Raw genomic sequence first — 141917 nt, 5'->3', positions numbered from 1 at the left:
CCGGAGTGCCCAACACGGTCTGGAAAATTAATAAACAGGCTAAATGAGGGAGGCACCTATACGAAAATCAAGATGCACCAGTTTTTACACTCGAGTGAACATATGCTGTCTTCAAAAATAAATCCCTATTGTCTTGGAGGCCTGCCTCGGCCTCTTCCCCTCCCTTGTCCAGGTTGAGGCCCCCGAGCATTTTCAGGAGGTCGACTTCTTGGTCCAGGGGCTCGGGTCACCACCCCCCTGGGATTGGAGGCAGCCAGTGACACATCTTTTTGCAGGTTAACCCCTTTCCCATTGGCTGCTGCACCTGGTTTCATTTTTGGAGACTTGGTGCCCTTCTCAATGACAACTTCTGAAAAGATTAAACGGACAGTACAAAGAGGAAATAGGAGGACAAGCAGATGAAAAATAGTTAACAGTGTGTACGGTGTGTGCATACCAGGTGGGGGCGGCTCTTCCTCTGTCTGAGGTAATATCAAAGATTTGTCTGGCAGCAAGTCCTCCAAATCTTTCATGACTTGATTGGTGCTGTCCTTGTTGTTCCTGCGATTCTTCTCCTCATCCCGAGCCTTACAGGGTGACCAAATTGTTTATTGTCATTTGTTTGTTTCAGCTGGAAATAAACAACTTAAATGCAGAGCTGGTCATTTTACCACAAATTTAGCATCCATTATTCGTCATCTGTCTGTAGCGTGGGCACACTTCCGTCGTCCGTCATTTGGCTTTTTTCCGGGGGGAAAAAAAGTACTTGTCTAAAGGCCGGTCCGCCTCTAATTTTAAACGGTCGCCCGTCTGTGATTCCAACTAAACTTTCTCTAGCAAACCACAACAACACCGCCGACCCAACCGCAATAAATAGACTAATGATGGACTACTGACGAATGGCAGACTAAATAATGCCCATGCTTAGTCCATCTATTTGAAAAAATGTTCATCGTCAATTGTCATCAAAACAGGTGTCCGCCAGTGACAGATAGACAGACCGGTCCGTCACATAGGCGGAGCGCCCAGCTCTGCTTAAATGTATTAAGAGAATGTTAATACTCACCATTTGCATCTTCTTTTTAAGGTCTATGTTTGCTTGTTGATATCCTTTTGACACTGCATTCAGATAATAGATGGCCAGCCTGTTGCATAGAGCATAATAAATTACTGTAATAAATGAGCCATTGCATGGAGAATAAGAACATACACTTACTGCACAGTGAAATAGCATATTAGAGCTGTATCAAAATATGACAGTACTTATGCAAAGTAAATTATGCTCCGTTTTGAGGTATTTATTGATCCCAATTGTTGTATTATGGCATTTTTATTCTATTGTATGTAAAGTGCTTTGTTCCACCTCTAGCTGTTATGAAATGCGCTATATAAATAAAATTGTATTGTAATAATTGAACAATGTTTATGACTGTAGCTGTACTTTTCATCATACTCACGGCTCTTTCTAACATGATAGCGTAGTATCTTATTTATTTGTGCTGTTCTTATTAGAGGGCGCAAATGTAACTGAGGGTCTTGTGAGTATATGTACAGTATTAGAAGCACACATACACTTCAGTAGTTGATTCACAGGCTGTTCCTTGTTCAGTGTTCTATCCCTCCAAAAAGTTGAATTGTCCACCTATCAATTTCGAATAGTGCTCATTAGGCTTGCAGGTGAGCTGGAGCCTCTCATAGCTGACTTTGGTCCAAGGTTGCCAGCCAGGCACAGGTTAGATATATACTAACAATCATTGACACCTATGGTCAATCTTGAGTCTTCGATTAAACTAATAGGCATGTGAATTGATCTATTGTATCTGGTAGCCCTTGCATAATACTGCTGATTATGAAGGGCAAACATGACCTAATTTGTGATGGTACATTTCATTTTAGCTTACACCATAAGAAGTACAGCAGGCATTATAAGTCCAGGGTTGGTGGCATAGCCAAATATGTTCCCAATGAAGGAAGGAAGATCCTGTTCTATAGTCTCCATGACTACGTCATACATCTTCTCTTGGCCACTGCAAGTCAAATCAAACGATCAAATGAAACACATTTTCAGTTTTGTAGCTTTAACCCATGTTATTTCATCCAGTGCTGTGATATACAGTATATCCAAAGCATACTGCCCATTACTGACCTAAATGGCCCACAGTCAAATGATGGAGACAGAGTCATTATAGTGTAGACCACTGGCAGCAGGCTGAGAAAGAGCACAAGCAGCAGCAGACCCATGTAGAAGTTGTTGGAGCGTGACGCCTTGAAGACGCGTTCATGAGGAACATTACAGGCCATCACAGCCCAACATTGATAGTACATCGAACACAGGAGACGCAATACGTTCAGACCCACCAGCCCCGGGGCATAAAACGCACCCATCCTGAAAGAAAAATCAGGGTTAGCAAAGCAAATCTTTATCAGGATGCTGTCGTGTTGTCTTCAGCAAGCATTCTAAAATCACCATATCATTCCTTGATTGAAGATGAGGCTCAGCACATTTCCACTGATGTCAAACTCACCATATGAAGGCTGGAGTAAACAAATTGCGAGCATTTCAACATAATTTAAAACACTTAAACATCACCCATCTCCCTGAGCAGCTGGAATCGTGTGTCTCGCTTTGTGTAATTAAGTTTGCAGTGCAGTGCAATGTTTCACTCACTGCTTGGGGTCATCTGTCTTGATGACACATTGGAAGGTATCAGGTTAACTTGATGCAATACACTGTGATGTACTCGTACAAGCTTCAATAATAGAGTACACTATTAGCGTAAACATAGTAAGAACCCTTTCTGCTGCATGTGTACAAGAGGAAAACTGATCAAGAACAAATTGGGGGTTTGATGACTCCTTGAGAATACCATACAGAGTAAACCCTGCTGCTACCTGACAAGGAGATGCTGACACATATTGTTGAGAACTCACAAATCCGGCCTCCAAGTCCCAGCACCAACAATAGTTGAGGAAGCGGACAATGACAGCTCGCAGGAAGTCCCCAATAAGGATAGTCAAGTAGTTCACTTGCATGTCAGACACTATGAGCTTCACAAATTCCTGCCCAAAAAATAAACAATGAGAACAAACAGAACATACGGGTGTTGGGATGAGGTCAACAGTAAAATCATGCTGCTACTATTACTGACAATGCCAACTGCAGTCTCCCAGCAGGGTCCCCTGATGACGTCAGCAGGGTGGACATCAGGGGGAGGCACATCTGTGGTGTTGAAGTAGCTGCTGTAATTGCTACGGTACTCATTTAGCGCCCACTCAGTGGCGTTCTTGAGGGCCTTCTCACTCTCCAACTAAAGAATAGAAAAGTAGGGGCATAAGCAGAGGTGGGCATTCCGTCAATAGCGGAAGCTGGTTTTGCTGATGTTAGATGGTAGACAGAAACTTAAAAAAAAAAAAAAAATAGACAGACTACGCACGGCCAGAAGTGGGTTTTTGTCCAACAGTGTAATCGTCAATAACCGGATCTTGTAACAATGGATTTCACAGTCCGTCATTGATGGATGCCCTGCCTATCTCACGTGTGTTTGTTATGACAACAGGTGTACTTGAGTAGACTGCATGGACTGTATATGTACAGCTGGTATGTACCAAAGAGTTAGTCAAGCTGGGAATGCAACAACTATTTAATGAGCTAAGAATACAGAGACAGTTTCTCAGAGAAGTTCTTCAATTTTAAATTTTAAATTGCAAAAGTTTTTTGCCAACCGCTAAAAGACAGAACGAGAAGACATCAAAGAAAAAAGATTAATTTATTGTCATGAAAATTTACTTTATTTTGGTTTGCACAAAGACTAGGAAGCATTATAATCCACCAGGATTGAACCTTTGGCAACAATGCAACATGGAATTCTGGTTAAGGTAAGCAAAACTTTAAAGTAAAAAACTTTTAAGAGTTAAAGCGGCAGCAGGCTCCCACATAACAGTTCAATAGATTGCAAGTAAGTGTAGGCTGTGTCAAATGTATGTGTAAAGCTGTGTGAGCAGAAATTGACAGAGCATGATGTAGATAGTGCGCTCCATTTACCATTTTAATCAAATCGGTTCAGATAATGGATGGATGGACAGATTTTTCATCTGTTCAACTTTTTTATTCCTTTTTTTTTTTTTTTTTTACGGACTGGCGGAGCGGTGATGTTTACTGATGGAAGTGTGGTTAAAATAACATGACGGACTGACCGACAAATGATTACAGATTAGTTCCGCCAGATGGACTGACGTATGACAGACGGGTGCCCAGGCCACTGAAGGATGACGAATGATGGACCGGCAAACTTTAGTTTCATCTCTCATTTAACTGACTGTGTAAAATAATTACATGTAGTAGATATTGATATAGATATAGTGATAGAGATAGATAGATAGATAGATAGATAGATAGATAGATAGATAGATAGATAGATAGATAGATAGATAGATAGATAGATAGATAGATAGATAGATAGATAGATAGATAGATAGATAGATAGATAGACAGATAGATACTACAACAAGTGGCTGTAACAGTCATAATAACAGCTGCCTGGTGTCAACACCGGAAAGAAGGCATTAGTATGTATTTCAGCATAGACCACTGTTTGTGGAAATAATGTTAGCCACATGCTGTTTCAACATACCTTTCATGTGTCAAACGAAAACAATGAGAGAACACTGGACATACACGATATAAGAATACTGCTATTCACACACTGCTAAATTAGCATTACCTTTGCAGTGACCTCATCAAAAAGGGCAAAAAGGAAGGTGTAAAGGTTTCCCAGGAAAAGTGCAAAGATGCGTCCTAGTTGCCACTTGAGAGCAATTCGAGGGTGATAGTCCTCTAGCTCAGCGATGGTTTCAAAAAGAGGAGGACACACCAAGCCCAGCAAAGACATCACAAACTCCACCTGATGGATGTTTTATAGAGGGGTGTTAGAAACAAACACTCTCAATGCTGCATGAATCTTTGAGTCAGTGTGCACAAAATGTTCAGTGTCAACCTGCCTCATTCTTTTCAAACCAGGAGAGTTCATCATTATCCATGTCTGCAAATTCCTGGGAGCGCTTTACCACAAAGTAAATGAGGTAACCACTGCCTCCAAGGCTGCACAGGATGAGAACATTGGCAAGGACTCTGAGAAAGCGACGCAGGTGGATGTTCTCATCCTTCTGATTCTCCTGTTCATCTACAATGGATTCCTACAGGTTACATTAAAACAAATTGACTACAGATCCGAGACACGAGTCCCTTTTGTGGGTTGGTATGGATTATATGGATGTTAACATCAAAAGTGGACCATTCCCCCATCAATGAAATTTCCTTTACGTTGACAGAATAGTTCAACAAAAAGGAAATTATTCCCTGATGTAAATTCAGATCTGATTTCACAATTTGCCATTATGATCTCACCTTGAAGCTGGTGGTAATGGAGGCATACTTATTATCTGCTGTTTCTGGGTTTCCAATCAAGTAATCCCAGCTGGTGAACATCTTCCAGCTGAAGGTGAACTCTCCCTCTTCAGCACCGTCACCTCCTTCATTTGAATTACGGGCCATCCTATAAAGAAGACAAAAGTAGCATTGGTCATTTCTATTCAATTAACTGCAGCAACCTAAAAGCGCCAGCATTTGTGTTTGTTTCCTACGTTCTAATGACAACCATCAAGCTGTATCCAAAGATGCCAACGCCAACCAGCAAGTATGACAGGGGAAGTCTGAATTGCAGCACACCGATGGTTCGCTTATGGTCATAGTATCCGTAGAATAAAAAAGAATATTTGCAGTAACCCTGTTGAAAAGATTAAAGGGAAATGAAACACAGACAAATACAGTGACTTGAAGTAATGTATGCATAAATGTAGTGGAATACTGGACCAAAACAGGAATTGAAAATGTAAAAAGAAATTGTCCATTGATCTAGAAGATCATTTGTGAGACCAGAGATTACTCAAATTGGATCCGAGAGAGGATTTGTCTCACAATTTCATGGTTTCATTTAAAGCAGAAGTCAACCCAAACATATTTTTTTCAAGAATATGTTGTATGCAGGCCCACTAGTTGAAACACGACATTATGATTAATATTGCGTTTGTGGAATATGAGTTAAGCAGTAAAGTCCACCCCTTTTTAGCCATCTCAGGGGGCAGCCATTTTGTCACTTCCGTCGACTGAAAATGACATCACAACTACTCAGGGCTCAGGTAGCGTCCAATCACAGCTGACCTGTTTTCTGAAGCTGAGCCGTGATTGGTCGTTACCTGAGCCCCGAGTAGTTCATTTTCAGCCGACAGAAATGACAAAATGGCCAACCCCAGAGATGGCTAAAATGGGTGGATTAACTCTACAAACGCAATATTTGCCAGAATGCCTTGTTTCAACTAGTGGGCTTGCATATAACATATTCTTGAAAAAACATTGGTTTGGGTTGACTTCCACTTTAATGCAGTTGAGGTCAGGGCAAGTTGTTCTACACCAAACTCATTCAAGTAAAACTTTATGGACCTTGCTTTGTGCACCGGGCCACAGTTATGTTTGATCACAAAATAAACTGCATAGAATTGTCTGATTTGTCCAACCCCTGATTGATTAAAGAACGTGTGCCAAAATCACACATAATAACTTTATTGCACCATGTAATTTTTCATCCATTTGTTGATTACATCTGGAAGTTGGATAAAAACAGTAGATAAATTGAACTCAGATACTCACACCAAAATCAAAGAGCACAGAGAAGTCCATAGCTTTCGCCTGCTCCTCTCGGGGTACCGTTTTCCTGGGAATGGAGCCATATGGGAGACCCATGAGAATCTAATACACATAATAAAGTTGGTCAGACAGGAGGCAATTGATAGCATGTAAAATATCAGCTTTGTCAAACATAAAAGAATTGAAACAGCTGTACCTCAGGCAGGACCACCAAGCCAAACATGAAGCCAAACAGAACCAGGTTCAGTCCGTACATCCACCTCAAAAATATGAAGTAGGATGCCACAGAGGACCCAAAGTGACCTATAAGCAGTTGCTAAAGTCAGTAAAGTAAATGTGTGGAAGCAAAAAAACCCAAATGCTTGCTGAATTTCATTATATTTCTAGGAGAATGTCATAATGGTACCAACTTTCCACTTCCTTTATCTTCCTTTCCCAGGGTATGCAGGCTGTTTTGAAGTTCTCAAAGTCACGTTTGAACTTGATAAATTTCTAGGGGGAAATGTTTCAATAATAACATCATCACATCTCAAACCAACAACAGTTGTAGTGTCACAGCTTTTAACTGTCAACAAATGTGCAAACTAAGCATATTACCTTCGTCATCATGACTTTGAACGCATACAGTTTCCTTCCCTTTCCTTTCCCGAGAGCTCCTTCAAACTTTTCAATAAACTCCTGTGCCTCCCTATTGGACAAGCGCAAAAGTCGGTAAGAAGCTGAGAATGCCCAGAATAGGAACTGGTCAACAGTGGGCCAATCCAGTCAGTTAATTAGTGTTAAGATCGGTAAGTGAAATGAGAAGGGTGGAATGAGTTACTGATGGATGATGTTTGTACAAGGTAATAGTAGATGGAATGACCAGGGCAGGCAAGCAGCTGGTCAGAAACCACAAACTGTCAAGTTCATGAAAAAGTTACGACAACTCACCTATCCTGTTCCGCTTCCACAAGCTTACTTACACTCATTTATACTTTCACACTAGCTACAAACCTTTAGCTATACTTTCTACTGTTGTGATTGGTTGATTAACCTCACAAATATGTTTCATTAAAGTCAGGCACCAGACTTGGATAAATGGTTAACTACTCCTGAAAAAAAAAAAACAACTAACTGGTATCTATATTGTAAAAAAAAAAAAAAAAGAAAAGATTTTCACTTTACTGTTTGTATTAACAGTTCTTACATATGCTTTTATTATTTCAGAGACACCACTCCATAAATGGGAATTAATAACGTGATTGAAAACTGACACTATTATTGAAAGTAATTTGAGAAACAACTGGAAAGATAACGTTACGATTTTTAAGAGATGTGTGTACACTGAGACTTTCCTTACTGTTGCAAAGACTGCATATAGCATGCCTCACTGTACGTATTATATGCCTGTGCATGGAGTTTGGGTTTGAATAACAGACACTACTTGGTTGCTAGAGACTACAGTTACGGTTTACAAAAAAAGACGGATATGACTTTGACTTCAATGAAGTACAGTAGCTTGTAAAGGTTCATGACACTGCAAGAAGGAAAATAAAAGTTAAAGCAGCAAATAAGCTTTAATATGCACAGTCATCATCACATGTACAGGACATACGTGATGGTAGGCCTTAAGAGAAGCACGTGCAAGTCTTTGCCTGGAACAAATGCTTAAAAAGCAAATGCAAAAAAAATGAGAATAATAACTAACAAAACATTGGATTGATTTTTGATTGCAAACAAAAAAGCAACACGAGGAGGGGAGCTGAAATTAGGCATTGATTGCATTCTTTACTTGAGCAATACGAGTCTCCTCTTCATACGCCATGGTTTGTTCCTTAACGTGGCAATCAGTTTCTTCTTCTCCTCTACCTCTTCCTTCAGGGCTGCCATCTCGCCTTCAGACAGAGATTCTTCATCAGAGTCAGAGGAGGAAGAGGAGCTGATGAAGGGAAAGAGCAGTCATGTGCCGTGGCTCTTTTTCGCAACGACAAGGACAACCACTAAACACAGATGTAATATCGCAGACACCTGCCAGATCATAAAAGTTTGAATTATGTTGTACAATGGCATATTGTCAGCCATTTTCTGTTAATATTGATTTTTTTTCCAATTAAATGCAATTTAATTAACAGTTAAATCTGAAATATAATAAAGCTTGCTGTATTAATTTAATACAGCAGATCTATGATAACGCATTTATGTTCATATATTTGGACAAAAAGTCCACTTTTCCCCTCATGCTCTATTAAAAACCGAAATGTAACTCAGCACATTCAATCGTCGTTATTGCAGGGATGCTACCATCTCTCATGAAACAGGTGGTAGATGGAGTGTTTGCCTGAGTGCAGCCGTGAATAATGAATGAATGAGCGAATAATCAGACTGATGCAATGGATAATGCTTGACTTGCTGTAAAGTTTACAGCAATTACAGTGGCAACATTTGATGTGTTTGCTGCTGACTGATACAAACGGGGGTCTAATCTGTGATTAGATGTTCAGCGGTACATTCATGGGGCATACTGAGCTAAGCTTGAGAAAAGATGAAGAAGGTCAGCAGGTATTGTAGGTGAGAGAGGCTCTCAGAGAATACTGCACCTGCTCAACTTCCCCTTCTTCTTTTTGTCCTTCTCACCACCTTTATCATTCCCTCTTTTCCCTTTAGCGTCTCCCTTCTTCTCTTTATTCTGCTCCTCTTTGTCCTTTTTTGACACCGCCTTGGCTCCTTTTTTCTTCCTCTTGCGGTCCTCCTCGCTCTCATCCTCGCTTTGCTCCCTCGCTGCTTTCTTCCTGGAAGCTTTGGAGGCTTTGCTTTTCACACTTTTGTTATCATCCTCATCATCTTCTTCTTCTTCATCACTGTCCCGGCTCTGTGCTTTCTTCTTTCTTCCTCTCGTCCTCGGTGCCTCATTCTCTTCTTCCTCATCTTCGTCTTCATCACTGTACCGCTTGGCTTTACGCTGAAGTTTGGCTCTTCTGCTTTTAATTCTTCTCCTCGCCTCTTCTAAAAAATTGGAATTCATTATCGGTAACTCAAGTTTAGAGAGACATCAGTTAAGTATAACAGGATGTTTTCTAATTTAAATAAGATAAGACAGACAAACACTTAGAATGTAATGTATAATGTAATATGTATAATGGAATGGAATGGAATGTATAATGTAATATATTTCCAAACTAAATGTTAACAAATGCAACCTGTGCAGACAAACACTTTTAATGTAATGTATAATATAATATGTATAATGGAATGGAATGGAATGTATAATGTAATATATTTCCAAACTAAATTTTAACAAATGCAACCTGTGCAGTCTAATCTAGATTCAACACGCAATATTAAACAACATGTTGGCGCATCAAAGTATAAAAAGTTTTGGCATCACGCTCATAATGATCACGATCACAAATATAATAATATTCAATCTGGATTGACACAGTCAGAGGGATATTTATTCAATAGCATCATGTTGAGAGTTAATTCTAATATTTTTGTAATCTTTTTTACCTACACAATGGGGCAAAGTATTAATAGGTAAGTTCATTCTTATTACTTTCCATTGTGAAGTCAGAATTTCTAACTCAGCTCTTCTATTGGAGCTCATCAAATAGTGGGAGTGCACTTAAGGTGAAACATAAGCGGAAAAGGCAAGTTTAAGTGGAACGCTTTTGCTCACCTTCACTCCCACTGTCAACTACAGCATCCACCTCCATACCAACTGGAACAAATAAAAAGTTAAACAAATAATCTATAAAACCAGTTGAGGCTTGTAACGTGAAAAGTTTTGAAAAAAAAACATTCTCACCGTCTTCAACAGCAATAGTTGCATCATTTCTCTTCTTAGAAGGCATTCTGTGTCAGTCATTGATTGTGGATTTGACCTATTTGGTTATACCTTTTCTGTCTGCTTCAGACTCTGTCTCCTCTCCATCCATGTGCGAGGGCGGCTGATCCACCTGTGAAGGCAAAATAGGCACACACCCCCACACACACGCGTATAGGGGAGGAATGTGCTCCTGTTTGGACTGCTCCTTGACAACAAAGGCCATCCGATGACCAGCAGTAGCCCAGGGGAAGAAAACACAATTGAGCAATACTTAAACAGACAATGGCCATGTCAATCAAAATGGCAAATGATACGGTAAATCAGCTTGACCTTTAAATAAATTGTGTTTAACAACATGCAACGATGTCTGGGTATTGATTGTTGGAAAAGGAAGTGTCTTTCACATAAAATAAACAATGGTTTATATATTGATGTTGTTGACCTGGAAATTAAACAAAGGATAATAAGCATAAAGACAATTAAAGTTGGTTGGCAGGATGTGTAATGCTGGGTAAAACGTGAACATGCATGGTTTTAAATACTTAATACCTAATTTGATCAGTTTTTATACAAAGTTTCTACTAAAGAGGGCCGTGTGTTGTCATGCAACCAAAAATCGTCAAGTAAAAGTTCAGTGTGAGCGAAATTCAAGAGGGCACATGAATATTGTACATATTCAAGAGAGAATACGCAAAGGCTAGGAGTAAATGTTGTATTGACGTGTTACAACAACCGTGATGCGAGCCTATAGTCAAATGTCAGGTTGGTCCTTTTGAATAATGCAGTGAAAGGAGAGATGTGAAGCTGCCCTTCACCTTAACCCCAATATGCAGTCATGTGGAAGCGCCTCCTTTTGGTCCACCTAACCTGCAACTTCCAGGGTGTTACTATTGTAGTCCACCCTGTTTACATACATCACCTGCTCTACTTTACTGATGTGGTATGCTTCTTCAAACTTCAGCTTTCCTTTTCAGAAGCCCTGTTTGGTGTCACTGTCTTTTCATGGTTCTTGGATGGGTTGAAACTGTTAAATTAATTTTGTTGCTCTGTACTTGCTACATGTGCAATGACAAAAAAAAAAGATTTTCATTTCCACTTTGTATGTACAGGTATTGTGGTTGTTCTGCTAAATCCATGGTAAATTTTGGGCAGAGGTGGATCAGCAGTTACAACTAAATTCATTTTGCAGGTTGAAAATTTTAATTATGACTTGCACTCCAAAAACAATTGGGTTAAAAATAACACAATTTTGGGTCAAAAATGGACCGATCCACTACTTGGGTCAATTTGACCCAACTTTCTGGGTTGATTTTGCAGAAAACTAACCCAACAAACTGATAGCAAACTAATAGCAGTACAAAGCAACACCGCAAATTGGGCTGTTTTGTACAAAACAACTTAAGAAAGTGGGTCAAATCGACCCAATTAGTGGATCAGTCCATTTTTGACCCAAAATGGTGTTATCTTTAACCCAACAGTTTTTAGTAAATGCTGAGAAATGTTGTTGATGGACCGAATCCCGAAATTGAGGACAATAGCACTGTTTCATCAGAGCCTTTCAGGACAATACTTGGATACCTTTTCTGGCCATGAGCTCACCGTATTTGATTGAGTTTGCTCAACTCTCGGGATTTACACAAGACTAACCAGATCCCAGTGCAACCTTAGATGTGAAATCAGTGTATGTTGTGCGACAATGTCTTACTCTTCCCTTCATTAATATTTGGGAATATGAGATGCGTGTGCAGCGAAAGTTAAGATATCAGATAGTATGCCGCCGTGTGGCTCAGTTACCTGGCACGAGCATGGAGGCATGAATTATGGGGCGGCAGGTTAGTTTTAATCCATAGGGTTTTGAGGATCAAGTCAGCGGTATATAGTGACTCGAGGCTCTAGTTACACGCTTTATCATTATCCTCAGGCTTCATCAAATCATATGATTGACAATCATTCGCCATGTTTGTGAGACATTCCTGACAAGTGGATCTCAAATAACTGCAGAGTGAATACTTGATGCTTACTTGCCATGAAATGATCATGAGCATCCATGGATAAAGAGCTGATTAGCACTGTAACTTAATTTCTCAAGTGAGCCTAATTATACAGGCTACTTTTGTATTTACTCAAACAAATAGGTTTTATATTTCTCACTGACATTCCTTGGTGCACAAGACGCTTTATGAATTAACTAAGAGGACACATGTTGATGTTTGACTAACGGGTCATCTGAGGGATTGCTGACTGACAAGACCACAGAGCGGAAACAGCCACCAGAATACTGGATCTGACAGAGCACCGTTATCAGATGATGCAAGTCAGACATCCTTGTAACATGATGATCAGCTCAGAGGCCACAATGAACGGATTTACAATTAAGGGACACTTGGACAATGTTGAATTCAACTGGCACGATCACAAGTCAAAAGTTCAATGGCTGTGGTGCAGAGAAAAGTCTAGAATATTTTAATAAAGAGTACTTTATAGTATTAATCGGACCTATGGATTATAGTTATCTAATTTTAAAAAGGTTCATGTCATTGGGTAATATACAACTCTCTAATTTTATATATTCCTGTAAACTCATACATTATACATACATATTATACGTCATTTGCTACTTTCACAAATAACAAACAAAGCAACTTGGAGAATAGGGACAAGGTTTGAAGAGTTTATCAACATTATTTCATGCATGGCAAAACAAGATCAGCCATCAAAGGCAAATAAAACAATTTTACATATTGCACATGAATTGTTATACTTTTATTATGTTAATGTTAGTAGATAGTATACTCTCGTGATCTCTTAGATCACTAAATTCCTATCATTTTATTGTTTAAGTCTGTCTTCTGGAGACCAGTAGTCCTTTAGCGTGAAAATGTGCTCATATACAAATATAGTCGGCTACTAACCTTTTTATAGCACACGTCTGAACATGACTTTCTCTGTAAAGTGTTTTTTTATTTACTTTTTTATTCACGCTCACTCACTCAGTGTCTCTGCAGCCTTGGCACCCTGTTCATCTTCTGATCATTTTGCTGAGGGAAACCAGGCAGGTACCGAGAAGCCTCATTGTTGCTATGGCGATAACTTCCTGAGCTAGAGGTTTTGGTTGCTTTCCGTACTTGGTCTTTGACGGCAGGAGAATTGTGTCCATTTTTGCCATGATGTGATTTCTGAGATCTACTAATGTTTTCTTTCCCATCTGTAGAGGAGGAGGAGGGTTACTTAATACAACACCAAATATTGCAATGCAGCAAGATGTAATTCATTTCAAATGAAAATATCTCCAGCATTTTATCATTATTATTATCATTATTATCATGATTATTATCATTGTTATTATTATTATTATTATTATTATTTCAAGCATTTTCTTGTGACGTCTCTCACTATCATGGTTACGCAGCAAAGCTTTGGTCCTTTGTTTGTCTGCAGCCTCAGATGCAGCTTTTCTGGCTTCTTCCAAATCTAGTGCGGCTTTCAGTGCAGCTTGCTTGTTCTTTCTCTTGTTCTCTTCATTTTGCTAGAATCAAAACACAAATATCACACTGTCAACATGAGATTCAACATAATACAATTAATGAAATACATTTCTCTAATTCCAACCCATGATTGAGCATTCGGATATATGGGCAATCATTATGCTGCTATCTGCTGGATAACTGCTACAAGTACAACTACTGTCCATCATTCATTACTGAGTCCTGCTGCATAATATTTCTGCATAAGTGTACTAAAAATACTGGTAGACACTTATACTAAATGTTGCCCATTTTCATATACAAATATAGATCAGCATTTTCGCAGTTACAGTCTGAAAATCAATATGTCATGTTAAAGTCAACTTGTTTTTTTTTGGGGGGGGGGGGTTGTGTATAATTACTACATGGAAAGTTACTGAAAATGACATCACAGACCCTCAGGGCTCAGATAACGACCAATCACGGCTCACCTGTTTTCTGAAGCTGAGCTATGATTGGTCATTATCTGAGCCCTGAGGGTGTGTGATGTCATTTTCAGTAAACACAAGTGACAAAATAGCCATCCGCAGAGATGGCTATAAATGGGTGGATTTTGTTGCTTAACTCATATTCCACAAACACAATATTAATCAGAATGAGGTGTTTCAACTAGTGGGCCTGCATAGAATATATTCTTAAAAAAATATGTTTGGGTTGACTTCCGCTTTAAGCTCTCAGTCAGTTACCGCAGAAATAGACTCTCTGAACCTAACCTAGTCTGGACCATGTTTAATGTTTATCTCAATGAACCTCAAGTTTCTTTCTGTCCCTGCCCTGTCTCTGTAGTTTTGTCGTAGCGTAGTTCTGCCGCTTGTCATTAAAAAAAAAAACGGAGTCAGAAGTCCATTAGGCACAGAATCACTGAAAAAAAAATTCTATTGAATTTACTCAATTTTATTTTGTCAAGTGGTTGCACAAAATATAATCATCTGGATTAAGATACATTTTTTAGTAGACTATACATCTACTTAAAAAATGTATCTGGATCCAGATGATTTCATTTCGTGCAACCACCTGACGAATTATAATTGAGTAAATTCAATCATTCAATCATTTTTTGCAGTCTAAGTGGAGACAAACATGATATGTCTGTTTGATAATGATTCCATGCGTGGATAAAGGCGCAGCATTAGTACGCATTGAATTAAATATTCGTCAGCAAATGAGACTGTGCAGTGATGTTTTAGCATTTCCAGAAAATTATCTTTTTGAGCTGAACCGTTTCACGTGACAGTCCATCATCCACATACACTGAAATAAGTTTCTGTTTAATATTTACTCAATTTTATTTCTTCAACATAGTTGCACAAATTATAATCATCCGAATCCAGATAATTTTTTAAGTAGACTACACATCTACTTTAAAAAAATGATCTGGCTCCAGATTATTTTATTTTGTGCAACCACAAATATAATTGAGTAAATTCAACCATTTTTTTCAGTGTATTGTACCTGAGATTATGTCTTAAATGTTTGAACAATGTTTTTACTGTATATTTCATCAGCTGTTAAGTGCGCTTCTCCCCCGCGATTGCACCTTAATGAAATCAATTTATAGGCAGAAACAAGCAGTTTTCCCCTGTTATATTACTGTGATTGCAAAGAACAAAGGACTTGAAACTTCTGCATATATTGACCAGAGCAGCAATGTTCTCCCACGCCTCTCCCTCATTGCCATGGTGACTCAACGAATCGGGGCTCCATTCATGCTGTTTTTTCATAGTTGTGGTGCACGCGCTTAACTCCAGGTGAAGGTACTCTGAGTTGAGTAAACTGATTTAAATCAGCTGTTCTGGAACCGGAAATGCAGGGTTTCCTATCTCTGCGTATATCAACTCAGATTTCAGGCTTAGAATCAGAGTCTGATGAACCTGCTTGGTGAAATAGATCCCTGGTCACCAGGGCACAACCATTCACACTCACATTTACACGTATGGACAATTTTAATCTTCAATTTGCCTAACATGCATGTATACAGTACAGTATTTGGAATGTGAGAGGGTGTCATACTACCTGGAGAAAACCCACGCAAGCACATGGAGAACATATGAACTCCACACAGGGGGCCTTGAGTCAAGATTCAAACCCAAGGGTTCTCAACAGTGAACACTAATTCACTATGCCATGCTGTATTGTAATCCTGCAAAAAAAATCCTGGTGGGGGAAAAACTGAACTAATTTACCGTCTGTAGCTTTTTCTTCAGTTCAACATTTGCTTCTTTGTAGGTTTTGGATGTGGACTGCAGGTAATAAATGGCCAGCCTATAAAATAGAATGATGGATTATCATTACCAATGGTGAATGCATTTCCTGTGCAGCGCATTTCTACCAAAAAATCTGTATCACATTGTTGACTTATTAGCCCGTTCACACAATGATGTTTATGCTAAGAGAGAAAATACTGTAACTGGCTCATGCACACACTGATGATGCAGAACTGAAAACTCAACCAGATTTGCCATGATGATCAGAAAACCAAATATAGTTCATCCCTATTCATGAAGACATGAAAGTCTGCACCACACTTTTTTTTACAGTACGAACAAAACTTTTTTATCAATTTTACTCACACCATCAACAACATGAACGGTAAGACCAGTCCAGGATTTGAGGCATAACTGAACATTTTTCCAAACCAGGCTGGGAAGTCTGACTCCAGAGTCTCATGGATTACATCAAACATACGATTTTTGCCACTATGAAGAAAGAGAAAGTGAATGAATACCCATGACCCACATTTTAAATCCAGTAGACTGAAAAGAATGATGTGATGAATTTACGCAACTCATGTGGTTAGATGAAATCAAATCAAGTAAACTATACATCTACTTAGAGATTAGACTAGATTGCACATCTACATAAAATGTATCTGGATCCAGATCAATTCAATTGTGTGCAACCACCTGACGAAATAATACAATTTTGTATGTTCATCACACCATGTCTTTCGGTGTAGGATGCCTTCATTACCTGAATGGTCCGCAATCAAAAGACGGAGGGATTGTGACAATGGTGTACATTGCAGGTAGGGTGGAGAGGAAGAGAATAACCAGTAACATGGCCATGTAGAAGTTGTTGGAGCGAGAGGCCTTGAAAACTCTTTCCTGCGGCGCATTGCAGCACATGACGGCCCAGCACTGAAGGTACATGGACACGTGGAGGCGGAGGACATTCAGGGCAGGCAGGCAGGGAGCATAGAAGGCACCCATCCTAGAAGAAAGCATTATGCACACATTGATTATTTTTATAAAGTTGCAATGCAGGACAGGATAGGTGGAATGCCAGGATTGGATCAGATGGAATAATATAGGATATGATGGGATGGGATGGGGCAGGATACAACCATCCATCTATCCATTTAATATGCCCCATTAGGGTCGCAAGTGTGCTGGTTGACTCGAGGCGAGCGGTTGGGTACAACCTGGAGTAGTCGCCAGCCAATCACAGGGCTCATAACCTATACAGTGGACAAGCAACCATACACACCCACAATCACAGTTATAATAATAATTATAATAATTATAATAATAAGATAATTTAGCCTCTTGCGATGTGACCTGATGTGAATTCTGGGGTTGGATGGCATTGACGGGGACAGAATAGAATAGAGTGAGATGGGACTGAATAGGATAGGTGATCACAGATGAATACAGAACATATTGTACTATTCAATGTGAACTTCTGGATTTTACCTCTTCACTTACAGTCTCTTGTTTTGTTAAAAATGAAAAATAAAAAAAATAAAACACTTACCATATCATCCCTTGATTGAAGATCAAGCCAAGGACATTCCCACTGACATCAAACTCAGAGTATGACGGCTTTCAGAAGGTGTAGAGGAAAAAGAAGATGAACAAAATAGTCTCCCGACTCATATTTTCACAGCCTCTGCAGACATTTCAGGAGGCAGCTAGAAAAAATTGACTTACAAATCCAGCCTCCAAGTCCCAGCACCAGCAGTAGTTGAGAAAACGAACAAGCACAGCTCTCAGAAAATCACCAATAAGCAGTGTGGCGTAGGTTGTCATGGTGTCAGATATGATGAGCCGCACAAATTCCTGCAAATGACCATGCTCCTGTGATGTATAGTGCATGCATTTAAAAAGGTTAGGGTAGGGTATACTATGCTATAAGGTTAGTATACCCAAGGCAAAAAATGCCCTTGTACACGCAAGGCACTTATGCATGTGGTCAGAATTGACAATAATATGTTGAGTAGTTGATGTGATGGAAATCTCTATCTATGATCAAAACCAACATCTAAGCTTAAAGGCACTGGGTCCCATTAGCTTGTGCTTCTGCGAGAGATCATTTTCTCAATGCTGCATGTGATAGTAAGTGTACTGTAGAGCTCACTGTCTAACCTGCCCCACCATGGTCTCCCAGCAGGGCCCACGGGGCACATCGGCAGGATGAACAGAAGGTGGCGCAGTACTGTTTCCTGATTGGGTGACGTTGTAAAAACTTGCTTCCCATAGTGTTATATTGAATTTGACAATTTTTTCCTCTTCCCTCTGAAACACACATACACCCCTGAGTTCACACTTTAATAAACCGCCTATCACGTACACACTGCAATCCTCACTTTGAGGTTGATCTCATCCATGAGTGCGATGATGAACGTGTAGAGGTTTCCCAAGAAGAGAGCAAAGATGCGCCCCAGCTGCCACTGCAGGGCGACTCGAGGGTGGTAGTTCTCCAGGGTGCTAATGATGTCAAACAGCATGGGACAAAACATCCCCAGTAATGACATGACCATATTTACCTGGAAAAAACACAGCCTGTTTCAGTCAGTGATGCCCGAAGGAGGGGGACATATGCAAAGAGTACTGAATCAACCACATGTTCTACATGACAGATTTACATGACCAATGCTTCAGAAAACAGGTCAGCCGTGATTGGTCGTTACCTGAGCCCTGAGTAGTTGTGATGTCATTTTCGGTCGACAGAAGTGACAGAATGGCTGCCCCCAGAGATGGCTAAAAAGGGGTGGATTAACTCTTATTGCACAAACGCAATATTTATCAGAATACCTTGTTTCAAATAGTGGGCTTCCATAGAACATATTCTTGAAAAAAATATTTTTGGGTTGACTTCCGCTTTAAAGGATACTGTATGAAAAATCTTCAGATAGAATTGTTACTTTGCTTTTCTAGCTTTATTGATGCTGAAGGAAAAGTATCTAGAATAACTATCAAGTGTAATGCCTAAATAAAAAATTCTGTCTTTACAACAGTAGTAATGCTTTTGACTACCGTAATTATGTAAGATGAGTATTTATTTAGCACAATGGTCATATTTGCAATGCGGTATGATTGTTTGTGACTGCACAATTTTTTTTTAATTTACAGCCTCACACGTGAACAAAAAAAATCACATATTGTTGATTTGGATATTGCTATTGTGAATTTGAACCCAAGGCTGTTATGCAGTGTTTCCCAACCAGCAGGTACATGAGCACGTTGCAAAGGGTAGGCGAAAACATATAATCACTTATGCCCAAGATCAATAACCTGTGACACAACAGCAGTGTGTCAACTCAACTCTCATTAAAGCTCAGATGAATAGTAAGCTCCATTTTTTTGTGGTAAATGTTAAGAGTTACATACTAACAACGGCAGGGTTTTTTTTTTTGTTTTGATTCCTTTGTTTTCCCTTCATGTTATTTGTTGTCATGACAACATAGTTAATTTTTGTTTCATTTGAGGTTTAAAAAAAAAGACATTGCCGTGATTTAAATGTTCAAATTAAAGAAGTCAACCCAAGCATATTTTTTTCAAAATATGTTCTATGTAGGCCCTCTAGTTGAAACAAGGCATTCTGATTAATGTTGTGTCTGTGAAATATGAGAAATCCAGCCGTTTTTAGCCATCTCAAGGAGCGGTCATCTTGTCACTTCTGTCGACTGAAAATGACATCACAGTTGCTCAGGGCTCGGATAACAACCAATCATAGCTCACCTGTTTTCCTAAACTGAGCCATGATTGATCGTTTTCTGAGGCCTGAGCATCTGTGATGTCATTCTCAGTCGACAGATGTGACAAAATGGCCGCTCTCAAAGATGGCTAAAAAGAGGTTGATTTTGCTGCTTAACCCATATTCCACAAACACAATATTAATCGGAATGCCTTGTCTCAACTAGTGAGCCTGCATAGAACATATTCTGGAAAAAAATATGTTTAGGTTGACTTCCTTTTTAAAGACGCAAAATAAAATGATTTGATTGCTGATGATTAATGATTTGATACAGAAGCCAAAAAGGGTTGGGAACAACTCCTGTAACGTGTATGCGACCGGGGAGTATATGCAAACCTTTCCCAATCTTACCAGTAATAAAAAGCAAATTTGATCAAATCATATCTTAATCATTCCTTCGGTGGTCAACCCTTTTATTTGTACCTCATTCCTTTCCCACCAGGAATGATTTTCCAGTCCATCCAGAGCAAACTTCTGAGAGCGCCGCACGACAAAATAAATGAGGTATCCACTTCCTGCTAGGCAGCACAACACCAGGAAATTGGCCAGCACTCGCAGGAAGCGCGTCAGATGGATGTTGTCATCCTTTTGGCTCTCTTGCTCTTCTAAAATGGCTTCCTGGTGAGGCAGCAGAAGGGAGACTCATGGTAGTTGTAAATTGCTCCCAACTATCACATAAATGTAAACATCAACACTAACGCATCTGCCTTGACCTTGAAGCTGGTGGTGATTGAGGCAAATTTATTATCTGCAGTTTCGGCGTTCCCTATCAGGTAGTCCCAACTTGTGAACATTTTCCAGCTGAAATTAAAGCTGCTATCATCTCCGACACCGGTCTCATTTGAATTCCGGGCCATCCTTTTATTGAAGTCAATACATAGTCACCATAATTATTACATTTAGTAGTGTGTGTATATACAATAGGAATAAACTCACGTTCGAATGACCACCATGTAGCTGTAGGCCACAGTTCCAACTCCAACCAGGAAATAAGACAGAGGCATACGAAACTTGAGCCAGCCAATGGCACGCTGGTCATTGTAGTAACCATAGAATAGGACAGAGTATTGGGCGTAACCCTGCAGAAACATGTTTTAATCCATAAGAGCAAGTAAGTGACATTATGTGACATAAAGTTAAACTGACCCCGAAGTCCCATAAGACTGCAAAGTCCATGGCACTCCCTTCCTCAGCCCTCGGGACCGTCTTTCTTGAGATGCTGCCATAGGGCCGCCCCATTAATGCCTGATTTACAAAAATAGAGTGAACAGCGACATAAAAAAAAAAAGCACACACACATAGGGAAACCCCTAAAGCAACAAACCTCTGGCACCATTACCAAGCCAAAAGTGAGCCCAAACAAGATCATGTTGATGCCGTACATCCACCTCAGGAAGATGAAGTAAGAGGCAACAGAAGAGCCAAAGTGACCTGTGATGTGCAGCATATAATGGGAAAAAATGACTGTACATTAATGCCAACTTCAAGGCCACAAAAGCACTTCAATCACTGTTGGATTAAAATATTCTGATAAATATTTCATTTGTGGAATAACAATTTAATCCGCCTGTTTTCAGCCATCTCTAGGGGCGGCCATTTTGTCAATTCTGTCGACTGAAAATGACATCACAACTACTCAGGGCTCAGGTAACGACCAATCACAGCTCACCTGTTTTCTGAAACTGAGCAATGATTTGTGTTAGCTGAGTCCTGAGCATCTGTGATGTCATTTTCAGTCGACAAGAGTGACAAAATGAGATGACTAAAAACGGGTGGATTCATCATATTACACAAATGCAACATTAATCAGAATGCTGTGTTTAGACTAGTGGACCTGCATAGAGCATATTCTTAACAAATATATGTTTGGGTTGACAACCCCCTTTAAACTTACTTTCAATCTCTTTAATTTTCATCTCCCATGGTATGCAAGCAGTTTTGAAGTTTTCAAAGTCCCGTTCAAACTTCATCCATTTCTAAAATTACAAAGAAAAAAAACTAAATAAGACTCTAAAGCAGATGTAAGACATCTGAAGAATTTGTGTTGGTTTTGATGTTTACAGTAAACACAATAAACAAACACCTTGAATAAAAAATCTTGAAATATGGATCCCTATGTGTTTACAGAACTACCAACTCCCAAACTGATATGCGCACAGAGAAAACAAAAGCCTGGTGCGTTTTTCGTTCTTCCCATCGGTGTGTAGTTGCTACATTACATGCTTGGTAATATGTTAACTTAACTTGTGTTAATTGTTTGATACAAAAATAGAATTTTTACAAAAATTTGAAGAGTTAAGCAACATTATTTGTCTTTGCAAGGGAACTACGATGTAGTGACATTTTAGCGAAAAAGTTTCTTATTTGTGTGAAGAGTTTTGCAATGAAAAAATAGCCAGTGGTTACAAAAAATGTGCTTAAGACATCAGAAACAATTTTTTATTTGTCATGAAAAGTTTTAAGTCTATTTTATCATGTCTCTACAAACAAAACACAAAACAACTGTTTTGTTTTGTGATAAGAAGACATGTATGCTAACTATAATATACACGTGTCTAAAATCTTATTTTTACTTTGTATTTCCTTCCTCTACTTTCGCAAAAACGGATTCATGATCACCAGTGTAACTGTTGCTTTATGCTACAATAGTCACATCTTTGAAATGAATATAGTTACCTCAGTTCCCAAGATTATGTCGCATGTTTTTCAACAACATGCAGGTTCCCCATTATAGACTAACTAGTCTCCCGTTTATCCCCATCGAATCATGTAGTAATGTTTATATATCGTCGCTGTCCTGTGAAAAACACGTATGCCCATTTTTTTCAATGTTCTTATTTCTACGTAAATGGTGTTTCCGCGTTACAGACATCACATTAACGTGAACATTTAAAACATTTCCGAAATTGGACAAGTGTTTTTCACAGGACAGCGACAATATGCCAGTTAAAGAGACACTTGGATGAGCTTAACATTGGCACTTATGTAATACGTTTGCATGTAAAAATGACATCAGTACTAAAATGCCCACCTCAAAAGACTCTGTAGTGAATTATGGGCTTTTTTTGTGATTAGGTTTACGACAAATTTCCCCGCCCCTTTTTGGTTGCGTGGCTTATGTTATGTTTTCGGTCTCAGCTGTCCACGTCAAGGGAGGGAGCCAAGCGTGGTAATATTGCTCGCTTTGTCAGTAATGTTGTCTAAAACGGCGACCGATCGCCACCAAAATGCAAATGCACATTACTACTCTTGTCCACTTCAACCTGTGAAAGTATAAACGTGTTCTGCACAATAGTTTGGATTTATTGACATAAAACGTGATCTCATCATGATCACCTCCACAAAATCAAAAATACCGTGGCGATCGCTTCTCCCCTTACACAGGCTGAAGCGGACAAGAGCATGAATGCGCACCCCGACTGGTTTATATTTCGGACATTTAGCGATGCTAAACTCGTGTCAACTCCCAGGAGGGAGACGGCGGCTTGCAGCGAGCAGCAGGGCAGGCAGATTGGAGCTTTATACCCCAACCCCCTTCCCTCCCCGGCTAAAGGTAGGATAACGGGACGGCTAATAGCAACAACTAGCTTCAGGCTGTTAAAACAAAAGGCGTTAGCACAACAACATTAGATCCTTACTGTCCGCGCAGCGTGTGGAGGTGATCATGAGCCTGTGTCTTCATGTCGCGGGTTGCCTCCCAAGCAGTCGCGTGCGTTGTCCGACACTGCTTGCAGCCGCCAGCAAGCGTCAATGTTCAGCAAACAAAAAGTTCCAGCGAGGAGGCTGACTGCACAGCCGATTGTGGCCGCATTGGAACGTGCCGTTTCGGCTGTTACGTTCCACGGCGTGTTGTCGGTCGAAAAACCGTGGCCATTCCTCATCCAAATAAATGTGCATGTTCACTAATTCCCACTTCAGTCTGTAAATATCCTGACTGGTGTTAAATGCCTCGCTCGTCCTAACCGTGATCAGCAAAGAAGCAGTGTTTTTTTTTTGTTTTGTTTTTTTTTAAGCAAAGAAGCAGTGTGCGCTCGTCCCAGCATACAGTAAATCTATGTAGCTCATGCTCACTTCCGCATTTCCTCATTCTCATAAATCAGCCACGGGGAGGTAAATCCTTTTGATATGTTGAAGTGGTCATTAGTAAGGATGCCCACATACATTTTGGTGCCAATTGATCACCGTTTTTGGACGTTATAAGCAATGAAAGTACAATGATTTCCAATGGAGAGGTAATTTAACAGACACTGTCCTCTTACCTTGGTCATCATGACCTTGTATGCGTAGAACTTTCTACCTTTCCCTTTGCCCAAAGCCCCCTGATAGTTCTCAACAAACTCCTGAGACTCCCTGAAAGTAAGAAGATAATTTCACTCCAGATTCACGAAAGTCAATAGGTTGACCGTGACTGTTCTGAAGAAGTTACCGTAAGGTTAAGAGCTTCTTTTTCATCGACCACGGCTTTCCCCGGAGACTCTGGATCAATTTCTTTCTCTCATCCACTTCCTCTTTTAGCTCCTGGAGCTCCTCTGCCGTCAGAAACTCTGGTCTTAACTCTTCCTCGTCACTGTCCTCTTCCTCATTGTCATCTTCCTCACTTGTCTCCTGCTCTGAACTGAGATGTAATTGTTTCTTTGTATTGTCATATATGGTTATATATATTAATGTTTTCCTAAAAGAAATGAGTAATTATTTACCTTGTTTCAATTACTTTCTTGCGCTTATTCGTCTTTACTTCCTGTCTTTTCTCCTTCTTCTCATGTTTACAAACGTTCTCTTTTCTCTCGTCTTTTTGGGCTCTATCGTGTTTCTTTTTCCTCTTGACATTTTCATCCTCGGCTCCCCTCACCTCCTGCACCTTTTCTCTTATTTTTATATTTTTAAGGTTATTCTTCTTGGCTGTCTTTACTTTGTCTCCCTTCTCAATCTCCTTTGTGGATTGATTTTCATCACTGTTTTTTCTCCTCCTCTTGCCTTTTTCTTTCCTCTCTGATCTGTCCAGCAACTCCTCTTGAGTCTCAGCTGCACATTTTTTCTTCTTTCCATTTCCCTTCTTTCTTTCTCTTTTACTATCCTGCTTCTTTTTTTCTATTTTCTTTCGCTCATATTCCTCTGGTATAGTGCAAATACGACCTTCATCACCTGCAGTATAATAAGATGTATGTTAATGTTGCAGTTGAACTTGGAACATGTGTCACATACCGGTAACTGAAATGTCAGCAGGACACTGGCTGGAATTTAACCTGTCTCAAGTCTGAAGGATGCTTTCTCCAGACTCCACATTTCTGACATGACACTTACATTTTTTTTGTTTGCAATCCTGCCATGCATTTTCAGGGGATACCACATAGGTGTAAAGATGACAGAATTCATGCATGCACTTACCTGTATTTTCCAGTCCAATGTGAACTAAGAACAGAATGACCATATAATATGAATTAGCCGGGGAATCCTTCCGCCGTCCGTCTATCTGCCTTTTTGTCCGGCCAGGAAAAATAGTAACCGCCTATAGGCTGGTCCGCCTATGATTTTAAACAGGCTTCCGTTAGCGTTTCCGACTAGCAACTTTGACAAACTACCACTGGCTCAGATAATGGATGATGTTAACTAAGGCCTACTGAAGCAAACAGATAAAACACGAAAAGCCTGCAAGTTTGTATTTTTTTCTGAATTATTTGGGGGGTTCTGTTTTGGTCAACAGTTTTTTTCACACACTCTAAAAACAGTTAGGTTAAAAATAACACAATTTTGGGTAAAAAATGGACCGATCCACTATTTGGGTCAATTTGACCCACATTCTTGTGTTGTTTTGTACAAAACAGCCCAATTTTTTTGTGTTGTTTTGTACAAAACTACCCATTTCTGGGGTTGTTTTCTGCAAAAACAACCCACGAAGTTGGGTCAAATTGACTCAAGTAGATCGGTCCATTTTTACCCCAAGTTGTGTTATTTTTCACCCAAGTGTTTTTAGAGTGTATGTTCTTACAAGATCATTGTTGTCTTGATGATTGCTATTTACGTCCAACCTCTGACTTAAATCTATAAATTGAGTTAATTTCTATAATCACAATGCAGTACTGACTCCATATGAGTAGTATGCTACTACTTCATTGTGCACCTAGTACTGTCTTCAATAAAGGAGCATAAAGTGAAAAAAAAAAAGACTGCCACAGACACTGAACAGATCAGCCCCTGTGTGTATTCTTAGTGAAACTAGAGTCATAGTCTCATGCCTCATTACGGATGTCTGCATCAGAGGGATACAGATACAAACAATGGTCTAATGAAGGGAGACGGGCTGAGTAATGGGGCTGCCGGGCAGCAAACAAAAGTTCATCCAAAGGTGCAGAGCTTTTTGTTAACATCAATTTAACAATTGAGATTGGAATGGCAAATATTGTTTTATCATAACCCCATTGCAAGATAAAATGACTTTCTGTGCACAAAGTATTGAATTCATACCTTCAATTGTCCTTGTCAAAGTACTGTACTATGGAGACCAAATGAGATGATCACATACTGTAGATATAAAGAGGCATGGACTTACTGTCATCCTCTGTAGTGATCAGTTTGTCGCGAGGCATCCTCTTCTCATGGTTCCCGACCTCCAAGTGTCCCGTGGTCCAGAGAGCTCATGAACATGTGAGATGAAAATAAAGATGGTTTCTCCTTCTATGAAGTGGATGAACACATTGCCATGACAGCAAATAGTGTGTGCATTTGTGCATAGAGGCATGTCTATGATGAGCACCTCGCATGAGAAGTTCACTTTTTCCTTGCCACCCATTGACCCAAAACACACACAATGACATCCTGGAAACCTTAGAGCCTCGCAATTTCACTGCCAATCAATTATTCAAAACAGTTATGACCGCCTTTATGCAGTGTGATGTGTGTGCGTGTGTATGTGCGCGCGCGTGTGCAAGTGGGTGTGTGCGTGTGTGTGCATGTGTGTGTGTGTCCAGCAGTGTGTATGTGCCTCTATGTATGAGTTACGAGGTAAAAATATTGTGGGAGCAGAAGGTCAATGCCAATGTGAGCGTTGTTAATGTCATATTCAAATTATGGTTCAACTGTATGAAACAAATTTACATTGTACAAACTGGATGAAGCTGAACCTTCTTCTAAACCCTTAGTTCATGTGGCCCGGTTTTACCTATATAAGTCAACTTGCATGTTATCATTCATGACTTGCAAATATAATACTGTGTGTTTGTAATATTGAATTGGATCTTCTGAATTTAATTAATCCTATTTAATTAGGATTTCATTCTATACGGATCATATTTGCAAAGAACATGAAATAAGGCCCACTTTTGTCTGTGTCATGAAAGCTGCATGATTAGGTCTATAGACACATAGTACATGTGCAGCGTAAGCAACCAACGTGTCATGCAGTTCAAGAGAAGTTACTTAATGAGGTAGAGTTGTGTAGTATGTATTTATATGTTTTATTAGTTTTTTACTTATATTAACATTGGCACTTATATAATAGGTTTGCATGTAAAAATGACATCATTACTAAAGTGCTAAGTACTAAACTGATGAGCCAGCAGGAGGCACTATTGCACCAATTTAAAGTATTTTCCTCTCTTAGTTCTGATTTCTCATGCAGGTGTTAGGTGAAAGTAAATAAATAAAACGTTGCAGGTAGGCGTGCGTGTTTGTCTCACGGAGGGAAGAAGTGTCTTGTGTAGGCTATATCTATTCCCTCTTTCCGAACTTAGCTGTAGCTACGAGGGAATCTTGATGAAGGAAGCTGTCAAGGCCGTCTGAGCAGAGTGATTGACGGGTAATAGGCCTACTGTCGATACCGTAGTCACATTGCTCTGGAAATTTTAGTCAACCAGTGGTTAGAGTTTATTTTTCCTCTTTTCCTTTTCTTGTAAGTGCTTTTTGTTGTGATTTTAGTACGAAATGTGCTGTATAAATAAAGCATATACCAGTATTGATTATTTCTTAATCCCCATTTGTGGAGCTTATTTTAGAAGTTTGCACTCCTAAACTACACATGAGTTAATGTTTTGCTGTCCAATATTAGTAATGTGTGTATAAAACCTATTTTGATTCTCCGGATCTGTGTATGTCAACAATATGACACAATACACACTCTCATTCCTCTAAGAAGATGAGACTTGTTTTGTTCTCGTGTGTTTAAATCCATACAATTGCAAAGTTATGATAGTGGGATGCTGTGTTGCATTGCATTTAAGATGCTGTCTCATTTTTATTTATTTAACTAGACAATACAATACAATCAGTGGTGTTACCAGGATGCCAGGTGTGGGTGGGCATTCGTTTTACCTGGGAGGCAAAAAAGTGCTACAATGATCAAGTAGGTTGAAATCCAGCGTAGGGCTACTGCACCTTAAAACGTGTTTTGTTTTCTCCTTAATTGAGATAACTGTTGTTGTGATTTGGGCTAAACAAATAAAAGTTGATTTGATTTGATTTGACTTAGAAGACATCCATAACCGAACAGTATGGACATGCAGATGGAAAAATATTAGGACAAATATTTAGAACTACATCAGAACTACATCCAGTTTTTTTGGGGTGGGCAGAGCGTGTCCGTGGGTAGGCACTATAAAGAGACAAACAACTATCCTCAGCCACAAGATTGCATCACATCTAATCAAAATGTAATTTGTTTCTTCTTGTGTTGATAGCCATGCATGACATGATGTACAAAGTAGGAACAAGAAGTACAGTGGGTTCGCTACTGCATGTCAAGTTTACCAGCAAAAGTAGAGAAATATTTTGTAGAGATACATGACTGACTCAGAACCAACATGATAAGAGACTACTGAGCCCCATAAAATTTTCTGCATGAGCTATGGCGCAAACAGCAGATCTCTTTATTTTGTAACTCATAAGGGAGGCCAGAGAAACAACACAAAGTTGGAGATTTAGTGTATTACGCTGCAGGCATTGTGTAGATGCTTACTGAAATACTGTATTTGATTATATGGACATTTACTAGTCTTTAGATTCACTGAAAGAATGTCAGACATTTTTTTTGTAAATAAATAAATAAAAGGCGTCCTCTGATGTACCATAACAAGTCATAAAACAAATGTCCCTGCCTGTGTTTATTTACAATCAACCCATGAACTTCGACCCCACCAATATAGACGTTGATGTAAAACAGCAGGCAGTTTGGCCCTTTAACATACTAAAGCCGGCACCGAGGCGGCTTCGCTCGGCCCCCGATGTTCACTTTCTAGAATTTTTCGGGGCAGAGCGGTTCCAGAACCATCTCAAATAATGGTTCTAAAGCACGAGGTTGGATTTTATTTTTCGAATTATTTTCAAAGACTGTATAAAACCAGTTCCTGTTCATCTTTACTAGGACCATTGTTCATATGCAGATACTGAAGGGTGTTTTTAGCAGAGAAAAAAGAAAGTTATTTTCGCCCTAATTTACATGACAACATAAATGAGCCAGAAAAACAGCTCACAATTTGAAAAGGATTCTCAGGGTAGGGTAGTGAAGGGGATTTTTTTTCTTCTTTCGAGTACACAAAACATGTGGTCAAAACAATGCCTGTTCACACGGACCCAGGAAAACAATGCTCTAACATGAATGTGGGGACAGTGACTTGGAATGATGCCTAGTGAAGAAACAGCATGGGCATGTGTACGAAATGCCTGTCCTGACTGAGTATACCTTCTGTTGCTGCTGATGTATGGTAACTAATGCATTTCTGCTGGACACACTAGCAATACAGTGAATCGACTGGAGAGGCATATACTGTAGTCAGAACAGTATCCTACTACAGTATACTGCTATGTTCTATTGTTTCTGTTTTGATAATGACATGCATGCCAAACCATGTCTTTCAAAGACAAATGCTCTCAGCTTTTGAATGGACACAGTATCTGCTTTCTCATCTGAGCCAAAATTTTCACTGCTTTTTCCCCAACTCGCTGTCCTTTCTGTAAGGATGGGGGATTTGAAGTGCATCTGCAAACTTGCCGGCATCCAATGTAGAATCAGATGTGTAACACTGTGTTAGGACAGTGTGTGAAGTTAAACACTTGAAACTCACTTCCCACATCACTTTGTGTTGAAAGAGAATTTTGCAGTTGTGCTGATGTCACCACGCATCCAATTATCTGAAAGCAGAAAGCTGCAATGTCTGTGTAAATTGTTTTCGAAAGCATGATTTTATATCAACTTTTCTCATGTAAATAGTTTGTTTACGTTTTTGAAAACACAAATTACAAATTACTGCATTAAAAAAATTTATGAATAGGAGAACATGTTCAGTCTGGGCATGTGCAAGTACTGTATATTATAGCCAAACAATATTGGTAGAAAACATAGCTGGGGTAGTGTTTGAGCTTACTTCCAAATATAACACTTCTCTAATAACATTATTCATGTGTTCTAAGTAATTACTTACTGTCACTGGTGTCGACCCTCTTCAGAAAAAGTACTTTGATGAATAATGAACAAATGTATTTTTAAAAAAAAAAGAGAGGCCCATCAAATTATTTTTTGCCACTCACAGTTAAAGTTTGGTGCCGAACTAATCATAAAAAAAAAAATTACACACTGTTTGGTAAAAATAGTGAGTATTTTTGCCAGCTCTTACTTGTTGTCTTCCAAGACAAGCAGGGAGGACAAGCAGCTAGTGTGCAAATATATGGCCTGGCATTTCAGGGGATTTTGCATTTCAGTGTGAACACAGATTGTTTTGACAATGTTCCTATTTTCCTCGGTTGTTGCTGCATAAACATTTCCTGCGCCTCTTCAAAATCTGTCTTCAAAAGAACGTATCCGATATTTACATTCTAGCGCATTATGGCAAAGTATTATTTTTGGCCCCTAGTTTGTTCTTTCTGTTTATTCCTGACCCTACACTGAATTTCAACCTAGTGTGAAAGAGCAGGAAACACTATTCATGAACAAACTTTATCTTGAACATGTAGAGAGTTGGCGAGGAAATGTTGCTCAATATGTTCCTCTGCGTGATCCAGCCACAGCTAGTGTGTAGAAGGAGAGGGAGGAAAGCATGGTAAGTATGCCTGCGTCAAGCTACGTCAACAAGTAAGAGGCGGAGTTGATCTTCTTTCGGGGCCGGGACTTGGCAGCTTCAATTGACAGATTAAAGGGGAGAGGGCGTGGCTTGTCCTTGCAGACAGAGAAGCACGTGGCTCTGCCAGTCTGCACGAGGGAGCAGCAACAAAGAGCAGCCAGTCTCGAACAGTACACGGGACATCTGCTGCAGACACGCGCGCGCGCACACTTTTTGCACAAGCACACTCACGTTCACGTTCGCCACACACATGCATGTGGTCTCATATGGCGTTCAAACACCCACAAAGGAGCATGGAAAAGCAGACAAATTGTTATTCTCCAACCACGTGAACAGTTATATGCAAATGCAGCACATTTGACCTTTGAGTCCTTACACACACGTTTATAAATATATAGACGCAGTTTCCACAAGGACCACACTTGAGCAGACATTTTTGTTTTTCCAGCAATCATCGAGAAAGCTATGCAAGGGAGAGGTTTTTGTGTGTGAATACTGGAGGGGAAAGTAAGAATTTAGACTGAATGTGGCAGGAAAGTTGGGGGGACTCCTCCCTGGGCAAGGAACAAGAAACACATTCATGATGTAGAAGAGCTGTGTAACCATATGAAAGGGGGATGAATGATGAGCAGTTGCTGAATCAGCTGATTTACACTTCTTGATTGTCATTAGTTTTTATTCACTTTGAACAGTTTTTCAGTTTTACTTGACTTCAATCAGTAAACATCTTACTGAATTTACAAAGAAAAACTGTACTCGTGAATTACAAGTACTGTAATGCATGAGCACAGTCTAATAAATACACTTATCATGTACATTAACAAAGTTCCTGATCCCTCAAAAATATGCAGACAAACATGCTGTGTTCGTGAAACGTTACCCAACGCCCCCTCATCTGGAGGCTCAACATACTGTATTATTGAATGTTCAATGTGAGCAGAGCAGGGTGGGGATCAAGTTTTGAAGCAATGGTTTTGGTCAACCCCTCTGCATAGTTTATCGTGCCCCACACACAGCTTATGTAAATGGATAAGCTGCCATTTCCACTGCTAGCCTCTTTATCAACAGTGTTTTGCAACACAAGTGCAGCTGTGTGCACGAGGGTGTGTATTTCTGCATGTGCTTGTGTGTGTGTGTGCATGTGTGATTGTGTGTGCGTGTTTGTGTGTGTCTCAGCTGGGCCAATATCTGCCTAGTAACTAGAATCATTCTGTTCCACATTCGCATAAGTAATCCTCACGTACACATACCCACAGAAGGAAATTCCATAAACTGTAAGATGTAAGTTTCCGTTTCCATGACGACATCACTATCAGCTCCTCATGCGTATCTGTCATGATGATTGAAAGGAAGAGGTCCTCTATATAACCAATACTCTCCCTCCACCCTCCACCCCCACCAGCACACACTGGTACAGAAACCTCTAACACACACAAACATAGAAGCAGAGTGATGACAGCATATGAGGGGGATAGGCAACGATACTCGACACCTCCCACTTTCTCCTCAGTCGCCCCCTCCCCTCACTGAAACCCGTGAAGCTTTACATACTAAACAGCAGAGCTGGGCATTTTACTAAAAATTGAGTGTCCGTTATTCGTCATCCGTCTGCAGGGTGGGTACCCTTCCGTCGTCATTCGCCTTTTTCCCGGGGGAAGAAATAGTATCAGTCTATAGGCTTGTCCGCCTCTAATTTTAAATGGCCGTCCATCGGCGAGTCGACTAAACTGTCACTCACCCCCCCCCCCCATGCTGGACAATGTTTGAAGAGAAATACTGACTCCCTGCGCTTTGGAAGCCTCTTCATCGCCTGATTCCTGACTCAAAACTGTCCCCCAAGCAACAACAACTCACTATTTTCCTACCATTCTGCCACGGTCATCGAAGCCTCGCCGCGAAAAATAGACTAATGACAGACTGCAGACGGATGGCAGACTAAATAAAGGGATTTCTGTCTATGCTTAATCCGTCCATTTTAAACATTTTCCTGTTCGTTCGTCAAACGTCAGCAAAACAGGCGTCCGTCAGTGACTGATAAACGGACCGGTCCGTCAGATAGACGGAACGCCCAGCTCTGCTAAACAGACAAACATTTCACATACACATGGTCCATCTTTTCTTCTCTGTACATAGCTGTGTTAACATAACTCTTGAGACTCACAAAGGCCTCAGTGTAGAGAGCCAAGTAGCTTGACCCTCCCCCATCACTCGCTGTGCTTGCTTTACTGACATATGAAAAGCTCATGCCTACAGAACAACGGGGGAACAGTGTCTATAACAGCTAGCATAAACACGCAATGGTGACACAATGAGCTCAGTTGATACTCACATGTGAAGTGCTTCCTACAGTCCAAACAGTAAATGTTGATTTAACAATAGGTGTCAACATATACAATCGCCTAATTTTATTGTGCTCTCACTTCAGTCACAGAGTGGCGTTTGCAATCACCTGAGAGATGACAAATACTACTACACTCATATATTAGCCTATCTACTGTATTATACATATTGAAATATATGCAAATGTTGGAACTACATATTTTTGTCATGTACAAAGTACATTGCAGAAAAAGTTTACATCAATACCTTTAACTTGGTTGTTTATGTACACAGCCATCAGCGATGATGAAATCTTAAATGTGTTTCTCTTGAACCTCTTACACAGATATTACGCAACATGGTAGTAATAGAGAGACTATCAACATGCTACCTTGTTTACACTGAACCTGCCAACTTTGGCAAAGCACCCATTCAGCTTGTGGATTTATACAGAGATCCTGCATTTCATAATGAAAGGGCAAAAATGCAAAAACACTGTTGATAAAGAGGCTAGCAGTGTCAACATGTCAATACTTTAAATAAGGTTCTCCTCTGTTGCCATTCAGACACTGGCAGATAGTGTTACAGCCTCCATAGCTGCCAATCGCCTTGATATTTTGTTTCAGCTTGTATACAGATTTCACAGAGAGGTGACAAACATTAGGTCCTACTTTCTCTTAAATTGTGAGATTGATTAGCATATACCCTTGGCTACACCTTTTTCCATTTCCCACTGTCAGTCACTGGTCAGTATCAATGGCTTCGAGACTGTGCAAGTCCTTTGAGTTCCACGAATCCATTGATAGACAGCATGTTCTGCATGCAGCTAGCGCACACACATGCAGTGACATACACACCGCCCAAAGAGTGTTTGTTTTCTACTGGGCTGTGCCTGCGGATGCGTTATGTGTGATTGTGAATGACTGACAAGGTGGAGGAATACGTTGAGACTTGTCAGACCTGCAGGGCCAACTGACACACTGCAAGTGAATGGAAGGAACGTGTTTTTGTGTCCCCCAAACATGACAAGACGTAGAAAGACCGGGGTCTTGAAATGAAACTAAATGAAGGGAGCAAACATGATTCGGTCAGTTTCTTCTTGTGTTTCCCACACATGCTGTCAAAGGGCATTAGTACTATTGACTAACTATTAAGGAACGTTTGGTATTTTTTTTAAATGTGATCACATTTATTCAATTTGAGTAAGTTGACTGGTGACACAAGATAGTGTCTATTGTTTGTTGTGAAAGGACAATCAGAACATACTGTAGTATACTATATTGTAGTGACCCCTTTCTTTTAACTTAAGCTCTTCTAGTAGTATTTCAATATTGTATTTACTTAAACTCCAGAATGTGTAAATTCTCTGTAATAATTTCTGGTATTTTCTTTATACTCCCAAATTGTTTTACACTGGACATGACCTCTGTTATAGCTATTTACCAATGTTCACACCACATGATTTTTCGCATTAGACTTTTACTGTGATCACATTTCACTGATTGCTGATTACATGAACATGAATTCGTTTGCCATTTTTTTCTGCCAGTGAATAATACTGAGAAAAAAAACATCAAGTAGCCCAGCTTCCTTTGCCTTTTGCAGATCCAGAAATCTTTTTACCCTCTGAAAAGCAACATACATGTGCAAACACTTAGCTCTTAAAATGTAGCCAGTTTAATTTGAGACAGCAGTTGAAAAATAAACTGTTTAATTAGGGGTTTTGGAAAATGGTTAAAATTAGAGTCTTCAAATCTTAAACTATCAGTTAAAGCTAAAGGGTAATTATGGAATGCTTTATGTATGCAGTCATAACACATGACAGTAAATCTATCCACATTTGGGTGATAATTAGGTCAACATCACTGTTTGGTGTTCTCATCAGAATCACTCAGTCGCCATAAAAATATTACAGACATCTTAAAGTGGAATTAAACCAAAACATTTTTGTTTCAAGAATATGTTCTATGCAGGCCCATTAGTTGCAAAAAGGCATTCTGATTGATACTGTATTTACAGAATATGAGTTAAGCAGCAAATCCCGCCCGTTTTTAGCCATCTCAGTGGGTGGCCATTTCATCACTTCCGTCGAGTGAAAATGACATCACAGTTGCTCAGGGCTCAGGTAAAGACTAATTGCAGCTCACCTGTTTTCTGAAGCTAAACCCTGATTGGTCGTTATCTGAACATGAGTGTCTGTGATGTCATTTTCAGTTGACAGAAGTGACAAAATGGCTGCCCTTTGAGGTGGCTAGATTTTTCTGCTTAAACCATGTATCACATACACAATATTAATCAGAATGCTTTGTTTCAACTAGTGGGCTTGCATAGAGCATATTCTTGGGAAAAAAAGTTTGAGTTGACTTTCCTTTTAAGTGATAAAACAATTCCACACGTACACATCCAAACTGTTTAGACATGTGGGAGTCTAATACTAAACTGCATTTCTAACCACATTGACTTACAATTAATAAGACGTTCGAGGGAAAATCTTCACTTATTGTTAGGGTGACATGGAGATCTCAAATTCAATTTAAGAGAAATATTAACTCACTTGTTGGTAGTGGGTCATTGTCTGATTATGTATCTTTTTAACTTTTTTTTGTAGTTTTTTTTTTTTTTTTTACTATTTTTGCCTGTTCTCCCATTGTCAAGGCTTCGTGTACTTCGGGGGTTTGTGTGTGTGTTGATTTACTATCTAGCAATGTGGAAGTAACCTTTTTAGTTTTACAGATAATTAACTTAGGTGGACACAAACAACAACAACGACGACAACGACAACAACAACAAAAACAACAAGAAAAAACAACAACAACAACAGCAGCAAAGGAACACGTTGTCCGTTTCGGTAGAATACTCAATAAAAAGTATTTAAAAAAAAAAAAAAGATTGTTGTCCTTGTGGGTGTATGACGACGGGATGTGTAATAAAGGCTAGACATGTTGTGCGCTTGCGCCGGGCGAAACTGTAATCTGGGGGCTCCGCGGGCAGCCAATAGCGACACGTTGTTTCACCCGTGACACCATCCGCCACTCCTCTTACTAAAGAAGGAAACAAACATCCACCCAGAAAGAGCTGGAGATCACCAGAGGGAGGAAGGAGAAGGACGGCGGGGACGAGGCCGAGGAAGGGAGAACTTACTCATCCGAACCATCCTTGAAACGGACAAGCACGCCACGTAAAGGCGAGACAACGACGTCCAGCAGGAACTACCAAATTTGCTCATCTTTTTTCATAAACGTCAGATTTCCCCTGTCGCCTCGAGAGACCCTCGCCGATTTTCATCAGGTGATTTTCTTGGACTCATAATCGGTTTATTTCTGAACACAGCTGTTGTGAGTTTTTGCCTGTTGTGGTTAAAAAATAGAAGAAAGGCGCTGTGATCTCAGTGGAATGGTTGGTCAAAGCGACCTTTAACTGTGGATTGAAAGGTCAGGTGGTGTGTGCGTGACGGTCTCGTGTGTGTGTGTGTGTGTGTGTGTGCGCGTGTGGGTGTGCGTGCGTGCGGGGGTGAGTGTGTGTGTGTGGGGGGGGGGGACTAGCTGAGCGATAGTATTTTTTATTTTACGCGTTGGAAGTGTTTATCAGCAGCATAGAGAGCACTATGCGTCCGCGTCAGCAGTCGCGGAACGTGACTCCATCTGATCTGGTGTGAGGAAAAACATGGGGGAGAGAGAAAGCTGGTGCTTGTTACTGTCTCTTTGGTTCTACATGGCTCAAGCTGGGGGGATGGGGGAACCAAAACCAGATCATTCCTGTCTTCAAGTTGAACATTTATATGCCAAATAGACAAGCAAAGTAAGATATATTAGGCGAAATCAGTACAGTCCTAAGCAAAAGGAGGACCAAGCAGAGCGTTACCAAGTGGTTAAATTAGTTTCTTTTAGGGTAGGTAATTCGATGTTTGGCCGATGTTGCTTTAGAGCTATTTTGGTGGGTCTAAGTAGTTGCATTTGTGTTTTTTCGTTGGATATATTAAATGGCAGAAATGGTAGCTGCTGTGTAATGTCCAAACAGGAAACAAGGAGATTGCAGACAAAGGAAGAAACAAAGGCAACAGAGAGCACACTGTCTAGACTGTTTGACTAAACATCTTTGCTGCCCAGTTCTTGTAGCTCACGATTTCTGTAACACTTTTCGTTTGTATAGAATGTATTAATAGAATAATTATCTAGCCTTAGTAAAACAACAATCTTTTCTTTCGGTTGTGTCAGTGTGACTCAGTAGTTTTACAGTTAAGCAGGGCCTGAAATATGACCTCAGCTTCCCGCTGACACTCTGTAGTCTACCAAAGAGGAAGACCAACCCTGGCCTGTATGATACAAGTTAGGTTGACTGGAATTCACTGTTTACTGTGAAAGGCATTTGTTAGGAGATGTTTTTGTTGAAACCATCTTGTTTACCAATGCGCTTGATCAGAACATTCTCAGTTAAACTATCGAGAGATCACAGAATCTGGGGAAAGCTCAAAAGCCGCTCTTTAAGGGTTATTTGGTGCACCATGCTGTTGTCTCAAGACATGTTGGCTGTCTATAGCTTTTCATGAAAGGTCTGGTCAACGTGTGATTGCGAAAGAAGGGCTGAAATGTGAATGCTAAGCCTGTTCCTTTGTTGCCATCGAGTGCATGGTTTATACATGTGCAGTCATGTTGACTTAGGTTAGCTCAATACTTAAATGATACCAGCGGGTATTCTGGCATTTTGTTGGTTGTAATTCTCATTGATTAAAGCAGTACTATTTCTAAGTCTAGTGGATTCAGCCCCAGTTAAAAGAGCCTCTAACTTACTGAGCTGATGAGTATCGCCAGTCAGCAGTGGAATACGTGACGCAAAGGCAGAGAAGGTCACCTGTGGGCTTTTCCGAGGAAACCCTTTGTTGACGTCCATAGCATACACGAGGGAAGGAGGCGGGGGGGGGAGACAAATAAAACAGTTGTTGGTCAGGATACGTTTGTTGTGCTGTCAAGACATTCTGATGCAACTGCCAGCCTGTTTGCACTGCCCAAATCTGTTTGTGAAAAGTGACAATGGCAATTTTGGAGAAAGATGTGATCCTTTTTGCAACATAAGCCTGTTTTTTGTTTGTCTGTATTGGTTGATGAGACCCTTAGCTAGAGTGTCAGAACAGAACGCCCTCGAGTCTAAGCCTTCCTGTCTCACCACATGTTTGTCTGTTCATTCATCAAGGACTGTTTGAATTGTGCAGTTTCCCATTACACCATCTCCGCTTGTATTTCATCACTGCAGTGGTGCTGTACATCAGCGTCATTGAACTACATGGTTTGCCAAGCGAACATGCATGTTTACTGGATATGTGTGTGTAAGAGGGGTGGGGCGGGGTTTGAGTGAGGAAGTTTTGAAAGGCCTTATTTGGTAAGATGTCTTTGTCGAGAATTGAAGAGGGTGGAATTTCCATTATTTTTCCCTTCATTTTTGCTTAGAGGAGGACCTTTTGAAATGACTTTGTTTGTCTATTATGGGTGTGTAATTATTCTAATTATCACATAGTGATGAGTCAAGTTATTATGCAAGAGGAAAGTAAAATTGAGAGCCAGTTGTCACACAATGTTCTATTAAATGGAAAAAGGTAGGATGTCGTCATAACTGTGATACGTCATGAGGGATGAGTTGTTCTTCCTGACAAACGGTGCGTCAGCTCCAGAAAGGGTAGCGCCAACTGTTGGGAGCACCCTCTCACGGGGAGGGCATTTAAGGTTGAACAATGCTCCATTTTCTGTCAGGTGGTGATTTGCTTCACACATTTACCCGGCGTAAGAGGTTTTTGAAATGAATGTATTCTCACCCTTTGTTTCTCATCTTTCCAGCAATGGCTCAAGAGACAAACCAGAGTCCGGTGCCCATGCTATGTGCCACAGGCTGTGGTTTCTATGGCAACCCGAGAACCAATGGAATGTGCTCTGTATGCTACAAGGAACACCTGACAAGGCAGCAGAGCAGTGACCGAATGAGCCCCCTCAGCCCTATGGGTATGTTCGGCCACATTAAAAAGGTGGACTCACATTCGATTTTGGGATTAGTCACCTTGCAAAAAATGTATCCCTAGTGCTCCTATAGCTGAAGTTTAGGTCTCTAAAGGAGCAAGAGGCATTGTTTTGAAATTCATTTATGACTCTCCTTCAGCTCGTGTATATTCCCAGCACCCCCTCCCTCTCTGTTTTTCCACTCAGCGTAATGAAAGACAGCTGTTTTCCTTAGTGGCATTATTCAAGGTTACAGTCACTTATAAGGTCAACCATGGGAGTCAATCGTCACAGCCTTGACACAAGATTAGCTCTCTAATTTTGAGTGGAGAAAGAGGCACAAATCAGACATCCGTACAGCATCTGAAATTACTTTCTAAAGAGTTCAGCTATCATGTTGTGCTGAGAGTGCTGTCTAATGAATATGGTAACTTTGTCCTCATGCAGGCTCAACTTCTAGTCCTACCTCAGAGGCGTCTGCAATCCAGAGACTAGAAGCTAGTCTAGCCAAGGTTGATGCCTGCCCTGCCTCTTTGCCAGACATGTCTCGGTCAGTATCAAGTGATTTTCTCTTAAGTGGCAACTGATCACACTCCTGCCTGTTTGACTGGATGGAGCTCTCCTGCTATTGCCTCATGTTCCCTCCTTTTCACACCTACAGAACTGTTCAAGGATCGCTTCCTGTGACTCAACAAATGACAGAGATGAGCATCTCGAGAGAGGACAAGCCTGAATCCCTAGAACCTGGTAAACACACCCACACACGAATCCGAGCAGACATTTGATACACATGCAGGTGACAGCTCACGTGCAGTCTTCTGTGAGGCATGTTGCATTCCATCAACTCAACCACAGGGTTTTCTTTCCGCAGCTCAAAAAGCAATGCTGTCTAAAAATAGACCTGTTTAAAAATAACTCCATACCAAAAGACAATTTTGGATTAGCTGCTGGCAGAAGCCCACTCAACAGGGCAGTAAGGGCTCATTTCAAGATGCAGCCTACACTAATACTAATTACTGTCTGAGTAACATGGAGCGCTGCTAAGGAAAATGGTGTACAGTAGTTAAAGGATTACATGTGTGTTCAGGTTTCGTGGTAATTTACTGTACTGGCACCACTTCAGGGGAAATGTTTTAATTCTGCTGCCTTTGCAAATTAAAATGAGCTAGATTAGAAAATGTGTCATTGAAAAAAATAACAATTCTCCGTCATCTGCAGTTGTAAACCAGCCAGCTCCCTCGAGCCCTACTCCTATCGCTTCTTCGAGCAGTGACGACAGCAAGGATGACTCGTCCAAGCCGAAGAAGAACAGATGCTTCATGTGCCGCAAGAGGGTGGGCCTTACAGGTAACGTGGTGGCGACTTTGTTTTAAAATGGTCTTTTTGTTGTCATTGTTCTCAACCCTTGAAAACTTCTGTGCTGCTTCTAGGATTTGACTGTCGCTGTGGAAACCTCTTCTGTGGTATCCACCGGTACTCTGACAAGCACAACTGCCCCTACGACTACAAGGCCGAGGCGGCCGCCAAGATCCGTAAGGAGAACCCCGTGGTTGTGGCTGACAAGATCCAGAGAATATAGATCTCACAAGGCAAATGATGCAAGTGGCAGTGATGAAGATAACACTTTTTTTTAAAAAAAAAAAAGACTGGAGTGTTTCACCTTTGGAATTGAACACTGGCATTTGTGGCCAAGTGAGGATGGAAAGGACTTGATTTACAAAATTAAAACCTCAAGAAGACATTAAAAGAAAATCATGTCTGAGGGAGATGCATGAATGATCACTTTGCTCCCCTTTTGATTAATCCATTGTGTTAGTTTTATATTTTCTGTGGTGTGAATTTTTCTTCCCAAGAATATATATGTATTGTCTTATAAAGATCATCCCCGAGAAAATGTCAGCGATAAGCTGCACTCCCCTCACCCTAACCAGGCATACTGTGCCAAAATGTAGACCGCCACTCTTGCTCACTCCCTGTCACGCATCAGAAACCAAGTCAAGAATTGAGTCCCTGCTGGACAAGCTGTCCCCCAAAATGTTGCACAAGGGGTTCTGTTAGTTTGTCTGTCTTTCCTGGCTTGACCTACCTCACAGCTGCTCTGTTAGCCTTTTTTTTCCCTCTGACTGCGTGTGCTCCTCTGCTGTGACCCCAGCAGAGCAGCAGGGCACCTCTCTTTTGCCTCAGTGACCCCTCTGATCAGCATTCTTATGTTGACTGATTGGTTTGATTGTGATGAGGCTCAGTCTCCGTTTAATTATGGAGGTAAAGTGCAGGACGGGGAAAACGCACCTTCACCATTTACTGAATTCAAACCCAAGCAGTGGGAATTCTGGGTGAGCTTGTACGTGAGTTACAGACTGGAAGGGTGGAGGCCTCACAGCTCATAAAATAATGGCCTCAGTCTAGTCGGGTTGCGGGCAGTTTTACTTGCTGAGACAACTGCTAATCTTTGCCCCCCACAACCACCTTCTTTGCATTCATAGTCTGATGTTGGCACATGTAATCAATGCATATGTGCAGTTAGAATATGTGAACCATCACTTTTGTCTTTGGTTTTTATTCATTTTCAGTGTGCTAACATAACATTCATGTGAGCACTGTGTGTGGGTTTGTGCGTGTGTGTGTGCGCGCGCGCAAGGATTATCAGCACATGTTTACAGAAAACTACAGGAGCATGCCAGAGGTAGATTTAAATGAAATAAAATGTATTAGACTACCACAATTACATGTAGTATGTGTGTGCGTGTATGTTTGTGCAAAGTGCGTTTTCATGGCTGCCTGACACCGTTCGTGTGCGAGTTTTTAATCTCCCAGTGTGTTTTTCATTTAAGACAACTATGTAACCGTTTGATTGTTTTTTTCCCTTTCTGATTCTTAGTTATATGCAAATTTGTACAAAAAAGAAAACAACAAACTGTTGATATTTATGTATTGCATATAATCCTGCTATCCAGCATTACCACAGAATAGTATGTAAATAAAACTGTACAGAGAGACATTACCAATGAATGGGCTTGTTTATATATTAGCATTTTATTATCTTGTGTGTCACTCTGTACGCAGCACTGTCATGTGATGAGTTTACTGTATTCAAGCATATATACAGGTAAGATAAAGCTGCAGGGCCCAATTTTCTCATTTAGGCCAGAAACCTTTCGTCGTGAATAAAATGACATCACTTAGGGTGACTCAGCACATTAGTGCAAGAACTGCCAGGTTAACAATAGAGTGGTACCTCCTGTGTACCCTGTAATGCCTCGCCTCGGCTAAACCGGTTGCTTGAACTTAGTCATGTCATTACTGGGACCTGGCAACGCTCACTGAATAATACCGACAAGCGTCATTCAAGCCTCGTCTGGGTCACCCAGGAAGAATTAGTATTGCGTTCTAATTGGATGAAGATCGAATTGTACGGACAGGGCTAACCTTGTGCGTATGCTTCAAAAACAGTATGCTCTTTCACACTCCTTTTGGGGGCGAGCTCATAGATGGCGTCACCGCAACAGCTGCTCAGACAGCTGAGGCGTGCTCATGTGGTGTTCCTGTGACAGAGCGCGGCACAGATCACATTGTTTGGACACGGGCCGAGGGCAATCGAAGATTTAAACAACATATTCGATAACACCTTGGGCTCGGGGGTCACCAACCTTTTTGAAACTGAGCTACTTCTTGGGTGCTGATTAATGTGAAGGTCTACCAGTTTGAAACACACTTCTGGGAAAACACAATTGCTCAAACTGTTTTATTAATAATTATATGAGTCTTTGTGAGGGCACTGATCATGCTGTTGGTTTCTAGAAAATCACAATGTTCCATCACTGATGAGCTATTTTTAGAACAGGCCTGCAGGCTACTTATGAAGTCCTTGAGGGCTACCTGGTGGCTGCAGGCACCATGTTGGCGCCCCCTGTGTTTTGTATGTGAGAAGGTTGGGAGGCAGATTCAGCACATGAAATGCAACAAATGCTGACCTCCTGAACAAGAGCAAAAGAGTGGAGGAAATGCTTCGTTGACACTTATCTGCCACCACAAACACACAGTATTTCGTAGTTTCCACTGGCGTGTGAAGCTTAGTCGTGTCACCCTCTGTGTGTGTGTGTGTGTGGGTGTGTTGGCCATTGCAGGTGCACTGACTTAACAGGAAAAGACAAGATTGAAGGACAGTGACAGAGTTAGGCTCCTAGATGTGAAAATGTGTTCGAAAATGGACAAAAGGCACACTGATTTCAGATAATGTGTCAGTGTCCTTTTGTAAAATATGCATAAAAAATGTAAATGTTTCAGAAGAACTATTCATACCAAACAATTGTTCAAAAATAGATTGTTAATAATGCAATTCTTTAGATGTTGTATTTGGGGTTTTTGTTAGCTATATGCCATAATTTTCTATGTAATTTTATAATTGTTATAATTTAAAATATACAGGTATTAAAAAATATAATTTTCTCTTTCCTCCCACCCTTTTTTTGGCATGCATGCTTAAATACTGGAGAATATTGTTTATGTCAATATTGGTAAAAATCAAGATGAAAACAACATGCATTTTTTTCTCTGAAGCTCAAAAACAGAACAAAAATAAAACAGCACTTTATTTCTTTGTTATTTGAAGCTAAAACATATCTCGGTGTGATTCTCCAATCTCCACAATATTATAATTGAATTGTACCTCGCTGCACTTTGTGTGTGTGCGGGTGTGTGTATGGATATGTGTGTGTGCGTGCATGTGTGCGTGTGTGCCATTTCCATTTGGAAAGTATTCACAGCACTTCACTTTTTCCACAATTTATCAGAAGGACAACCATCTCTGCAGAACTTCATTAGTCAGGCCTGTATAGAATCCACTCCTTGGTCAAATTCCAATGACAGCTTGACTGGCGTTTGCCCAAAGGCACTTGATGGACTGTCAGACCATGAGAAATAAAATTATCTGGTCTGATGAGACAAAGATTGAAGTCTTTGGCATGAATGGATTCTTTTCTGGTATATGATGGCTAATGCTGATCTGATGCTGGGGATGCTGTTGGGATGCTGTTGGGATGCCAGTGGACCAGGATGGGTTTCGCAAGTAATAACAGTCCGTTTAGCCTTCACCTAAGAGGACTATTGATTGTGGAGCGTTTGGATGTGTTAATGCATATATGGGGTGGAGGAGACGTTCTCTGAAAATCAGAAAATGGCTTAGCTATTTCTATTAGTTCTATCTCTTGGCCCAATAAAGTATATTTTGCCTTGTCTTTCTATTTAATCTTTATTTATACGGATGAAAGCATTGAATGAGAACAAACTGACATTCACATTCTGTGGTTTTATCTAATCGTACTTTTCTCACTTTTAGAGTTCTGCTCACCACCCCGCCCCCCACCCCCATTTTTAACTAGTTCAAAAATGCTTTTGTGATCTTATCTTACTGTCGGACTGCTATCAACATAGAACGCTACGCAACATAGAACAACCCCCCTCCATATTAAAAAAAACTTGAGGCTGAAATGAAATTGAGGGTTTTGAGGGTATTTCCTGGTTAAATAAAGGTTGTATTGTAAAAAAAAAAAAGTGTGTGTGAGTGCGTGTGTGTTTGTGTGTTGTATTAAGTAAACAAATGAAAATACGGACAACAGAAGCGTTTTAACGTTGTGTCACGTCACATGCATTGCATTGCACATAAAACCCTTAGAGGGCGCTACGTTTTATCGGTGTTCGCCATAGCAGCTTGTGTGACCTCTGACACCGGAAACAGAAAAAAACGGAGGCTGGACGTTATGGAACGCTCGTGTTAGCGAAGCTATTGTAATGTACCGCGAGCGTGAATTTGACTGAAGTGGGATTCTTTTATCAAAATTTTCATGATCCACGTTCAAATCCTACACCGATGAGTCTTGCATTCATTTGCAAGAAGAGTGTGCAACAAGTAGTGTGGTAGATTTCAGTCCGTATCACGTTATTTTTAAAAGTGCGCTGAAAGCTAACAAAGTGGGACCATGGCGGATGTTACCGCTCGTAGCCTTCAGTATGAGTACAAGGCGGTAAGTATGTTTTGCAGAATACTTAACACAATCTAACTTTATCTGGCTTGTCATGTTAGTTTTGTGTTTAATACGATGTAAAATATGCTGACTGAATATATTGGTCCTTATATTTTGTCAGTTTGTGTTAGCATGCCCATTAGCAGTTAGCTTCGCTGGCTACATGGACCCAATACACTGTGTATGTTGTGAACCGTAGAACTCGAACTTGGTGCTGCAAGCTGATCGCTCCCTGATCGACCGCACACGGAGGGATGAACCTACGGGTGAGGTGCTGTCCCTGGTGGGGAAGCTGGAGGGAACCAAGATGGGAGACAAAGCTCAGAGGACAAAACCTCAAAAACTGGAAGAAAGACGAGACAAGTTAGTGCTGTCATGATAATTTTTTTCTCACATTACTTTATATCTCCCAAAGTCTTACGAATAAATACGCTATTGTTCCTCACTTGTATTGTGCGCCGTTTAGTATGATGTGTCATTTAATATTGTAGAATGATATATTGCAGGATTAGGATTTACATTGTGAGTATATATACACTACACCGTTACTTGATTTCTATTATAGATGGTTAACTGTGTGTATGCACACTTGGAGGAAATATTCTGAGGTTAAAATTGTTAAACGTGTATCAACTTAGTATGTTCCTTGTGACAACTGTTTGCCATTCTATAGGTTATCACAAACTGCATACTTTCCAAAGAATTATCTTGAATATGACCTAAGGATCTCAAATATATTTTCTATCTGTAAAACCTTCTGTAAGGTTTAGAAACCTTAAAATACACGTACTGTTAGCTCTTTAATGTGTTTTATACATTTAAGACATTTCCTCGGGGCTTTCAATGGTTGACCAAGTAATTATTCTCATTTTTCTGTTCAAACAGGAGACGGAAAAGAGATGAGGACAGACATGATATCAACAAAATGAAGGGCTTTACTCTTCTGTCAGAGGGCATTGATGAAATGGTGGGAATTGTATACAAGCCCAAAACCAAAGAAACAAGAGAGACTTATGAAGTTTTGCTCAGCTTCATCCATGCTGCTTTGGGAGATCAGGTCTGTTAATGCAACTTTTTAACATCTGAATTTCTGGTTCAAATTAATGTCCAATAACAATTAGTAAGTTGACTTGACTGTCTCCCTATAGCCGCGTGATATTCTGTGTGGAGCAGCAGACGAAGTCTTGGCGGTGCTAAAGAATGATAAAATGAGGGATAAGGAGAGGCGGCGTGAGGTCGAGCAGCTACTTGGACCTGCCGATGACACACGCTACCATGTGCTGGTCAACCTGGGCAAGAAAATCACCGACTATGGGGGCGACAAGGATTTACAAAATATGGGTATGTTCAAAAGAAGCAACTGTGCAGTAAGGCCTGGGTGCCAATTAATCATATTTGTGAAATATGCATTTTCTTACAAATCTTTTTTGTTTTTGTAGATGACAACATTGATGAAACATATGGTGTTAATGTCCAATTTGGATCTGATGAGGAGGTATGTTAAACTTGTAAGAGAAGTTTAGGGAAACCGCAGTTATGTAGCCAAATAGCTTTATTTTTGCACTACTCTATTGCATCTCTTCAGGAGGGTGATGAAGACAAGTATGGAGAAGTACGTGATGAGCACTCAGATGAAGACAGTGAAGGAGAGGAAGCTGATGTGGGCTGCGCTCTTTCAGCCAATGTAAGTCAACAATCTGCTTGAGTAGTTGAGATTAAGTCAGCCCGCTCGTGTACTGATGTCTCTCCCCGGCCCACTTAGCTTGGTGTCACAGGCGATGTGATGACTGTCAAGAAAAAGGACCTCCACCCTCGAGACATTGACGCCTTCTGGCTCCAACGACAGCTCAGTCGCTTTTATGATGACGCTATCGTCTCTCAGAAGAAAGCTGACGAGGTCTTAGAAATCCTCAAGGTCTGTTAACCATCGTGTGCTTTCTAGTATCGCAGTGTATTGTTGCTCTTCTTACAAACTGAGTTTTTGTCTCTTTTCTCTAGACTGCCAGTGATGATAGAGAGTGTGAAAACCAGCTGGTGTTGCTTCTTGGCTTCAACACCTTTGACTTCATCAAAATCCTTCGCCAACATCGTCGCATGAGTAAGCACTTGTTGCTTAGTTTTATTCTGGCATGGAACAAGGAGCGGATCTATTAAGCCACTCTGTGGCATAGTTAACACTGAAACTTCTAAATTGTCTTGTGAGTCCAAATTTAGATTGCATGTTTTTTGCAACCCACAGTTCAATATTGTACAATGCTGGCAAGTGCTCAAAGTGAGGCAGAAAAGGAACGGATCATTGGCAAGATGGAGTCGGATCAGGAGCTCTCAAAGATTCTGTACCAACTGCAAGAGACGGAGAAGGAGGATATTATTCGGGTAGGTGTATGTCTTTGCATTTATTAGTATGCAAGTATTCTTGATTTACTATTTTTTTTTCATGTCATATCTTGTTTGTTTGTTTTTTGTCTTTTTTTTAGGAGGAGCGATCTCGCAGGGAGAGGGTAAGGAAGTCGCGTGTGGATGACATGGAAGCGATGGACACAGGCCATGGAGAGGTAAATATGCCACTGGGTTGATATAGTTGCAACAGTTGACACATACTGGTCATGTTGCCATTATTAGCTAAAAGAAAAAAAAAATACCCATTGAAAAATTATGTATATGCCTCTTCAACTGGTATGTGTACTAGGTCTGAGCGATATCGTCATCGTATCGCTATCGAGATATGAACATTCAAGTTTTTAATATCTAAAATCAAAATGATATCAGTCAACTATGTGGACTTATGATGCTTGTGTTGCATGTAGCTCAGGCCAATCAACCACATACCGCCTTTTAAGTTTGGCGTGAATCAACACCTACTAAAGCTAGCCATTGACAAACATCTGAAATTGAGGAAGTGCGAGAGAGAAGCACACAGCACAGATTCTAGATATCCATTTCCTTTTCATATGGACCTGTAGATGAAATAGTAAATGTTGTGGTGAGCACGTATGTGAGTGCTGCGTTCCTGAATATCGATCGCAATATGAAATTTTGTCTGTATCGCCTAGCCCTAAAGGCCTAGATAGACCAATCCGACGTTGGCCAACTAGGACCTACGCTTACCCCCTGAGGCGACGGGCCGACTGTCGGCACGTCGCGCTGGGAAAATACACCGCAACACTTACTTTGTCAACCCTCGCTCTCGTACTTGTAAGAACATTAAGGCAGCAAAGGTGTGCTCACTATTTATCCGCCTTTGTCACTTCCTGCTATTGCCCCGTGCGCTGTTTCGCTAGCTAACAGCCGATCACAGAGGCCAAATGTCGCAACTCACGACACCGATTCAACATGCTGAAACACCCACCAGACGCTTCCTGACGGGTTACGCCACTATGCCCGTGTTCGTTACATCAATCCGACGCTTACCGACGCCAGATTGGTGTATTTAGGCCTTAATGTGTATAAGTCGGAAAGTTATTTATGATACCCGTCCTTGTCCTACAGGCAGTTGCCCCCCGACAGCTGTTGGACCTTGAAGACTTAACCTTCACACAGGGAAGCCATTTCATGGCCAACAAGCGTTGCCAGCTGCCAGATGGTTCTTTCCGCAAACAAAGGAAAGGTTATGAAGAAGTGCATGTGCCTGCACTCAAACCCAAGCCCTTTACTGATGATGAGGTTCGTTTTTTGCCTGCACCAGATTGCTGTATTGTGAGACAAGTTATTACACATGTAAAGCACTGGAGGGTTAATGGATTTTTGTCCTCATTTTCCTTTGTCATTATCATGTCATTAGGTGCTCGTGTCAATCGAGAAGCTGCCGAAGTATGCACAGGCTGGCTTTGAATGTTTCAAAAACCTAAATCGTATCCAGAGCAAACTGTTTAAAACCGCCATGGAGACTGATGAGAACCTGCTTGTGTGTGCTCCAACTGTAAGTTGATTTGGTGCAACTGTGAATTTCTACTGCAGAGATTCTTTCACGTCTGCTTTGCCTATAAATTCATTTTGATGTGTGTGTGCAGGGAGCTGGTAAAACAAATGTTGCTCTGATGGCAATGCTTAGGGAAATAGGAAAGCACATAAACATGGATGGAACCATAAATGTGGATGACTTCAAAATAATCTACATTGCACCCATGCGTTCTCTAGTACAGGAGATGGTGGGAAGCTTTAGCAAGGTAACCTTCCAACATATTTAATGCCTTAGCGTGTTCCATCATGCCATGTGTTCACCCTTTCTTTAAATTCTTTTTTGTATTTCTAACTTTTTATACTCTTCCAGCGATTGGCAAGCTATGGAATCACAGTGTCTGAACTGACTGGAGACCACCAACTGTGCAAAGAGGAGATCAATGCTACTCAAATTATTGTCTGCACCCCTGAAAAATGGGACATCATTACTCGTAAAGGTGGCGAGCGTACCTACACCCAACTAGTGCGCCTCATCATCATTGTAAGTGTCACCCGTGTTTTTTTTTTTTTTTGACTGCGTTATTGAAGTATTTGAAATAACAAATGTGAATGCTTGCACAGGATGAAATCCACCTGCTGCACGATGACCGTGGGCCCGTGTTGGAATCTCTGGTGGCGAGGACCATCCGCAACGTGGAGCTGACTCAGGAAGATGTGCGTCTGCTTGGTCTGAGTGCCACGCTCCCAAACTACGAGGACGTGGCTACCTGCCTGCGTGTTGATCCTGCCAAGGGCCTCTTCTACTTTGACAACAGGTATGCCGTGTACATGTTAAACGTTTAGCTAAAAGCCTTTTTTTGGGGGGGGGTTATCAAATATATCACGTGGTGTGTGATTCTCTCTCCAGTTTCCGACCAGTTCCCCTGGAACAGACTTATGTTGGCATCACAGAGAAGAAAGCTATTAAACGTTTCCAGATCATGAATGAAATTGTCTATGAGAAGATAATGGAGCATGCTGGGAAGAATCAGGTATGTTTTGTATTACTTTGCATCGAAGGGAAACACTCTGGCCTCTGATCATTCCAACTGTTATTTCCACATGCTCCCTGCTGAAATGTAACAGTACAACAGTAACTACAATGAACCCCCTTCTAGTCACAAAATCACCTATTCACACCTTTTGTGCATATTTGTATAGCCTTTCTTTAACTCTGTAAGATGCTGCCAAAGCCCTGGCTAATAGGAATGTAGTAGGTGTTGTCAAGGAAGTATGTTGACATGATACGTCTCGACTGTTTAACATCTTTGTAAGTTGTGGAAGAGCAAGATCATAGACCTTCACCAGAAGTGTTTTTGGTAAAAAAAAAAAATCAAGCTAACAAACAATGGAGGTTTCATTATTGCTGGACAATTGCAATTTTACCGGTTGTGAAGGCAACACGCCAGAGTCGTTGTACATCAGTTTAAAATGAAGTTTGACCTGTTTTGGGGTCATAGTTTTTGTATATTATGGATTCAACAATTAATTGAGGCAATATCTATTAACATTTCCAGGGAAGTTGTCGATTTACTCGATGTTAAATCATATTCAGGCGGCTTCTAACGTTTATTTTTTTCTGCCAGGTGCTCGTATTTGTTCACTCCAGGAAAGAAACAGGAAAGACAGCCAGGGCCATTCGAGACATGTGTTTGGAGAAGGACACGCTGGGTCTTTTCCTTCGAGAGGGCTCAGCCTCCACTGAAGTGTTACGCACTGAAGCAGAACAATGCAAGGTAACAAGTACAAAGAAAATTACACAAAATTAGCAGCTAATAACTATTTTTGAACAATTCTGATGGCCTTCATATTGCCCGAATTACCTTTCATAGAACCTTGAGCTAAAGGATTTGCTACCTTACGGCTTTGCAATCCACCACGCTGGAATGACCAGAGTGGATCGTACGCTGGTGGAAGATCTGTTCGCTGATCGTCATATTCAAGTTCTGGTGTCCACGGCAACGTTGGCTTGGGGTGTCAACCTGCCAGCGCACACAGTCATCATCAAAGGTACACAGGTGTACAGCCCTGAGAAAGGCAGATGGACTGAGCTCGGTGCCCTGGACATTTTGCAGGTCAGTGTGGAGAGCATAGAAAGAAGGAAAACCTGCTCTGACTAGCAAATGACATTATTGATTATGACCCAATTTCAGATGCTTGGTCGAGCTGGCCGGCCTCAGTATGACACCAAGGGAGAAGGAATCCTGATCACATCCCACGGAGAGCTGCAGTATTACCTGTCCCTGCTCAACCAGCAGCTGCCCATAGAGAGTCAGATGGTGGGCAAGCTTCCTGACATGCTTAATGCGGAGATTGTGCTGGGGAATGTTCAGAATGTCAAGGTAAGTTGCTGCCATGCACAGACGGCCCATCGGCGTTAGTAATTAGTAGAACAGCCGCTGGAGGTTTTAAGCCTTTTGGGTGCTATGTTTTAGGACGCGGTGAACTGGCTGGGTTACACCTACCTGTACGTGCGCATGCTCCGCAACCCAACACTGTATGGCGTCTCCCACGATGACCGGTCTACAGATCTCCTGCTGGAGCGGCGCCGGACTGACCTGGTGCACACAGCTGCCAATGTACTGGACAAAAACAGCCTCATCAAATACGACAAGAGAACTGGCAGTTTCCAGGTATGCGCCTCAGTATGTTTTTATGATTCTTTTTTTGTTTTTCATAGAGTGCTTCTAATTGGTCTCTTTATTTCTTCAAAGGTGACTGATCTGGGCCGCATTGCCAGTCACTTCTACATTACACATGACTCGGTTCAAACCTACAACCAGCTGCTCAAGCCCACCCTCAGTGAGATTGAGCTCTTCCGGGTCTTTTCACTTTCTTCTGAGTTCAGGAACATCACAGTAAGAGAGGTATGATGGACTCCAGACAAGTCTCGTCAGTGTTGTCTGATCATAACAAAATAACACTTAATAATGCACGGGTGCTTAATGATTCTGTGCGTGTGTTGTTAGGAGGAGAAGTTGGAACTTCAGAAGCTGCTGGAGAGAGTTCCGATTCCAGTAAAGGAAAGCATTGAGGAGCCCAGTGCCAAGGTAGCTGTCAAAGTTGTCCCTATTTAATAAACATGGCCAGACCATACAAAATCTAGACATTGGCTTGAACGTCCGAAAGGCAGACTGCATCCGATTTTCTTGAAACATATTCAAATTTGCGCTTCATTATTATTATTGTTATTGTTGTTACTGTTATTTACTTTTGACAAAGTTGTGTCTTTTCGCAGATCAATGTGCTGCTTCAGGCGTTTATCTCTCAGCTAAAACTGGAAGGCTTTGCCCTCATGGCAGACATGGTGTATGTGACACAGGTATATACTGTTCCATATTTATTGAATTATGTTCTTATGTGTACTCTGGTAATCCAAGGAAATAGGACCTTATACCAAAACAAGTGTGTTCACATCCTCTTGCAGAGTGCTGGAAGGCTGATGCGAGCTATTTTTGAGATTGTTCTGAACAGAGGCTGGGCTCAACTCTCAGACAAAACCATGAATCTGTGCAAAATGATTGACAAGAGAATGTAAGTCTGTCACAAAAAGATAAAGTGGTTGGTTTGCAAAGGCAAGATACTCATTTGTATTATGATTTCTTTCAGGTGGCAGTCAATGTCCCCACTGAGACAGTTTAAGAAGTTGCCAGAAGAAGTGATCAAGAAGATCGAGAAGAAAAACTTCCCCTTTGAGCGTCTCTATGACCTGAACCACAATGAGATCGGTGGGTTCCCCTCCGTCTATATTGCCGATATTCCATCTGCGGTCAGACTCATAATTCATTAATTTTTTTCAGGGGAGCTGATTCGAATGCCCAAAATGGGGAAGACCATCCACAAATATGTCCACCAATTCCCTAAGCTGGACCTAGCTGTCCATCTGCAGCCCATCACCCGCTCCACACTCAAAGTGGAGCTCACCGTCACTCCTGACTTCCAGTGGGATGACAAGGTCACTAAATACCATGAGCAGCAAATAATGCGCAGCATCGTACATTTGGCTGATAATGTTTATATGCGGCATGTTTTAGATTCACGGTTCATCAGAGGCTTTCTGGATCCTGGTGGAGGATGTCGACAGTGAGGTCATCCTCCACCATGAGTACTTTCTGCTCAAAGCCAAGTACGCCCAGGATGAGCACCTTGTGACCTTCTTTGTCCCCGTATTTGAGCCTCTTCCGCCACAGTACTTCATCCGTGTGGTTTCTGACCGCTGGCTCTGTAAGTGAATGCGGCTTTTATAGACACTCGCCATTGTGTTGCCTCGGTCAACATTTCAAGTAACATTCTTGAATTGCTGTATTTGTGATTGGTTCAGCTTGTGAGACCCAGCTTCCGGTGTCGTTCCGTCACCTCATCCTCCCTGAGAAATACCCCCCACCAACGGAGTTGCTTGACCTGCAGCCCCTTCCTGTCACTGCTCTCAGGAACTCTGCCTTTGAGGCACTCTACCAGAACAAATTCCCCTTCTTCAACCCAATTCAAACGCAAGGTACATTAAACGGGGGAATATTGAGTTGACCAGACTCCATTCAACCATAGTGAGCGTTTTCATTCGGAATTTATTTGAATTCTGTGTCCCTGCAGTGTTTAATGCTGTGTACAACAGTGACGACAATGTGTTTGTGGGAGCCCCCACTGGCAGCGGAAAGACAATCTGTGCTGAGTTTGCTATTCTGAGGATGCTGCTTCATAACGCAGAAGGCCGCTGTGTCTACATCACCCCCATGGAGGCACTTGCAGAACAGGTATGATCTCATTTCAATGTAGGGCTGGGCACTCCGTTGAATTGAATAATTAGACTTTATATGTCAGGATGATTTTTATTTTTTTAAATGTATTTATTAAGCAGCTTCCATAGTTAAAAGTGACCCCCGGTGACGTGCACTTGTTTACAAAAATAGTCAGTCTTGCCAACATAGCGATTTGGGTTGCTGCATTTAGTGTCTTTTAGCGATTAAAAAAAATAATACAATTAAAAAAAAAAGACTATTGAGTGGAATCAGTTTTACATTTTTGTGTATGGCAAGAAAGGAACCCAGTGGAAAACAATCACGCCGGAGACATATTGTCCATTTATATGTTCAAAGGCAGTGATTTATTGACATGTCAGAAACTTTTGCAGCAGATATTTACACGGTTGCCTTGCCGCATCTGTCAAACTATACATGAGAAAAAGGCGTGAGAAGGGGAGTGGTGTTGCTCTTTGTCAACAGGCATCTGGACCAGCTTGAAATGTGATTTTATTATGTTAAATTGTTGCACATTTAGAGTTGTGATTTATTAAGCATCATGTTTATGCACGTGTTTTGACATGGCTCCAAGCAGAAGCCAAGGAATTGTCAAAACCTGTTTCTCTTCTTCTCCTGGTCAGGTGTTTGTCGACTGGCACCAAAAGTTCCAGGACTTCCTGAACAAGAAGGTGGTGTTGCTGACAGGTGAAACAAGCACAGATCTGAAACTGTTAGGTAAAGGAGACATTATTGTCAGCACCCCGGATAAATGGGACATCCTGTCTCGCCGTTGGAAGCAAAGGAAGAATGTCCAAAACGTCAGTCTTTTTATTGTGGATGAGACTCACCTCATTGGAGGAGAAAATGGGGTAAGAATATAGTCGGAAGCCAAAGTGCCGTGTTTTAATAGGACATTTGTCTTGATTATGAACCTTTTGTTTTTCCACCAGCCTGTGCTGGAGGTCATCTGCTCAAGGATGAGGTACATCTCCTCTCAGATTGAGCGGCCCATACGCATCGTGGCGCTCAGCTCGTCTCTGTCCAACGCCAAAGACGTCGCTCACTGGCTGGGTTGCAGCACCACGGCCACATTCAACTTTCACCCCAATGTGAGGCCTGTGCCTCTGGAGCTGCACATCCAGGTGTGGAAAAGTCTCTGCCGTTTGTCCAGCTCTGCTGAAGTTTAGAGCGGTAAGTAGCCAGTTAAATGCGCGATTCTGAACTTTTCCTTCCGGTGTTTTAGGGCTTCAACGTGAGTCACACTCAGACTCGCCTGCTCTCCATGGCCAAGCCGGTGTATCACGCCATCATGAAGCACTCGCCCTCCAAACCGGCAGTGGTGTTTGTGCCGTCCCGCAGGCAGACTCGCCTCACGGCCATCGACATCCTCACGTTCTGTGCTGCTGATGTGGTTCCTCAGAGGTCAGTCTGCCTTCCTGTTGGTGTTAAGTTGCATCACTGTGGAGAGTGCAAAATGTTATTTATTTATTTATTTTTTTAAATGGTCTTCACATGGGTCTGCAACATATTCCCCTCAATGAATGGGGCTTCACTGTAAACGTTTGTCATCCTTTAGGTTCCTGCATTGCACTGAGAAAGATCTCGTGCCTTTCCTGGATAAGATAACCGACGCGACCCTGAAGGAGACTCTGGCCAACGGCGTGGGCTACCTCCACGAGGGCCTGTCCGCGACCGAACGGAAAATAGTGGAGCAGCTCTTCAACTCGGGTACGACCTCTGATGCGTCTGCACTCTAATTTGACTGCGAAGGTTTAGGAGTTCGTCATTTCTGACTTGCCTCTGACCTTGTTTTCCAGGAGCTGTTCAGGTGGTGGTGTCATCTCGCTCCCTCTGCTGGGGGGTCAACATCTCTGCCCATCTCGTCATCGTCATGGACACGCAGTACTACAATGGCATCATACATGCGTAAGTAAAGATGAAACGCGAGGAACATTTCCGGGTACTGCTGACAGAGACGAACGCGAAATCACAGATTCGCACTCTGAAAACATTGAAACACGTTTGATTTTGAATATTAAAAAACATATAACATCTGCATTCTGCAACCATATGTACTTTTTGACTTTGGTACGTGCTGCTCACAATTTATAAAGTAAATTTCCATTCATGCAAACCCCACAAAATGGACTTCAATTGAAATGACTAATATGATAGTGATATATTGAAAATATGTGGGATTGAATTAAGTAATAATTAATTCATTATGGGCTTTGTTTATTATTAGATTTTCATCAAATTAAAGTATTTGCTGTTTTTCTCATACAATTCCATTTTTTTCATTTTCATTTTTTCCATTTTCAGCTTTTGGTTGGCAAACATACACAAACAAAACTGAGGGCTCCCTCTCTCTCTCTCTGTCCATAAATGGGCAAGATAAGCATATTATGCTGAAATCCGGCATTTGTGATCATTACAATACCAGCTGTTTGTAGGGCTGTCGTGATCACAATTTTGCCTGCCACAACTAGATTAACCCGATCGTCTATTTGCAATTAAGATGCGGGCTCTGCTACATTTCTAATCAACTTTCTCAACCAGAAGTCAGCCAACCACCAGGGGGCGAACGCATGGTTAAAACATTATTAAGATGCCTAAATAACGAGTGAGCACACCTTGAAGCAGGGAGCCTGCAGTCACTTGGCGGACGGCTGAGAGCCAGCCATGTCAAGAGAAGAAAGTACAGGAGAGAAAAAAATCAATAAGATCTATTGGGATACATTTTGTTCACCTGCAAACGCTTATTTGTATTTCTCCTTACGTTAGTATCTATATGTCATGCTGTCCATCATTCTTGCAGCTATGTGGACTATCCCATATATGACGTCCTCCAGATGGTAGGCAAAGCCAACAGGCCTATTCTTGATGACGAGGGCCGCTGTGTGATCATGTGTCAAGGCTCCAAGAAGGTATGCGTTGTTGCTGTTTATTTTTTTATTTTTTTTTTTTAAATGAGGCTAAATGAATGTGTCTAACAATTAAAGGTTGTATTCTTCCCTTTCGTTAGGACTTTTTCAAGAAATTCTTGTACGAGCCCCTGCCTGTGGAGTCCCACTTGGACCACTGTCTCCATGACCACTTCAATGCTGAGATTGTCACCAAAACGGTGGAGAACAAGCAGGACGCTGTGGACTACCTGACTTGGACATTCCTGTACCGTCGTATGACCCAGAACCCCAACTACTACAACCTGCAAGGTGAATACATGTTTGTCCATGCAGTCTTTTAAAGAGAAGAACGAGCTGGTGATTGAGCCCAAACTGGAGCCGACTGACTCCGTGCTGACTTTGTGGCAGGCATGTCCCATCGCCACCTGTCTGATCATCTGTCGGAGTTGGTGGAACACACGCTCCATGACCTGGAGCAGTCCAAGTGCATCAGCATCGAGGACGAGATGGATGTGGCGCCGCTCAACTTGGGCATGATCGCCGCCTACTACTACATCAACTACACCACCATCGGTTTGTGCTCTTTGGTAACAACTATGTTGCGCCTTCGGTCGATCTCGGTGGTGTCCTGCATGTTGCGACATTGAAAGTCAAAATTTGGACTTGCCTGTCTGTTGCAAAAAACCCCATAAATGCTTAATTCCCAACTGAAATGTTGTTGTTTTGTTGGGCAGAGCTTTTCAGTATGTCCCTCAACGCCAAGACGAAGATCCGCGGCTTAATCGAGATCATTTCCAACGCTGCAGAGTATAAAAGCATTCCCATCAGGCATCATGAGGATACGCTCCTCCGACAGGTAAATGCGTCTCGCTAAAAGTGGACTGCGCGGATGTACACCGGTATCACAAATTGTAAGCATCTGTTTTTGTCAACGACAGCTGGCTCAGAAGGTACCCCACAAACTCAACAACCCCAAGTTCAACGACCCCCACGTGAAGACCAACCTGCTGCTCCAGGCGCACCTCTCCAGGATGCAGCTGAGTGCCGAGCTGCAGTCGGACACCGAAGAGATCCTGAGCAAAGTGTGCACTTAGGAGCAGGTGTTACTTTTCGCGTGCCGCGGGATGGCTTGCGTTAACGTGCCTTGCGGTGTTGTGCTCGTCAGGCGGTGCGTTTGATCCAGGCCTGCGTGGATGTGCTGTCCAGTAACGGTTGGCTGAGTCCTGCCCTGGCAGCTATGGAGTTGGCCCAGATGGTCACACAGGCCATGTGGTCCAAGGATTCCTACCTCAAACAGCTCCCGTTCTTCACCTCGGAGCACATCAAGCGCTGCGTGGACAAGGTAAACAAACGCCTTTGTTTCATGTCTCTTGAGACCATTCGTCAAGTGCTACGCGCTTTGGAGTAATGAGGCGTCCTGAATGAAATAGGGTGTGGAGAGCATCTTTGACATCATGGAGATGGAGGATGAAGACAGAAGTGCTTTGCTGCAGCTCTCTTACGCTCAGATGGCCGACGTGGCTCGCTTCTGTAACCGCTATCCCAACATCGAGTTATCCTACGAGGTGGCCGAAAAGGACAACATCAAGAGGTTTGCGTCCTAATTCGCTCGTGCATAACCGCCACTTTTCACGTTGAGCTTCACCTTCATCAAGGATTTTATTGTTTTGGTTTTAGATTGCGCATTGATGACAAATTAATATCAACAGCTTCAGTGAAAGGCATATTTTTGTTTTTCTTTCTTCGCAGTGGAAATCCAGTTCTGGTGCAGGTTCAGCTGGAGCGAGAGGAGGAGGTCACTGGCCCGGTCATTGCGCCTATGTTCCCTCAGGTATTTCAAGTTCTTAAGAGAGATTTGAATTGACAGTGAGAAATGTCAGAAATTCAACAAGTGATTTTAGTCATAAGTGGTCTGAACTGTACTGAATCATAGTGGAACTTTGAGCTTTCTGACAGTGTTGGTCAAGCCTGAGCATTAGCTTTGTAAAGGACTTAAAAAAAAAAAAATTAAAAAAAACACTGCTTTAGTATGGATTGGGATTATTGTGCTGGTTTACATAATGTTGGAAACATGTTACAGCAATTTATTTCTAATCTAACAATAAATACAATTCCCCAGAATCGCGAAGAGGGCTGGTGGGTTGTGATTGGAGATCCCAAGTCCAACAGCCTTATCTCTATCAAACGACTGACTCTTCAACAGAAAGCAAAGGTCAGTTTGCTGCACTCTACTTGCATGAAGGCCGTGGCACACTTCAAACCACATTTCATCCCTTCTGGCAGGTCAAACTGGACTTTGTTGCACCGGCCATGGGCGTTCACAACTACACGCTCTACTTCATGAGCGACGCCTACATGGGTTGTGACCAGGAGTACAAGTTCAGCACGGACGTGAAAGAGGCTGACAGCGACGCAGACAGCGACTCTGACTGATCTCAGAAGCAGCACAAGAGAACCCTGCGAGCCTGGTTTTCTGTACATATGTCATAGGGTTTATTTACTCTACACTTAAGTTTTCTGTCTTTGTTTTGTCTCCCCCCTCCCCACCAACTGTTGGTTGTGTTCAGGTCAGCTTTATTACGTTGTTAACTGATCCAGAAAATTTTAAATATTTTTAGTTTAGTAACATTGAATCATTCAGATTTCATATTGTAGGCACTTGTTGTCGTCCCACAATGTTCAAGTTTGTCTTGCCACAATAAGTTAAACGGTGGTTCAGTGACTAAACTGAAGTTCATTTTGTCCAGTCCTTGTGTTTTTAATAAGCTGAGTTTTGCAATAAAGAGAAACCTTGGTTTTTTGCGGACCATATTTATATAAACATTTGGAACATAGTACATGTTGAGTTATCAGATGGACTCCACTTTCTTTTTACAAGTACATCAATGAAGATGAGCGATTGGAGCACACAGTTGTGATTGTGACTTTGTATAAACAAAGTGGTCTTTTCAGTAACGTAGACTATGCTCAGTCCTGCTCTTGAAACCTCCAGATGGCAATGTCGCCGCTGTCGCTACAAGAAGCCAGCAGTCCTGCTTCTTTTGGATTCCATGCCACACTGTTGACATCCTGGCTGTGAGCTTTGGGCATGTGTGCAGACAACGAGAACAGCGGCTGGTCAGGGTCAGGCGATGTCTCCTCCTTAAATACTCGCACCGCATCGTCACCGCTGGCTGTTGCCAGGGCGCCGGTCAGACGACACCTGAAGTGAACACGAGGTGATGCATTCAGGAACTTAAGACAAGCTTTTTGATGTGTATCGTACTCCTAATACGTGAACCCAACAAGACCACTATTTAACTGCATTAATTAATAAAAATAAAATACAATTTAATTTCCCTTATCAGGCCGGAAGGAAATATCTTTACATACAAAAATGCCATTTTACGAAACAAAGAGGCCAATCTTACCAGTCAATGTCGTACACTGCACGTTTATGGTAGCCAGAGAGCGTGCACACACACTTCCATGACATGTTACCTGATCACAACACAAACGGTTGAGATCTATTCTGCGGCGAGAACACAAGAGATTCATTTTGCCAGTGAACTCACCTTGACCGCTTTCAGCGGGATACTCCTTCCAAATCTTGATTGTGCGATCATCGCTGCATGACGCCAGCCTCTCTCCGTTGGCGCTGAAGGACAGATTCCACACGGTAGATGTGTGGCCCTGCAGCGTGGCCTGACACTCCCAATCATCGTCCACCTCCTTGTAAATACAAATGTTGTTGTCGTAGCTTGCTGAGACCAGAAGCTACATTGATGAGAGAAAAAAAAAAAAAACATCAGTAATGTGAATGGAAGAAGAAATCGGCCAAGTGTTGGACCCACTTCCTGTGTCGGGTGCCATGCAACATGCTTGACATCTTGCGTGTGGGAGTTGAGGACTGTAACACACTCGTAATCATCCTCCTCATCCACTGTGAAACAAAAGATAGCAGATTGTCAGCTGTGCTGTACAGCGAACCCCCACTATATCACACTTTTCATTTCGCCGTCATCTCATCTCTATAAACTGTACAGTGGACCCCCACATACTGTGGTTCCACACCTGGAATTTGCATATTCATGCATGCTTGTTCTCAATATTTAAAAAATTGGAGGGATTTTTTTTTCTCCAACATATATTTAAACATGGACTGCACTTAAGCACTGAATTTATCCATACACTATATAAATCTGAAATCAAGCTTTTTTTTTTCCTTCAGAATTTGCATTTCCTGCATTACAATGTTGATTTGGATTTGATTCATTGTTCAGCCCTACATTTAAGGCATCTTAGAACTTCTGGGAATGAGCCCAACTAGTACCAGCGGTAGATCCTGGCCATTCAGCAGAAGATGTCGAAGTTTTGGATGTGCTTTGTGAAGAATGCAGTCATGTGGCCATTATATCGTAAGGCAAGAAGGAAATGTAGACTGTCAACATAACTACTATGATACTGCATAACTATAACAATACTGCCATTTAGGGGTAATCACAGCACTTTTCAATACTGTATAATATTTTCCATACATTTTAAGCTTAAATTATTTTGTGGTCAAATATGTTTATAAAAGGTTTATGTGATTTCTTTATATTATGGATTTTCTCATATTCCAATTGGACCTGGATTATATCCCGTGCGATAAACAGGGGTTCACCCACTGTAAATCCAACGTGGCATGTACCGGTAAGCCTAATACACACCTTCCCAAACCCAAACACTTTTGTCCCGGCTGCATGTCGCCAGCAGGTTCCCTGAAGGAGCCCAAGCCACACATTTCACCTCGTTCTCATGCCCCTCCAACACAGTCAAGCTCTGAAAGGAAAAGAGGAGAGCCTCTGTGATTTCTTCAGAGGACAAACATTTCCAACAGTTTAAAAGATTAAAACAAACCTCAAATTCGTCATTTTTCTTCTTCCATATGCATGTTGTGGCATCAAAGCTAGCAGAGGCCAGATAATTCCCACAGGGAGACCACGCCAACTTCCTCACGGTGCGCTGGTGGCCGTCTTCCAGCACGCCCTTACAGACCCACGAGTCCCCTGAAAGTACAACAAATTGATACTGTATTAGAGTATATGTCATATAAAGTACACACACATGAACAGAAATGGCTCATTAGTGCCGTACACTAATATTAACGTGTAACTGTTTAAATATTGGGCAGCACGGTGGTCGACTGGTTAGCACGTCCACCTCACAGAGCAGAGGTTGTGGGTTCGAATCCTGGCCTTCCTGTGTGGAGTTTGCATGTTCTCCCCGTGCCTGCGTGGGTTTTCTCTGGGTACTCTAGTTTCCTCCCACATTCCAAAAACATAAATGCGAGATTATTTGGACACTCGAGATTGCCCCTAAGTGTGATTGTGAGTGTGAATGTTTTTCTCTGTGTGTCCTGCGATTGGCTCGCAACCTGTTCAAAGGTGTACCCCCCCCCCCCCCCCCCCACTGCCTGAAGACAGCTGCGATAGGCTCCAGCAACGCCCACGACCCTTGTGAGGAAAAGCGGGTTAAAATAGTTTGTAAATGTTTAAATAGTTGGCAGTCCTAGCTGTTGACTTTAAAGTTTGTGTGAAAATAATGTATATTTACTAGTGATTGGGAAATTTGGAAGTATATTTCGGTTATTAAATGATCCCCATGGACCATGATGTTTGCATATGACAGTATGGTCTGCAGTGAGCATGTGGAGGAACATTTAGAAAGGTGGAGGCAGTCACCGGAAATGAATGAATATTAGCCAAAGTAAAACCGAATACACAGTATGTGTGAATGAGAAGGGGTGTGATGCTACAACGGGAAAATTAGCATACGTAACGAACAGAGCCTTCGCCTCGACAGTTTTATACAAGGTGAAGAAGGCTAGAGAACTCACCCTCTCGTCCCCAGATCCGGATGGCCTTGTCGCCTCCACACGACGCCAGGAGAGTTCCGTTTGGACTCCAGCCAACGAACCAGCACCGAGAGTCCGGGTGCGCGTTCAGTCGCTGAACCAGAGTCAAATTCTTCTTCATGTCTCAAGAGTCAGCTCCGATATTTGAATTTGGCTTACTGACGCCCAATGTGACAGTTAACCCACGCGGGACTTTACGATGAAAAGACACCACGCCGCTGCAAACGAACGAGCCTGTCAAATATGTTAGACTTGTTTCATGAACGGAATGTTAATAGTAATATGGAAATAATATGGCAATCCGGAAAAAATACCGCCGAACAAAGTGCGAAAGTTGAAAAGGACAGCTACTACGGAAGCGGCGCCATGTTTGTTATCTTGTTTTACGCAAGGCATTGTGGGACACAAAGTACCTATTTCATTTTTGAAAAATATCAGGTATCCATAATACTGCACACAGTGTGCTAAAACATGTACAAACCGAACAATAAACAAAAATAAAAATGAGCGTTATTACGAGTGTAGCCTACATTGATTCTGAAAATCTGGGACTGAGACTACGTTTCTACTGAACCACCTTTAAATAGTAAATTGTAAATGAACTGCTCTTTTATCCAAAGCATGCGGGGTATAGGTGTATTACAAATAAAAATAGTTGAGTGAAATCCAGAGTATGCAACAGAAAGTTACACTTGCCGTTTCACCATTCATCGGGAGAGGTCAGCACTGAAGGTTATGTGCCTAAAAGCATGTTGAAGCAGTGGCGAAGAAGAATGTCGTGAACAAGGAAGTCAATAAATCTACAGGAAGCCGCTGTAGGCTGTCTTTTGTTTTGTTTGTTCTTTGGTTTCTTTTTTAATCGCAGTCGTTATCATTTCTACGAGGACAGTTATTTGGATTAACCGAAAAATCAATGATCTGTTTCCTTTTGTACATTTACTTTGTCTTTGTTTAATTGAGGACGATATTTGACGTTAGCTTTGGGCTAGCTGTAGACGCTAATAACCGAGCTAACGGGCCTGAAGGCCATCTGTTCATCGTTGTCGGCGATCCATTCTCCCGACAAGCCGAAATATTTTGGGGCGATTTGGGAACGAAACACCGAAACATTTGTTTAATCCGATACGTGTTCAGCGCCGTTAATTGTGCGGGGTCGTTAAGGACTTTACAAACCAACCAATTTCCAAGGACCGGACGAGCATGTATGCCCCGCCGGGTTCGACCGGTCCTGGAGGCCGGAGAAGGAGAGGGGGCACCCCTTTGCCCAAGCAACCAGAGCGGAGCCTGGTCTCCGCTCTGCCCGGAGCCCTTTCCATAACCGCCCTGTGCACGGCTCTGGCAGAACCAGCCTGGCTCCGGGTTCACGGGGGCAAATGCCCCAAACAAGAGCTCGGAGTTGCAGATGTCCTAGGCTACATTGACCCAAAGCTCCTGAAAGGTCAGGACTCGGACCTGACGTCTGCATTCTGCTGAAGATTCCTATATTTGTGTAATGATAATTTGTTATGACTTGGTCTTTCAGATAACTGCGTGAACCCGCAGACCATATTGTTGCTCCGAGTGATCGCAGCCTTCTGTTTCCTGGGCATATTTTGCAGCCTGACTGCATTCCTCCTGGATGTGTTTGGACCTAAGTACCCTGCCCTTAAGATCACACGGAGATATGCCTTTGCACACATCCTCACAGGTCAGCCTTCCTATCATGACTTTCGACTTCTTGGTAATGTGTCGCGACTCCAAAATTCTGACTTTGACACTATACCTGCTGAAAGTAACTTGATACCGATAAAGAAATGATACCATAGCCCCAAAAAACACTCCGAGTTAGCATATTCTTAATATTTCCTTTGAAATAAATAGAGCTTTAACACAGTATGCTGTGTATTTATAGGAAACTGTATTTGATGTTAGTAGACATTTGCAAGCTAGTGGACGAAGCTATTTGCAAGACGAAGTTGTGTGTTTTACATTACATGTAATTCTTAATTTGTGTGTGTTTTACTACAAACCTCAAGTGGGAGTCTCAATAAACCGCTTGAAGCAAGCCCACGTTGACTCTTTAAAGAACTGTTTATTGTCTCCCAAACTGCACACCGTACGCTCAGGAATGACAGAATAGAAGTACGTCTTTCACAGCCTGGTATCAGGTGTTGTAGTATGGGAACGTTGGAGAGAGCTGTGGCTTCAGACGTACACACACAACTGCCTGATTTGTCACTGTCAGTCTCTAAGTATTGTTACTAAAAGCACATGGTATTGTTTTGTTTTTGAGAGTGAAGTTGCAATACGTTTCTCGTAATGGTACGCCGTGCAACCGTACTTGCTGGTAATGATGTGTTTCAAAGTGTCTCATTTCCCTAACGGCGCTCAATGTGTGTTGCTTCCTCACAGTGCTGCAGTGTGCCACCGTCATAGGTTTCTGCTACTGGGCCTCAGAGCTCATCCTGTCGCTGCAGCAACAACACAAAAAATACCACGGCTCCCTCGTGTACGTCACCTTCGCCATCAGCTTCTACCTGGTGGCCGGGGCCGGCGGGGCCTCCATCCTCGCCACGGCCGCCAACCTCCTACGCCACTACCCCACCGAGGAGGAGGAGCAGGCTTTAGAATTGCTCTCCGAGATGGAGGACAGCAGCGAAACATTCCCTGTCGACTACGACATCGGCAACCAGTTTCAGCCTCCGCCCGCATACACACCCTGACAGGCTGCGCCGTTTTTCGCTGGAGAAGTCAACATGCTCGCAGTCAGATGGCTATATTTGCAAATACTCTTAATGGTTGAAGGCAATGTGTGCAGCAAGTGCACACGCTCAACGACTGACAAGCGCTTGGGTGCATGAGAGCTAAGAAATGGTTCTTGCTTTCACAGATGCTGATTTGCATGTAAATTGCTTGTAGGACTTGCTTCTTCATCAAAAGCAGACTGCTAACTCAACATGGCTGATGAAATCATTGATCAAGCAGCCTGATCAATGCTGATTATTATTATCCAAGCTGGATGTTGACCACTGGTTGATTGGCTGGGTTCAGGGCGGAGGTTTGAGCATTCTTTTTTTTTTTTTTTCAACGTTTTAACAAATTGTATGTGCTTTGGTTACTGATACATCAAAAGTACAGAAGAACACTTGAGGCATTGATATTTCTTTTTTACAAAGTAACAAACAGCCCTTTATTTATTGATTAGTTGGATGTGTAGCTTTTCCTTTTCTGTCACTGGTTTAGTCTTACATGGTCACATTTTGTGCTTGAGATGACACAAGAAAGAACATGTTTTCTATGCTAGGCGGGCGACAAGCTCTGCGCCACAGCTGGAGATTAAGGATACCGTTTCGCTGTTAAGATTCACGTTCAACACAAAACTCACTGCATTAGTTGTTGTCATGTCCTTTTGTATATAATTTGTTATAATACAGCTTTATTTGTACTGTGTGAATCAGTAGTGTTTCTGTTCATGTGAGAACTTTTGTGTGCTAATCTTAAAACCTTCTCATAGAACTTGTGCAAGAAAGACTCAAATAGTGATTACGGTAGTGTGGTTATCCAAGTTGGTTGTGTGCTTTTCTTTCACCGTTCCTGCTTCTTATTCATGGACTGTGGATTATATGTTCATCACTTTGTAAATATTGTTTATACATTAAAAAAAATAGTACCACTTGTCTTTTGTGTTTTGGCGTTTCCAACTACAAAGTTAAAGTTAAAGACTATTGCAACAAGTACGTCCGGAACTTGTCGGACCCTGATGAGTTTTTACGCACTCAGTAAAAACAACATTCAGTATACTTGCACAACTTTTACATCTGATACAAGAGCTGTTTTTCCAAAAATCTGCCTTTAGAAAGATAATGTTCACTTTTGATTGACACTGTCGAATAAGTCTTCATTTAATAATACTCTGTCGACTGCCACTGTCATGCAGCCAAATAATAAGTTAACCAACTCTTGTATTTGATTTCACAGATGTACCTACTGAAGTGTCTGATGTGAGTAAAAACTTTAAAGATGTTGTTAGTGTTATTGTCTTGCTCTTTTTGTGACTGGTGGTGTGTAATTGATGGTTGCGTTTTAAGGGTCAATTAAACTGCAGAGAGCACAGACTGCTTGCTGTAGCATAGATGACACAGGTGGTCTCTTAAATTTTTTCCAGATCTGATTTGCTATTCGGCAGCACTACACATTCTGTGATCATATAAAACAATCACACATTTGTATACAGCAAAAATTATCAATTGATTACACAATGAGATCTAAATCTTGACAATCACACCAAAATGATTTGATCAGATAACACTTTATCAGACATGTTGTCTCTCTGTCACTACTCAGCACCTGTAACTAATTTGTCTTCACTTATGAGTTAAGACTTATATTGGAAAATGAAATAGTCTGAATAAGTTGGAGTACTTTGTATGTCTGCCTCAGAGCCGAGAAGTTCTGGGGTCCACTCCCAGCTCAGTGTTGCTTTGTTCTTTGCATGGTTGTGCAAGTTTTCTCCAGGTAATTTGGCTTCATAGGATGAACGAGAAAGGTCAACTGCTAAAATTTAAACCTGGGTTAGATTATCCTTTTTGTATGACGAGGACAACAAATAAAACCATCAGATCAATAATGACAGAAGATTTAAGAAACTTTTCTTTTCTTGAGTAAAGCAATTTATTCATTACAAACATATAAAAACAACAAAACAATATATAAAACTTTTCAGTTTGTACAAAAGCCCCAAAGTCATCACTCCAGATGTAGCGTTCTCATTTAGGGCTATTTTAGTAGAAACAGTTCACAAAGTAAAGTACGTTACAATGTCACAGGTTATCATGTGACCTAATCAGCTTTTGTCATTTCTCAGTTTAAAAAAAAACACGGGCACAGTTTATAAAAGACTGAATCATTCACAGTGCTGTCTTCACATCAGTGAATTGTAAACATGTTTGCATATTATAACTCATTTCACAAAACATGAGAGCAAAGTTCAAAGCAGAAAAAGGCAAAATAACATTTTCCTGTATTACTCATTCCATCCAGTTACATTTTCACATCAATGTAAGTAAAGATTTGCACATCTCAACTGATAAACATGCTGAGACATAAAATGATTTGAGGGAAATAGGAGAAGCAGGGGCAAAAGAAACTAGAATATCTTTACTGAGAAGAATAATTAATATCACCAACTGCCCTGAGGTGCTTGTAGTAAAGGATAAGAACACTAATTATATTAGATTTGAGAACAAGAATGTCAGTAGTAGGAAAGGGTAGGACAGAACATTTCCATTTTGGAACAAAATAATTGTCATAAGCTTCCTTTTCATAAAAAAAAATCTTTACCTGAAATAACTTCATAGTGTTGTGAGCTGCTAGTTAGACTAAGGGCCGCCGCTCACTGAGCGACGCAACTGTGACTGACCACTCGGGCCGTGCGCAGGGTTCTGCCACAAAGTTTCAGATTTGGCCGAGTTTTTCGGCCACTGGTTTTGCAATGAGTTCAAATTGTAGCCAACAAAAATGGACAGAAGCTTTCACACAGGTGAAAAATCAATGTCCAGCTTTTAAGTGAGTGAGACACAGCCACCCACCGCCAAGTCATTAAAATAAAGTATACAGTATACAAATACTGTTTTACAACAACACTTAACCATATTTATAATTTCATGACCCCGTGGATGAAATCGCAAAGCTTTTGGTAATAATGTAAGCGAGCAGCGTACGCACCGCGCCGGTTACATTCAAGTGAATAGGAACGAGCCCCGCCTTTCAATAGATGCACATTTTTCATATTTACTCTCACCCATGTCCTCTTTCTTCGTTAATGGACACTCTATGTTTTCACGGATTAAAACAAGTCAGTCTCAACTCAACTCATCTATGGTAAAACACATTGTATGGGAGACCTCACAATGTGATACAGGCTCACACAGTTCACATCGCAGGGAGTACACACATTAAATCACCCAATGAGTGGTCGACAAATTTTTTGTGACGGTCAGCTCCTAGTTGGGTTTGGAAGCATCGCGCAAAGTGTGGCGGCCCTAAAGCGGTTTGCTTCCGGTTTTGTTTCAAAGATGTGTCTGTGTCTGATTGTCCAAAAAAAAACAAGAAAAACCTCAATAAGCTGTTAAAAATGAAATAATACCTTCTCAGCAGAAACAAAAACAAGCCAGTGCCATTTGAGGACAAATGCGGACAAACCACTTTAGAGTACAGTCTTGGATTCTTTTAGACTGCTTGAACAGACAACTGAAGCTTTTGTCTAAGAATCTTTCCACGGCAAGTGAGACTGTTCATGCAGCTGATGTCTGCTATCAGTTGTCTTTCTCAGGTGCACCTGTAGAAACAAAGAGCATTGCAGCATTGAAGTACAGCTCTGAATAGAATGACTTTTTCTTACCGGATATGCACGCGAGCACGAGTTAACGAAAGGTGAAAAGGTGTGAGTGACAGGCAAGAGGCAGGCAGGCAAGCAATGAAGGGAAATCAAGGAAGAGAGGGCAGCCAGAGAGTGACGGACCGAGTTCTGCTTCTAGAGCAGCGCCGAGTTGCTGTCAGAGTCCGAATCGTGTCCAGGGCCGAGGTAGGGCTCGTGGGGACCGATGGACTCCCGAGCCCGCCTGTACTCTTGGTACTCCCGCCGGAGAGCGTTGAAACGCGCCTCGCTAAGAGATTGGCGGTACTGGCTGCAAGGTGTGTTGGAAACAGTTGGGCAGGCTGGGGGAGGCGGGCCTGAGGGAGGGCGTGGGGGACAGGAAACGCATGGATGGACGTCATGGGAAAAGCTCACGATAATCACAACACTTAAGGGGCGAGCACATGCAGCACCATCACATTCAATGTCAATCCCAATGGCGCATGTAACAACAAGATCAAACTTGAAGGAAGTGACATCACCTTTGTTTCGTGTGTCCTGGAGGCCAGCAGGTTGATCACACACAAGCCTCCCTCTGCTTGTCTGGAAACCTGCTCGTGACTGATCCAACCTCAAGGCCTCCAGGACTTCCGAGTCCACACATGCGTCAGCAGAATCCCACTCATAACTTTCATCTACTGAGGTGTTCCTTCTACTGGAATACACAAAAGCAAGAGGTCAGAATGATACAATGCCGTATGCAGGGAGTCAGACAAAACAGCGTTATTTTGGCAACAAGAATAAATCCCTCCACCACGAGAAAAGTCCTGCTTGTTGTCTATTTCCTGGTGAGGCAATGTTTCACCTTTTCGATCTCCTCTCAGGTGGATCCAGCTCAGCTCTGTGCCGCTCGCTCTCCTCGGTGGTTTCGGGAGAGCTGAGCAGCGTGGGAGTGATGGACATTGACTGGCGGAAGAGTCCGGCGCTGCCCCTCCCACTGCTCTGACTGGCGTAGCTGGCCCTCCCTCCTTCTCTGACCTCTCGAGGCTCTGTCTCGCCCACCCTCCTCATCGTTCTGTCTGCCTGCCTGTAGCTGTCGCCCTCCCTCTGAGGGAAAGGCATGCAGTAGGGTGAGGGCCAGCTGATGCCTCTGGGCAGGTAGGACCTCGGGGGGCCCGTTCTGGGGTCCATCAGCCTCATGTTCTCCGGCCTGGGTCCGGGCCAGGGGTGATGATTGGGGACTGGGATGCCGGTGGGCATGGGGAAGTACTTGTACTGAGCAGATCTCAGCGTATCTGGGTAAGACGGGGACCACCTTGAGGAATCAGGGAAAACCGTCGCTTGCCGTCGTGGATCGCAGTGTTCCGACATTGGGGAGACCGGCCTTTCTCTGGGTGGGTACACGGTAGGAGCGAAGTAGGAGGGACTAGATCTTTGCGCGCTTCGGGGCCTCTCCAAGCTCCCCAGGGTGGGTCGCCTGATGGGGACGTACTCTCTCCAGGAAGGACCTGGCCTGAGATAGGAAGAGGGAGTGCGACCTAAACTGTTCGATTTCACCCTGACTTCTGGGTTCGGGAACTCATCCCAGTAACATTTCTCAGAGATGTATGTCCTCGGGCTCTCAATGTGCTCCCACCTCGGAGAGCCAAAACTGATGGATTTCTTAAGGAAAGGTCGGGGGGGTCCCATACCTGAGAGTGTTCTACAAGGGCCAACACTTAAGGATTTCTTCAGAAACGGCACAGGGGCTTGACTTATTCGCAACGCAATGTTATTGGTCCTATTGCCCGGAGAACCTTGTCTTTGGGATTGCTCTGATAAAGACTCACTACTGTCCACAAATCTCGGAGAATGTTTTGACACTATGTCTACCATGCCTTTTGCGGCACTGAGCAAAGTGTGAGCTGGTCTGGAACCCAGTCTTGACTCGCTGCTTTTGGTCTCAGCTCGAATCTGTGTTTTTTCATTGTATAGTTGTTTGCTCGTTTTTTCTGGAGCAGGTGATAGTGGTCTTATGTCGTCTGGAAACCTTACTCGAGGTAGAGACTCCCTTGCTTCAACCTGAGGCCTACAGCCACGTCTTTCCGGCGAAAGTGATGGTTCAAAGCAACCCTTCGATATACTTGACCCGGTTTCTGCAATTTCCTGAACATGAACCTCCCAGTTTTTAGGGACTACATCAGGCTTAGCCACTGTGGATTGTACACATTTTTGGTCCAAACATTGTCCAGCAATATCTGTAACTTCAGCTTGCTCCACGGGTTCATCTACACTCATCTCAATGAAACCCGGAAGACTCAGATATTCCAGAATTGCACTCGTCTGCAGCGACGACATCTTAGGAGGCTTGTTCTTGAATGACCCTGACATTCTGGGGACAGAAAATTGGGATCGATCACTATCAGCTTCTTCTACAAGAGTCAATGTTGACATAGGGCTAGGACTATCAGACAAAGTACATTTTTCACTCCTCCTGGAGCGTGCTCGGACACCTTCTCTTTCTGATCCAAAGCTGCGCTGGTCACCACAGCCTTGATGTTTACTCTCTTTGTCCTTTGATTTAACTCGATGCTCGTAGGGTAAGGTAGGGATACCTGGGGGGCCGGGATCCCTTGTGGCTGCATAGGTTGTTGAAGTCGCAAAAGCTGGACTTCCAGACCGCTTACTGTAGACTAAAGGAATTCGAGAAGCTGAATCCCAATTTCGAGTGCCGTAGGCATATGAATTCCTGCACCGTGAGGGAGCACCTCCGACACTAATAGTTTCCCTTAGGCCCTCCGTCATGGACTTACTACACAGATCTGAATCTCTGCGAGGACTCAGTGACTTGGCTCCGGGCGACGTCGCCAAACATCGCCTTGTGGGGTTTTCAAATGTCACATCCGTGGAAGGCATGGGAAGGGAGGTGTTCTGGGTCACTGGAGAATGTGATAAATCAACAGCGAGAGAGTCCGTAGTTTCTGCACAGGAATGAGAATGTTGTAATTGCTGTAATACTGCCGATGTGGTCTCCCAGTGGCTCTTTACTGGAACAAGGCTCGTCATGCCTGTAACAGGGCTAATGTCCCACTCAATGCGAGACGTCGGAACTCGGTCCGTAGGACTACTCGTGCTCCCAAAGTAACACGCCCTTCGATAGTCTGCTACCCGACTTGTGTGGCCTGAGGGCTTGTGTTTTTGACGGAGTGTAACATCTTGTGGTTTCCATACAGGTTCTTCATCTGACTGGGCTACGCTACATTTAGGGCTCTCTTTCCCATCGTCTTGGAGTCTGTGATTGGTTGTATAGCGTTCTAGCTCACGCTCCATTTCCTCCCTCTCCTTGGCCAGTTGTATGCACTTTTTGATGCTATCGCTCTCCAGTTCACTGTCAAGTTGTGTGATAAGCGTGCTATCGTCAGTAAGGTGACTGGCCATAGGTTGATAGCCCGCCGACTGCCGTCTGTCTGCCTCTCTATCCAAAATATACGTTCTCCTTGACAAAATGGGGAAAAGGTCTTCAGTGCGGGCTGGCATGCGATGCCTTTTCAAAGAATCACTGGGTTTTTTCTCACTGTTGTCTGAATAGAAGCTCGCTCTTTCCAGGAGGTTCTCTGAGCCATGTTCATCATCAGAATAAAAGCAGCCATGGCGGGAGAAATTCCGAGCAATGGCCCGTACTCTTCCGGGGGAGGAGGTAGACCTGCTAAGATCCAGAACATCCACGGTGAGCGGTGAAACCTTCCTCTCGTCCTTGTCGGAACTCAGGATACTTGATTTTGGAGAGTCCCTAAATGATGTGCGGTCGCTTCCCGAGCCACTTGCGTCGCCGTTACTTTGCAAGATGTCCTTGAGATTTTTCTTATTGGAGGGACTGGAATTCTCTATCAGAGGTTGGATTATGAAACGTCCGTCCGGGCCTCTGTGAATTGACTCCAAAGAAGTTGGGGAGGGAGACTGCGAACCCAGGTGGCTCTCAAAGAGTGTGTAATGCGGTGGCGGAGATGAATTGGCCAAAAGTTGCTTGCGCTGGTCTTGGTATTCTCCTCGACTGCCTTTGTCGAAGGAGGAGCGGTCATACTGTGAGGAGGAGGTTGGGAAGAAGGGAATGGGTGGACACAGCTTTAGCTTCAAGACACTGTCTGGGCTGCTGGGAGGAGAGCGAGCTCTGAGGGGGAAAAGAGAAGGACATAGATAAAGAATAGAAAGTGATGATGACGGAAATTACAGAAATGTAATATGTACAAACAGCGCAGGAGGGGCTTAAGACAAATATGAGTACAACTTTAACTGCGGGAGTTGCAACATTGTCATTTATTTGCAGTTTTCTTTTCCAGCTCAGTGATTATACTTAATAATTAGTGATTAAATCAACTGGGACACTTACTCTGAAGATGGACTCTTTTGGAAAGCAGATGGGACATCTATGAGAAGAACAACATCATTAGAATGTTTTCCACTCAAGACAATACTATACTGATTCGTATTATATTCATCAATCATGTTTGACCTTTTTGCCTCTTCCTGCGCCGACGCTGTCTCCAGTTTCTCATGTAGCAAGCTGTTACGAATGAGAGCACAATGGCCATGAAGAGGAAGCACACCCCTCCGACCACACCTGCCAGGAGTGGCGCGGGGACAAGCTCCAAGAAACTAGGGCTTAGGGGATAAATCTCCATCCCTGTAGTCCAATCAGACAGAGTGAAGTTAGTCAAGTCGTCCATCATATTTTGATGAGACCATAGGTTTAAATATGTACATTTCAACTTCTGTAATTTACCTGCAGTAGATATACTGACAAAATCGCTGGGTTCACTGCGCACTTGATTGCTGCGGGACATCAGCCTCAGATCATAACTGGAGTCCTGAGCAACAGGAAGTGAAATGAGTGAACTCGTTTAAACCTTTTAGCGTATAGAAAAACATTTTTAAATAACTGGAATATTGACACACGAGAACCAGAAGCGTCTGCACACGCAAAAGTGTTTGACTGCAAGAGGCAGTAAATACTAAGGAATCCGCCTTACGCGAAGTAGTCCTTGTACAAGGACTTCACTGTCATTGGCACTGATGTTGCTGCTAAGGATGACCCACTCGCCCTGATTCCGACGAGCCTGCAGCACATAACTTGTCAGCGGAGAGGATGGAATCTCAGGAGGGGTCCACTGGAGGAGAACACCTTGTCTGGTCCGATTAGCAGACAAGATTATGGGCGGGTCGAGTGTTAGTAGAGTGGTGATGACAGTTGGGGCTTCTGTTGGCACAGCTAGGAAACAGAGAAAACAGATTTAGGTCCGTGCCAATGCAAAAGTGGCTAGAAATGCCGAGGCTCCAAAAATATTCACACACCTTGGGTTCGTACAGTAACAATTTCACTGAAAGGTCCAGAGCCGAGTTTATTCTGAGGTAGGACGCTGAACTGATAACTGGTGGCAGCCAGAAGACCGGTGACCAACAAGTAGTTTTTGGATGTGGGCACAGGCAAAGATGCCCATTCATGTTTACCTCTGGATGCTTGCTTGACCCTGTTCGAAAAAAAGATGAAAAAAACAACAACAAAAGAAGAGAGGAATGTTGGCCTTTGCGTTTGCATATAGAAAGATGACAAGTACACCATCCGTGTTGTATGTTATTTACCACACAGTGAACTTCTGGGTGTATCCGCCATCAAACCCAGGCACCCAGGACACATTAGCTTGATTTATCTCTGCGGTTACAGATACTGAGGACGCAGCATGAGGACTGGTACCTGAGAAAAAAACGGAAACAGTTTAACATGTGCAACACGTGTGAAAAGACACACTTACACATTCAGATTATCCTCTCATTACATCGGTTTCAAATTTATTTACTTTTTGACATGGACCCACTTACCGAGCACCATCACCACAGTGCCTGCACTGACAGTTGCTACACGATTAGAGGCCAAGCATTCCCAGCCCCCATGGTGGTCTTTACTGAGAGGCTGCAGCAGGAGGGAACCATTGGCCAACACAAAGTACTGAGAACGAGGAATAGGGCCAATCTGCCAGGGAAGACAGAAACGGTTTAAAAAAAAAAAGAATGCCACTTGTATAAATCCTGTATGTTCATGAGCAAAACATCTTCACCTTGCTCCATGTTATATTTGGCGCAGGATCTCCAGCGGCTTCACAAGGGATGATCAACTCTCTGCCCACCTCCTGAAGATACTCAGGCCGAGGAGGCACTTGGAATGCGGGTGGATCCTAGAACACAGAGATCGCCTTTGTCACATTGCGCTATGTGCGAGGAGAAGGATCTCTGCAACAAGACACAGTGGCAGCAGCCTTGCGTACCTGCACAATGACCTGGGTGGGCTCAGACTGACCCATGGTGCCGTAGCTGTTATACGCGGTGCAGCTGTACATGCCCACAGCATTGTCGGTTGCCGTTGCTATGAAAACCGAGCCCTCGGAATTCACCATCCAGCCTGGGAACTACAGTCCATAGGTCAAAGATGTAAAAGAATACACGTATCTCTGCTTCGGCTTTGAAAAGTAAGAATATGCATTACAAAGAGAGACAGCAATGTAACATGTCACAACTTACATTGTCAAGATTTAAATTGTTCCCATCTTTGGTCCAGTTCACATACAGCACAGGGGGGTCCGCCTGGACAGGACACACAATGACCCCCTCCATGCCGGAGGGCAAGTAGGTTTCCCTGGGCATTCGTACAACTCGAGCAGGGTCTACCGTGGAGTAGCGAATTTGCAACAAAAAGAATACATTTGTGTTACTACACGAGGGCTCGCTTTTCAAGCAGATTCAATTCTTACGTTTCACTTTGAGATGTGCTGAGGCTGAGGGTGGAGTCAATATCCCATTTGTTGGGATACAAGTGTAATTCCCAGCGTCTTCTGGAATTAGGTTAGGGATTAAAAGGGTTCCGTCCACCAAAACCTTCACTCTGGATTTTAAAGATCTAAAACAAAACAAAAACATATTTGTTTATACATTTTTGTAATCAGAAAGAACACAATTTCATTTAAATCTGTAATTGTGTTATCAATTCTTTGCAGTGCTTCTTATCCTCTTGCTTGGTCTGACAGTGATTTTATGTACACGTATCTTTTTCTTTTCTCTGAAATCTGATGAGGGTATTGTGTTTGTGAACTTCATTTTTGTATTTAGCAGGACCGATTATGTTATTTTAGATGAGACTCACTCAATATGGTAAACATTCTGTCCTTGTTTCATCCACTCATATGTGAGGTTGGAAGGGTAAGCGTCAGCCTGGCACTGCAAAACTGCATCCTGGGACATATTGAGAGTGGTGTCCTCTGGCGAGATGATGATGATTGGGGGACCTTCATTGGCAAAGTCAAAGAAAACTTGAGACAACATAAACAGAAAATAACACGATATTGAGAGTGCAGTGCACCCCTGTACAGTTGTTTGCTGTTCATCATTGCTGTAGTACCAAGAGATGGACAGAAGGTGGCACTATGGTTTGATTGATTCATTTTCCACTTTAGTTTGGATTACAGAACTGTACAGTACTTTCAAATGCTTTAATCCTTGTTTTGCCAGCACATTTTAGCACGTGATGTAATGATTATCGCTACAGTTAACAGACAAGAACAACTTTGTTTCTTTTCATTTCAACTCTCACCTTTGACCTGAAGCTGCGTGGCATGCGTCAAGTTGCCTTCTGAATTGGAAACATGACATTTATATACTCCTGAATTTCTTCTTGTGGCTGAGGTCAAAGAAAAGGTACCATTGAGCACCTGAAATTGGCCAAAAGCAAAAAAAAAAAATAAGCGTTCAAGGATAGAAGTCTTCATTTGAATATATGAATGCAAATAATTCATGTCCCTCACTTTGATTTTTTCATGTTTCTCAATTGGGCTCTCATCTTTGTGCCACACAACAGTTGGGCGAGGGTTGCCATGAGCTCCACAGCTGAGCGTCAGCGAGTCTCCGAGCAAAACCTCCACAAAAGTCGGAGGCGTCTTGATAAACACCGGTGGAGCTGAAGCAAACGGAGAACAGATGAAACAGCTATATGTATTTATTTACATACAGAGTTATGGTTCTGGAAAGAAGTGTGGATTTGGTTGGAAGCTGGTTTGGTAGGAAAAACAAACCAAATGCTCTCTATTACCTATTGTGTCATTTTGATCTTTGCACTCACCTGGCCCATGCAAGATACAAATAAATGCAACATAATCCAAACACCAGCTTCATTCCGTATTGGGATTACTTCACCAATTGTTTAGTGGACTGTATTCACATGAAATACAATACTGTATGTGCAATGATGCACCACTATTGAATGAATGGATACTGTCCTGTGGTTATTTGCAACCTGATGCATCGGATGTAGGCATTTCTATTGAGTGAAGTACAGAAGCATGAAATCTACTTTTCACAGCGTTGACTTCCACTTTAAAGCGGAAGTCAACCCAAACATATTTTTTTTTCAAGAATATGTTTCAAGCAGGCACACTAGTTGAAACACGGCATTCTGATTAATTTTGCATTTGTGGAATATAAATTAAGCAGCAAAATGCACTCGTTTTTAGCCATCTCTGTCATTTCTGTCGACTGAAAATGACATCACAATTACCCAGGGCTCAGGGAACGACCAATCACGGCTCGCCTGTTTTCTAAAGCTGAGCCGTGATTGGCCGGAACCTGAGCCCTGGATAGTTGTGATGTAATTTTCAGTCGACAGAAGACAAAATGGCCTCCCCCAGAAATGGCTAAAAATGAGTGGATTAACACTTATTCCAGAAATGCAGTATTTATCAGAATGCCTTGTTTCAACTAGTGGGCTTGCATAAAACATATTCTTGAAAAAAAAATGTTTGCGTTGACTTCCACTTTAAGGACACACTTTGCAGCAAATGTTTCCTCGGTACAATTTCTTAAACGCAGCAGGGAAGATGCATGCAAAGACAATTTGTGCTCATCATGAATTTGGCAGCATAATGAATTTGGTTTGTCAGTGCCTTTTTAGCCACATGCCGCCTCTGATGTCAACAATCAAAGTGCCAGTGATGAGCCAGCAAATGAGCAGCTCTTGTTTGTCCACAACCCTGCGGTGCTGCACCTGTGATGGAGAGGAAGGTCCACGTGCCGTTTTGGAAGTCGTCCGTTTTGCTGTCCAGGAGCAGGATGCGGCACTCGAACCAGCCCTCATCCTCAAGGGTCAGCCGTTCCACCAGCAGGGAGGCGCCGCGGCTCAGCGAGACCCGCCCTGTGGGAGGAGGGGTGAGGGACAGAGGCATGAGGGGGTCAGTGCACTCAGGCAGTCAGACCGCCGCAGTCAGCACATGCAGGAGAGGAGCTGACAGAGTCGATAACACAGGGATCATGACACAAAGGCCTCAGCCAGTCATAAACTTTATGTTCACAAGCAAAAAAAAAAAGCTATATACAGTATATATATATAAAAAAGCTATATATATATATATATATATATGCTATATTGCTATTTGTAAGAAATAATTGTTTACGGTATCAGAAGTGGTAGTAGATAGGGTAGAACATTCTGGGGACTATGGGTTGCACAAATTTGAGTGCATTATTAAATTATGCAATGACTGTAATGATTGAAATGATATGAAATCCCAACATCTACGAATGGTTCAAACTCGCAATGCACCCATGCCTGTTTACACACTCTCACGCACATTTCATCTCTCGCTGTCATAACTCCTAGAATCCACTCTGCCCCTTCTCTGTACTTTTTATACCTCCCGTTTAGGCTTTGAAACTTGATCTGTCGGTTGCCTGGCGACGGCAGCCTGAAGTTGCCCCCTCCTCACTTTCCTTCCTTTTATTCCGTCTCTCAATGAACTCTTTTTTACCCCCTTCAATCTCAGCCCTTTTAACGACAGGAGGGTGTGTTCAGGAGGGGGAAACACACACGTTGCTCATACCAGGCCGTGGCTGCAGCAGTTTGAAAGTAAACAAGAGTCAATATCGGGACGTTCCCAGCATCGCGTCATCCTTGTTTGCAGGGGGAAAAAGGGTCGTCTTATGTAGGCTAATAGTGAACTCTGCTTATTCCCTTTTTTTTTTTTTTTTTTTTAATTCGTTCACGCAAGATACCCAAACTACATTTTCAATTCTTTTATTGTAATCTATTGGCACAGCACCTCACATTAAATCTCAAAGCAGAGACACCACAGTCAGACAGTGAATGCAAGAGGAAATAATGACAGAATGCCCTATTCAACCTTGAATCAAGTATTGCACAAAGGCAAATAATATCTTCACTATTGACTTGCCTTTACAAAGCATGGTCTGGAACAGAGCCTGAAAGCTATGAAATTCATTTAACTTTAGACACGGCCTCCAGACAGGGTGAAACACATGCTGCGAGCATAAGACGGGCAACAATGGCTTATAATTAACCCTGCATTCCTGACTGGGGCTGTTGCTGTGCTTAATAGTTACGTTTAATGATTGACTCTACTCTGTCAAGGCCTGGATGGGCAATACTCTCCTCTGAGATGCTCGATCAAACTGTGCCTTAAATCTCAGGTCAGCAATGACCAAACAAGGGGGGGGGGCATGGAGAGAAGGAGGTGGGTGATAACCTCAGGCACCTTCCTCCTTTAACTGTTTATTTCCCATGCAACCCTTTCCACTTGGACATGGAAATAAATGCACTTTGCACTCTGAGAGGGAAAAAACATGTTCTAAGGAAAATCACAAAAATAAAAGACATCTAATCCTCCCGTGGATAACAGCTCTTGAATGTGCATTAAAAAAGTGTGCTGATCTCATGGTTTTAGCGTCACATGCTAACTTGTTGATTTTCAAAATTTCAGGCTGCAGCTCCTCTGTTGGACATTTAACCCTTTCCCGTTGCCTCGCTCGTTTCCATCACTATAATGGAACGACAGCCCCCCACTCTGCATTCTCGCCTGTTACCATAGTGACGAAACCAAGAAAAACACGGACAGTAGGTTTAGATTTGAATTCAGTTGCTGTAGAAACATGGCTGCGTGGATAGGGGGGTGCTTATCGCGCGGGGGGGGGAAAATTAGGAAAATGACGCAAAGAGAAAACACATGTTTTAATTTGAAACTCAAAGTGCTGCATGGCAGCACATAAAAAGAGAGGGAAAAGGGAGAGGAATCCATTTTCCATTTAGTCTGTCGACAAACAAAAAGCTGAGACTGAGTGATAAATGTTGCTTTTCATCCCCCACATTTCAAGGCTTAGTCTGCGAACTTGAACTCAAACTGGCATTCAGCAGGTGCTCTGCTATAAGGCTGCGTTACTTATGGGCTGATGCCCACACAGAAGGAAATACTTAAACACAAGCACTAACAATCATCAATCATATGAGTAGAACAACAACCAAGGAAGTGAATGAGAGGTTATGGAGAGGTTACTCAAATTGTAAGCATCCGTAATCCACCGACAACAAATAAGAGGAGGACCTTTTTGACCTCGACGCTCCGTAACTCCCCCACAGACACATTCATCACTCCCTATGCTTCAAGGGACAAACATCATTCGACTATTTGGTGGACAACAGAAAGAATGGCCCGCACAATAGCTGCGTCTCCACAGAGCACTGCGCCCTCATCCTCTTGCTCCTCTTCCTCCGGATTGTTTTCTTCCAGTAGCTATCACATGACAGGTCCAATCTTCCCGAAAACAAACCCTTGTTCCAACAGGTCAGTGCATCCAAGTGGAGCTAATGGAAATGTCTGTTCACTGGTGCTGTGTGAACATCTACCACAAAGCTAGACTCAAACTCCCACTGTGTGGTTTGCAGGTGAGAGAACAAGTCGCATAACTGAGCAAATGAATTCCTCAGTTCCTCCCATTTTTTTCCTGAATTGACCAAATACACACACGAGGCGCACTTGCCACTGTTAGGTGAAACAAAAGCACAAGGCTTTGAGCGTTCCACCTAACGGAAAGTAGATGATGTGAACTGTGCTTACCGCCAAACCATGTTGACTTCCATGTGATCCCGTGAGATGAATACATGAGATACACTATAGTAACAGAGGAAGAAAGATTATTCAGTTGGGAATAGCATTAGCGCTGCTTTTCTTTGTCCATCCGTATGTGCGTAAGTGAGTGGGCCACGGGTGCATTGTGGGATATGTTTTGATTTGAATACAATCATAAGTCTGGGCCTCGGCCTCATGCTTCTGACAGCTCCCCCCTCGCGTTCCCCCAAATTTCCCTCTTGAATCCTCCTGTCCCCCTAATCAGTTTAAGCCTCTTATGAATAGCTCTTTGTCGTGATATAGATTACAGTTAACTCTGCCCCTCTCACTCTGTCCAGCGCTGTTAACCCCTGCGCCATTAGGCACACTCGCCTCACGTGCCAAGCTTGACCACAGGCATTGACGCTCTGACATGAGCACAGAGTATTTATTATCCTTAAATGATAACTTCCGTGACTCTGATCTATGCTCATCATCTGGAATGTGATCAGTGACCAGGAAAAGGCATGGAATAATTTAGCTGCTGCTCCAAGGCAAAGAACACAACATTCTAGCCAAACATCATATTGGAATAGTTGTAGCAGGAAAAACAGGTTGTGGCTGGATAATGAGGATCAATTTCACATGTCTACTGGTGTTGTTCTGATTGAACCTCTTGCAGATGTTCAATTGTGTTTATCGCTTAAAGGAACAAACTATTTCGTGTTTAGTATTATGTACTGCATATTCAGCTAAATTCACCTCACGGGACTTGGATTATTGGTTTCCAAGACCTACGGATTTATAAACTACTTAACTGAAAGGGGGGTAAAAAACACTTTATCAGAAGAAATTGGGTGGTCTTCAATTACACTTTGATCACTTTTTCCCGCCAAATAAATAACTTCCACTTCACTTTCTTTTAACTCATACATGTACAGTACAGAAATACACTGCCTTTTGTAGTAAAATCCAGAATTGGTATCCTGTATTGTTTTGCATCATCTGTGACTTACAATGTAAAGTACAACTTGGGAAAAATGTCAATTCTAGATTAAGGGTATGTTATCTATAGATCAGCCTTCTCCCTCCAGAGCATCTCATTAAACTGTACATTAGATACCATATTCACAATTTGGCATTTGCAGATTTACATAGTAGCTTTTTGTGAGCTACACTCCTGTTTTTGCTGAAAAACTAACATATTTGCTGTTTTGGAGCTCAGGCCGAATCAAAAAAGGTAATTGGTGCCATCTTGTAGCATCTTGTGGCAAAGAACTATGTTGAAGTGATTTGAAGAGCTTCATTTTGACACACGTCATGCATTGCTACAATGTTGTGGTATCTTGTTAGCAAGGAACTATGTTGAAGTGCGTTAAGGACTTTCATTTAGACAAAAGTAGGGGGATTATCCACATTTACAAACCTTTTTAGGGAGGAAGGCATTATTACTCGTGTATTTTCAGTTGCGGGGGATACTGTGATGGCAGACAAAGAATAATCAGCGAAGCATCAACACCAGCATCTAGCCTGTACGCAATCGTGAACCCATGTTATGTGAATGTCTACAATCAGTAAATAAATGATGCAATACAAACAAACCACCTTCTCAATCGTATTAGCTAGCATACCAACCTAAATAACACGCTGGCACAAACTGAAGTTACCTCAAATGTGCACTAGCAGTTTACATAAAGGGTAGAAATCATTTAATACAGGTGTAACAATTGATCAACAAAATTGACAAATAATCGATCATCAAAATAATCTAAACTATTTTGATAATCCAATTAGAGAACTTGTTTACTTTCAGTTTCCGCTTTTGACTGTACGAGGTGCCTTCAAGGACTGCCAACAAAACAGGACAAACACAGCAATCAATAAATTAAACCTAACAATAACAACACCGAGATTTCACAAGATAGCATCAAATACTTTCATTGCTTTAACCTGAGCACACAAACAGCGAAAAGGTGAGCCTTTCAGTGTGAAATGCAGATACTTTACTGCTTGCTCAAGATTTTGCTCACTCTTTTTTCCCTGTTAGTTTCTTGTGCTCTTTGCAGGGATAAACATAAATCACTGAGGTCACTGACGGTATATTGACATAGAGAGACTGGGTGCGAATGCAAGTGTGAATGGTCTCTATGCCCTGTTATTTGCAGGGACCAGTCTACGGTGTAGTCTGCTTTTCACCCAAAGTCAGCTTGGACAGGCTCCAACACCAAGCATCAATCAAGGAAAAAGTGGTATAAAAAATGGATGGGTGGATCATAAACTGCTGTTCAAAACATTTCTGACATTTTCAGTGCTCTCAGCTTGCCCAAGCAACAACACATACCCGTTAGCAGCTCAAAGTAATTAGCAACTAGACGCCTCTGTCATTTTCCATGGATGGCTTGGACCAGTCTATTTCAGAACATGGTTGCCGAAGAATCTAAAATTCACCGGTTTGAAGTGAACGCGGAGGTGAATGGAATATGTTGCAATGAGACCGCATTACCATGGCAAAACAGCAGACAAAAAGTTGACATTGCACGGCTAATTAAGCCACTCAAAGAACAACAATGTGAGCACGTCTCAAATGAACAAATCAACCTTCCCATTCTTAAGTCGACACTGAAAAGGACTGTTTTTCAGCAGCTGTGTGTGTTGTCAACTCAACGCAAGAGTTGATACTACAACGATAAAAATAACTGCACTAAAAGTGCAGTGGCACCTTATAACACGAATTTAATTCTTTCCGTGACGACGCTTGTAACTCAAAACATTCGTGTCTCCAATCAATTACGTTGAGGTTTTAAAAATTTGCCAAACTATTTATAATTCTATTGTCACCATTGTGTGTGTGGCTGCTTCTTGGCAAGGTCGTCAATTAAAAATCAGAATTAGTTCTCAATGCTCTTGCCTGATTAAAAAAAAAAGTTATTGTGACCTTATCATCTGAAAAGGTCAAGATGAAGTTGAAAAAAATGATGATCCGGCCTCGACTTGAAGATGCTGTGCTAGGGATGTGATTCCCAACGAGGGTGCCATGAAAGACCATCAGAACTGTGGTGGAAAATAATTTAATTTCGCTTAATTTGTCTAGAAATGATTATTTACAAATATATCTTTGTTGATCTATCCATGCCAGCAACATAGTGACAGGCAGAACAATTAAAAATGCTCTTCCATTCGATGGCAGAAAGCACAATAAGCCTGAGTATCCACCAGTCATACAAAAAATATTCAGTAACTCACAAGTGGATATCAGCTTTGCGTTCAATTAAAAATGTCCACATTTCACACTGATGTCCATTTGTGTATCAGTTGAGACCAGATCATAATTATTTCAGTATTTATAACTTTTTGTGACATTTTTGTGTGGTGGTGGTGGGTCGAGAGATTTTTCTGACAGACCTTAAAATGGATGCCTTGGCTCAATAAAGGTTGGGCAACACTGTGCAAGAGAACTGTTTGCTCTTAGCTGTGTGAAGTGCTGTGCCCTTCCCAGCTTTAATTGTTTAACCCACGTTTAGTTTCTGATAGCTTCAGTGTGTATTTAAATTGTATTATCTTAGTGATCAATTCTTGTTTAAGAAGATGAAGATTTGCTTGATTATCTCACTTGACATTATTTCCTACATTTTTTAATGGACTTGATCATTTGAGCTTTCTTTTTTGGGGGGAGTGTTTGGAATTCCTTGCTTTGTGTGATAATATGTTTTTGATGTCCATGCTGTAAATGCTGATGGTGTGTGTGTGAGAAAACGCCAGAACCTCTCCCATGCTCGAAGGACCCACTGCGAGTATAATGAAGGCCTACACAGACTTGGGGGTTTGCCCATTGTTGGCGTGGCCTCAGGTCGAACTCTCCTGCTCACCGTCTCTGATGATTTTCTTCAGCTCACGGGAGCCATTTGATCTCGCCCTGCAACAGTAAACCTGCCTGACACCAACAGACCCCCACGCTTTTTTTTTTTTTTCAACAAATTCAGCTCAAATAGACTATAATAGCATGTCAGTGCAGAGTTGATCCGGCTGTTTCCTCTCTTATGTGTTCACCGATGTTCAGCCCTGCAGGGCACGCTGGGTGTGAAACATGAGAGGGCTGAGGGAGACTAATACCTTTCGGATTCACTTGAAGCAGACAACCAAGTCTAGTGTCTTCCAAGCCAAAGTCAAAGGAAGGATGCCGTTCTGAAGTCTCCTCAAATACCTGATATGAAATATTTTTTAAAAATCTATTTATTGGACTGAAATACTTGCCTTCCAGATTGCTCGCTTCTTAATTTTACTTTGAGACAGAGCAGTGTGAGACTGAAACAAAGCAAGAGATTTTAAATGCTTGTATATCTTTATTCGCCTGCATTGAGTTTACCAAAGGTGGACCATAAAATTCGATGCAGTCTAGTCCGGCGCCATAGCACCGCTATTAACTGCCATGATATCACTTGTATAAATCCACCTCTAACCTGCAGGGAAATCCTACATTTCCGCTTATATTTAGGGAGTTTATACTTGAAACAATCTGTAACATGCTGGTTTAAGTTTCTGATCCCAGGCAAGCAAGGACAACGTTCTGGAAAGTGTCATCAACTCAACAGTCATCATAAAACCCCCAACACTGTAATTTGAGGGTAAGATACATTAGAGCAGCAACGCTGACACGCTTGACATGCTGCCATCTGCCTCCAGTGGGAGGGGAGGCATAAAGATCTAATGCAGACGGGGGTAAAGCTCAACGCAGATAACAACACACACGGGATGGCTATGCCAAAACACTGCCAGATCCCAAACAGCGCCCGAGAATGTTATTTAGTCCGTTTGGGCTGCAAAAATATCAGATGACTGCCCAGAAACAATAGCACAATTAATGGCCTGACATGCATACACATGCAGCCCAGTTGCTCAGTGGAAGCAGCCTGTTTGTAGCTGACCCCACACACAATCAACGTAGTCTTCATAAATTCCACCAAGGTGCATGTTACAGTGCCGCGAGGGCTTTTTTTTATTCTTGGCTGAAGTTGTTTTTGCCAGATGTATGCAGTACAGCAATGTAGGTGAGCATCCCAACACATTTCCATGCCATATTTGGGACAGTATGGGATTGTGGGGTTCCTAGTGGTCCTTGTGGTTTTTGTAAAGCAAAGGGAGGTAGTGATACCCCTCTTTGTCTTTTGTTCAGGGGTAGACAATGACGGGATTATAGAGCAGAAGCAAGCTCCCATGATTCGCCATGCTTCATCCTTCCTGCTCCACTCACAATCTCTTACTGGGTCACCCCTCCGCATACTAATAAAAACACTGTCATCGGACCACCGAGCCCCCACCTGCACTTAATCCCACCATGCGCACTGCTTCTTGTACCCTCCCCCTTGCTCTTTGCGGAGCCGCCCCACCCCCGAGCTGCCTCCATTAGAACCGAAGCATCCTCGCCCCTTTTCCCACTGCTTCTGCTAATATGGCAGACAGGAAATCCAAAGGCTGAACACCTGCTGTCATTCTAAATGTGTTTGAGCGTGTGTAAAATAAAGCTCAAACGATTGGAGTTCTCATTCAAAAGTTTGAAAGTCAGGCAAAGTGAAAGTAAACCTCCTTTGTTTGCTGAATGAGAAAATGACTTGACACTAAATAAAAGGTTCTTACCCTTGTAGTTGGGATGAACTCGAGGAGCATACACTCCAAATTTGATGAGGATGGGAACGTTGTAACCGAGCCGCACCCACTCCACCACATGTAACGGGAAGAGGTTTGGGCTGGTGGCGTCGTTGGATTTTGGAGTGAGACTGCAGCCCAGCTCGGCAGAGCCACCCTCTCTGCCGCGAACAACTGATGACAAACCTTGACACACGCCTGTGAAAACAAGAACATATGACCAAGATAAAGAAAATGCGTGCATTCTGGACTGATAAGGAAAAAGGCACACAATATCTGTGAGCATCTTAAAAACTATTGCTGTGTATGGAATCACTCCCTATCCACTATATCGTTCTATATCTTGAGTTCCCATTCCCTGGGTACTGTTTGATTTTCTGAGACTTCTGAGACAAAAATATCTTTAAAGCGGAAGTCAAGCCAAACATATTTTTGTCAAGAATATGTTCGATGCAAGCCCACTAGTTGAAACAAGGCCGTCTGATGAATATTGCGTTTGTGGAATAAGACTTAATCCACCCGTTTTTAGCCATCTCTGGGGGCGGCCATTTTGTCACTTCTGTCGACTGAAAATGACATCACAGTTGCTCAGGGCTCAGGTAACGACCAAGCACAGCTCACCTGTTTTCTGAAGCTGAGCCATGATTGGTCGTTATCTGAGCCCTGAGCATCTGTGATGTCATATTCGGTTGACAGAAGTGACAAAATGGCCACCCTCTGAGATGGCTAAAAACGGATGGATTAACTCATATTCCAAAAACACAATAGTAATCAGAATGCCATGTTTTAACTAGTGGGCCTGAATAGAACATATTCTTGACAAAAAAATGTTTGGGTTCATATCACGTTCGACTGGTTCCACTGGTTCAAAGTCCACAAGCGCATCGTCTATATATCACTGCCGTTACTTATTTCAGAGCTCCCGACGATCGACGGCGTCCGCCATTAGCCTACGGCTCGAAAAAAATCCTCGACATCCTCCGCGGTCTCGCGACACCGTCGCATGTATATTCTGATGCATTAAATTGGCTAAGAGACGGAGAATTTGATTAAAAAAAGATACAGACGTATCCGCTCTCACGGCTTTAAAGGTAGAAAGACGCAACAGCGCTCCCGGCTCTAGTGGTAGAAACGCGCTAATGCGCTCCCGTCCTTAATGGGTTAAAGAGAGCAATGGCTGCCAGACCTTAGGGTGAGGTGCTAGCTATTGTACTAATGTGGTCTTAAAATGTGCTTCGGAGTGAGAGAAAGAAAGTTAGCCAAAGGGAGAGGCCAAAACAGAAAGGTTGGCGCCACGTTGGAAGTGGAACTTGGGCGAGCACTTCCCCTGCACAGCGCTCCATGTGAACAGCCGGGGGCATGTAGAGAAGGGATGTAAAACAACGACGTGCCATTTGGTGACAAGATCTTGCAAAGCCTGCAAACACACTGCAATCCCATTAGTGACACCTGGAGTAGCCTCTCCTCTCCATCTCGGCAAACTCCTTCGCTGCCATGTGCTCACGTGGGCGTGTGCGCTACTGGGTGCCAGTGTTTGCTCTACTGCTCATCTGGCCTGGTCATTACTTTAATCCCACAGGGGGGTGGGGTTGGAGGGGAGTTGATACTCTGATAGAGGGCAGAAGGCCTCTCTGTGCTCTCTCCAGCCGACCTCCCGCCACCCACTGGGGTACACACATGGTTAGAGGAGCAGCACAATCAATCCCCCCGACCCCCCTTACACACACACACGCACACGCATGCACTAAAAGAAGCGTGCCTGCGGTTGAGAGCAGCATAAATCCCAGATTGATCTAATTCCACACCCAGAGATGTTAGTTAAGTTGCATTTTGGCCCCAATTCTCTTGTCATTTAAGCGAATTGCTGTGCTATAACCCTTCCTCTTTACAGAGGGAGCTGTGCCATCGTGCTCATCATCCCGTCGAGTATACTGAGTGTGGATAGTTTAGCAGCAACATGTGCCAACTGTGAAACGATGCTTTGACAATTTTGCAAAGCGATGAAGCCAAGTGGACCAACGAATGCAAGAAAAGGGAGGGACAGGGAGGGCTTTGCTTTGTCATATAACGCTCACATAAATGATAAGTTCATCATCTTCAATCATGAAAACAGTCAGTTGAATTGATGCTCTTCTGCTTTTCAAGTGTGCTTAAAAAAAGATTTAATGCGTTTCAATGGTAATGTAACGTAATACGCTTAGTTCCCGGCTTACAATGTGGTAGATTATTGTATGATGCATTACTAAGGGTTGCTGTAGTCCTTGTTGGCTACAAGGCGCAAAAAGACATTTTGCAGGTGACAATTGCAGCCGTTTGAATTATTGATCTTCTTACGAATCCTTGTCAAATATCAATGAATATTACAAAACGTGTGCAACTATTTGGATCTAGAGTAAAATCCATATGGTATTATCATACTCACTTAGCAGAAAGATGGCTAGAGTGGTGGTGATCGCCTGAAGCCACCGTCTCTCCAGTCCCATGGCCGTCCGTCACGCTGCTTCACACATCTCCTGACCTAAGAGACAAGGCCATATATCCCGTTCAGTCTTCTGCCAGAAATACGACAGGCATTTTCAAATTAAAAAAATACATGTAGTCCTTAAAATTCACATCAAACGTCAAAACTCCTAAGAGCTACTGGTACAAAAATTGTACGCCTGGGTTGAGGCTGGATTAAGGAAAACACATTTCCAGTCACTCCTACAAACAGTTCCAGTCAGTCTTACAGATACCTTTGATTAAATACAAAAATATTCTTGTGTTTGACTCTTAAAAGTGTGCATGCTACCATAGCAACAAGGCGAAACTTTTTTCCACGCCAAAGTGGCCATCACAAACAAGGATTAAGCAAATTATTGACGTACTTAACAGTCAACTAAAAAAACAAGAGGAGTTGCAGCGATTTAAGGGCCTCCTCAACTTCCTTTCCAGCCACTTCATTCAGTAACCAGAACACCTTTCAACAAGCATAACAGACTTTCAAGCAAAATAAGACGTGTGCTTCCTTGAAAGTAGTTAAGGTGCTTGTTATTAGCTGCGCTAAATCTCAAATTTGAACTTGAATAATTCGCATGACCCTGGACAAGCAAAACAACAGGCCATCATGAGCCAATCGTTACTCTTGTTGTTACACTCATTCAATTACACAAATTGTATTAAAGATGACCATTTTTGCCTCTAGAAACTATTAATAACATCCTAAAACTACACAGTGAGACAGTACTAGCCTTGTCTTGGAAAGAGGCATGCGGGTAAGCCCCGCAGGCGCTGTCTGCAGGTGCAAAAGGGGCAGAAGACAACTCTGCAATTTCCTCAGTCATCAGTGCAAGCGGATTTGGAAAGGATATCATTTCAAAGGTGGTCTCAGACGGCCCTATATTTTGTTCTAATTCATACTGACAAACACATTTCTAGACCCCTTGGTGCCACAAACAGCCCAAAACCCAATGTAAGTACCTCCCAAAGAACGAACATAATCCAAACAGCTAATACACCTGCAGCACGTGCTAAGTGCTCCCATGTTTCACTGGATTTCACTGACACAAATTGCTTTGGATCTAGTCATGACTTAGCCTTCTGGATGGTACATTTGTGGCACCTCGAGCACTGTAATCCTACCCTGCATGCTGCTCTTTAGTGTTAATAGTCTAATCGAATTAGAGATGAAATGGTGAGACCAATCAAGGACACTGAATTAAGTTGCAAAATAGTTGTTTTTCCTGCATTATATGAAGGTGGTTTAACTGATGCAATTCAGGCAAACCCGGGTGTTGTGCCCATGCAGATGTCTGATTTCTCACTTCTAATGTCATTTTAAAGTGGAGGTCAACCCAAACGTTTTTTTTTTTTCAAGAATATGAGAATATGTACTATGCAAGTCCACTAGTTGAAACAAGGCATTCTGATAAATATTGCATTTGTGGAATAAGAGTTAATCCACCCGTTTTTAGCCATCTCTGGGGGCAGCCATTTTGTCACTTCTGTCGACTGAAAATGACATCACAACTACCCAGGGCTCAGGTAACGACCAATCACAGCTCGCCTATTTTTTCAAGCTGAGCCGTGATTGTTGGTTGCCCGAGCCCTGAGCAGTTGTGATGTCGACAGTGACAAGTGACAAAATGGCCACCCCCTGACCTCCCCATGTGATGGCTAAAAACGAGTGGATTACCTCTTATTCTACAAACACAATATTTATCAGAATGCTGTGTTTCAACTAGTGGGCCTGCTGGGAACATATTCTTGAAAAAAAAATGTGTTTGAGTTGATTTCCTCTTTAACCTTGCTATCTACTGCCTAGAGCAGTATTTTCCAACTTTTATTCATCTCACAGCACAGCTCCGAACAAAAATGTCACAAAAATTATGAATACTGAAATAATGCTGATCTCGTCTCAGTTTACTCACAAATTGACTAACTCGGTGTGAAACCCTGACTAGATGGATTCATAGGACAAAGTTGCAATACTCGCAGGAAGCCATAAATTATTCAGTTAAATGAATGGCAACTGGTTTCTTTTGCCTTCTGCCATTAAATGGAAGAGGATTTACTTGTCCTGCCTGTCACTATACATCACTGGTATGAATGGATAAACAAAGATATCATTGTAATTAATAAATAATAATTTTCAGAAAAATGAAGTATAAATGGACAATTTCCATGGCACCCTTGCTGATTTCTCACAGCACACTAGTGTGCCATAGAACCCTAGTTGGAAATCACTGCACCAGAGTATGGTATTATGAAATAATAATGCATAACAATGACTTCAAATGAAGTAGTGTACTCTATGGCAATGACTTTTGTATACATAACAGCTGGCGGACTTTGCCTCTGCGTATGTGTCTCCGCTATTACCATTGAATAAACTCATTAACTGAATAATGCAAACGGTTACGGTGGACCATGCAATGGGTTAATACCATGGAATTACCATAACTGTCGAGTGTCTCTACATCTGTCTATACACATTGTGCGTATGCGTGTGTGTGCGTGTGTGTGTCAGGCAGGACCGTGATTGATGTTAGTGACAGTAACAGGCATGATAAGCAGGAGCAATACTCTTGTTGTTAATCCTTTTTAATCCTGATAGAGACGGCAGTTTAAGTAAACCAGCCATAGTGGGGAAATGCAAGTGTCATTTCAGTAAACACTCTCACGGTTGCACATAGGAAAGCCACGCAGATGCAACCAAAGACAAAAGTCTCAGCATTTTATGGGTGCATTTTAACAAAAGAAGTGAAAGTATTTGTTTGTGTCATGTCTCTAAGGTATGTGAGTTTCAATCGCACTCAAAAGTATGTGTCCACCTATTTTCTATACCACTTTTCCAGTTCAGGATTGTGGGGAGCTATACTCTATCTCAGCTGACTACAAATCTCACCAATGATGGGACATTGTGATTTCCGAGTAATGTTGTAAAAACGATCATTTGAAAATGTAAACATTTACAGAGATTTCTATGAGTATTTTATATTGACATTTATCTGTTTTCTATATTATTAAATCATTTACATAATCATTGTCTCCATAAGAAGTAGCTCTCACTCTCAAAAATGACCCCTGCACTACACCATCAATTACATGAACAAGTATTCTGAGTATTCCAAGTATCAAGATTCTGATTCATCTTACGATTGGTAACTTCCACTGTATATTTGTCTGCATTAAATGGCCCGCAGACTAGCATGTTGTTGTGACTGAACATTTTGAGGTCGAACGTGTAAAGTCCAAGTAGGATAATTCAAACTAGCCGCCTCGAATGCAGCATTATCACTACAAAGTAATACTGTAATGACTGTATGACAATTAATTGTCACATTCAAGATAAAACAGATGAGGACTCAATGGTCCCAAAACTTGACACATTCCGGCAACAAGGTCTCCGCGACTGGTTTTCTCCTTTGCGTTAAAAGAACAAAAAAACTGTCATCCTAGTCTTTAGGTCCGCAGGACTGCAGTGGTGATGCAAGATCTGACTTTTTTGTGAAATCGCATGCTATATTTGGACACACACAAAAAAAAAAAGGTCACACTCTTTAGGTCACACCTTGACCTCCCCAAATCCTAACTGTAAGAGACATCAAAAGAGCGCATTTTTTAACTGACAGGATTGTACCACCTTACCACACATCAATTGTCACAAAATCAAAAACTCAAAATGGCAACAGCCAACAGTGAAAATTCAAAACTTGAGTCCCCTAAGTAATCAGTCACTCTTTGTTTGGTTGCCCTCCTGGGTGTTAAGATCAGGGGATGTTAATATTTGTAAACTGTGGGCATGTTAAGCCCTTTGAGACTTTCTTGTGATTAAAGGCTATATAAATAAATTTGACTTGACTTGTTTTTTGACTGTAAGCAATCACTCCAGCTATAACTAGTTGGACCAGCTTATACATCAATCGGTCACTGGGTTCTGTACCCTGGCACACCAACCCACTTTAGGAACTGTATTGACTTTTTCTTGCACAAAAGGAAATGAACTTGGCATGCAGCGGGCACATGAGTGGAGCCCTGGTCTCGTGAGCGGGAAAGCCTGCTGTTTATGGATTTACACAGTGATTTCTGCATGAAGCCACTGGGTCCATCAATACAGGCTAATGAGAAATGATTGAATGTCCATCAATTTGCTTCCGCTAAATGATTGAATGTTGATTGAATGAATGAAAAGCATCCAATGACTGAATGTTTTTAATATTAAGTTAAGTGACAGAAATTGAGCTTACAGTACAACAAAATAAATACACAAGTAAGATGTTTTATTTTATGCTATCTACTTTTGTTGTATGTCACAAAGTAGAGAATGCCACTAGCTGTAACTCCTTGTCCCACCTGCTCCCAAACCCCAGGGGTCAGCTCAGTCTCATTAAGCTACTTTACAGACATGATCAGGAGGAGAACTTAGAGTTAAAAACTAGTAAATACAACTACACAAATGCATTTTTAAAGCTATAGATAAGTGTTGAGTTTCTCCATTTTTGAATGGGTCATGGAAAAAAAAAACTGTCTAACATCCACATCTAACATCTAACATCCATTTTCTATAGTGCATGTCATTTGGGTCACAGGGTGCACCCTGGACTGGTTGCCATTTGCCAGCCTATTGCAAGGCACAAACCAACCATTTATACTCACATTCACACCTCTAGACAATTCATTTAGAGTCCTCAGTCAATTAACCTAACATGTACATTTACCCGGGGAAGACCCACAGAAGCAGAGGAAGAACATGCAAATACCACATGGGTAAGCCAAAGCCAAGATTCAAACTCCAAACCTCAGAACTGTGAGGCAGACGTGCTAACCACTTGCTCACCATGCTGGCCATATAAAGAACACAATGTATATATATTTTAATATGCAATGCCTTATTGTTTCAGATTGTGTCACAAAAAATGAGAACATAAAGGAAATATGTTGGATATTGGAGTCAGATAGCACCCCCCATAAAATCCTGTGGTACAACACAAAGGATTACAGGCGTTCGGAATGATGTGAGTCTTTCTGTAGCACATTCCCCATTGACAATGGGGGTTGGAGGGTGGATGGGACTTTATGTGTCGTTGTTCTCTGTTTTAAATCAAAAGACAAACTGCAAATAGAGTCCTGTGCTGCAGCAGGTAGACGTCTATGGTCCGTGTGAAAATGACAGCAAGCAACAAGCCTTTTACATTTGCATCCCTACAATCCATTGTGCAGCTCTGTGCTCCTTGCCACCACCCAGACAAACAGACCTGTAAATCATAACAGCCGCATCTTTTGTGCGACTCAGTCAACTGGAAAAGATGGCGCAATAAAACCTTTTACTTTTTCCTCACTGTTTCAATCCAAGCAACATGGTCACTACAAAAGCTGCAGTGGTAGTATTACAAAAAGAAACTATTGGAGAGTCCAAGTGGGTCACATTGTGTCAATTGACATAAACAAAGGTACTGTGAAACAATGTTTTCATGTTATATTTTAGGTAGGAAAACAAAAGAATGAGTATTATTAGTAAATTGATAATGACTAGAGCACAAGCAACCAATGTAATTATAGTGACATAGATAAGACTGATTCAGTGCTATAGTTGAAAGTGAATCCAAACAAAATTGTGAAATATAAAATGTCATATCTTGAGGTTAGTTTTCTGTTTTTGAAGTTTATTATAAATGAATGGCTGCAGACGATCGACGCTAGATGCATATGAATGAGCTTACCTTGCTTGAGGCACTTTTGGAAGTTGAACGTTTCAATCCATGGATATTTAGACTCTTCTTGCAGATTCACTTCAAGTTTATTTCATCACTTTGATACATAATGTGAAGGACATTAAATGAGTTCAAAGGTCGTCACATTTTCAGCCGAAAAATACATCAATCCCTCATGTTGATTAGACAGACTTCCCAAAGATAGAAATTCAAGAAACAGCCAGTCCAGCCTCGGGCAGTTTAAAGTCCATTTAAACTTATCGCGCGTCTTTTGCAGAACTCTTCTTCATTCAAGGTGGCTGAAAGTAGCTCAGGCAGTAAGTGAGATCCTCCCCCAAAAAAACAATTTCTGAGAAGAAAAATCACCACACAGCACACCTTCCCTTCATATGGCCACTCGTTTCATCAGGGAAAAGAACGCACCCAGCACGTTTTAGCCAAAACCCGATGTTGATACTCGATGAGTCCCTCCTCCCATTACAGCTCTGCTTCAATACCTATCAAGTCCAGTGAATTCTGTAAGACTTCCTGTTGAAGCTTTCAAAATAATATTATTTGATTCTGTGTAAAATACATAAATGAACAAATGAAGGAATGGAAAAATAAATCTGCGATGCAATACATGGTCATTATATGAATACTTATGTGTTATATGCCACGAACGTGATGAATACGTTAATATGTTAAAAAAGAGTTTAGTCTAACTTAAAATACCTTTTACGTTGAAGACAAACTAAGCAACTTCCGTCAATTAGCAATCACTCACCGCGAGCTTCATGCAGTGGCTATTTGGGCGCCTCACACAAAAGCCCCTTTTCGTGAGAAAGCGTCGGAGTTGGGACGTAACAAAAGGCAAACAGTAGCCAGAAGGCCAAAGATGCTTGTCGCTTTCCAACCGACATCCAAACGCTCAATGAATATAAAATAAAGGTTGTGAAACAGACGTACAAATCAGAAATATGAAGTGATAAAAAAACAAACAAACAAAAAACACCTGCCTAACCTACCACAAGGTAAACACTTTTACAACAGCAAACAAAGCCAATAATCCACTTAAAACAAAACTGTTATTTCCTCATCTAAACGTGTGCTTGGACTTGCTACCTTCACCATTAACTAATAAAACAAAACAAAAAGAATACAACAAAAATAATTGACGTTTTATGTTCTTAGAGTCTTATCTAGTAATCGTTGTTACTAGTGCCTCCCAAGATGCTGCTAAAATTAGCTACCGTGATCAAATGTTATCAATTGTTCAGATTGAAGCAAACACATTTCTGTGGCATGTTAGCGTAACACCACTAGGAGGCATTAACACCCCTTGAAAATGTTTTTCCCCGGTCAATCATATAACACAACCCGTTTGTGTGTGCCCTGCGACTGGCTGGCGACCAGTTCGGGGTGTAGTCTGCCTTCGCCCATTGACGGCTGGGATAGGCTCCAGCAACTCCCCGCGACCCTATATAGGATAAGCGGTTTTGAAGATGACATGACACAACCGGTTTGACAACTTGGCACAACGAAAAAAAAAACACTCATCTTCACATGAAATAGTTTCCCTATTTTATCAACTTTGATAGTGCTCATACTGAGGAAAAAAAGGCTAGCTTTAGTACAGGCCTCCATGTCATCTAAACACGTTTTCATAGCTATCCTATCATGAAATAAAAAGTTAAATATTAATTAGCTAATAATCACAAGTGAAACAATACACATTACCTGTATGTTTTTCTGATAAGCAAGTTATCTTTTTAACACCAGCATCTTGCACTTTTTCGGCTGGCACAAGACAACGGATTTCCACCAATCATTCATGTAGCAGAAATCATACAATTCTCTTAAGTAAGACAGGGAATATCTTGCATCTCCAAATCTCTTGTGTCACTGTCATTTTAATGCGTTCTGGTTTCAAATTCCAGTCTTTTCTTCTTTTTTTTTTGCTGTCCCCAAGATTCCAATTAGTCAATCAAAATCTCAACCACAGGTGACTTTATCTCTCTTTATTTACGACTTTTTACCTCATGTTGTCATCCATGGCTGTTGAAATAAATGGAGTGGAAATTACAGATATCCGTTTTCAAATGTTGGGAGTAGGGGAGAGTGAGGTAAGTAGTGCCAGTTTTTACTTAAAGTGCCTTTAATGAAAGGGGATCACAGGAATGCCTCCAAATAAAATATGTACATATAGTTTGGGATGCTCTGCATCCCTAGGAGGAATCACTTTGGATATTAAATAAACTGTTTGAGGAATATAGCTTTAGGAAAAAAAAAGTGCTGTGGCACAGCTTGCCCCTAGTGCTGGGTAAATTTTGCCATTAGTGGGAAATCACTGGGGTAAATTGTGTCGTTGATAACTGTAAAAGTAAAAGTAAAAGTAAAAAAGATCATATTAATCTCACAAATGATAATGCTATATAAAAGCAAGAGAAATCCAATACAGAAGTACTGTGGTCACATCGCCAACTTCTTCTATGGTTTTCTAAATAACAGGGGTGGCACTACTTGCCCCTTGGCACAAGATACCCCACTCTCCCCTACTATAATTGTAAAAATTGATTAGAAAAATAAATATTCAAATAGATAACCTGAAAAACGGGCGGCACGGTGGTCGACTGGTTAGCACGTCTGCCTCACAGTTCAGAGGTCGTGGGTTCGATCCCGGCTCCGGCCTCCCTGTGTGGAGTTTGCATGTTCTCCCCGTGCCTGCGTGGGTTTTCTCCGGGCACTCCGGTTTCCTCCCACATTCCAAAAACATGCATGGTAAGTTGATTGGATACTCTAAAATTGGCCCTAGGTGTGATTGTGAGTGCGGATGTTTGTCTCTGTGTGCCCTGCGATTGGCTGGCAACCAGTTCAGGGTGTCCCCCGCCTACTGCCCAAAGACAGCTGGGATAGGCTCCAGCACGCCCCGCGACCCTTGTGAGGAGAAGCGGTACAGATAATGGATGGATGGATGGATAACCTGAAAAATCTGCTGATGTACAGCATTCAAAGGGCAAGTCAACCCAAACATTTGCTTTTTCAAGAATATGTTCTATGCAGGCCCACTATTTGAAACAAGGCATTCTGATTAATATTGTGTTTGTGGAATAAAGCAGCAAAATTCACCCGTTTTTAGCAATCTCAGAGGGGCAGCCATTTTGTCACTCCTGTTAACTGAAAATTACATCTCAGTTGCTCAGGGCTCAGATATCAACCAATCATGGCTCACCTGTTTTATGGAGCTGCTCAGGGTTCAGATAACGACCAATCATGGTGTACCTGTTTTCTGAAGCTGAGACATGATGGCTAAAAACAGGTGGATTTTGCTTCTTAACTCATATTCCAAAAATGCAGTATTAATCAGAATGCCTTGTTTCAACTAGTGGGCCTGCATAGAACATATGCTTGAAAAACAATGTTTGGGTTGACGTCCCCTTTTTACTTCCCACCACAGCTAATTTGTACATTGCAACATGTCAATTACCCATGTTAATGTAGTATTAAAGTCATAACTAGAGTTAGTAACTGCTAGTATGAAAAAGACTTCTATGCCATAAATACATAAGAATTTGCGCTTGAGCTACACTATTAATATAACAATTATATTATAAATTGTATTATAAATGCAGTTTACAACCAACAACAAATTTTCTTTTCTTTTTTCATTATTCTGCTACATTGTCTGCACAGCCATTTTGCGTCATGACAAAAATGTAAAAGTTATTCAAATGGCTTAAGATGGGCCACGTTAAATGTTTACTGCATGAATTAACGAATCAAGAATGAATCATAAATTGCAGCTGTATTCATTTACTGAGAAACAAAACATTTATACTTATCGGACTATATTTGCCTCATATCAGAAAGGGAACAATATGAAAACTCAGGTAAAAAAAAAAAAATACAATCATCAAAGTATTAAATTACATCCTTCATAGGGGGGATACGTGTTGGAAATTTGAGGACTTCATCATGCGTCAAGAAACATTTAGTCATCAAAGTCTGGGATATCATCATAGGAGTATCCAGGGTATCCTTTTGATGCATAATAAGCTATTCGCAGGTGGTAAATTCCAGGAAGAAAAACAAGGATTCCTATGACCAGGATGGGAATGGTGCTGTCGGAGTGCTGAAAGGGACAGTAAAACATTTCAGTGCGACGAATAGCATTTCGAAAGTCGTCATGTAATAATAATGCACTGTGAAAACCCTTTTACTCACAGTCACTCCAAAGTATCCAGCCAGGAGAAGCGAACCGATGATGATTAAAAGAGAGCCAATTAAGAACAGGACTGTGGCAAGTGCTATGGCTTTGTATGGGACTTTGGGTGGACTTCTTTTGAACTGTAACACAAAAAGAACATTGAAGTAAAGAGACTTTTCCCACTCATACTTTGAACGCGAAACTTTTTGAGTCATGGGATTTTAATGCATACAATGATGGCATATAAGTGTGTGATCTGGTTCTTTGGTGATGTGTAACATAAAATATACAGCAATGTGTAGGGTCTCAATCTTTTTTTTCAATGTTGTACCCCCTGTGGAATATTTTTTCAGCCAAGTACCCCCAAACCAGCGCGAAGAATTTCAGTGCTGTGCCATTAGTATCTGAGTTATTACACTTTGGAGCTCCATTTGTGGTGGTGTCTCTCGAACTATTTGAAAATAAAAACAGATTAAAAAAAGAAAGAAAGAATTAAATTAATTATAAATAAAGATGTGTGCACATAAACAGAATTATCAAAAAAGTGTCCTCCTTTGGGATCATGGTACAGGTCTGTTCTCAAAATGAAATCACTAACTTTGCTTTAAATAAAAGCAGAAACACTTAAAAATGCCATTTTAAAATATCTATTTAATAATCTAAAAGAATAGTGACAACACTGCCAACTGTCACCACTGAATATTACATTACTGCACTGAACTGAGTCTTTCTTTTCGCATTTAGTGAGAAACTTAAGCTTGTGCTTCACTGAAGATTGTTGTCGTTATGGGAGGCAGGGAGGCAACTAATGTGCTCAAGCTCTCTTTTTTGCATTGATGCTACTTTTTAAATATATTTTCAGTCTCACGGACCATCTGAAGTTCCTTCACGTACACCTGTCCGTATGCATACGCCTCATATGAGAACCACTGTTCTAGAGCAATATTCAATTAAAATGAAGCACATTTTCAACACAATTGCATTATTAAGTACTTGATATCGGAGAGTACTCAAATGTACATTCTACATGCTTGTACTGAGTCTGGAAAAAAAGTTGTATCGGTGCATCCCTGTCTGAAAACATCCACCTACAGTTCTGTTGAGTTTTGTGTTTGAATTAGGGATGCACGACCGTGGCATATCGTAATCGTGATTCGTGATATAAAATGATCTATATCGTGATAGATTTTTTTCCATATCGCCCAGCTCTACTACACAGTTGCTTTCAGTGTCCAAATGTGAAGAGCATAATGTAAACAGCTACTTGAATTAAATACTAATTCTAATTTAACCAGGAAATATATTGGTCCAAACAAACGCCTGTTGTGTATTCTACCATTCAGCTCCAGCAAGGTGTGTAAAAAGTACATTGACAATTGGACATTACTTTCAAATGCTTAGAGAAGGTCATATTGGGTTAGCCTCAAATGTTGCAGTACACATTACGGTCATTTTGAAATTTCAACCAAATGCTAAAAATACAAGAACATTTGAAATCAAACTGCACTTTTTAGCATGGTAGAGACAAGACTTTGACGTCAGTATTCATGGTGATCCAGATCCTTTGAAATAACTCAATAAGACAAAAAGCCTATGTATAATGTATTATCTGGGCCGTCTTACCTGTAAATCAATGTAGCCGTCGTCATGAGTGGCTAACCTGGAGTACTTCACTTTACTGGCAGGAACGCTGTTGACAACGCTACGCGCTGGCATCTTTGGTTTGTTACTGACTGCTTTCTTAATAGTGTCGGCTACCCTCTACAAGAACGTTGACGACACGATTACCATTATTCGGAGGTCAAGCTAGCTGCAAAAGAATTCAACAAAGCCCAAAGAAAACATGTAAATGGGGGTAAACATGGGATTATGACTGTCACGTCCGTTCTTCGCTTCCACCACTTCCTTGTTTCCAGTACACATGCGCAAAATGCATTGACTTGTCAACGTTGTTTCAAAATATATTTTCACACACCTTGCATGTAATTCGTTATAATTAAAGAGAGAAGTCACATTTTACACAAGTCCACGAGTACAATAATACATGTACATAAAAATTGAAATGTCTACATTTACAAACTACACTGTTCCGATTCGACCGCTGGAGTGGGCTGTCGAGTCTTCAGGAGTTATGACAGGCGGCCACAATGCCAGACAGCAAAAGCTGTGGGAGGATTTAGTATATTTGTGCACACTCATTTCCGTAGGGGCTCTCTGGTCAGCTTTGTTATCGCAATGGCTTCCGTCTCACAAGATAACGTTTCTGTCCAGGCAGCGGGTGTGCTCATAAATCACATGACAGATGATGATATTTCAGAGATTTGTCTGAACGCTTTTTTGAAGAAAGTATGAACGTTATAGGATCAATGATGGTGTAAATGCCAATGTTTTCCAATTCTATAGTCTGCAAATCTTTTTATCATTTAAACGTTTGATTTACATCGTTCAATTCAAAAGTGGAACTCGTTTGTTAAGCACATTCATTGGTAAAATGATTTCCAGAAGGTAATTTTGTTCCTAAAAAGCTGTGTATGATCGTTTCTTATTTCATTTACAAATTCCTTGAGATAATGCATTTTGGGTTTCATGACACATTTCACCGTGTGTGCTGAATATATACATAAGTTTCACTTTTAATTAATTTAATAATAGGTTACACTTCCCACAATCGTCTCATTTATTTAGATGCACCTGTATGTTAGATATAACAATCTGAAGATATCCCAAACTGTAGCAAGTAATCGTCTTATATTTGATTAGTGACAAAATTACCTTTGCTGTGTTTTATTTTAAAAATATATAACAGCTTCAATACATTGACATTGTCCTGGTCATGCCTAAAAATAGCCTGTGGTACAACATTCTATGAAATACACAATAAATAACATTTGCACAATTCTTCTCTAATAATTAAAGCTATGAATAATTAAAGCTGTTGTGGTCGGTGTAGCATTGACCCTGCTACCCCCACCTACGCTGCTAGTGTTAGGAAATTGGGCTGTCACATAGACAAATATAGACTCTCCTGTAGGCAGAATTCAGATTGCTGCCTGGCCCTACAGGGGCAATCATTATGATTCAAGCTCTCCGGCAGGTCTACAATCAATGATGAATGTCCAGTGTTTGTAAATAACCCAGAGGCCACCACTATTTCCTCAGCAGTGATAATACACCAAATGCATATTTGTATGTTAAGTGCTTGCGGCATCAATAACACAAACTCTCAAAGCTCTGCGCTGCACACAGTGAGTCTTGAGTGATCATGAGAGTGCTGGATGACCTTGGCCATTGCTACACTTTCAGAGCCATGCTGTTGCTCTTGTGGAGGCAACTGCACAAATGTTCAGTTCAGGCAAATGGCCTCAGACAAACAGAGAGTGTAAACGACATCTTGAAATGTGTGAAGACGAAAGGGGATATTTGCCATTCCCTGAACAAGCTTTGCCAGGATGACCTCAGCAGGATCAAAGGGGTCAGGCCAAACAACCTCATCACTGAAAAATATAAACAATGACAGACAAAACATGTCGCTGGGAAGGAGGTCCACACACAGCCATAAACATCACTGTAAACAAGGTTATAAAGAAGAGTTGCCATTTTCACACTGCACTCTCAAGGGGAATATAAGCCACAAAATCATCCATTTATGTTTCATATCCCCATGGTGTTGCAGGAAGTATATCTAGTATGAATCGTGTCTATTAGGCAGGACTATACAGTATACAGTATGTCGTTTATGTTTCTATTATTTTTAAATTCAGTGTGATAATGCATCCTCAGCTCTACAAGATTAGTAAATCGGCCACTCAAGATGATTTTGTTTTACAGTACAGTATTTCATGTCTTTTTTTTTTAATTGGATTAGCCTCTTAACCCAACCACATCTGCAATGTAAATACACTCTCTGAACACTGCTGCGTACCTGGCACACCCTCCTTTGTGTGTCAAATCCACCCTTATCTGTCCTCTCGCTTCATTTGTAAATCCAATTCCTAGATTTTAGATCATTTATGTTAACCATCTTAATCTTCCACTGAAACGTTCTTAAAATGATCTGATGCTTTGCGAGACAAATGTGTTTCCAGTCCACAGACATTATGACCACTTGCATGAAATATTGAAATCCATCCAATACAGGAGTATGAATATTAAAATGTCTGCATTAACAAAGATAACAATGTCCATTTCAACTAACACTGTCAGAGCTGTAATTCCCATAACTACATGTTTTTCTTGTGGTTGTATTTTGAAGTAAACGACATCACATTTGAGAGTTCTTTCTAACATTTTGCTTATTTAACTCCTGTACTTGAGAGCGTTAAAATATTTGACACAGCTCTCGGTATGATGCATTATGACTCTGCATCACTGCAAGCTACACACAGTCATAAGAAATCGTAAATACCGTTTTGGTCACTGATGGTGTTGCGGTTTATTCAACTTACTTCCATGCAGGCGGCGTTGCATGTTTCAGCTCCCACTCAGTGATGGTGCAGTCCAGAGTGTAGTCTGCCTTTTACCCAAAGTCAGATGACTCCAGCTCACTGTGACAAGTGGCAAAAGTAAACACATTCTGGACTCCAGTAGAAGTACATATACTAAACATACACTTTGGTAAAAGTAAAAGAACCAATTAAACTCTTTTATATGTAAGTGAAAAAGTACTATAAAATACACTTTAAGGAGAAATCAACCCAAACATATTTTTCTCAAGAATATGTTCGATGCAGGCACACTAGTTGAAACACTGCATTCTGATTAATATTGCGTTTGTGGAATATGAGTTAAGCAGCAAAATCCACTCCTTTTTAGCCATCTCCGCAGGCGGCCATTTTGTCACTTCTGTCGACTGAATGTGACATCACAAATGCTCAAGGCTCAGTTAACGACCAATCACTGCTCAGCTTCAGAAAACAGATGAGCCGTGATTGGTCGTTACCTGAGCCCTAAGCAACTGTGATTTTAATTTCAGTCAACATGAGTGACAATATGGCCGCCCCCAGAGATGGCTTAAAAGTGGGTGGATTAACTATTATTCCACAAACGCAATATTTATAAGAATGACTTGTTTCAACTAGTGGGCCTGAAAAATATGTTTGGGTTGACCTCCACTTTAAGTACAAGAGTAAAAAAGGGTTTGTTTTTTTTCTACTGCAATTATGTACTGAACCCAGTTTGACAACTTTGCACAGTAAAAAAATAAAATAAAAACACACACAAAATAGTTTACCTCTTTTATTAATTCACAGTACATTGTGATCATACGGAGAACATTTAAACACTGGAAAACAGCTTTGCTCCTATAAACACCTGGACACATTTGAACAGCTTTGTAGCCGCTTAATGAGCTTATCATAACAACTGAAAAACATCTGTTTTTGCAGTTTAGACAGAATGCCAGAAGCCATTGTTTTTTAGTGAACACAGTTGCCGTAAATCATCATTGTAACCACTAGCCAGTAACATCATACACTACCTAAAAAAGGAACCTCAACCATAATGACAAATGGGTCACAAAATACAACCACTGCCCTCTACTATTAAAGTGTCAGTGTGTAGAATTTGGGGATTTTTTCAATGTTGACTAATTAAAAAAACACACAATTAAGTCCAATAATATGCAAAAAAAAAAAAATTCTATCCCATCAACGTGCATTTTATTTTCATATAATTGTAGGTTTAGTGATGGCTAATTATTACATTTTCAATCACCGGGGAATAAAGAAAGCAAGGTAAGCCTCGCTAAGAAAACAGTGGGAGAATGCGGTCGGAAGAGTCCATCTGCCCAAAGACCGCGGCTGTGCTCTCATCATTTTAACGCAGATGCATTCCAAGCCTTTCATTGCCCTTAGCTCAAGAGAGAGCTCACTGGTGTGTCTGGTCATAAACAACGATTAAAACCAAATGCAGTGCCTAACATATTTCCTCACAGGGAGCCCACGAGTGATGAGTGATGATTTTTGCTCAAAGACGCGAAAGACAGAAGGCCTTGGACCATGCTTCAGCTACTGAAGAAGATGCAACGGAGGAAACAAACAACGCTAAATGCCAGTCAAGCAGTCTGACATCTGTACAATATTCACCGCTGGTGACAGATGCAACCACTTAGACAGAGACATGTATGTCCGACGGAGCTGTACAATGGCAAGCTAATGTACACCCGCTAATCACGAACCACAATTACTTGGGCAAACATGACATCGACTTGATATTTTCATCACGGGCTTGTATCGGCTGAGCAGAGGAGCTCATCGCTGGTAACAGATGGCTGAATGCGACAGCTAAAAACAACAGCGCACAACCATGTTACATCACTACCCAGAATGCATTGCAATGTAAACAACAATGGCAACAATGGTTCTTTCATGTCAATGCTGTTCTTGATTTATTTCAACCTTATAAGTCCCCAAAATGTCAATCAATCAACATCTCTCTGTTTACTTTTACTTGCTTTTTTTTTTTTTTAATGATGTGTGGTCATACAGAGGCTGTTAAAATTAACACGCCTATTTAGAATTCATGACCAGAAAGTTCAGATGTCCGTTTTCAAACATAGGCAATTAAAGTAAAAAGTACATTAGAAAAAGAAATATTTAAGTGAAGTGCAGATAGCTGAAAAATCAACCCAAACATATTTTTTTCAAGAATATGTTCCCAGCAGGCCCACTAGTTGAAACACGGCATTCTGATTAATATTGCGTTTGTGGAATATGAGTTAAGCAGCAAAATCCACCCGTTTTTAGCCATCTCAGGGGGCAGCCATTTTGTCATTTCTGTCGACCGAAAATGACATCACAATTATCCAGGGCTCAGGGAACGACCAATCACGGCTCGCCTGTTTTCTAAAGCTGAGCAGTGATTGGCCGGAACCTGAGCCCTGCGTAGTTGTGATGTCATTTTCAGTCGACTGAAGTGACAAAATGGCCGCCCCCTGAGATGGCTAAAAACGGGTGGATTTTGCTGCTTAACTCATATTCCACAAACGCAATATTAATCAGAATGCCTTGCTTCAACTAGTGGGCCTGCATAGAACATATTTTTGAAAAAAATATATTTGGGTTGATTCCACTTTAAGTACAGTAAAAAAGTAGTTTTTTACCAATACCTGGCATTTCCCACCACTGTGACCCTGAACAGGCTAAGTAATAGAAGATGCATGGGTAACAATACCCATTTGTATTGACAGACTCTTATATTGTATTTTCTTTACTTGTTGCAGGGTCATTATGTATTCATTTACATTTTGAGTAAATTAACCTACAGACTTTGTGCATATTGTTTCCTTACCGTCCAGATATCAACAATGGCATTCTCTTGGAATCGTCCAGTTCACGTAGGTTTTTGCTTCATTGGGAAGCACTGGCCTGTAAATATCGATGTGGTGTACGTGGCATAACAACAACACTGCTGGAGTGCCATCTGGAGATGTGATTAATTAATCAGGTGATAGACAAGTCTTCTCTAGTCAGAGGGCAGAAAAGTATATTGGCATATAGAGCTCATTTTTGCCACTGCCGCAGCTTGTGTGTGTGTGTGTGTGTGTGTGTGTGGGTGTGGGGGTGTGCGCGTGCATGTGTGTGTGTATGTTTGTGTGTGTGTGTGTTTGTGACTAGTAAGAGGACAATGTCCTTTGGGTGTCAACACGCAGTAGGAGAACAGCATTTAAGCCATAATTAGAGTCCTGTTTGGAGTGGCGTAGTGTCTGCTGAGATAATGAGGTCCGTCTTCATTACAGCAATTGCGCATAGCCTCAATGATTGGAGCCCAACAAAAGCCTACACCATGATAGCATTTGAGTATCCTGAAAAATCTCAATGTCCCTACTTTCTTACTTTTAAAGCCACCACAAGTCAGAACGGATTAAATATGGTCCTACTGATTAGAATAAACAGAGATAATTTTTTCATTCTTTGGTTGACAGAGCAATACATGCAGCAGATAAAACATTTGACGGACAGGTGTGCTCCCTTATTAAACATTAGGCTATGACTAATGTCTATGCGGCTTGAATGTGAATTTGGAGAAAAAAAATCAGTTTTTAAGATGTACAGAAGGCAGTTAAGAAATATTTACGATACTTCACTGAGACTATTGACACACTCGATGTATAACAATTCAATTAACTTGGATGCCATTTCATTAATTATTTATTCTATAGTTACATTTTTGTTTCTTCTAAATCCACCATACCTAAGGTATGACTCCAGTGGTTTAGCAGCCTCTATTTCAGGTGCAAGGCTCAGAGTGGAAGCGTGTGAGTGTAGGTGGACAGCTGTCATGATACCAGGAGCTTCATAAACCAGATGACGTAGCCCAGCACCTTTATTTCACAATGTCAGAACGCTCTATAAAAAAATGTCTCACCTCCAAATTGTAGTGACTTCCAGAATGAGACTGCAAGAAAACTTACACATGATACATTAGCACAGTTTCTGTTTTTTGTACATTTCGCCTTGCACATGACAAACAAATCTCTGTACGTTCATTAATCTTTAAGATAGGGAATCTGATTAATTGATGCAATTAACGCGAATGTCACTGTAAATGCCAACATCAGTGTGAATGCTTGGCTCAGGTTGTTGCCTCCATGATGGGGAGTGTTTCCTCCAGTGCAGAGATATTGATTTAAGTATCTTTCAAAAGTCGTCAGCCCACCCTACCGCAGGGCCGGCTCGTACAGGTAATTGCTTTTTCAACAGGTCTCAGATAGCACGATAAACCCTCACAAGAGTCAGCTCCTACATGCCGCATATGATTTGGCAATGTAATTTAGGGAGAAAATTATTTTTGCAATATTTTCAAAACTTGTAAATTCCTTTGCCTTATTGGGCAGCTTGAGAGTGTGTGTAAGGCAATCATGCATGCGCTATAACGAGACCTAATCTGCATTAATGTTAGCCTTGATATCTATGAATTTCTTCAATTGCAACGAAAAGAAAACAGAAGTTATGGTGTTCGGTCCCAGTGCCTCTTCTACACTCGCTCCTGGTGACCTGAACAACCTCCGCTTATATCTAAAGCCAACAGTCTCGAACTTGGGTTTTAAATTGGACAGTGATCTTAAATTCGACTGGCAAATCAGCGCTGTTGTTAAATCCAGTTTCTTTCATCTCAGACAGCTGGCAAAGGTAAAGCCTTTAATTTAATGTTAGGCAAGACCCCTCTCTGTCCAAAACCCGTGAGACTGAAATTTTTCTGCTGTTTTCTGGTGTCTACTGTATGTAGTAATTTTTGTTTTAATTTATTGCTTTCACTTGTACATTGTTGCTATTTTGTTATTGTTATGTAAAGTGCTTTGTTACAGCTGTAGCCGTTATGAAATGCGCTATATAGATAAAGTTGTATTGTATTGTATGGTATTGTATGGTATTGTATGGTATTGTATTGTATCGTATTGTATTGTATTGTATTGTATTGTATCACAACAGAATGCCCCACTCGGCAATGGAAAGTCTGAGATTTGCTTCATACAGAGACGTCCAGACAGCATAAATTGGAGTGTTAAAATATTGGTGTGAAATATTTCAGAGTTGATTTCAATCCCCAAAGTGTATTTTTACCACTGTCTGGTTTGAAGTAGTGTTGGAGTTATTTGACAGAGTTGGTTTATTTAGTGTTAACCAACTCTGCATAGCTCCCCCACTCGATTAGAACTGCTCTGCTGCAAAGACTTTTGGGAGTGCAAAGTTTTACAGTTAAATGTATCTGTAAATGTATCCACTTGTTTTTAGCCATCTCTGGGGGCGGCCATTTTGCCACTTCTGTCAACTGAATATGATAGAGTTTGGAAGAATGGTAAGCTATATAGGCTACGGTCATTAGTCTAGCGTTATTCAAATTCGATGCTGTAAATTACACATGATAAGATAACTCACTTGGTCCGTTTATTCTACTAGCACTGAGAGCACACGTCATACTGGGTTGATGTCCCACATTGTCAAATTAGCGTTATTTCTTGTCACATTGTGATAGTACTTGTAGTCATAACTAAGGTGCATTTAATAAATCACAAAATGCAAGTGAATCAAATGTTGGGGGCGGCATGGCTCACTGGTAGAGTGGTCGTCTCCCAACCCAGAGGTTGTGGGTTGGATCCCCGGCCATTGTGACCATGTTGAAGTATCCTTGAGCAAGATACTGAACCCCCAGTTGGTCCTGAGGCTGCGTCATCAGTAGGTAGATGAGGTACAGTGTGAAGTGCTTTGAGTACTGAAGGTAGAAAAGCGCTATCCAAGTGACAGCCCATTTACCGTGACCATATCTCGACTTGATTGGTAGTTTTCCAAGAGGAAGAGGCATGTTCATTCATCAACAGTCATGCCAGCTCATGGTGTAGTGGGTAGAGCGTTCGCGCCTTGTCCCCCCCTTTGTGTCATGTGTTTGAAAACAGCTCTCTACCTTTATTTTTATGATAATCATTTTTATTGTTTTTACAATTATTTTTTTTTACAATTTTTTGATTTTACAAGTTTACAATTTCTTGCAGCCGGTCGGGAGTTGTAAACAAGACATTTCGTTTCAAGTGTTATTGTAGAATTGACCAGGTATGCAATTGAATAGTTTTGATGTTGCTTGTGACAAACCTGCAGACAGGAAAAACAAAATTCCTGGACTGGCATTGCCCGAACTGCCACAGCTGGAATCGGGAGCCAGTTAATGTGGGAGCTAGTTGAACTGTAACACCGGCGTGAAATCCATTCGCTTTGCGATAACGAAACTGGTCCATTTATGTGCCCTATTCTTATGTTTTGGCCGCTCAAACAACTGTTGGACTGAATGTGAGCAACACATCGCCACACGGCGCCGAGGCAATTCGCGGAAAAACGCGATAACAACAGCAAAGTACAGTTAAAGGGACAATCAGCAATGCAGTACAATGGGTGACTGGCGACTCGATCTCTTCAAACGACGTCATGGTTGTTGTTGTGCTTTGGCGAAGTTTGCCCGATTGTCAAATTAAACGTTTATAGAATGTTTCACAACAAAAATGTCCTCTTTCTGAAAGATTTAATAGGCAAAATAATGTCTCTTGATAAAATGAATTACTTACCCGATTTAATTAACAGTGCGTGTGATTGTTTTAGCTTCATTTCATCATAGAGAGAGAGAGAGACAGGCATAGAGAGAAAGAGAGAGAGGGGGGGGGGTGCTGTGCAGCAAACGCATTGAATATGTCCTTCATTAATTGGCACCATGCAAGCAATTGCAATTGCCTGTTGCACCATGCAAGCAATTGCTAAAGTATTGACTGCACGGCTTTCATTATTTTCAAATTGTGCGTAGAAGGTGAATATGAAGAAGGTTTGATCTGATTAATTGATGTTTGGACAGAAACACATAATAAGGAACTCATGAAGAGTGTATGGAAACTAAAAATATGAGGCGTTTAAAAAGTCTTAAAAGTAGCAATAACGTATTTCATCGAGGTTCTCGGTGAAGGTGAGAGAGTGAACGTCGATGGAATATTTGTCAATGGGAAGTCACTTTGGGGGTTGGTTGGGATGACGCACATGGAGTGTGGAATGATAGGGGAATGCATGGCTAGGGCGGCGGGCGCACTACGCCAGGATAGGGATGGTTGACTGGCTTGGTGCTGATGAGGACACTCATCAAGTAGACTGATGAGTGAGACAAGGGAGTCATCAAGTACTTATCGTCATTTGGAGTGTGGGGCAGCGCGTGAAGGGGGCTCAGTGAATCGATTCACTCGTGAGGCTTTCTTCGTGGTGGGTGCGCTTGATCCGTGGCTTTTAGCGCATGAGGATTTCCGTGGGCGCAGATGTGGCCAATCCTTCACGAGTGATATGTTAAAACCCCAACCAGACATGGGTGAGTCCGCTTTAATTATTTTATCATACATATATATTAAAAAAAACTATTGGAAAGGGCGTTTCCTCTTTTCGCATAATTGAATGATCCTTAAATTGCTGCGTTCACCGGCTGCTGTCAAAGGCACAGCTTTGAGAATGATTTGCAAGTTCTGTTTTATAAATTGGACATTAATTAAGAAAGAATGAACTGCATTTAAAACAACACAATCTGCCACAACGGTAATATATGTACACACAATATTTATTAGTGTTATTTATGAAAAATATATGTCTATCTATCTATCAATCTATCTATCTATCTATCCATCTATCTATCTATCTATCTATCTATCTATCTATCTATCTATCTATCTATCTATCTATCTATCTATCTATCTATCTATCTATCTATCTATCTATCTATCTATCTATCTATCTATCTATCTATCTATCTATCTATCTATCTATCTATCTATGCAACGACCACAACGTTAGGTACATCTGCAATATCAAACAGCAGGAATAGTACTCTAACCCCAACCTCTTAAAGAAGACAGTGACCACTTTCTTTGGCCACAATGCTCACTACAATCTCATACAATTCAGTAGAGCAGCTAAAAAAATAGTTTGTCAAAAGTAATGTAATGTAATGTAAATTTGGACTAAAGCACTGTTATACTGTTACTGTTTATTCATTGTGGTTCAGTGGTAGAGCTGCAACCATCATACACATTGGTGTTGACGTTGTTAATATCGTGCGTACCATATTTAGCTAATTGAGTGGGTAAATGTAACAGTAAAAATCCAAAATGAGAATGATTTTCTTTGTAAAGTCAGAATTATTTTGTGTTATACTGCATGGAACTTATCAAAATGTGCAGGTGTAGCTATTAGTGTTTTCCTTTGAATGTATACACTCAAATTTAGTTAAAGTGGTGCACAGGTCCTGTTGTTTTGCTCCTTTACTTACAAGCATCCACACATTTGCGTTAATGAAGAGACATACAGTGATTCTCTTTGGAAATAATTTTTAATCCTAAAAATGTACTTTATGGCTCAGTGCCCGGCAAAGTCTAATGATGGCCTTGAGTCCCTTGCTCTGTCATTCTTAAGCACGACTCGAAAGTGAGTGTCTGTGCAGGCGACCCACAGCCGTCACTGCTTACCCTCCGTGAGGAGGTGGAAATTGCAACTGAGCCAGAGTGGATGTTTACGCTTCCACTTAAAAATAACTGCAGCCATGGAGTGAGCATAAGTCTCGAAATGACCTTGACATTATTGTGAATTGCAGTCCCTGCTCATTAGCAGCTACATGTGATAGTGTGTCTGCCAAGTTCACAAATTCTCTTTCTGACATATTGTGAGCTTATAAAAGGGAAGACCTTTGATCAGATGCACTTCGTGGAATATATATATATATATATATATATATATATATGTATATATATGTATATGTGTATATATGTATATATATGTATATGTATGGGCGGCACGGTGGTCGACTGGTTAGCACGTCCGCCTCACAGTTCAGAGGTCGCGGGTTCGATCCCGGCTCCGGCCTCCCTGTGTGGAGTTTGCATGTTCTCCCCGTGCCTGCGTGGGTTTTCTCCGGGCACTCCGGTTTCCTCCCACATTCCAAAAACATGCATGGTAAGTTGATTGGATACTCTAAATTGCCCCTAGGTGTGATTGTGAGTGCGGATGTTTGTCTCTGTGTGCCCTGCGATTGGCTGGCAACCAGTTCAGGGTGTCCCCCGCCTACTGCCCAAAGACAGCTGGAATAGGCTCCAGCACGCCCCGCGACCCTTGTGAGGAGAAGCGGTACAGATAATGGATGGATGGATGTATATGTATGTATATATATGTATATATATGTATATATATATATATATGTATATATATATGTGTATATATATATGTATATATATATAAATATATATATAAATATATATGTATGTATGTATGTATGTATGTATGTGTGTGTGTCTGTGTGAATATAAGTGTGGATTATCTTCAAGCATGTACTAGGGCTGGTGAAATCAACAGGTCTTTCATCATGGCTCAATATAATGAACTTCCATCCAGTCCTCCCAGAAAGATCAAACTGGATGAAAGAGGCTCATCTTAAATCTTAACACTCAAGAAATGGTCTCGCTTTAATAAAAATGGGGCACTCAAACACAAGCAATGCAATCATGGTTGCATGCATGGACTGTTATGTCAAAATGATTTCTTTCAGTTTTGTAAATGTCATGCACTGGAGAAATACAGACCAAATAATTTCATTGTAAGCCGGCGCCTGTGTGGCTTTATTTAATATGCATACAGTCTAAAATGACTGTGGTCAAACTATCTTCTGAAACGCCACTGTGGATAAGCATTTACATATTGCTTTTATAATCTCCTCGAAGGCAATACACACCTCAGAAGACACATAATAAGTAGTGTGGGTGGAAAAGGCGCTGAGCTGCTGGTTCTCAATGACCTCTGGAAGCAAGCTATGCCACACCTTCAATGAAGCGAGCACACAGCAGAACTTATCAGCGACGCCGAGTCCATCAAACACTCCAAAGAGCCTTCTGTGCAGTATTGAGCAGAGATTTGCGGCAAAATGTCAGTGCCAGTGGTTAATAGTGCGGCGAGGAGAGGAGAGAGGGAGAGGGAGAGACACGAGGGTACTACATGACGCTTTCACCTCTCACCATCTTTGTCTGATTTTAACAATCTCAATTGATTTGACTACACAGAAGCCACAGAATTGATTCATGTGGGCCTTAGCTTATTTTAATGACTGTCCCTCTCTCATCGATGTATGGGACTATGTCATCACTTTTCCAGATTTTTTTCCGCATGTGTACGTTTTACTTGTGCGATGTTTCCTAGATCAACAGAAGGGGCAAAAAAGAAACTGGATATCAGTTTCAAGAATAGTTTCTTTAATCTGCAACCTTGGGTCATGTTTTGTCGCTATGAAACATAAAGAAGATGTAGTCGCGCTGATCTGCCAGGCTGAGCCGAAAGCAGCATCCCTCCCACATAGCCATGAAGGATCTTACTCAAAGAAAGAGATTGAGGCAAACAATGCAAAAACAAAAACAAAACAAAAACAAAAAAACAAAGAGACAAAACAAGGACGGCTGCTTTTGTTTTCTGATGAATGTCAGTTTTAATTTCCTGTTTCCTTTCAAAGGTTCTAGGTGCGGCAACTGTCCCATGCCTGCTGTATTCACACTACAATTACGACAGCAATCAAGAGCAGGAATCTGGAACATGACTGCGCCCAGCTACAAATGTGTCATGGACTTGAATTTTTGTCTTTGGAGAGTAATACTATAAACACAGATTTGAAACTGACTGTATTGGATCAAAAAGTTGTACACTGACTACAAGCCAGGTTTTGCACCAGAGTTTTGTGCCCTAAAGGTCTTTCTGATTGAGTGTTCTCCATTCCCCTTCTGGCACCAATCACAAAGACACATTGCAGAACTTTAAGGACTTGTCCCTTCAACTGAGCTCTGTTTTTTTTGTTGTTTTTTTTTAAGTGAAACTGTAGAGCAAACACGACAAGAAAGAGCCAGGCTCCGTGGCAAGCTAGATCACATACAAAACAAAGTCACCCATCCAACGGCAGCACCATGTCAGTTATAGTCACCTCTACGCTCCCATCACCCATCCCAAGGGTCCTCCCAACTGGGCCAATCCACTTTGGACACTATTTGTCACAGAAATCCAGTTTTCAGTGCTCATGCATACTGATCTCTGTGTACACAGAGGATTTTTGAGAAAATATGCAGAGTAGCATTCATTTTTAATTGATTTTCAATATGGAGCATGAACATTTTTAAGGGATAAATTACTCTCATCAATATATTACGCTCCTCTCACTGTGTTGCTGCATACGTCATGCGGCTGCCAACATAATGGGTCATTCAGCAGCAACATCTTTCACACTGTGCATTGTCAAGGCTGACTACTTACATTTATGACATGTGCTAATGTCCCCCTCCACCTGGGGTGAACTCTCAAACAAAAGCTGTGCGCTTTGGCCCCACACAGGCTGCGTTTGACACACTCAGTTTGGCATCATTGTGGTACTGGCACAGATGGTGTCCGTGCGGCACAAAATGACACCAGCGCCTCTGACTCCAAACTGCTCCAACTGCAGCCAGGTGCTGACTCCGGAACTCAGTGTGGTCAAGGCTGTTGTTCTGGTCTTGGTGCTGGGCGTCTTCATCGTGTTTGGAGTAGTTGGGAACATCCTGGTTATCCTCTCAGTAGTTTGCCACCGACACCTGCGTACAGTGACCCATTATTTCATCGTTAATCTTGCAGTGGCGGATCTGCTACTAAGCTCGACGGTACTACCCTTCTCTGCTATATTTGAGATCCTGGACCGGTGGGTGTTTGGACGGGTCTTTTGTAATATTTGGGCAGCTGTTGATGTACTCTGCTGCACAGCCTCAATTATGAGTCTGTGTGTGATATCTGTGGATCGCTACATTGGGGTCAGTTACCCGCTGCGTCATCCAGCTATAATGACAAAGCGCAGGGCACTGCTGGCTGTCATGCTGCTGTGGGTGCTGTCAGTCGTCATATCCATCGGCCCTCTGTTTGGCTGGAAAGAGCCGGCACCGGATGACGAATCCATATGCAAGATCACGGAGGAGCCGGCCTACGCTATCTTCTCCGCTGTGGGCTCCTTCTACCTCCCCCTGGCCATCATCCTGGCCATGTACTGCAGGGTGTACGTGGTGGCTCACAGAGAAAGCCAGGGCCTGAGGGAGGGTCACAAGACCGAGAAGTCGGATTCAGACTTTGTTATACTCAGGATCCATCGAGGCAACACAGCTGTAAGTGACGACGAGGCCCTTCGCACTCGCACGCATTTTGCCCTGCGATTGCTAAAGTTCTCTCGGGAGAAGAAGGCGGCCAAGACGTTGGGAATTGTCGTGGGCTGCTTTGTACTGTGCTGGCTGCCTTTCTTCCTGGTCCTCCCCATCAGTGAGTATCAGCTTAGCAAAATTTCAGTGCTTTTCTTTTTCATAAAACTTCAGCTCACTTTTTGTGTGTTCCTCTTCTACATCTCCTCACTGGTTATATGCTTAGGTTTGCCGCAACATCATCATTTCACGTGATCCAATGCTGGCTATATTGTCAGTGAGTTCAGTTCAGTTCAGTTCAGTTCAGTTCAGTTCAGTTCATTTGACTTAAGGCAAAAAGCAGACTGCACCCTGCACTAGTCGCCAGTCAGTCACGGCGCATATAAAGAGACACACAACCAATCACATTCACGGTCACACTGTCACTGGCAAAATGCAAACACTGGAATTTCCCTTTATCCGTCATCTAAAATGGAATTTCAAGGAACCTAGAAATATCCTGCATCCAGATGGACCTGGCATTGTCTAAATTCCCACATAGTTTCCAGCACACAGGCATAATTTGTATTCATCTTGGAACTGAATAAAAAAGTATGTTTATTAAATATGCAAATAACAATCGATGTCCTACTTCTAATTTCTTAGTCAATTCAGTTTAGTCACAAAACAAAACAAAAAATGGCAAATTTGAGCAGTGGAACAGAAGTCAGCCTATTTTTAGAAAACTAAAGTCTGCATTATATATTTTTTCAAATAAACATGCATTGATTTACATCCCTGGTAGCACTTTAAGTTCTAGCAGCCTTAAAAGTTGAATGGCAACTATTAAAATGGCGCCTCTGTAGGACAAAATTTACAAAGCCGGGCATTCCGTCCATGTGACGGACGGTTGACGAATGACAGGTAACATTTTAAACATAGTCGGAAGCCCATGTATTTAATCCGTCTTTCGTCTGTAGTCCGTCTTTAACCAATTTTTCGCGGCTTTGATGGCTGCGACGAGGAACTATAGTGAGTTGTTGCTTGTGGGACAGATTTGAGTGAGGGACCAGGCTGTGAACAGGCTTCCATGGCGCAGTGAGTCACTGGCCCAATCCCAACGCCCACACTTGAAGCCTGCGGTCTTCACTGAAGTGCACGCGTAGTCAAAGTGCACAAAGGGTGCGAGGGCGCAGGTTAGTGCACAAAAATTGCAGATTTGGGACTCTTCGGGTGACGTCATCGACATATGCCCCTACGTCAGCGAGCATGGTGGCACGGGTTGTTATTTTGGCAATTTTGCTGTTTAAAATTATATTAAAACTTCAATAAAGTAGTAGTAATGTAAAACTTTGGGCTCGATCTTCCAGTCGTCCAGTCGTATTTGCGGCTCCTGCATGTTATGCGGCGCATGCGTAGAAGGTTGCTAAGTACGGCATCTGCACTTGGACAAAATATGGAGGTAAACGGTAACGAATAAACGGTGACGTTAAAACATTGATTAAATTACACATATACAAATTGATAAACTTTGTAATAATTCCATATTTACACTTGAAGATACTTTTTTCGGCACAGGCACAGGAATTCCACCGAATGTCATCAGTTTCCTGCTATTTTGGTCAAATGCAATGAATTCTGGGTAATTTGCCTCGGTTTAGGGGCCATGGATGCGGGCTCAGCCAAAGTGCGGTGCAAGGGCGCAAAGAGGACGGGGCGACAGAGTACTTTGCAGAGTTGGGACATCCTGCACACTTGTACACTCAGTGGGAACGTGCGAGTGAGAGGCACAAGGGTGTAAGTGTGGGTATTGGGATTGGGCCCGTGAGTCATTCTTTCTGTTCAAATATTGGCCAGCAAGGGTGGGGGAGTGGGGGTGCGCTATTGAAGTTTGCAGTCGCTGACGGAAGCCCGTTCAAAATCAGAGGCGTACCGGCCTATAGGGGGGTACTATTCCCCCGCCCCAGCTCGAAAAAAAAAGACTTACTCTTCTCAAACAACAACTGAAGGGCAAAATTCTCAACAGGCTAGCTGCTACACTGTGACACAGGACTCAGTATTTTCACTCCACAACAAACATTGTTCAATGCCGGTTTTAAATAAGCAGAAATGGACAGAACTCCCCTGGTTGAATTACTTGGATTAAAATAGTTAGTAATTAGTTGGACTGAAAAAAAACCCAAAAGTATAACACGGTGCACATTGAAACATAATGAGAGAAGAAACATACAAATCCCATCATGCAACGGACGTGATGATCTGTGGCCCCTCCTACGTTGTGGTTGAGTAAATATAACAAATGTCTTTTATGTAGTATAGCTGTATTTAACATGACTCCCTGAGATGATGTAAATAGCTCTCGTTTAGAAGACAATTCACAATTATGTATTCTAAAAATGGTGTAAGACTCCAAAATAATGTTTCTATTGTCAACATTGCCACCTAATACTATGTAACCATTACAAATGCACACGATGACTTTTCAGTGATAGACTTACAACGCTTTGTTGACCTGGCCAGGTAGATGGGCGCATCATAAATAAGCTCAGCAGAGCTTTGAGAGAGTTGACAGCTTCAAGCGTATCATTGTCTGTAAACAATAGCTCAGAATATGAGAGCAATGTCTTTCACATGCATGTAGCTCCATGATTGAAGTGTCAATTCTGCGCCCTCTGAGCCTCATGTCTGTGGATCATTTAATCACAATCTTAGAAACAGGCAGGCAGAGCCATCAAACTCATGTCAGACTTTATGATGTCCACTTAACTGATGGAGACAAGCCTCGGGGAAAATCACACCAATCACCAGCCATGCATGGCATACCGTATGCGCAGTGGTGTAAACAGTGAAAGAAAAAAATTGATTAATTAGCAAGGGAACATGATGATTGATGTAAACTATTACGAATCGTCAAAGGTTTAATGGCATTTTAGGACACATGAATTCCTTTTACAGTTAAGACAGTTATGACAGATTTTGGACTTATTTGACAACACCCCCCACACAAAATATTTCACCTTCTGTAAGCTTACCAAGGCAATTTCTTTTTGCAGTTCCTTACAATTGTATCCTGCATTGTAGGAGATGTATTATTTAGGAGATGTATTATTTAACAATGCATTTATTATTGTAGTTGTTGTTTGCAGTGATGGACAACTGTACTGCACCATGCTGACATTTTTTTTTTTTTTGCCACCCCATTTGCTAACACCGCATGTGTCCTAGACGGACGCTATCCTGCATGATGTTCCTCTCCTCCAACACACCTGATTCAAATGATCTGCTCATCAGGAAGCCTGATAACGATCCTGATCATTTGGATCAGGTGTGTTGGAGGAGGGAAACATCTAAAACAAGCAGGATAGTGTCCCTCAAGGATGAGTTTGACACTTGTGACTTACACCAAAGCAAAAAAATATGAATAACGCATGATGAAGTGCGGTTCTAGCGCTACATTATTAACATTAGTAATTTAATACCTCTCAAATAGTGTCAGTCCAAAAAAAATACTGCTATTGGTCTTGACTTTAGATTAAGTGGGTGTGCCTAACGTGGTGGCTGGAGAAAATAATCCGATAATGAACTGTTGATTTATGGGTTGCCTTGCAATCTCTGTAATCTCTCCATGAAGTGATGAGAAGAAGATACAGCAAGATGCTGTTGCTTTTAAAAACACTTATGGCCCACCACATGTGATGACGTTTTTAATTTGTCCATTTCACCCTGTGGGCAGTAGAGGGCTATAGTGTGAATCAGGAACAATGTAACAGTGACATGACCCAGTGATACTTATTTTAGTCCATTTTAAATGTAAACTCAACATGTCGACAAAGAATAGGACCCGCAAACAGATGTCAGACGCTGACAATGCTCAACAAAGATGAACCAACGGAGCCAATTACCATGTCAAGTCAATGAAAAGGGAAATATGACGCAGCTGAATCCACTCAGTCTAATCACAGTACACAGGTGAGAGATGCGTCACTGATTGGCTGACCCCCGACCGTTCAGGTCTGATGACACAGGTGTGACCAATCAAATGACAGGCGGGAAACAAACACTGTCACCCATATAAAGGAAACAAGACATTCCTACTGTGGGATACAGTACACATATACAATTGAGTAGTCTTTAATCTTCAAAGAGGAAGTCAACCCAAACATATATATTTTTGTAAAATATGTTCTATGCAGATCCACTGGTTGAAACAGGAAATACTGATTGATGTTGCATTTATGCAATATAGCAAAATTTTTTATTAGCCATCTCGGGGCTCGGGGGATGGCCATTTTGACACTTCTGTTGACTGAAATGACATCACAGTTGCTCATTGCTAAGGTAACGACCAATCACAGCTCACTTGTTTTCTGAAGCTGAGTCATGATTGGTCGTTATCTGGGCCCTGAACATCAGTGATGTCATTTTCAGTCGACAGAAGTGCCAAAATGGCCGCCCCCTGAGATGGCTAAAAGCGGCTGCATTTTGTGTAATAGTAATCAGAATGCCTTGTTTCAACAAGTGGGCTTGCATAGAATATATTCTGGACAAAAAATGTTTTGGTTGACTTTCTCTTTGAAAGATTATCTTGACTATATTATTTTATGATTTTTGATGATTTTTCAACGCCATCTGCTCTAAAAACGGTAGTAGCAACAATCGTAAATGTCAGATTGCATTTATGGAATATAGCAAAATCCACCCAATATTTGCAATCAAAAATGTTAAATGAGTTCCACCGAGCCACAGGCTACAGCTAATTGCCATATGAAACAGAACAATAGCCAATTAAGAAGCCACCTTAAGCCTGGGTTGTTGTCAGACATAATTAGAAGAACTACTGCTTACGCTGAGTGTTACCCAACTTATATTGAGCCAAGACACAAAAATCTCGCATACCATCACCCAAAAAAGGTACAGTATACTCTGAAATGTTGATTATCTGGGTTCTCGATTTACTCACAAATGTATTTACTCAGGGTGAAATCTTGGCCTGTTAGTTGGACACAGAGCTGATTTGCTCACATGAGTTAAATTCAGACCACTGAATTAAAATTAGATGATGATGATCTCCCATTGCACAGTGGTTGGTGGTAGATTCACTGCCCTAAGTCATTAGCCACAGAAGAAATGATAACGAAGTTTGCAACTGCAATGCAGTTTCCAGATAAGCTAACAGCTTGCTTAACTTCTCGTTTTACAACATTTCTTCTTCTTTGTATTTTCTGGCAGTCTGGATGCCCTGTGGCACCGTGCTGCTTCTCTCAGGTCAGTCTTTGCAGACATTTTGGGAAGGATTGTCAACAGAGACATTATTATGTGTGTGCTGTGCTGCATTGATCATCTCCAGTACACCACATAAGAGCAGTAAGAAGAACACACCTGCAGTTTATTGACTTGTGATGTGTGGGGTGTCTCACGTTTTAAACATCGGTTAAACGATTAAAAATCTGTACGTGTGTACCCCACTTTAAAGTGGTCAAAAACGAATAGGCTACTGTATGATAACCCAGTCATTCCCAACCATTATCTGACTGAGATATCATCAAGTGTACTGTCAGATTTGTTTACTTCACATAATTATTCTGGAAATTATATATATTCACTACAAATAATGTAACTCGGTGAGTCGGTTCATTTGAAGTATCTGTACCAGCCACGCACACTGACCACTATTTGTCAGAAGCCACAATTATCTTCTGTATCCACATGCTGCCATTCAGAAAGAATTGTAGAATTTGTGTTCAACTAAACAGGCGCAGATTTCACACTAAGTAAATTTGTGAGTAAACTGAGACAAGTCCATTATAATTTCAGTATATGGGTTGTCTTATTGATAGACTTAGACAAACCACACGGAATTTCCTTTTGAAAATGACTTCATTCGACTGGTAGGATTTGAATTATTGGCTGTTGTTATCTCATTCCATCGGTGAAAACTGTTTCTTGTTTTCTTGTCTTTTCTTGTTTGGGATCTTTACCATTATTGGTCATTTAATATGAAAATGACCCATATACCTTTGGTGACGTTTTTGTTTGGTGATGTGCTGTGAGATTTTACAAATGTAAAATATGTGCACTGGCTCAAATTAAGGTTGGGGGTCATGCAGTTATCATCCAGGTATAAGTTTAGAAAATGAGCACATGACTGTGGCAATCCCCTCTCAACAAACTATTTGTGAAGGGATGCTTTGAACTAGAAGAGGAGTGCAAAACCTTATTGCTACGGAGCTTTACACGCCTCCACATCAAAACATCATCTCCCGCAAGCGCAATAAAACTCTATCCACGGTGTGGGAGAGTACGTACATTTTTCCTTCCTCGCTCGCCGAGTGATCTGAAGTTCTCAATGGGATCTCCGCAAGGGAGGAGCTACTATTACACCAACAGAGGCGTGAGGATCATTGAGGCCGCAAAAAGAAACGAGATGTACCCATGATGTACACTAAAACTCCACATTCAAAAGTCATGTATGGTACACATTTTGACATCATAGTATGACACAGAGGTGGGCATTTTACAAAAAATTGAGGGTCCGTCAATCGACATCCGTCAGCAGCGTGAATACCCTTCGGTCATCCGTCGATCCGTCTATTTGGCTGGCTGGACCAAATGGTAATCGCCTATAGTGCCGGTCCGCCTAGCATTTTAAACGGGCTTCCGCCATCGCTTCAGTCGATGAGCGTCTCGGTTAAATTTTGATCTGTTTATCTGTCTATTACTGCGAAGGGCTACCAGTTTGATACACACTTCTGAAATAAGAAATTTGTTGTTATTATTAATAATTGATGATATTCATGTACCGGTATGTGAAGACACCGATCATGTTAATGATTGAACAAGATGGGTAACAAATACATGTGAAGATAAAACACCATTTCTAGAAATCTCTGTGTTTACATTTTCAAATGATCATTTCTACAGCATTACTAGGAAATCACAATATCACATCCGTGGTGAGATTTAAAAAAATAATAATAAGTACAGGTCTCCAGGCTACTCATGAGGTTCTTGGGGGCACCATGTTGGTGACCCCGCTATTGATTTACTGTATAAACTCTATACATTCTTTCATAGAAAGAATGAAGAATGCATTATGAAAGAAATAGTAATCATATACGTAAGTCTTATAGTCATATCATGATGTCTGGATGTGCAGTGCAGTATGTTTATAGTGCAAACTACAAGGAGATGACTTTATGAGGTGGGGGTTATTGCCCAACCAGACTCAGGATAGAGGTTTATTGCACTCCAGTCATATGGGTGATTGTGTTGGAAGCGTCTTTCTTGCAGAAATAAATAAACTGTACTCAGTAGATGTAAACAGGAAGTATTAAAAGAACATTTCAAATCAATTATCTGTATTATATCCAATCTGTACACAATCTGTACACACACAGATATTGCTAATATCAGTAAAACTGGGCAACACACAATATTGGCATTGAAAGTGTTAATTTTGTGTAGAAAAATCTTTGATTTGATCTTGCTGATCATATTTCTTAGGGTGAGGACATTATCTGAGACATTACATTGCTCAAGTGATGTTTAAGTCTTGACAACGGTTGCATACATTTTGACAAGGCAGTACCAAGAGTGCAGGCAATAACGGAGCTTTTTTTTTTTTTTTTTTCTTTATCCCAGCCGCCGGTTAAAATGATGGAACTGTACTGTGTGGTACAAAATGATTTGCTCCCAAGCTCTCTTCACCCGTCTTTCCATCCATCTCTGTATCGCAATCTCATTTTTCAAAGCCAGTGTTTGACATCTGCAGCAGCCCGTCCAATAAAGCCTCTCACATGGCAGCTTCTCCCCAATGCGCTGGACACATAGTTGACAGACAAAGAGACTAAAAAATCCCATAACACACACTAGCCATATTGTCATATTCAGTGTTTTTTTCCCACAGCCCAAATTCCCCAGTGCAGAATGTATAAAACCGTCGTTTTTTTTAAATCATTGTGTCTACTACAATACTACATCATGTCTTGTCATAACATTTAGCAATATAGATATTTGAATGATAATAGCCTATGCCCCTTACATCTATGGTCCAGTGGCTGTTGAGTGCAATCAGAATGCTGGAGTAAAGTAAAGTACGTAAGTAAATACTGTCGTTGTCTTTCAATAGTCCAGAGTACTGTATAGCCGCCCTCTCCCCCCAGCCAGTTAGGATATGCTAAAGCTGCACTCTCAGAAAATACAAAGGAGTAGTAGAAGAAGCTGTTAGTGTCTCTGGCATCCAGTCCGAAAATTTTGTCCTTGTCATTTCTATTGGGGGCAATGACTTGCATTATATAAATACACTCAACTCAACTCAATGGGCCCTATTTTCGTGCCCATCTGAAGTCTAGCATAAAGTGCAGTCTTGGGCCCTATTTTGGTAGACAGGCGTCGGTGCACTTGTCATAAAAATAGGCGCAACTTTATTTTCTTCGGCCAAAGTTTTCCGTCCGAATCGTAAAGGCGGACCGGCCTAGAGTGGAAGTTTGGACATACAGGTTTGCAATGCACGGCATGTTACGCCTATACAAATTACGCCAAAAGCGCACAACTTGACAGGTATGGTATTTGATCGAGGTCCAGACAGACGGATTCAGCGCCCTGCGGACATGTGTGGTGGATGTCATCGTATTATTTCATTCATAAATATGACAACAGCGTGTGACAATCCCTCTGACTTGTTGTCCAAATCAAATCATTGAATGAATTATAATCATGATCATTCATCCATCCATCATCTGATCTGTTCATCCTCAAGAGGGTCGCAGGCGTGCTGAAGCCTATCCCAGCCGTCTTCGGGCAGTAGGCGGGGTACACCCTGAAATGCTTGCCGGCCAATCGCAGGGCACACATAGACAAACAATCATTCGCACACACACAATTTAGACAATTAGAGCATTCAATCAACCCACCATGCATGTTTTTGGAATGTGGGAGGAAACGGGAGTACCCGGAGAAAACCCACACAGGCACGGGGAGAACATGCAAACTCCACACAGGAAGGCCAACCCTAATCATGATCATCTTAAAAATATTACAATAGCCCTGAAATCAAACAATATGCAGACTATTTATTTGTTGGGTAATTTTGTCAAATGAGTACAAAATTGTACGTTTTGGGATTACACTATAGTTTGTGTTCCACTTACAGTTTAAACCATTAATGTAGGCAATTATTAACGTTTTTAGTGGCGTCGTCAATTACTCGTGACTTTTCTCTGTTTTTTGATGGATGATGTGTCGTAAGATTATTTCCATTGTAAAATATGTGCTTTGGCTCAATAAAGGTTGGGAAGCTACCTCACACGAGAAAATTTAGAACAGGGGTCACCAACCTTTTTGAAATTGAGAGCTACTTCTTGGCTACTGTTTAGCGCAAAGGGCTATCAGTTTGATACACGCATCTCTAATGTCAAAATTTGCTCAAACTATTTTTAACCATATAAATAATTATATTAATTTTGTGAAGAAACTGATCATGTTAATGATTTCCTCGCAATTATGAGGAAACAAAGTAATATCAATGCTTTATTTCTAGAAATCTCTGCCAGTGTTTGCATTTTCAAATGCTCACTTATACAACATCCGATGTCCCACTATTGTGAGCTACAGCATTTTTGGAACAGGCTCGTGGGCTACTTAAGTGGCCCTTAGGGCTGCCTGGTGCCTGCAGGCACCGCGTTGGTGACCCCTTTCATCTTTTTATGAACACAAAAGACATGAATCAAAAAGAAAACTGCTCGATGGTCAATAAAGTAGCTTGCGCGATAAAAAGTGAAGTCTGACCCTGAATTTGTCTGTTTGGTGATACTGTGTCCTGTCACGCGTCCCTACAGGCTCCATCTTCCCTGCTTACAGACCACCAGACACAGTCTTCAAGATCACCTTCTGGCTGGGCTACTTCAACAGCTGCATCAACCCCATCATCTACCCATGCTCCAACCAGGAGTTTAAAAAGGCCTTCCAGAGTTTACTGGGAGCTCACTGTCTGAGAGCCAGTCCGAGACAGCATCACAATCATCATCATCATCATCATCATCATCATCATCATCATCTGGCTGTGGGCCAGAGTCAAATGCACATCCACAACCAGCCCCTGACTTTAAACCTAGCTGACAGGGGGGCATCCGGTCGCCTCAGCCCCTCCTCTCCCGTTGATCTGTCCAGGACGCCGTCCTCTCGGGACAGCAGGGAGTGGAACGTTTTTTCAGATGGTCCCACTGGGGGAGCCAGACCAGCAGACAAAAGCAGAAAAGTGGCCAAACTCTGCAGTAAAAGCTTCCAGCGGACCTGCTGCTGCGTCCCCAGTGGTGGGCGTGGGAGTCCCCCGCAGGAGGCAAACTGCACACACACCCCTCCAGTGGGAAAACTTCCTACCATTAAAATCCATCAATTGTCCATGTCGGATAAAGGGGAGCCTGTATAATCATCGTATTCTCACATGAGAGCATATTTAGTGAGTTGAGCCAGCAGAGGAGCCTCTTTAAACTTCCACTATTTTGGGTCTGGATCACAAAAACCTCATAGTTGGAGGAAAATGGTCTTGGGGGGGAGGCAAAGATTTTAACCAAATACATCTTTGACGTAGCTTTGTGTAATAGTATCATGTTTACATATTAGACAGCAAACTACTGAAGAACATTAAAATGTGTTGTTTTGTTGCATGATAAATAATGCAGGTCAGTGGTGCTACAGTAATCTCAAAAGATTTCCTCAAGAAGCCTTGTGTACTTCCATGTCACATGACAATAAATTTGTATTTGCCCTGCAAAGTTTTCATGGTGACATGTGTGAACTTGGATTTATCAACAAAAAAATCTTAGCCTATCCTTCCAAAGTTGAGGTCCATTCATCTCTCCGCATATTCCCACAAATCGATGCATCTCCTTCGGTGCATGTGCCAGATGGAAGTCTTAATATACTCGTGTGGAATTTGACTGACCTTGTGGTTGCTGACCTCAATCCTGACCAGCCCGCAAGCCTCTTTAAAAAACACCAGATTTGGATGTCAAGATGAATCATGCACAGTCTCAGGCATTCCTGTCTCAGACTCTTCTCATCCGTGCATCTCTCATCTACAGTACATATGCAACTTGTTGCCTTTTGTCAGATGACCCATGTATGGTGATATTTACCACTGCGATGGACTGCAAAGTGTGTCTAAAGGGCAAGAGGATCTCTGCCAGCGTAATTGATTTATTTGCTCCAGCGTGCTTTCTAGATGAGCGTCATGCCCCCAGCATCACGACGCTACTCTCACCTTGCACGCATTAGGTTTGCTCGTACAAGTGCAGTCGACAGCTTTCTCACTCAGGGAAGCTGCCAGAATACTTGTCATTGGCTGGCACATCTGTGACCCCTTAAATCACACCATCCCTGCACAGATGCCATTAGGGGAGACACTAGCGGCAGCAATAAAACCGGAGATGATACCGCTGACCTAATTCTCACCTCTCTCTATTGTGCTCTGAATAGGGATTATGACCGTCAACAAATACCTGTGTCCTGGTACGTCGTTTTCTAGACGCATCAGCATGGAATGAGTACTTTGATTCGATTTGGAGCTCTGCGTGAGTCACATGTAGACTACAGGGCATGGTTGCCAGGTTATGATTAAACACCCACCAATTCTTTAGGGGATCAAATGCAATCATGAGTTGAGGTTTGGAAGTTCACTTTATAGAAGACTCTGGTTAAACAATAAACTGTATAGACAAATGTATTGGACATGTGAGCTGGCCTTTGCACAGTCACAAAAATGAAGAAAATAAGGACTCAGTCTCAACTTTACCAGACTTTCTAGGTTTTGATTATCTTAGTGGGAATTTCTGTCCACTGGTGTCTGCCTTACCAAATCTCAATTCCGCACTTAGCTCATCAAAATATATATATATGCCTTTATGCACCTCGTCTGAAGCGCAGCCCTGTTGGAACAGGAAGGGCCCAAAGTTCTCCCTATGGAAAGAGTCGGGGAAAAAATATCGTAGTCCGAAATATCTCAGTAAAATGGCTTTTTAGTTACTGATTAGAAATGTTGTCATTGCAGTGTCTCAATACATTTGCCCACGTGTTGATGATCCTCTGCTGATGACTCATGCAGGCGAGTTCCCCAAGAGGGATCAATTTCGTGACGCCTTCCTGAGGCAATTTCTCGCCCGAAGCTATTATTCGTGGGAGGAGATGTTGTTATTGGGAACCCCCTTTCCGTTTAATTACTTTGTGTCGAGACTGGGTACTTCTCTAGCAGAAAGTGGCTCTCACTAAATGCTGAATTTGAGCACATTTATCTAATCACTGTTTTCATGTGTTCAGCTCATTGTACCTGGAACACAAGAGTGAAGATGTGGAGCTTATTCTTTTTTCTTTGCCCCCACACAGTGCCTGCAAAGGGCCTACTATGTATCTCTGCATATTGTACAGTACTCGAGAAGGGGGAAGTTGTATCCAAACATACCTTTTCAGCTGCCCATTGACTTCACAGTTGACTTTTATTCAGGGATGGTACTGCACTATAGGTAAAAGTAAGTCTCAAGACACCTCAATATCAAACCAATAACTGTGAATGCAGGTGTGACTCAAGTGTCGTACCAGTTGAGTATACTAGTTACTAGTCTACTGTTAAAAAGTAGTCCCACACAACCGTACATGTTTAGTTTGACCAGTGACCACTATAATTACTTTCCACTAGAACATAATAAGAATAATAAGAACATGGTGAATTCAAACTAGGCATCGTGATATGGTGGTTAGCGCGGCTGGAATCCAAGCTCTGGCCTTAATGTGACGAGGTTGCTTGTTCTACCCGTATAGGTGAATTAAAGATTCAATTGTACGTTAGTGTGAATGTGAATGTGAAATATAAATAGTTGGGTTTTCCCACACCAACCTAGGCTGATGCAGTCCTAACCAAGTCTTGTTGCATGAACTAATGAATCCTACTTGGATGAGAGGCGAAACGTCTTCTATGGTAAACAGAGCAACCCATTTGAGATTGATTCTATGCCCGGTGAATGGCTATCTGTGATTGGCTGGCGAGTGGCGACCCATTCAGGGTGTACCTGTCCTTTATGGCAATTAGGGTTCACATTTCAACAACTACTCCCATTAATTTAGGCATATACCTTAAAAAAAAAAATCATCAAACATAGCAAAGAGATGGAGGGGGAGTCAGTAACAAATGTTTTATTTATATTTTACTCCACTGAAGTCAACACAGGTTGGGTCAGATGCATAAAGGACCATTGATTTGTGCCCCGTCAAACCTTGGTATCCTACAAGATATACATGACTGAATCACATTAAGTGGGACAACACCAGCACTGCACAGCTCAATAACTACTATGAAGAACCTTGCCAAAATAATGTCATCCACTTTCACATCATAGCCTGGCATTAGAGGCGTACACTTGACAAGGCAATGGAAGGACCTACTGTATCTACAACTTACTGGAGCTCCAGTTCAAACCAGTGGCAATAGGTAAGGGTATGACAAAGGAGAGCTGGATTTCCGGAACTTGGTTCACAACACAAACACAGAGAGAAGTGGACACATGATCGGCACGCAGTGAGGGTTCTCCTAAATATATAACAATCCATGTTGCAATGTTCCATCAGGTCTCAAAGATCACTTGTTTCAAGAGCCTTCATAGATACAGTGTGCTATCAATATCTTAAAGAACAAGCAGGGTACTATTGTAATTCAACATGTAGGCTAAAACATAGAAACTCCACAAAAAATAAAAAAAACTTGCAAGCTCATATACATGTGTATTATTTGGATCGGTACAGATGCAAAACAACTTTGTCTCACTATGTGGCCAAATGGGTCCCCCGGGTTCATATTCCAAAGCAGAGACAATTGTAGAACGATGGATGCAGGAACACTTAACGTCAACTGCACATATACACAATAGCATTGCTCATATAGCACCAGATGCAGAGAGCAAACCTCTGCAAACCTCCCCTCTAAACTTTGCAGTGTCTGTATCCTCAAAAGTGTTCAGCAGACACATCATAAATAGGTGGAGGAGGTGAACGACTAACACACATGAGGTGAGAGGGCAAGGTACTTCAAACTTTGTGTGGCCCCAAATACAGGATGATAGTGAAATGTAAGTCTTAAATACCATTGCTTTAAATGTCAGTGCATTGAATGCATTAATGAACAATTAACGTGATTCAAAACAAACCAAAACCGTATTTAAAAAATAGACAGTGTAACTGTAACACAAAAGGAAGACCGAGCTGAGAAGCTAAATTAAATGACAAAAAAAAAATCCTACAGTCTATTTTTCTGGTGATTATAAATTGACTTTTGACAATGGGACGCTGTAATAACAATTGAGAATTGACTTTGAGGTTTTTGTGCCGCCAGCACACTCTAGCATGAGTAAAAACTGCTGGTCCTAAAATATCCAAAGACTGACTAGTGTTAGGAGGACAAAGTAAAAGGTTAAACATCTCGCAACAAGTTTAAGTTCCCTTGAATCGTTCCTAATATGTGAAATAAAATTAGGTAGTGCTTTTCTTTCCTTTTCTTTAAATACAACATAACAGTGAGTGACGATGAAAGAGTGCAGCGCAGGGCAAGCAAGGAGTGACAGGCCGCCAGTCCGGTGCCTGCCCGCACTTTGGCGCGCTTCAAAAACATCTTAACCGAGGCTGGTGATGTTGGCTTTTCCTCCAGGGGGCGCCACGATGCGTTGGGTGTTACGGCGTGGAACATTGTCGTCAATTTGGGCACCTAACAATGACAACGTGTATTACCATCACAACACAGCCGCAAGTAAAAGTGCTGTCGCACTAGGGAGGAACGATGCAAAGACCGTAGCTCGCTCACCTGACAGACTGAAGCCAGACTGGTGGAGGTTGCGCACTGGCTGCTGAATAAATTGTGGCTGCTGTTGCTGCTTGGTAGGAGAGGTCTTCACTGCCGACACTGAGGACAGAACCTTGGGCGTAAGAATCACCTCACACACTGGCCCATCATACTGACCCCGGGGGACTCCACGCAACTCTGTCAGCTGAACATTCAAATCATTCCATCAGTGAGACGGCACTTACGACTTGGCGTGTTTGGTCAGTGATTCCCAACCATTGGGCCACAGCGTACCGTACTTCACTTCACTTAACCGGTGTGAAACGATTCGTTGATATCTTGCCTTAATCTATCTTTGTTCATCTAGCAATGCCAGCGACTAAAAGTGACAGGCAGAAACAACTAAATGATCTTCCGCAACCGCTACGCTTATTCTTTGGCATTTGCGAATTGACATATTTGCACTTATTGTGTTTGCTCCATTGCTTTTGTGCCAAAAGAGTAATACATTGGCACCATCTTGGAATCAAGAAACTATGTTTAAATGAATTGAGCTTCATTTAGACAAAAACAGTGCTTGGCTGCCATCTTATGGCACCGATAGGCAACTACAGTACAAACCTTTTCAGAGATGAAAAAAAAAAATGGCCTTGGCTCAATACAGGTTGGGAAACACTGCGCTAGATCAATTCTTTCCGTGTGGACGCACCCTGCTGCGAGCCTTTATCTTTTTGTAAACGTGGTCCGGAAAGGCTTTCCGGCTGATGTAGCGGCCACAGCCCTCTGTCGTGTGAAGGCTGCCTTCTTCCAGCACAACTTTACCTTGGCTGATCACCACCAGAGGACCTCCACGCACCTCTGTGCCCTCGAAGATGTTGTACTCTACAGCCTGGCAGAAGGAGAGGAAGCCGGAGACAGGAGTCAAAAACCAACAATTTTCTAAACAGGCTACTCCTCATTTAGAGTGAGATGGGGCCTATCGCAACTGCCTTCAATGTGTGCCTGGATTGGTCAGTGGATCGCGGGGCTCACGTAGACAAACAACTATTCACACTTTAGAATCTTCAACTGACCTAACATTCATATTTTTGAGATGCGGGAGGAAGCCAGAAAAAAGTGCCGGCCCGAAACCCCAAACCTCAGAACCGTGAGGCACATAAACGAGCCACAAATCCGATGCGCGGCCCTATTTATTCCAGTAAAAAAAAAAAAAAAAATTATAAAACGCCTCTACAAATACCAAGTTGTGGTTCTTGGCTGAGATGATCGTGGTGACATCGGGGTCCCACAAAACAAGGTCGGCATCAGAGCCCACAGCAATGCGGCCCTTGCGAGGAAAGAGGTTGAAGATCTTGGCCGCATTTGTGCTGGTCACTGCCACAAACTGATTCTCATCCATCTTCCCGGTCACCTGGTGGGACATATCATGGGAACAAGGCCTCAGAACGCATGCATAGAGATAGAGATCCCACCCCCCACCCCCCGCATTGAATATTGGCCCTCACCACACATTTGTCCCAGATTAGGGACATCCTCTCTTCAGTGCCATTGGTGCCCTCTGGGATTAGGGTGAAGTTATCTTTGCCTACTGCGCGCTGGGAAGTCTGGAAAGTGCAGTGAGCACTACCGGTCACCTGTAGATCCCCGCTGGATTGGACAGAATGCCAAAGTATACTTTCAGATGGCAGTACAACATAAAGAAGTAGAAATTGTGCCTCGGAAAGATGCGCTCTCTAGATGCGGGATTTAATGCCGCAGAATTTGTTTTCTTTTCATTATCTTGTCATTCAACTTGGAGAAGTAGCGCAATATGTCAGATCCGTAAAAGCTTCCCGTTCCAAAGCAAGACACTGGTCTGGAGCTAACTATCTTTGAATTACCATCGATCCGCAAACATAATTTCATAAAGTGATTTGATTTAAGATTTTAATCTGTTCCGTGCCAAAGCTTGTAACTCAATTACCGCGAAGAGTATATCAGATCAGGTTTTTTATTGAAATGAATTGAAATTAATCAGTTCAAGCCTCCCAAAAAACATGATGTTTTTAAAGAAAACAGGACTGTATTATAAAATATAAAGGAATAAACCGGTTTTAAGAAGCACATGTAAGAAAAAGATGCGCATACTGTACACGCAGTAGTAGTGTATTTGTGTGTTGCCGTGTGACTTTGAGAGGGGCGTGGCCTAATGAGTGACCATGGAGTCGGTCTCAGTGTTAGCATCTTTTCTGTGCTCCTTGCGAGTCTTTTGATTTTATGTTTGTCTGCTTGTCCACTTCAGTAATGGCTGAGGTGCCTCTCCAATGTAGCTGAAGCTTCCTCATCGGTCAAATTTTGGCCCATAACACAAAGAAAAGAACAAAAAGTTGCGGCTTGTAACTTAAGAAATTCATAAATTGGGGCACCTATAGTCAAGGTAGGTACCACTGGATGCTTTGTCACAGTCTTATCTATCTTATTCCTGAGGGCTCTCATGGAGAAACGATTATATGCACGACTTCCTGTCAGACACTTCCGGTCAAAAAATTGTTTTGTATTTGTTAACAGCGGGTTTTGATTCACAGAGTGGTTTATTTGAACGTTTCTCCTCTTTTTTGTCACCTTTCTACCCAGCTACGTTAGCAGGAAACGGGATTGAAATGTTTTCTCTTATAAGATGCAACAACTGGTGTTCAAACATTGTTAAAGGCCGTAAATGTCATAGAAAGTGGACTCGCATTTTCTGTCTAAACAAAACATACGTTTCGCTATAACGCAAGTCACGCACCTAATTCATGCAAAGGCTCATGGGGCGTAGCAATAAGGTAGATAAGCAGGCACAAAAGGAGTACACTGTATCTGAAAAGACTGAGCTATCTTTGAGTCCAAACACCAACCACGACAACAGAGAGCTGAGGTAATCGGGGGTGGTGGGATCAGGACTGAGTGGTGGAGAGGTCACATAGGTCGCAGCTTTGGCCCAGTTCTTGCTCCAGTAATGGGTGCCGTCAGTGCCCAAGCTGGCTGAGATGGGCTCGCCGAAAACCACAGAACCTAAGAGGGAATAGGAGTAGGGCAATTAATCGAAATTGAATTACAATCACGATTATTACGTTCCACGATTAAAAAATTGGCATAATCGTAAAAAAAGATTATTAATATGCATTTGTATCTAAAGCACTATATTTGTTTACACACAAGGAAATCATACTTGAATATATAATTATAATGTTTCAAAGAATTTCATTGGTCTTTATATTTTTTACGATTACATATTTTCTTGTTTTGTACCAAGAAATAAATGATCGTTTGAGTAATCGTGGTAATTATTACCAAAATAATTGTGATTAATATTTTTTGCATAATCGAGCAGCCTTAGATAGGAGCAATCATTGTAATATCTAAGAATAGTGTTCTGGAAAAGAAAATATGTCATGACATACCCTTTTTCCTGGCCAGAGCGATGACATCTGCAGCGCTCTTGCTCATCACCTTGGTGATGTATACTGGACAATTTGTCTGATTGGCTATGGTGATAGAGCGATTGACTGCTTCTGCCTCCACCTGCCAAGCACACATACACACAACAGAATATTTCTCCTTTCTGGCAGCCTCTCTTGAGCCCTTTGCTGTGTTCACATTTTTAGACGCCTCACCTCTTCTGGGCGACTAAGCACATGACCTTCAGGGCCAGTTATACCCAGCTCGAGAATTCGTCGCTGCTCCTATTAAATCCAAACAAAAACAATCATGTTCCAAATTTGAGAGAACTGTTTATTGCTTGCATAGTATATTTTTTTATTACCTCAGCAATGATGTCGCCATTCTCTGCATGCACTTGAGCGATGGCACCAAGGTCTCTGATGACGCTGAAAACCTCATAAATCTAAAATATCACAACGGAGATTAGTGAGCTCATTTGCAGAAGTCACACACAAACATCAAACAGTCAACCATGCAAGTTTGGTGAACAGAGAAGAAGAAGACCTCGCTAATGTTATGGTACCTGAGAGTCAGAAAGTTGGAAAACATCCTTATAGGCCAAATAGACCAGGAAAGAGTTGACACCTGAAGATAGAAAACTTATGAGAGCCAAAAGTGGAAAAAAGAGAGCAAAAGAGGGAGAACCCAGAGCAAAAGAGGAAGAGTAAAACAAAAAAACAAACAATTACAAAAGGGACAAGGGAGAGTCTTGAGAAAACTTTTTTTTTTTTTTTTACACCATGCAAAGATTGAATGAGGAAAACGTGAGATTTGTCGTGGCACAATTACTCGGCTGGGTATTTGTGGCTGTAACTTTGACAGTAGTAATAATTTAGTGGTCGCATTACGAATGCTGACTTCATACCATGTTCCTTCACCAAGGTCTCCATCTCCTCCTGAGTGCCTTGTTTCCAGTCTGTGAGGTCCACATGGAGAGAGTAGTCACAACAGGATTTGCTGTCAGCCAATTCTCTCCACTGCTTGAAAGCTTCAACCAAGCCTATGCCAGGCTCCGGCACCACGTGGTCAACTACAAAACACCCCAAAAAAGGCTGCATTAAATGTATGGGAGTTAGCTGTATTCAAACGTTGTTGTAATTGCTGTGATGGGATTTGTGTGCCTTTGTTGACAACACGCTTACACAGTGGTCAGAGGTCTGGCTGACGGACAACTTACTGATCATGGTGGTGCCCCCCGCCAGAGCTGCCCTGGTGCCCTGGTAGAAGTCATCTGCTGCCATCATGCCTCGGTCAGACATCTGGAATCGGGTGTGCACGTCGATGCCTCCAGGCATCACCATTCTGCCGTGAGCGTCTATAATCTTAACTCCCCCAGGGACAATTAGGTTGTCACCTATTTGCCTAGAAGACAAAACAAATGTAGAAAATGAAAAAAAAAAAAAAAAAAAGAAAGCTAACACCAGCATTTAGGTCACTATTGTTTTAGATGAAAAAAATCTTAGATTTAAAAAAATCCTTTTAATTTGACATTGACAAAATGATAACAATTTATTGAAATAGTGAACTGGAAAATTAAAACGAACTTACTTGATGACTCCATCCTCCATGTAGATGTCAGCCATGAAGGACTGATCATCGTTCACGATCTTTGCTCCTTTTATGAGGAGACGGTCACTCTGCAAATTAGAGACAGTTTTCATTTGATAAATTATCACCCAAATGCATGCATTTTCAACAGCGCTTGTCCTCATCAGGACATGGCTGACCTGACACATATCCCACTTGACTTTGGGGTGGAACTGGAGTACACATCCAGCCAATCCGAGTGCACATATATCGGTAGATGTACAATCAACTTCAAACCTATGGCCCATTATGATGCCTTGGTTAACCAAACATACATGTTTTTGGAATGTGCGAGGAGACTGGGGTCGCCGAAAAAAAACCCAGACAGGCACTGGGAAAACTTATAAACTCCGCACACGAGGAGGGCTTGACTTGAGATTTGAACCTTGTTCGGGCTAACTCTGTCTCCATCCTTAAAAAGAAACAAATTCAAGTGTGAACTGGTGGCCTATCTTTCATTTGTTTTTCTACGCTCTCACAAGGACATAATGGCAAGCTCGTAAAAGTAATTTAGTGAAACTGTCATAGCATGAATTGCAATATGTCTTTAGTGAAAGTCTTTGGTCACTGTATAGTTGAACGAGAAAACAGACTTTTCAGTAAATGTCAATAATGCTGTAATTGTAATACATTATAACATAAATATGGGCATAATTGCACATTGGAACCGATTGTCAGATACCAGTCACTGCATATCGCCCCGGCCACTCTATTAAATTGTTTGCCATGTTTGCACTGTGACAACAATAACAATAAAAGGACTTGTTTGTGCAAATCAAAATGCGGCCAAATGTATTGGCTTCATTCATTAACTGTACAAAAGCCTCAGTGTGAATCCGATTAGAATACACTGTTCACTTGGTACGGTTGTAGAGTACTAACTCGATGAAACAGAAGAATGAAACATTAGCATGGTTTTGAAAAGCTCAATAAACAAACAAGTTTAAAACCCAAGGCCCCGCGGGTCTCCCATCATGTTATTTCATACGGCTTGTGAAAGCTCGCCATAAATCTTACTTGACTTCTCTTCAAAACCAGCCATAAAAAATAAAAAAATACAATAACTAAATACATGGACAAATACAAGGTGTGTCATAAATGTTCCAAGCGTGTTGTCGACAAAATATATATCACACACAAACTCCAAGATTTTTCCTTCACTGTGAGCCAGACAACCAACCAACACGTCAACAATGAGATCCTGCGCCGTTTGGTTTGGTCAATGTGAGAGGAGAGGCGAGAGTTATGGCAGGAAAAAAAAACTTGTGGCTAAAACAACTGGAACTGCCTCGCACTGTGGCCACATGCCTTGTGTATGCAGTTTATATAAAGTGCAGCTCAGCTTCTGGTTAGCAGACTTCATGGCTAGACCTTTGCTTCTTAGTTACAATTTCCAGCGGCATTTAAAAAGACACTTCAGATGGAGAGCCAAAGCAATAACAAATGCCTTATATGCATTATTACTCTTCAAACTGTTCATTTTTCTCTAGTCAGCATCAAAGACAAAAAGACAACAAACTACTGAGGTTGCTATTTTCCTAAAAAGAAAAGATTTAAGAAATTCATATTTCATTTTAAATGTCATTAAATCCGTCTCTGTTTACCGGTAAATCTAATCAAACAAACCAAACACAATACCAACCAGCGATGGAACAAAACAGCAAACAAAAAGAGTCTGGATTTGAAATGGGGATGGAGAAAGCAGATCTGTTCCATCTCTTGCTATTCGTAATGAAAAAACATCAGGACAAAAAAAAACAAAAAAAAACACACACACACACAAGACAACAAAAAAGTTAAAAGCATCTTTCCAGTATGTGACTTTTCATTTTCTGTATTCCTTAGGTTGCATCTAATTTAACCTAATTGGTCTGAGAAGTATTACACTGGTCAACAAATGTTTACAAAATTTTTAAATCAGAGATTAAAGTAAACTTTTCTAGATTCTTTTTTTGCACTGATTCCGAATCTGCACTCATTTTTCTCGAGCACACCAGCTTTTCATAACAATAATAATAGAATAACAATAATATATACACTATAGTAATATATTCATTAATATTTATGAATTAAGGATTAAGTTCAGCAACTCATTTTTTTCTGAAATATCATAGCTATAAATTACCATGGATGCTAAAATTCGTAGGCTTTTATAGCTTACTCTTAAAAACAAATGTGAAAATAGTATCATCATAACATTATGTGCTTAAAAAAAGGAAAGACGTGTTTTAAATCAGTGTTAAAATTGCGTTTCAGGAGGGGGACATAAAGCCATCTCGAATTATAACTTGCTGTTGATCAGTGTTATTTATCACAAATAATATATGTATATGCCAAAAATGTATAATGACAGACAGAAAAGCTAAATGAACTTCCAAAAGATTGAAGCGGGTACAAATAACCCGTGTATCCGTCTGTTGCCATTCATACAGGAACAAATTATTACATTACATAATTATTGCACTTTGTCATGTAAGAAACGAATACAGTAGTCACACAGTGTGTCTGATAAGGAATTGAAACTGGATGCACCTGCACGAGAGCTGACAGCTACCTGTCGACGCACTGCAGGTTTGCCTGTGGTGTTAAAACCATGTCAATGCAACACACTATAAATCATGTTCACTATTATTTTATATATATTGCTCCATCAGTGAGGTTCCAACAGCAGCACGATTAGGGATTTTGTGATGGGTGCTGTCAAGTGACCTACTTAAAAGAGATTTTATTTCAATCGACCATCACGACATCCACGCTGGTATCCCCAACAGTGCGCAGTGCGGTTTAAAATCTCAAACACAAATTGAAAATTTTGCCCCCGCCACCTCCAAAAAATATAATAAATGATAGTGCACATAGGCCTTTATAAATTATGAACAGTGTGTGGCAAAAATGAACTGCTGATGCTACCGGTGTATGCATACGACGGCTACCGTTCGCTGCCTCACTGTAGCATGTTAAAATAAAACTGTGGAATGAAAACAACAATATACTCACAGTAATTCGAGGAATGTTTTTTTTCCCTTGGTAACCCGACATTTTGAGTATCCCTCCAGTGGTCCTCTGCCTCTCGGCTACCGCTAGCTAGCAAGACTGGAAAAGCTCAGCAGCCGGTGAAAGGATGAATGGATGCTCAATGCACAGTCGACGCCCAGGGTAATTTGTACCTGTCTAACAACTTCTACCGATGGCGAATGCCGTTTACAACGTGCTATCTAACGCACTAAATAAAAACGAGTGCCACAATTTGAGACTATCATTCAAATGATTGGAATTCTGTATGAATAGATCCCAGAAGACAAGTCTCCAGAAAGGGGCTAAATGGTACCGCGCATGCGCAATACCCCACCCTAGTCAGTCACAGCTCCATGTTTTAACCATAAAGGCGCAAGCGTTACCTAATATGAAGACGGTACAGTACAAGAGTGAAAGTTCTATTATCATATTTTTCTTTGACTAACACGGAATATTGGTGAATTTTACTATTGTATGACTCCCTGTTTCATAGAGGCCTAGTTTCACTTCAAAAATAGTTTCACAATTCTTTGTAAATGAGCACTTCTCCTTGGCCAAGGCAACTACCTTTGTTAAAGTGCTGATAGACACCATGATATATAATGCATAGCTGTGCATTAGGATCCCCACGATAAGAGGTGGCTCTAAATAATTGCCTAGGGCCGCAAAAGCTGAAGGGGGCCCTGGGAGATAGCTTACATTGAGCCGTACATCAATGACAAAGTACTGCACTGACAATGTGTCGCTGTTGTGTTTGCACCAAACATACTCTAGAATTATGGCTAAAAAGGTCAACCTTGGTTTTATTGGACCAATCACCATAATTCATTTTCCTCAAGAAATTGCAAGTGTGTTTTTACAAAATGTTCAAACCAAGATGATGTGATTATTCCAATAGGTACCTTTTGTGCAAACTGATAAGACAGTTGTAGTGTCCAATCTACCAATGCTGTTTTTATTTTCAACTAGAACATCTGAAATTGATCAGAGGTTAAATAGTGGCAGATGTGTGTTGACTGACATTTAACATGAGTTTGAAAGTAACTGGTTCTGAGCACAGCCACATACCCAGTTATAAAATGTGTGCTCACTTATGCAAGTATAGTACCTCAGTTGATTATTTTCACTTTCCGTCAGAAACGATTTAATTTTATTTCAACAGGTTTTACAGGTTAGGTCACATTAATGGTGGAACGTTTTAAAATGTTTCATCATGACTTCATTTGTTTGTATCACGAACACCTGGCATTTAACAGGCAATGTGTTGGCTTATTTCTACTGTAACTTGGCTGTTATTTTCCTACTCAAGAATTTTTTAAAATTCAATTGAGTTGCCAAGGTCACATTAATGGTGGAAAACTGGTGAGATTTTTTATATTACAAACATCTAGAATTTAAAACAGAGTGTCTAGGCCTTTTATAGCCACTGTGTATAAGTACACACACATACACATCTCACATTGGAAGGTGTATTAATAAATGGGGACTGACTTTCAGATGACCAGCTTTCTGCTTTATTCAGTACAAAGTCATTTCAGAGTTTCCATTGTTTTCTTCAATTTGCCGAACAGCTGTGCAGAAGCCTGCCAATGATCAAGTATCTGTTTGAGTTACTACATTTCCATTATGGAACCTTGTTATATTGCTAGTCACTGTCTCAATAACTGCACACAAGCCATAGTGATATTTAAGATTAACCAGAACAATATATTTGGTTTTCACATTGCGTTATAACGTCAGTTTTAAAATACTGTCAAATGAGTCATCCAGTCATTAATCTTCATTATCATTATTAGCATCAGTATACAGACATTAGATGCACTTAAATTAGTAAAAGCTTATCTTCCTATTTTTTTCTGGAAGTTTACAAGCATTGTACATATTAAATCACACTGGAAAATGAAAATAGACAGTGACATCTAGAGGAAAACAGGCTCCTGGAGACAGCTTATTCAATGGTGGGTTCTGCTTCAAACGGTGAAGTAAATGACAGCAAAAACACACCACTGACACTACATTTACAGATACATTATTCATCATTATGATATATGATTTGACACAATATCAGGGAGCTTCTACTAATTGGAGCAGATCACAGTTTCATGTATCTTCACATCTGCATTTCCATAGCAAAACAAATAGGTGAAATTGAGAAATAAAAAAACAATATGATGAAAATGAGAAAAGGTGCAGCGGTAAAAGATGTTAATTTGACAATTCGCCTTTGTTGCTGTAATGTGCAAAGAAAAGCTAAATTTAACGGCAAAAAAACCCAAAAACAAATCAGCATATGGGCTGGCACAATGGCACGTGGCCCAAGTTCCACTATCATAATATAGTCAAATACCACAAAATGCAAAAGTCACTAGCTACATGGTAGATAAAGTTTTAAGAGTTCAATCTTCAAAACAAGAAGCTTTAAAAAGAAAGCCACAAAATGATCAAGCTTCTACTTCGAAAAGACGAGTGCAGCATTACGTTTCCTTCGGCAACTGCACTTCAAAAGTTCAGCGCAAAAAGTTAAGGCGTTACAAGTTCCTTCCTTCCTATCTGAACTTCTTTTCATATTCAAGATATGGCGCATATTTTTGGTTCATAACCCTGGCGAATGAAAGAGTAGTTGGGGCGACTCAGCTAGAGGGCCAGATTGTCCGGTGACAAACCAACAAAAAGTAAGAGTGAAATTTTGACGAACCATCTCCAAACCTTAAACCCACTGAAGCCAAACCCTTGTCACGTTTATATTTGTATTAGAACATGAAGATTTTTCATCTTGAACAGGGGTTGTTATCGAGTGGATACAAGTCAACTGGGGTGCCTTGGGTCAAGATGAGGAATAACCACATTACAACATGTGTGCGTACACTAACAATGTGACACAATCGAACATGGATTGGGAGCGCAAATGTGGGTGCACGATGACTGCAGGGAAACATGTGATAACAGACTGCTTGAAAGACAGGAGGACACCCAGGCACTGCTCATTTTCTACTCAGTAAGAGCTGGCAGAGGCTGTGGCGATTCTTTTGCCGATGTACACCCTACAAAGACAAAACAGGAAATTGACATGAAAATATGGTCAAAAGGATTGTAAACATCTCTTAAATACTTATAATATTACTGTAACAGCCAATTTATATCAGACAACAGTTCATTTTATTATGAGTAAAACGTCAGTGTGTAGGAAAAAGCTAAATCATTCTTGGTATCATTTTTTAAGGCAAAACCCAAATGACAAAAAGGGAAACATATATTAGAAAGTAAAGTGATGATTACACAATAAAATATACATTG

General features: G+C 41.5%; 11 protein-coding genes across 15 annotated transcripts in view; 4 read left to right on the top strand and 7 right to left on the bottom strand.

Annotated features, from left to right (window-relative positions):
• Positions 1–125: 125 nt before the first annotated feature.
• tmc2b (transmembrane channel-like 2b) lies at positions 126–10509 on the bottom strand. The gene is made up of 20 exons (XM_086030597.1): positions 10464–10509; positions 10335–10376; positions 9256–9661; positions 8451–8597; positions 7277–7367; positions 7090–7171; positions 6876–6982; positions 6683–6781; positions 5620–5762; positions 5384–5531; positions 4978–5172; positions 4701–4880; positions 3129–3287; positions 2911–3039; positions 2447–2514; positions 2126–2365; positions 1881–2006; positions 1046–1124; positions 437–566; positions 126–349 (listed from the first exon to the last, which is right to left on the bottom strand). Exons 1-20 carry the CDS (start codon positions 10507–10509, stop codon positions 126–128), a joined length of 2841 nt encoding a protein of 946 aa, XP_085886723.1.
• A 2965-nt stretch (positions 10510–13474) lies between these two features.
• On the bottom strand, positions 13475–26568 carry tmc1 (transmembrane channel-like 1). The gene is made up of 19 exons (XM_086030239.1): positions 26532–26568; positions 24720–25126; positions 24411–24616; positions 24244–24334; positions 21879–21960; positions 21309–21415; positions 21131–21229; positions 20921–21063; positions 20698–20842; positions 20408–20602; positions 18594–18773; positions 18373–18522; positions 17938–18066; positions 17762–17829; positions 16979–17218; positions 16579–16704; positions 16192–16270; positions 13878–14010; positions 13475–13689 (listed from the first exon to the last, which is right to left on the bottom strand). Exons 1-19 carry the CDS (start codon positions 26566–26568, stop codon positions 13475–13477), a joined length of 2832 nt encoding a protein of 943 aa, XP_085886365.1.
• A 9773-nt stretch (positions 26569–36341) lies between these two features.
• Positions 36342–42330, top strand: zfand5a (zinc finger, AN1-type domain 5a). Its single transcript, XM_086031784.1, has 6 exons — positions 36342–36636; positions 39174–39335; positions 39777–39879; positions 39991–40076; positions 40548–40676; positions 40760–42330. Exons 2-6 carry the CDS (start codon positions 39176–39178, stop codon positions 40906–40908), a joined length of 627 nt encoding a protein of 208 aa, XP_085887910.1. The 5' UTR covers positions 36342–36636; positions 39174–39175; the 3' UTR covers positions 40909–42330.
• Positions 42331–45031: 2701 nt separating this feature from the next.
• Positions 45032–59741, top strand: snrnp200 (small nuclear ribonucleoprotein 200 (U5)). Its single transcript, XM_086030385.1, has 44 exons — positions 45032–45349; positions 45549–45712; positions 46235–46406; positions 46498–46690; positions 46789–46844; positions 46935–47033; positions 47112–47264; positions 47348–47447; positions 47589–47725; positions 47827–47904; positions 48839–49012; positions 49131–49268; positions 49360–49515; positions 49620–49790; positions 49871–50064; positions 50157–50280; positions 50875–51024; positions 51121–51363; positions 51442–51630; positions 51724–51921; positions 52003–52155; positions 52258–52338; positions 52527–52610; positions 52716–52822; positions 52898–53016; positions 53089–53243; positions 53323–53512; positions 53610–53783; positions 53879–54039; positions 54666–54893; positions 54975–55166; positions 55268–55446; positions 55601–55752; positions 55842–55950; positions 56843–56951; positions 57050–57239; positions 57339–57503; positions 57665–57786; positions 57869–58012; positions 58096–58272; positions 58361–58521; positions 58680–58761; positions 59050–59142; positions 59214–59741. Exons 1-44 carry the CDS (start codon positions 45305–45307, stop codon positions 59361–59363), a joined length of 6411 nt encoding a protein of 2136 aa, XP_085886511.1. The 5' UTR covers positions 45032–45304; the 3' UTR covers positions 59364–59741.
• ciao1 (cytosolic iron-sulfur assembly component 1) lies at positions 59722–63204 on the bottom strand. The gene is made up of 7 exons (XM_086030386.1): positions 62791–63204; positions 61812–61960; positions 61622–61733; positions 60764–60852; positions 60485–60686; positions 60341–60410; positions 59722–60132 (listed from the first exon to the last, which is right to left on the bottom strand). The coding sequence occupies exons 1-7, from the start codon at positions 62927–62929 to the stop codon at positions 59898–59900; spliced, it is 996 nt and encodes a 331-aa protein (XP_085886512.1). The 5' UTR covers positions 62930–63204; the 3' UTR covers positions 59722–59897.
• A 156-nt stretch (positions 63205–63360) lies between these two features.
• tmem127 (transmembrane protein 127) lies at positions 63361–66811 on the top strand. Its single transcript, XM_086030387.1, has 3 exons — positions 63361–64246; positions 64331–64495; positions 65200–66811. The coding sequence occupies exons 1-3, from the start codon at positions 64009–64011 to the stop codon at positions 65508–65510; spliced, it is 714 nt and encodes a 237-aa protein (XP_085886513.1). The 5' UTR covers positions 63361–64008; the 3' UTR covers positions 65511–66811.
• Positions 66812–67510: 699 nt separating this feature from the next.
• Positions 67511–95281, bottom strand: igsf9b (immunoglobulin superfamily, member 9b). Of its 5 annotated transcripts, none has more exons than XM_086031670.1 (22): positions 94896–95281; positions 89117–89212; positions 86686–86892; positions 78204–78350; positions 76969–77120; positions 76758–76875; positions 76311–76452; positions 75922–76067; positions 75692–75834; positions 75439–75579; positions 75232–75348; positions 74996–75146; positions 74759–74870; positions 74471–74646; positions 74149–74387; positions 73902–73986; positions 73632–73802; positions 73509–73545; positions 70008–73289; positions 69685–69857; positions 69308–69519; positions 67511–69124 (listed from the first exon to the last, which is right to left on the bottom strand). In XM_086031670.1, the coding sequence occupies exons 2-21, from the start codon at positions 89175–89177 to the stop codon at positions 69320–69322; spliced, it is 6000 nt and encodes a 1999-aa protein (XP_085887796.1). In that variant the 5' UTR covers positions 89178–89212; positions 94896–95281; the 3' UTR covers positions 67511–69124; positions 69308–69319. The 5 variants fall into 5 exon arrangements, with proteins under 5 accessions (XP_085887796.1, XP_085887797.1, XP_085887798.1 ...); XM_086031671.1 differs by having other exon boundaries at positions 69685–69854; XM_086031672.1 differs by lacking the exon at positions 69308–69519.
• A 3381-nt stretch (positions 95282–98662) lies between these two features.
• On the bottom strand, positions 98663–101007 carry tmem230b (transmembrane protein 230b). Its single transcript, XM_086032120.1, has 3 exons — positions 100696–101007; positions 99090–99212; positions 98663–98997 (listed from the first exon to the last, which is right to left on the bottom strand). Exons 1-3 carry the CDS (start codon positions 100786–100788, stop codon positions 98857–98859), a joined length of 357 nt encoding a protein of 118 aa, XP_085888246.1. The 5' UTR covers positions 100789–101007; the 3' UTR covers positions 98663–98856.
• Positions 101008–110690: 9683 nt separating this feature from the next.
• adra1aa (adrenoceptor alpha 1Aa) lies at positions 110691–126576 on the top strand. The gene is made up of 3 exons (XM_086030807.1): positions 110691–110901; positions 114073–115883; positions 125578–126576. Exons 2-3 carry the CDS (start codon positions 114986–114988, stop codon positions 126165–126167), a joined length of 1488 nt encoding a protein of 495 aa, XP_085886933.1. The 5' UTR covers positions 110691–110901; positions 114073–114985; the 3' UTR covers positions 126168–126576.
• A 2331-nt stretch (positions 126577–128907) lies between these two features.
• Positions 128908–138935, bottom strand: dpysl2a (dihydropyrimidinase like 2a). The gene is made up of 14 exons (XM_086031193.1): positions 138606–138935; positions 135570–135658; positions 135199–135383; positions 134887–135051; positions 134545–134606; positions 134344–134424; positions 134195–134263; positions 133982–134102; positions 133436–133592; positions 132065–132206; positions 131800–131970; positions 131269–131448; positions 130581–130764; positions 128908–130484 (listed from the first exon to the last, which is right to left on the bottom strand). Exons 1-14 carry the CDS (start codon positions 138645–138647, stop codon positions 130393–130395), a joined length of 1740 nt encoding a protein of 579 aa, XP_085887319.1. The 5' UTR covers positions 138648–138935; the 3' UTR covers positions 128908–130392.
• A 1179-nt stretch (positions 138936–140114) lies between these two features.
• Positions 140115–141917, bottom strand: part of bnip3la (BCL2 interacting protein 3 like a) — a 6688-nt gene continuing 4885 nt past the window's right edge. Inside the window, exon 6 of the mRNA XM_086031512.1 lies at positions 140115–141664. Within this exon, the coding sequence (XP_085887638.1) occupies positions 141616–141664 (49 nt within the window). The 3' untranslated portion in view covers positions 140115–141615. The remainder of the gene's footprint in view (positions 141665–141917) is intronic.

This window comes from Filicampus tigris, chromosome 5, assembly GCF_054856515.1.
Source record: "Filicampus tigris isolate MCC_2025a chromosome 5, RoL_Ftig_1.0, whole genome shotgun sequence".
Classification (NCBI taxonomy): Eukaryota; Metazoa; Chordata; class Actinopteri; order Syngnathiformes; family Syngnathidae; genus Filicampus; species Filicampus tigris.
Note: the sequence above shows the minus strand (reverse complement) of the source record. Positions and strands in the feature narration are given on the sequence as shown.

Bases quoted from the DNA above. Each gene is read 5' to 3' on its own strand.
- tmc2b (XM_086030597.1), bottom strand. From the start codon at position 10,509: ATGCCTTCTAAGAAGAGAAATGATGCAACTATTGCTGTTGAAGACG. The intron at 7,172-7,276 runs GTAATATGCTTA...ATTTCCCCCTAG, and splicing joins TCAAAGTCATGATGACGAAG to AAATTTATCAAGTTCAAACG. The intron at 350-436 runs GTATGCACACAC...TAATCTTTTCAG, and splicing joins GGAAGAGCCGCCCCCACCTG to AAGTTGTCATTGAGAAGGGC.
- tmc1 (XM_086030239.1), bottom strand. From the start codon at position 26,568: ATGCCTCGCGACAAACTGATCACTACAGAGGATGACA. The intron at 16,705-16,978 runs GTAATGAAGGCA...CTTTCTTCATAG, and splicing joins TTTGATTGCGGACCATTCAG to TGGCAAAAATCGTATGTTTG. The intron at 14,011-16,191 runs GTAAATTAGTTC...TTTTGATTCTAG, and splicing joins TGAAGAAAAAGCTACAGACG to CAAAATGAAGAGAACAAGAG.
- zfand5a (XM_086031784.1), top strand. From the start codon at position 39,176: ATGGCTCAAGAGACAAACCAGAGTCCGGTGCCCATGCTATGTGCCACA. The intron at 40,077-40,547 runs GTAAACACACCC...CGTCATCTGCAG, and splicing joins GCCTGAATCCCTAGAACCTG to TTGTAAACCAGCCAGCTCCC. The intron at 40,677-40,759 runs GTAACGTGGTGG...TGCTGCTTCTAG, and splicing joins CAAGAGGGTGGGCCTTACAG to GATTTGACTGTCGCTGTGGA.
- snrnp200 (XM_086030385.1), top strand. From the start codon at position 45,305: ATGGCGGATGTTACCGCTCGTAGCCTTCAGTATGAGTACAAGGCG. The intron at 55,447-55,600 runs GTCAGTCTGCCT...GTCATCCTTTAG, and splicing joins GCTGATGTGGTTCCTCAGAG to GTTCCTGCATTGCACTGAGA. The intron at 58,273-58,360 runs GTAAACAAACGC...TGAATGAAATAG, and splicing joins TCAAGCGCTGCGTGGACAAG to GGTGTGGAGAGCATCTTTGA.
- ciao1 (XM_086030386.1), bottom strand. From the start codon at position 62,929: ATGAAGAAGAATTTGACTCTGGTTCAGCGACTGAACGCGCACCCGGAC. The intron at 60,687-60,763 runs GTGGGTCCAACA...TCATCAATGTAG, and splicing joins CATGGCACCCGACACAGGAA to CTTCTGGTCTCAGCAAGCTA. The intron at 60,133-60,340 runs GTAAGATTGGCC...TGTTCACTTCAG, and splicing joins GCAGTGTACGACATTGACTG to GTGTCGTCTGACCGGCGCCC.
- tmem127 (XM_086030387.1), top strand. From the start codon at position 64,009: ATGTATGCCCCGCCGGGTTCGACCGGTCCTGGAGGCCGGAGAAGGAGA. The intron at 64,247-64,330 runs GTCAGGACTCGG...TTGGTCTTTCAG, and splicing joins TGACCCAAAGCTCCTGAAAG to ATAACTGCGTGAACCCGCAG. The intron at 64,496-65,199 runs GTCAGCCTTCCT...GCTTCCTCACAG, and splicing joins CTTTGCACACATCCTCACAG to TGCTGCAGTGTGCCACCGTC.
- igsf9b (XM_086031670.1), bottom strand. From the start codon at position 89,177: ATGGGACTGGAGAGACGGTGGCTTCAGGCGATCACCACCACTCTAGCC. The intron at 75,147-75,231 runs GTGAAGATGTTT...CTTCCCTGGCAG, and splicing joins CAAATATAACATGGAGCAAG to ATTGGCCCTATTCCTCGTTC. The intron at 73,987-74,148 runs GTAAGGCGGATT...CCTGTTGCTCAG, and splicing joins TTGTACAAGGACTACTTCGC to GACTCCAGTTATGATCTGAG.
- tmem230b (XM_086032120.1), bottom strand. From the start codon at position 100,788: ATGCCAGCGCGTAGCGTTGTCAACAGCGTTCCTGCCAGTAAAGTGAAG. The intron at 99,213-100,695 runs GTAAGACGGCCC...TTTGTGTTACAG, and splicing joins ACGGCTACATTGATTTACAG to TTCAAAAGAAGTCCACCCAA. The intron at 98,998-99,089 runs GTGAGTAAAAGG...TGTCCCTTTCAG, and splicing joins CTGGATACTTTGGAGTGACT to CACTCCGACAGCACCATTCC.
- adra1aa (XM_086030807.1), top strand. From the start codon at position 114,986: ATGGTGTCCGTGCGGCACAAAATGACACCAGCGCCTCTGACTCCAAAC. The intron at 115,884-125,577 runs GTGAGTATCAGC...GCGTCCCTACAG, and splicing joins CTTCCTGGTCCTCCCCATCA to GCTCCATCTTCCCTGCTTAC.
- dpysl2a (XM_086031193.1), bottom strand. From the start codon at position 138,647: ATGTCGGGTTACCAAGGGAAAAAAAACATTCCTCGAATTACT. The intron at 134,607-134,886 runs GTATGAAGTCAG...TTCTATCTTCAG, and splicing joins GACCTTGGTGAAGGAACATG to GTGTCAACTCTTTCCTGGTC. The intron at 134,103-134,194 runs GTGAGGCGTCTA...TGTGCTTGGCAG, and splicing joins TGCTTAGTCGCCCAGAAGAG to GTGGAGGCAGAAGCAGTCAA.